Source organism: Amblyomma mixtum, chromosome 4, assembly GCF_055824585.1.
Source record: "Amblyomma mixtum isolate Tamu chromosome 4, ASM5582458v1, whole genome shotgun sequence".
Classification (NCBI taxonomy): Eukaryota; Metazoa; Arthropoda; class Arachnida; order Ixodida; family Ixodidae; genus Amblyomma; species Amblyomma mixtum.
This window is the reverse complement of record NC_143015.1, coordinates 80,500,363-80,644,541: the sequence shown is the minus strand read 5'-3', so window position 1 is coordinate 80,644,541 and position 144,179 is coordinate 80,500,363. Positions and strand designations below refer to the sequence as shown.

The window sequence follows — 144,179 nt, the reverse complement described above, 5'->3', positions numbered from 1 at the left end:
CAGACGATTTCCGCGTAAACTGCCGTGTACCTCAGGCCAGTGTCCCAGGCTCTCTTCGTTTTCTTTAATTTACATGTACGACTTGACCAACTCCATAGATGAAAATGTTATTACTCTTTTATTTGTAGTCGACAGCTTGCTGCTCTAGGCTGTTAACACTGTAAACGGTCAAGTTGTAGTGACTAAAAAATTAATGCAATTTTTATGTGGTGTGACTTTTTTAATAAAAAAATCCTAATAAAAGTATTCATGAGCTCATTACAAACAGACTCCTTTTTCTCAGCAGTGCTTCCAAGGAGGCCTCGATAACTCAAACTGGCTGTTTCAGTTGTCTGACCGAAACAATTGGAAACCACCTGAGCCGGTAGATCCATTTTCATACCTGCGCTTCTGGTCTTCGCAAGCTCGGTAAGGTCACACACTTACTGCGGTACTACCGCTTCGACTTAAATCGGCTGGCCTTTATAACGTTAATGAGACCTCCGTTAGAATACGGCCGTGAAGTTTCGTGTCCTTTAATTTATTTATTTATTCAAATAACCTAAAGGCCCCCCGGGGAAGGTATTACATAGGGGGGACACAAGAAGCACTTTGATGGCACTTTTTTCAAAATCAAAGGGGCCGAAAAGACAGAAACAAAAAATGCAGACACCATTTTTTGAAGTGCATCAAAAATACACCACTACAGCGCAAATAGAAAAGCTTAAAATTCATACAGCCGCCGCGGTGGCTCAGTGGCTATGGTGCTCGGCTGCTGGCCCAAAAGACGCGGGTTCGATCCCGGCCGCGGCGGCTAGAATTTCTTTGGAGGAGAAATTCTAGAGGCCCGTGTGCTGTGCGATGTCAGTGCACGTTAAAGAACCCCACGTGGTCGAAATTTCCGGAGCCCTTCACTACGGCGTCTCTCATAGCCTTAGTCGCTTTGGGACGTTAAACCCCACAAAAACAAAACCAAACCAAAATTCATACAGCTGAGATTAAGAATACTAAAACAAAGCAGACAAAAAAAACCATTTACAGCGCAGATTGAGAACACAACGACATCGAAAAGAAATCTGAAAGAAAGTAGTGGTATTCGAGGGAGCAAAAAAAGAATTATTTACTCGATAAAAATTCATTGGTGCACAGGGACGTCACATTCTGATGTGAGTAAGCAGCATTTCGTGAAATTTGTCCGGGTGAACCTCGGTAGCAATACCTGATGGTAGGTTATTCCAGTCACTTATGGTTCTCAGTATGAGTGATTGCGCGTAAAGAGATGACTGACACGTTGGGCGATTGGCTTTGTAGGGATGATCACGGTGAGAGAAAGTGAGGCTAGATGGCTGAAAGAAGTCTTCATGCAAAACGTCGTGGTGATAAAGCTTGGGAAACAGAGATAGACGAGCGTGTTTTCGACGTAGCGATAGGGGATCTACTTCGACACGATTTTTAAAGATAAATAATTTGTGTACGGGGAATAGTCCAAAACAATCAAGCGTATGATATAATCCTGGCTTGGGTCCTAGATTTAGGTCCGATTAGGTGGTGTAAGCGAGCTTTTTTAAGTGTGAGCACTTTCTTCCCTTACACTGTGTTTCATGATTCCGAGTCAGCGATTGGCAGCCAAGAAAGACATGAACAAGCTTGAAGACATAAAACTATCGGCACTTCGTTTCAAATACGGTCTGTACGATCGACGTTATTCTCCACCTCAATTGTTGAGAATACATACTGTCTAGTCCTTTGAGTCCTGCAGAAAGCAAGCCAAAACAAATTCCTCTTCAAACTCTGCTATTGCCAGTTCCGTCTTAACCATGCAACATACTTAAACAGCTTAAAACAGTATTTCTTTCCTTGCACTATAAACGATGAAAACAATGTAGCCAGTGATGCATTTACGTAGAGTAATATTCTTTCTACAATTAAACGAGGTCTTGAGCGACAAATTTTAATCACTCATTTCTCGCAACTTATTTTATGTTTTTCCTGTTTTTTTGTTTTCCTATTCGATTGTATAGAACCCTATACTTGCCATGACCGACAGAAGCATCGCTCGTTTGCGTTTTTTGCCTGCTATGGTCGCAGTTTTGAAGCAGAGTTATGATGATGTGAATGGCACCCACGAAGCAAATAAAATATTTTCACTTAGCGATAGAGCTATCATTTTTTCGCAGATGTTACAGGTACAGGAAAGTCTTTTCCATTACTCTCGTAAACAACTGAGTGGTATCCCTCAATTGTGCTTCTTGGGAACCTAAGCTCTGGTATACCATTATTTCTGCGCCGCTAAAAGCACCTCTCCTGCTTACGTTCACGGGACTCAGCCAAGGAATTAATTTGTGAGAATTGGCAATCACAGACCACCGCAAAGCCGCGCTGAATGTCAGAAGTAAAAAATACTAACTTTCCTGTATCCTATTCGCCGGAGAGAGCCCACTGATCATTACACTATCTACCGAAGGAATCGTTATACTGTGCGATGTCAGTGCACGTTAAAGAACCCCAGGTGGTCGAAATTCCCGGAGCCCTCCACTACGGCGTCTCTCATAGCCTTAGTCGCTTTGGGACGTTAAACTCCATAAACCAAACCAAACCGTTATACTCCTTAAGCCCTTTTGAAAGAGCATAGAGCTGCTAGTGATTGTATAGAAGCCTGCAGCGTATCCGCCGACTGAAACCTGTACAACCGCAAGGCTTTAAACCCTTTTTATGGATGACGATGAATGAGGAATGTCACAGGGGCTTACGTAAAAGCGATAAGAAACCCAAAATAATACCGTAAAGTCTATAATAGCCAGGTAATTTTTAGTTTAAAACCCAAAATTATTCTCCAACCTTGTGAAAAATATGTAAAGAAAGACGGATGAAAACATCCTCCTTAAATTCTTGAGCGGTGTAATATGCCACTATCACTATTTGCGGCCCAAAAAGGCTCAACATATTGAATGATAGGTATGTGTTAATTGGAGAGACCTGGTAGAGACCTTTACTCTGCAGTGGGCGTAATCGGGCTCATTATGATGAAGATGGTGTGTTAAAAAACTTAAAAATAATAAGCATTACTCGGAAGAGAGCGGACTTGATCTGGCGCCTTCAATGCGGGACATGCGCCTCTAGTGGACTAGGCCACAGCAGGGATGTCAAGCCGCTGTTTTGAATGATTTATTATAGCCAGTCTTGTTGTGGCTGCTACCTGTAGGTGGGTGGCGCTGTCATCGCTACCTGTGCCAGCTGCATTTGGCAAATAGACAAGCCGGCATACCCTACCCTATAGAAATGAAGTTCTTAGTGTCATATTGACAGCATTTGATTAGCCTATTTCAATTACACATCTGAGATCCTTTCATTTATTTCCTATTTGCTATTATTATCATGATTGTTTTATTTTTCCCCACCATTATTTTCTTGTTTAACATTTTGTTCACCTATCAGTTGCCGCCTGTGTCTTGGCCAATCCCCCGCAGTGGGTATGCGCCATTTTCTAGAGGACAACAACAACAACAACAACCTTCCCGTAGTGGGCAGAGAAGTGTCGAAGAAGAAGACACTGCAACAGTCGTAATTGTCTCCGGACTGCAAATTCTTTTGAGCCCAGGAACAATATGAACAACAAGAAAGAACCCACAGGAGCCCGGTACGTCACGGCCAGGCAGAACACGTCCCAAAGGGGTGCCCCACAGGAAATAAGGTGAGTATTGTCTCATTCGTTGACTGCAATAGCCAGCAGGTGATTTCGGTGCGCCGCGCTACTGCTTGCTGGCATGGGCTCAGAACAGGGCCTGGGGACATTTAAATGGTTTTCGGAATTTGGAATCTTTCGCCGACTTTTTGTGTCAAGAAAATGGCTCTAATGCGCGACTTAAGGCGCCGCCGGGAAATACAACTTAGACTTCAAGGTATTTTTGTGGCACCAGCGTAATGTGGGCTCAGAGTGCCAAGGCAGCACAAAATTAAGCTTAAACAATGAGCTGCTACAGCACTTGCACTGCGCTATATTTGGGAAGTTCACACAGGTAGAAGCGCAACTCGCTGCGACGCATAGAATCTGCCACCGGCCAGCTGGCAGCGGTGGCCTACGGCTTAGGTATCTGCGCCGTACTGTATAGTTAATATTAAAACAGCGCAAAAGACGACAGACTTGAGAAAGTGCTCGTCCTGTGTTCTCCTTTCTCTGGTCCGTCGTCTTTTGCGCTATTTTATTATGAATCCCTACCAGCTAGCCCAACTAAACGTTTCGCACTAGAGTTCAGCAGATGAGATGGTGGAATCCGCGCTCTCTCATTCTGTGAAACCGATCTCTGTAAATTCTTTCTAGCTGTACCGGTGTACTCAAATCAGCGAACAAAGACATTCGGCGGTGAAGTCCTCTAGCCATATAACAGCCCTGTAAAAAAAATCGATTTCTGCGACGAGCGCTGAGACGCGATTTTCTGATCGAGGATCACTTAAGATTTCTTCGCTCACGCGAAGCGAGCTCTTTGTACGATCCATCCACCGAGTTTACACGCGTAGCCTCGACAAGACAGAGGTAGGGGACGCGGTTGTATGAAAGAGGTGTGCTCACGGCCGGTCTCGAGGATAGGCTGTGCTCAGCAGGGTCAGTGGCATAGCTAATGGATGACGTTGCTACGCTGGCGTCAGAATTATTTTGGTCCAGTCGGCGCTTGGCTTATTTTCTGATGAGTGCTTTGCGCATCGCGCCACCATAGATGACTATAATACGACGATAGCACGCAGCAGCCGATTCGGGAACCTGCTTAGGAGGGGAATGGCGATCTAAGTGAAGGGCACTTCGCACTGCGTGGTCGCCTCGATCACCAGGTGAGCACGACGGCTGGTAGTGATTCGAAGAGGATGATTTTCTACGAACGGAATGAAGAGCTTCGTCAGTCTGAAAGTTAAGAGTGCTGGCGCTGCTATATACACGTCACTCGAGTAATACGTAGTTCTTGCGTTAGTGGTTTTACTCTGGTGGCGCCAGTTGACTGGACATATGTAGCTTCCAGAGCTTTCATGTTGAGGGATGCAATGGCTGTTTCATAAAGCGTAAAAAATTGCACACAGATCCCGCCTTGTTTACCGATTTACGTCACAAAGTAAACATTTAGAAAGTTTTTTGTCTTCTACGCAACGAGAGCCTTTGGGTAACAAGTGGAACTGATGCTAAATAGAAATGAAAGATAATTACAGCATTACGCAATAGCTAAACATTCATGAAACATATTCCAGTCTTTTGCGGATTCCGGTCGAAGCAGTGCAATACTGCGCTACTCATACGGTGGAGAGGCATGTCCAATAGCGCTCCGAAGAAAAAGGTACTCTGCGAAGTGCACATGGGCTACATGTGATGAAAATCGGAGGGCCACTTTCTACTACACTTGAATTAGAGAACATCACATGCACCCATAAGCACGAAACAAACCTCGCTTGCCGAAACCTTGTATGACCCTTTGTTATGGCCGTGCGGCCGATAGGCAGGCGTAAAAGACACCTTGTAGAGGTGGCTTAAGGAGAACGGCGACCATCCTTTTGTGGTCAATAGCTCACAGAGAAACCTATTAAAGGAAAATGCCGCCGACAGTGCCAAGGCTGCTTTTATTTTTGCGCTAAACAGCAGGATCGTTAACTAATATAGAACTGCTAACTTTATACATAAAATAGTTTGGCTTCTTCTTGGTAGGCTTGTAGCCCACTCAGGGTGAAGAACAGCGCAGACGAGACTGGACACGCAAGACAAGGAAGACACCATACGCGCTTGTCGCCTCCTATAAGTAATACCGATATCAGCCAAAAAGCATGGAAACGAGCGCACGTCACACATTTGCCGGCCTGTAATATGCTCTCTGCCCGCTCGCTGCTTCCAGTCGGGCACTGCGCAAGGAACACATGTCACCCGCGCCTGTGTCTAAGGCGCTTTCTTAGGCAGTGTTCCTGGCCGTGCGGCGGCGCTTTGGCCCGTCAATGGCTTCAGATCTTGCGCTGCACCGGTGACAAGATTTCCATCTTCTAAATTGTAAATGCTGATATAGAAATATTTTACAGTGCGTTACAAGGATATCATTTAATAAAGAATCAAACATTAATAGCTAAAGGATTAACTATTCGGTAGCAGTCAACCACCAGCCTGTTAGCTTGTCTCAAATGTATTCTAATGCGCTACAAAAATGACAGTGCTGAGAAAAGGGCTCTTTAAACTAAAGAAAACCTATGTTTAAAAATTGGGGTTTGCTCAAGATGAATTACTCATTATAGGCTTTGAAGAATACTAGTGGACGTACGACTCAAAACTTCAGGAGTCATAAAAGCGTTTTAGAACCATGGTGTAGAAGAGACATCTATGTATTAACTAGAAGACATTAACACCGGCTCCACAGTAATCCTAGTTTTCAGTAGAGAAAGTGCGACCAAAATTCAAAAAGTAAAGGGCCTTTGGTAATACAAAAAAAAAGAGTTCCTCGTCATACTGAAAACTTCTGTCTACCGAACCAATGCTTCAAGCGCAAGAAGAGCAAAAACTAAAGGTGCCGGGCGATCAAAGAGCTCCCGAGCAAACATGTTAAACCTCCTTGGTTCGGGCTGGGGTGTAAGGAGGCGTGTTGTGTTGCAGCAGGACTGTTACGGATAGAGAGGTTCTCCACGTTGTCGAGTCTTGATCGCACGACTGTTTGATGAGTATTTCGCAGTTAATGCAAGCTCTAAACGTCCCTCGTACCATGAAAACCACCAAAAGTACGCCTTTTTCACGCCATAAGGTGGGAGCCACGTTTTCAGGACTGCAGTCTGGAGATTGCTTGAATTTTTTTGGTTTTCGTGAGGTTAAAGGCGCCATTACATGAACTGTTGTTTTAATTCTGCGTTGACGGGGATTATCAGCGTCGCGTCGCTCGTAATATACCCAAGGCACAACTATGAATGAATTCAGGCAGCTGATCATATTTTTGAGCACAAAAATAAAATAACAGCACGCACTTTGCAGCTGGCGGAAGCACAATTTTTGCGGGCATTTTAGTCGACGATCACCGACAGGCAAACGACTATTGAATCAAAACGAAGAACTCAGTGGCTTCAATGACTGATCCGGATGAGAAAAGTTAAATACAAGGAGACTAGGTATTTGGTAGAGCGCGTTTTTCAGGTACTCTTATATCATGAATGAAAGTTTACGTGCATTCCTAAGTAGTTGAGTATATAACATCTCACCAACAGTCGCCTGTGGGGCGGAAAGATGGGTGCAAATGTAAAGGGTTGAACTTACATTGAGGGAAATTTCAGGACCTATGGAAATAACAATAATAGGTGTACCGTTAGCAGGCAGAGTGCGAACCGTGTGGGTTAAATAACAAACAAACGCCAGTGAATGATATCTTAGTTGAAATCAAGAAGAAGAAATGGGCTTGGGCAGGGTAATTATGTGAAGGCAAGATAACCGCTGGTCCTTAAGGGTAACAGAGTGGATTCCAAAAGAAGGTGAGCATAGCAGGGGGCAGCAGAATGCAAGATTGGAATACGCGGTTAGGAAGCTTGCGGAAATAAGGTGGCCGGAGCTGAGACAGGGGCCGTGGAATTCGAGAAATATGGTATAGGCGTTTGTTTTGCGGTGGGCGTAATTAAGCATATAATGAAGGCGATCATAATGATCCTGATATATTTATCACTGTGATCAGAAATTTGCTGCGCAATATTTGAAAATTGCAAAAAAGTGTCAGGACCAACAGCGAAAGGCTAGTGACCGGTCGGAAGAAAATGTACAATACAGGCAATAAATAAACGGAGCAAAAGACATGACAATGAGCAATCTTCGACAAGCACTTTTTTGATAGGTGTTTTTTTTTATTGCGTACTATGCCAGATCCCCGACAGTGTGGTTTTTAAAGGTTCATTGCCAGGAGTGACACCTTCTTCGATGCTCACCGTCGTTTTCACTATTATCACATTTTTTTTTTCAAATATTGCAGTTATTCTAGTAGAGGAAGCGGCTAAGAGTGATGGGCATTCTTCCTCCCTGACTATAAAGATCCCTCTATGATATCGGCTCACAACCAGTGGTTTTTCTATTGCTAAATGTTTTCGCTTTTTTCTCCAAACTAATTGAGCCTGCCTTTTCCTGGCGTCCTGCTACTCCGGCCGCAACTTTCTAACAAAAAATTCGATATATGCATGCATCATTCTACGGCGATACCGGCAAGTTTTCTTGATAAAAACTGTGCTTATGGAATGAAAGAACATATCAGTGTGGTGTTTGGAGAATATGTTCAGCTGCGATTTTTCATTTATGTTACATGCCTTGCTGTACGCAAGGATATCCTTTAGCCATATTTTTTTGCTGGTTCGATCCCGGCAGCGGTGGTCGAATTTCAAAGGAAGCGAAGTTCTAGAGGCCGGTGTATTGTGCGATGTGGGTACTAATTAATGAACCCCAGGTGGTCGAACGCACTACCTACATGGTATACATTTGTGCTTTCGTTGAGCCACTGCTCCAGTATGTGTTAATGACATATGTCGGTGTGTGTGTTCAAGACACGAGTTTCACGTGCGTCTACTCACCGCGATGCAAGTGCCAGCCAGTGTGTGTATGTGTGTGTGTGTGTGGACATCACCCATAAAACTGATTATATTATGTCATCATCAACCTTCATTCGCACTTTCTCTTTCCTCCCCTTCCCTTTTCCCTGTGTCCAGTAGGAGGCCAGGGCCATGTTACCACCGGCTGACCTCTCCACCTTTTCCTCTCATTAAAATTGCTTTCTCTCCCCATCCGGTCGAAATTTCCGGAGCCCTTCACTACGGCGTCCCCCATAGCCTTAGTTTCTTTGGGTCTTTGGGAGAGCAGTGGTACCACAGGTACCACTGCTCTCGTACAACCTAGTGTTCACGTAATTAACTCCCAAAAGATTATCGTTGAAACCAAATCGAAAAAGAATTTATATCTGTTCTGATTGCAGAAATTTTGCGCCTTTTAATCTTGGGTGGTAGGCATACGTAGGTTGGTAATATAAGACGAGTTTTTTAATCCATTTTTGAGTTAGTAATCCTTATTTGCCAAAATATATAAGCTTGATACTACTTGTTCTCTTTTAAGAAGAGGAAATGACGACAAGGAGGGCTCAACAAGGAGGTCGAAGGAAGAAAATGAGGAAGCCCGTACCACGAGTTCAACGGTCAAGACTTCCACGAGTCCATCTCCGGCCGCATCATCTCGGAACGCATCCTCAACGGAAGCATTTGTCGCCGCTGAGCAGAAAAGTGGTGGGCACCGGACGCTGTGGCAGAAGGTTCTGGTGAGTTCACGCTTAGCCAGATACACGAAGAAGTTTCAGTCCTGACATCGGCCGCCTCTATGGCACTTACCACAGACCGGTCGCGCGAACTTAGATGCTATTACCTTCAGACGCCCAGCACATATTCACGGGATCGAATTCCAGCTGTGGCGGCCGCGTTTCGATGGATGCAAACCGCACAATGTGCACGTGTGCTGTGCGATGCCAGTTAGCGTTAATGAGCCTCAGGTGGTAAAAGTTATTCCCAAGCCTTCCACTAATGCCTGTTTCGCGGCCTATAAATACCTTTACGACTAGAAACACCAGTAGCCATGCCATATTTTTTACCATGCAGTCACTTTCTTGATAACCTCGGGTTTAGCCGCTCCTAGCATTGCGGTAGCGCACGTTGTTACCACTCTAGTGGCTGCTCGTCTGAACAGTTCTCGCATGGCTACCGGCCATTGAATTGATCCTTAACCCATTTTTTTAAGGCGCAATCTCTGAGCCTATGTCGTATGCATACAAGTAGTAAACTGTGACTCAAATGTCCGTAGGAATTGACTAACGTCAGTTACAAACCGTTTCGACCACTGCGTTTGTAGATAAAGGGGCAAACAGCTCTACTAGTGTTTCGTAATAGAAAAATGTGGTACGTGTCTGTACCTTATTTATTTGAATGTATTAGTTGACTTGAATTATAACTGAAATTATCTTCAAGAAGTGACGGAGTTGACTCATAGAAATGGCTCAGAACCTCAATGCTTCTTTCATTTTTGGCCCAGTCAAAACGCGTCTTGTCGAACTGTAACCGGAGCTTGCGAAGATGCGCAGAACACCAAGGACACCTAATAACAAAAAAGAACACACTAAATATTCTGTCATAGTTCGTTGTTGTTTAGCATAACAACGTATGGTACATTAGTACGCATTTTAATGTATGCTGGCACTTCAGGCTGAAAGAAGTGGAATATGTTTGTCCTGCGGCACTACAAGAGCGAATTCAATCATGTGGCGTTTTATTCTTCCGATATTATAAACTTTCGCTGCTCCGCCGCGGTGGCTCAGTGGTTACGGCGCTCGACTGCTGACCCGAAATTCGCGGGTTCGATCCAGGCCGCGGCGGTCGAATTTCGATGGAGGCGAAACTCTAGAGGCCCGTGTACTGTGCGATGTCAGTGCACGTTAAAGAACCCCAGGGTGTCGAAATTTCCGGAGCCCTTCACTGCGGCGTCTCTCATAGCCTGAGTCGCTTTGGGGCGTTAAACCCCATAAACAAACCAACCAAACTTTCGATGTATTCGGCCCCACTTATTAGGTGCTTGTAGCTCTATAAATAATTAACATTGCTCCTGAAATTATATGTGATTAATACCAGCACTTTTTCCGAAGTTTCCCTATGAGAAGCAATAAGATTTCCTTTCCTGACAGAAAGCAGAAGATACTGGAGGCTTAGGCTTAGGCAACGTGGAGTTTCAAAATTTTATCCCAGGAACTCTGTCATTGGTAAAATACCCTAATGCCAACGAAATTACTCCGTTTTTAGTTAAACAATGTATGTGTGCGGTATTTCTTTTGTAATTAACGGATTCGACGTTGCAATGGTTACTAGTCACAATCAATAACTTGCGCGTTCTTTTTGAGTGTTAGATATCTTGCACTTCATCCTGCGACTTGGTCGATGAAAGGGGCCACTGCGACTGGACGTTGCGCAGCTATCTTTCCCAAGTGGACCTGGAAGCTTGTGCATTTGTAGACATAGGAAGGGGAAAAACGAAATTACTATGCAGCTTTTACCGCGATTTTTGGCTCCGCAAGAACGCAAAAGACTTAAGCTTATTTACGTGAGAGGTAGCGACAGCGTCAATATGATGTACTACAAAGGTATGGATGTGGAACAGCATGAACGTGGTAACTTTGTCGCGAAATGACAGTCACTCGTTTTCTTGGAACAGAACGCCACTACAGTACCTGTGGACATTCCCAGTGCACCAAGAGAGAAGACCCTCAAGTTCAAGGATGAGGCACAAAGAGCACCAGCTGAGTTAGGGAAGCCCAAGACTTTGGGGTTGGCCACTGAAAGTTTGACTCCGAAGGCTCCTTCCTCAAAGGTAGAATGAAGAATGATAGGAATTCCTTGTGACTTCTCTGAAGTCACTTATTATATTTTTAAATATTAGAAAGGCTAAGCAGATATTACACAAACTATGAGAGTAGCAGCTGAAAGCAATTTATTTGCGACTTGCCTCAGAATTTATCATTTACTATTGAGAAGACTACATGAATTCAAGCAAAATCAAAACAACCCTTATTGAGCATTTCGATTTCGCTAGTGTCCTCGCTGACTAGGGTACTTAATTCGCTGTAGAAACGCTGTAGCGGGGCTGCTGAAAAGTTAAGAAGGTTCCCTCTTTGTGAGGAAGGCTAAGAAATCGTGTAAGAAACATAGTGTGCAAGAACAATGACCTAACACAGACGACGAACAAGCGCTACTTTGACATTTTTCGAAGCGCTAAAACAACAAGGACGCAGGGAGCACGGACAAGGACGAGCGCTCGTCCTTGTCTGTTCTCCCTGCGTCCTTGTTCTTTTAGCGCTTCGAAAAATGTCAAATCTGCACCAACTAGTCCGATCCGCTACCCTTCTGAAGCGCTACTTCCAACAGGGTTGTGCTTCTTACATCCGTGTGTGTGCCGCGCTTGCCGTTTACTATGGATCATCAACTAGCCTGCAGCCACACCTTATTAATTTCGTAACATCCAGTCATTGACCTCTGGAGTGCGTCAGAGGTCTCGAATTAAATTTTGGCCATCGGTATTACCAATGAAACTGTAGTGCCATGTGCAATGACGACCAACCGGACAGTAGAACTGGTCACGTGAGTGGAACACATGCCCTCGATTTACGCGTTCTCTGAGTAATAAAAGTGTTGCTAAGTATCGCTACCCTTCGCCCTTCACTCTTTCCGCCTTTCATTGCTAAGTATCGCTACCCTCTGCCCTTCACTCTTTAGGACTAGCCTTGTCACGTTACTTCAGAGACAATCGTGGTACGAAGTTTTGATTGGTCATGGGTATGTGCTTATGGAGTTGAGCGGGTTTTAGGTTTTAAGAAAATACAACAAGGCGCCGATTTTATGGATAAAAATACTACGCCATCAATCTTCTCATGCTCCTTTTATCTAAAATAAATACTCAAAAGTAATGGTCTCCATTGAAGAAGTTCGTCTACGCAAATATAACTAAAATTCTGAGCTTACTGCAAAATTGTAAGTAAGAAGGTCGGCCAAAGAAGGTCAGGCAAAGCGGAGCATGACAAGTAAGAACGGCTGAGTCAGTAACAAGAAATGATGTAATGTACTGCCCTTTTAGATGCTCGACCTGAATTAATTGCTGCCAAGTTTAAATGAGGTGATGCTCTTTCAAATAAGTGCGTCTACTCTAGCTTTTTAGGACCTTGAAGCTCAAAGTTGCCGCCATCACCGAGTGATGAAACATTGTTGTTCATCTCGCACCTTCAAACTTTAGACCGAGCAGTGGGTCCGGGTAGGTGCTGGAGGGAGGATTACCTGAATCTGTCACTTCGCATGATGCCAAATTGTCGGTCGTTGAAATGAGAGCACCTTCTAAAGGCAGAAAGGGTGAATGACGTAGAGCTATATGCGGCGTTCTTGAGTATGCAATTAGATTCTAACCATTAGTGCCATGATTGGCGCCATAAGTGGCGCTTGTTGGCACGTCATTCCAGTGGTTATTTCTGCTTCCGAATCAGGATACCACGGTTTTAGTTTGTTGGCACGTCATTCCAGTGGTTATTTCTGCTTCCCAATCAGGATACCACGGTTTTAGTCACCGCTATTCCCGAAACAACGACTGACAAGAGTCCGAACTTTCAAGCCGCTGTACCTTCAACAGCGAACCAATCAGGCAAGCTCGGGACATCGGGGCTTGCTGCTCCAGCTCCCCCTCTGAAGTCGGTCTCGACAAAGGTACCGTACATACACGAGAATTCGTTTTCAATGGCTGGAAACGTTGCTCATTCTTTTAAAAATGTATGAAACATGTGATGATGTAAATAACCAACTGCAAAGAACATGAATGTAAAGTACTGGTTAATCACGCGATGTCTCACCTTTTGCAACCAACATGTCGAGAGATATATCATCAGAGATTTTTAATCTCACTGTGCGGCACAACAGTCGTAAAAATCTTAGGGACGTGTGCAGCGAACTAAGCACAAAACGATATCTAGTATTATTATTACCTGCTTTCTGTTTTATATAACCGTACATGTAAGAAATTACGAGGTAGTCCGCGGAAGAAGCTTTTAACGCTATAGCGTTAAAGGCTTCCCTGTAAAGCGTCAAAATGTACTGTGCGGAGAACACGGCGTCCGTGGCGTTGACGTGTCGAGAGAAGCAGGTGGCGCACATGCAATCAAGGTGATGTGACCTTGTGACGTCATCAAATTTTGCCCACTGTGGCAGGTGCCAACCTGTCCTACGAATTGTCAGGAAACTGTCTTCTATGGGAGGGAGCCGTGATATTAGAGTGAATCTTGCAACGTCATCACCGCCTGACCATTGTAGCAGGTTGCAACCTGCTCACCGCGGTACGTGATAATGAAATTAATTCAAATAAACCAAGTGCAGTCGCCACCTTTCCCCTATGATGCTGCGCAGGTGCTTTACGGGAGCTCCGTAATAGCAACCTGCCGCAGAAGAGCCACTGGTGCCCGCGTTTGATACAGCTAACCTCCTGGGCAGAGGCATACTGCTCGACTGCTGCACCACTGCGCCAGTAGTGGTATCAGTAGTCCCCGCGATTTATGAATGTAGAATAGAGAATGATAAAGTCCTCATATATGGGCGTGCAAGCAGTACCAAGAGGAAAGAGAAGCTGTAGTTGCGAGGTAGGGATATCTGCTGCTATTGCAATATACGCTTCAGGGCAGGTTGATCATTAAGGTTTGTCAAACGAAAGAACAGGGTCCGTGTCTACGCAAACTGTATACGCAAGTGATACACAAACAGGACCCCATTATGGTGGAGGGCCCATTGAAGCAGTGTCCCCTCAAGGCTCTTGCTGACAGCTCTGCAACAGAGTCGGAAGAAATGTGTACGCCAAGAGGAACGTAAACTGTACTTTCGCATTTAAGGTGGTCCGACTGCACAGTTTGTCAGTGGCTAAGCCCACTTCAAGAGATTTCAACCGCTGCGACTTTAGACATATACTCAGGGATTTTATTATTCGTGTTATTACAGTCCAGGATGGATATATAGAACCCGAATATTTCCAGTTATTGTCTTTCTTTGAGCCCACAGGCTATTCTATCTAAATCCTGTGTAAAAGCATTGGGAAGCCGTGCTGTATATCGACCAGAAACATCGCCGATCTTTGAATATATCCAAAAGCGCGCCGTACGCCTGCGAGTACCGCTGTTCCAAAAGGGCGCTTCTAGGTAAACTTCCGCGCTTGCGACTTATCGGAAGCATGGCTGGCAGCGCTAGCACTGCTAAACCGCGTGACGACGGCGAAAGTGGGTGTACCTGAAGGGGGGGGGGGGGGGATACTGTTTGTTTCTCATGATCATTTTCCGCGCGACATATGTCATGCGGTGAATTCAACCTTGCCAACTAATGCGTAGCGGCGGTACGCGCGTGGCGTCTTCGCTGCCGGAGCTGTTGCGGAAACTAACTGAACATTGTTTTTAAGTGGTGCTTATTCGACTTATGATTTACTGGTAACAGGTTGAGACATCTAATGACCGCAGTGGCTAGTTCCAAAGCACCATCCACTGCGGCTTCGATGAACAGCATATCAGGACTAGCAGCGCTTAACAAATGCAACGCTCTATGCACGCCGACAGGAGGCTAATCGGTGCAAGAAGCGTGTCATTTGAAGCGCCCTCCCTGTTACGATGCCTGACGATATTAATAGTATCGAATAAATAAATACGTAAATAAATATATTAGCGTCGACACAATGTATTGTTAGATTCTCCGACTTCAATATATCGGGCTCGACGCTAGTGCATCGGCATCTGAGAAGAAAGCTGTCGAAGAAAACAGAAACTTATCTTTCCCTTTGGACATCGCCGTAGCCTATCCCTGCTTACAGCTAGCTGCCATTCGAATATGCTGCAAAAATCGTGGATGGGCACGTTTAAAAGGGTGTGTAATACTTTTGCGCATGGGAATGTTAAAAGAGTATCCAGTCGATAGCCTTCGGTATTGTCAATCGCTGTCGAATACGAAGGCGTTTCTGTACTGATACACTGCAGACCCGATCGTCGCCATGATATTCCATCATCTCACATCAAGCTAGTTTGTAACCATCGATTCCGCCAATATTTTTCAACGCATGCAAGCAACAGACATACAAGTTTAACCCAGAAGGTTAAATAATTCTTATAATTTACGGTTTAGAAGAGTCAGAAAACGAGACGCTTGAAGAACTTGAAAACACAGTGAAAGACGACATAATAAAAGAGAAGATAGGTATAACACCTACAGGTATAGAAAGACTTCATAGGCTTGGGCGTAAATCCAGTGACAAATCTAGACCGGTTATCATAAAATTTCTTGACTATCGGGAAAAGGCATCCATTTTACAAGCAGCCTACAAACTAAAAGGATCGTCGTACTCTATCTCGGAAGACTTCTCGAAGCGCGTGGATGACTTACGTAAACTTTTGTGGGACAGCGCAGCGGAAGAAAAAGCAAATGGCGCTAAGGTAAAGCTGGGCTTTGATAAAATTAGCATTGATAGTGTTATGTTTGCTTGGGATGCCCAGAAAGGAGAGCGTGTCAGATTGGACAATAAGAAAAATAACTGACAGAAAAAGCATGATCCTACATCCTTGAAAATCTTAAACATTAACTGCAGAAGTGTAATCAATAAAGTAACCGAGCTTGAAGGGCTCCTTTTTACTAACGATTCAGACATTGCTGTGCTAACCGAAACAGGGTTACATGATGCAATTTTCGACAGTGAATTCGTGCCTACTGGTTACAATGTACTCCGGAAAGACCGTACTGGAAGAGGTGGCGGCGTCTGTATGATATACAAGAAATCATTACGAGTTTTAAGGATGCCTGACGTGCCTAATGTAGAGTGCATTTTCAGTAAAACATATTGTGGTACAATCAGGTACATTATATGTGCGTTGTACAGGCCGCCTTCTTCTTCCATATCGGTTTTAAATGATTTGAAAACTTACATGAACACATATTTAAAACCTGGCGATCGGATAATTCTATCTGGCGACTTTAATCTGCCTAATATTGACTGGCGCACGATGTCCCTCAAAAACCATAACGACAAAACAGGTGATGCCATGTTGGACATAGCACTTGCATTTGATTTATCCCAACTTGTTGACGAGTACACCAGGGTACACGATAGCGCTAAATCTATACTGGACCTTTTCTTCGTAAGCGGATCTATTAGTACTAAAAGAAAATGCGAAACAATCCCAGTAATCTCCGATCACCGGGCCGTGTTCCTTACCTTATCTGATGCCGCTATTGACAGGCATCTAAAGCAGTCATGTTTTCCTAACTTTTCACGCGCTGATGACACATCAATAATCGATACCTTATCCTTTTATTTTGATAGCTTTTCGAGGTCTACCGCAAATGTAGACGATCTGTGGATTTCTTTCAAGGACCTGGTTATGATGTGTATTAGCCGTTTTGTGCCAAGCATTGTTAAAAAGACAAAACGTGACAATTCCTAGATTTCCCGCACTTCAATACAAATGCGTAGAAAATTAAAAAAGTTGAAAAAGAAAAGGCAAGCAGTTGTCCATCCTGAAGGCCTGCTGGATAAAATTTCCGCTCTGTCAAGTCAACTACGAGGACAAGTAGCACTTGATAAAGAAAATTATTTTGGTGATTTGTTGCCTAATTTTATAACTAGCTCACCTGAAAAATTTTGGCGTACAATCTCACCAATATCTAGGGATTCCCATGCATTTGAAATCAATGGCACATTAACACATGACGGAAAGGTAATATCAACCGCCTTTAACGAATACTGCAAATCCGTTTTTACTAAGGATAATGGCATACAACCTGTGTTCGAAACATGCTTACCTCCGATGCCTGATCTTGTCATCAGTGAACAGGGTATAACTAAAATGCTTTTGAATCTTAGCGTAAAAAAATCCCTTGGGCCTGATAAAATACCCAATGCATTCCTAACGAGGTATGCAGAATGGGTGTCCAAGTATTTGTTCATAATTTTTTCTAGGTCTCTAAACGAAGGACAGGTTCCGGGCGACTGGAGGACAGCCAGAGTCCAACCACTTCATAAAAATGGAAACAAACAGTACAGTAATAATTACCGACCGATTTCATTAACATCGACAGTTTGCAAAATTATGGAACACATAATACACACCCACATTTCCCATTTTCTTGAACAACACAATTTTATTACAAATTCCCAACACGGATTCCGGAAAGGTTATTCTACTTGTACCCAATTAGTTCAGACTATACACAATTTTGCGAAAGCTATTAACAATAGTAGCCAAACAGATGCCATTTTTATGGATTTCGCCAAAGCATTTGATAAGGTCTCTCACAAAAAACTGCTTTCCAAAATTAATAGCACACTCAGAAATAACAAAATCATTAATTGGATTTCAGCATATTTGAATAACCGTCAGCAATATTGTCACGGCTTGACGTACAGGCCGGCGGCGAGAACGGGTGAAGACAGGGAGCACATAAAAAACAGGGAGGTCCACCAGCAGCAACGTCGTCGTCGGCGCGAGGCAAAACACTCCTCGTCTTTTTCTTCCCTCTCGCGACACTACCTCCCCCTATAAAGAAGCATCGTCCCGATGCTAACACGAAAACAAAGGCACAGGGCGGAAAGCCGCACACGGGCACAAAAACTCCTGCTGGCCAGTGTAGAAGAAGGAGGGAAAATCAGTTCGGGGCAGACGATCATCGCGCGTAATACGGCTTAAGCCGCACTACGTGCACAATGTCAGGGCGGGGTGAACGACGTGATGACGGTCGTGTGCCTTCCGGCAGCACCTCGTAGTTAAGTTCACCGATGCGGCGAAGAACTGTATACGGGCCAAAGTACCGCTTTATGAGTTTGTCGGAAAGACCTCGACGGCGTACTGGCGTCCACACCCAGACCTTGTCTCCAGGGTAAAAATGTACGTCGCGTCGACGGAGATCGTACCGACGAGCGTCGGCATGCTGTTGGTGTTGGATGCGGAGTCTAGCGAGTTGCCGAGCTTCTTCCGCGCGCTCGCATACTATTCGGGCACCATCGTCTACGTCGACAGGCGGCTCGTGCGGTAGCATAGCGTCAAGCATCGTGGTGACCTGTCTGCCGTGGACCAGCTGGAAAGGGGACATACCGGTCGTCTCCTGGACAGCGGTATTATAAGCGAATGTAATGTAGGGCAGTACCGAGTCCCAACTGCGATGGGCGACATCCACGTACATGGCGATCATGTCGGCCATGGTCTTGTTCAGCCGCTCCGTCAGCCCATTCGTTTGCGGATGGTACGCAGTAGTTCGGCGGTGGCTGGTGCAGCTGAGACGGAGGATCTCCTGTATAAGCTTGGCCAGAAACGCGGCACCCCGGTCAGTGATCAAAACGGCAGAGGCACCGTGACGGAGCACAATGCACTCGATAAAAAATTTGGCTGCCTCAACAGCTGTCGCAGACGGAAGTGCTCGGGACTCCGCGTATCGCGTTAGGTAGTCCGTCGCTATAATTATGTACCTGTTGCCCGACTGCGACGTCGGAAATGGACCAAGAAAATCCATTCCGACGGTGTGGAACGGAACAAGCGGTGGTTCGAGTGGTTGGAGAAGACCAGCTGGTCGTATGGGTGGTGTTTTGCGCCTTTGACACTCTCGACAAGTTCTGACGTAGTAACGCACGTACTTAGGAAGTGTCTTCCAGTAGTACCGTTCTCGAATACGTGAAAGCGTCCGGCTGTAGCCAAGGTGACCAGCTGTAGGATCGTCGTGGCAAGCTTGGGCGACCTCGGAGCGCAGGTCCTCCGGTACAACAAGGAGCCACGACCTCGGGCTGCTGTCGAAGTTCTGCTTGTACAATACGCCGTGCATTATCTTGAACGTCGGCAGCATGCGCTGGAAAACGCGAGGCACCGCAGCTTCGTGGTCCTTCCAAGTGCGCCATCAGCTGACCAATCAGAGGATCACTGCGTTGCCGAGCAGCCATATCTGCCGTGTCCAATGCCCCAAGAAAGCCGTCCTCTTCGCCATTTTTGCCTCCCGGTGCCGGCTCCACAGGGGCTCGAGACAAGCAGTCAGCATCATGATGTTTGCGGCCGGACTTGTAGGTGATGGTGACGTCGTACTCCTGTAGCCGAAGGCTCCACCGAGCAAGGCGGCCTGCGGGATCCTTAATATTGGCGAGCCAGCACAGCGAATGGTGGTCGGTGACGACACGAAAAGGGCGACCGTACAGATAGGGCCGGAATTTGGTGATGGCCCAGATGACAGCGAGGCACTCTTTTTCAGTTGTCGAGTAATTTCCCTCCGCCTGCGAAAGAGCTCGGCTGGCATACGCAATAACCCTCTCAGCGCCATCCTGGAATTGCACAAGCACTGCTCCTAGTCCTTTGTTGCTGGCGTCCGTGTGGAGCTCAGTGTCGGCGTCTTGATCAAAATGGCCTAGTATGGGGGATGTTGCAAGGGCGTGTTTTAATTGGCGGAATGCTGATTGTTGCTCCTCGTTCCACTCAAAGGCAACGCTATCCTTCGTAAGGCGGTAAAGTGGCGCCGCGATCTGGGCAAAGTTTCGAACGAAACGCCTGAAGTATGCGCAAAGACCGAGAAAGCTTCTGACGGTCTTCTTGTCCGACGGTGGAGGGAAGGATGCAACGGCAGCCGTTTTCTCGGGATCTGGCTTCACACCCACTTGGCTGACGATATGACCAAGGAACTTCAGTTCACTGTATGCGAAGCGGCACTTCGAAGGCTTGAGCGTAAGTCCGGCGTTCAGAAGAGCTTGAAGAACTGCTTTAAGACGCACCAGATGGTCTCTGAAAGTGCTTGAGAAGACGACAACGTCATCCAGATACACGAGACATGTCTGCCACTTCAGACCGGCTAGCACAGTATCCATGACTCGTTGAAATGTCGCGGGCGCTGTACACAGGCCAAACGGCATCACCTTAAACTCGTAGAGGCCATCCGGGGTTATAAATGCGGTCTTCTCGCGGTCGCGCTCATCCACTTCAATTTGCCAGTATCCACTCTTCAAGTCGATGGACGAAAAATAGCGGGCATGACGAAGACGGTCGAGGGTGTCGTCGATGCGTGGGAGTGGATACACGTCCTTCTTGGTCACCTTATTGAGTCGCCGGTAGTCAACGCAAAATCGAAGGGTCCCGTCTTTTTTCTTGACCAGCACTACAGGTGCGGACCACGGACTGTTGGATGGCTGGATGACGTCGTCGCGTATCATTTCGCGCACTTACTCCTGGATGGTTTCCCTTTCCTTCAAGGAAACGCGGTACGGCGGTTGGCGAATTGGGTGCGTTGCGGTGTCGACAATAATTCGATGCTTGGCGACTGGCGTCTGTCGAACTCGGGATGTCGTCGCAAAACAGTCGTTGTACCGATGCAAAAGGGAGAGCAGTTCGCGTGTTTGGGAAGGCTCAAGTTTGGGATCGATATCCAGGGGCAACGTTGTAGGGTCCCGTGACCCGGTCGGGGCCGCCTCCTTAGGCAGCGCAGCTGCTTCACGAACGTCGCTAAGCTCTTCCATTTGGGCTATTACTGACCCTTTCGTCAAGTGCTGCGGCTCGTTCCTGAAGTTGGTCACGAAGATGTTGGCTCGCCCTCGTTGAACATTTGCGACCCCTCGCGCAACACCAATGCCGCGCGTAAGTAACATCTGGACATTGCCTTCCAGAACGCCTTCTCCACATGCTGTTGTATCGGCTCGGACCGGCAGGAAAACTGTCGACAACGGCGGCAAGTGGACATGGTCGGCATCAACTTTCATCGGAAAGCCTGTGGCCCAGGGCGCTACTGGCGATGAAGAACGTGCGCGGAGGGTCGCAAATGTTCAACGAGGGCGAGCCAACATCTTCGTGACCAACTTCAGGAACGAGCCGCAGGTCTTCGTGCGTCTCGGCGGTCCCAGGCGTGCATCAGACGAGTGCAGGAACTCACGGCGTCGAAGGCCGGAATCGGGAGCGCTCTGGTCCTGGCGATGGGCGGGAGGAGGAAGACGAACTGCGGCGGCGTAGCTCAGAGCTGGTGGGTCGGCTGCAGCTACAATTGGGACGTCTTCTGGCGCCAGCGCGTGTCGCAGTTCTTCGCGAACGGCCGACGCGATGGAGACAGAGGCGGGCTGCTCAGGAGTAGGGAAGAGCTTTTTCAGCTCCTCGCGGATGACGTCGCGAATTATTTCTCGAACATCGGCGAGACCAACTCCGCCCAGGTCAGACGAGGCAAGACTTGAGACGACAGGAAGGGCTCTCAGTCTCTGAAAGTGACTGGTTCTTGTCGCCAATGCCTGCTCGATGTTGGTAGCTTCGGCGACGAATCCGGCCACTGTGGTCGGAGGATTGCGGATGAGGCCTCCAAAGATGTCATTCCGGACACCCCTCATCAACGCCCGTACCTTTTTCTCCTCAGTAGCCCGCGGGTCGGCGCGGGCACTCAGACGCAGCACGTCTTCGACGAAGCTCCTGACGCTTTCGGTAGGTCCCTGGATGCGAGCGTGGAGCAGATCTTCAGCTTGCTGTCGCCGGTGCTGGTTCGCGAACGTGCGTACCAGTTCGCTCTTGCACGTCTCCCATGATGTTAATGAAGCCTCATGGTTCTCAAACCAATACTTTGCTGTGGCTTCCAGGGAAAAGTACAGGTTTTGCAGGCATTGGTCTGGAGTCCACCCGTTATGTCGCGGTACTCTTTCATAGTTTTGGACCCAGTCTTCAACATCGTCAAGGCCATCGCCACGGAACGGCACGACAGATCTTGGAGTGAGAGGCACGTAGACGATCCTCGATGCAATCGCGGGGTCGGTTTGTTGTGACTGGGACGCCATGGTGACGTTGGCTGTCCTAGATGTCCGCGATCCCTCGGGCAAGAGTCCGAATTCCGGCGCTTGGCCTTGCTGGCGTCGGCTAGCGCGAGTCTCAGTTTCCGCCGAGGGCTCCTCCAAGAATACTCGATGGCCAGGACTTAGGACGGGGCTCGAACTACGAGGCGGGGAGCGCTGTATGAGATGCGTTACCCAGCACCTGCACCAAATGTCACGGCTTGACGTACAGGCCGGCGGCGAGAATGGGTGAAGACAGGGAGCACAGAAAAAACAGGGAGGTCCACCAGCAGCAACGTCGTCGTCGGCGCGAGTCAAAACACTCCTCGTCTTTTTCTTCCACTCGCGACAATATGTCTCTCTTGGGTAACATTCCTCTCAAACTGTTTTTGTTGACTCTGGCGTCCCTCAGGACTCAGTGCTTCGGCCACTCTTGTTTATCATTTATATTAACGACATCGTGAAAGACATTCCAGTTAATATTAAACTATATGCGGATGATTGTGTGCTATACTCCGAAATTAAAAACGTGTCAGATCAGGTAAAACCTAATGAGGCTTTTCAGAAAATTAATGCCTGGTGTGATGCATGGCAGATGCCTATCAACTTTCAAAAAACCGTGTATATGAGAATCACTCACAAGAAAAGTCCACTGATGCTCCAATATTCATTTGATAACAACATTCTTTCCGAAGTGTCACACTACAAGTATCTAGGGCTATGGATTACTAACAACCTTGACTGGACTAAACACATTGATCAAACTGTAAATAATGCAAACCGTAAACTTTTTTTTCTTAGGCGTGCATTGAGACTTTCCACACCCCGAGTTCGGCTTCTAGCGTATAAATCGATTGTCCTTCCAATATTAGATTATGCGGCAATAATCTGGGATCCATTCACCAAAACAAACGTAAATAAAATTGAAAAAATACAAAAGAAAGCAGTACGTTTTGTTTACAATAGCTATGGACGCACATCAGTAAGTGACCTCTTAAACAGCGCTGCTTTAATATCTATAACCGAAAGGAATCGCGTTGCTCGACTAAAGTTCTTATACCAATTGGTCAAAGGTCATTTTAAAATTAACATTTATGGACTAATATCCTTCTCTTCAGGTTATTCTACAAGACAACGTCACAATCTTACAATCACCCCTTTCACCCAGCGTAATAACTGCTTTAAATATTCTTTTTTTCCGCGAACAGTAACGGAGTGGAATCAACTTACTAATGACGAAATCCTACAGCTATCTGTAACATCATTCATCGGTAACCTCAGTGCAACCTCAGAGACCTCTGTCATGCATTCCAGTTTCCCAATTTTTTTAAACTGAATTTAATATTGTGATCGTTTGGTGCTCTTTCTTCATTTAATTAATTCCCTGTTGACCATGTTCACTGATGACTTGATAGTAGTGTATTTATATGCCCCAAACCTTAGTGTACTTTTTTGTTGTGTTACGTCATTGAGCCTTTCATTTTTGCTGTTGTGTTTTTGGTACTTATTATTATTTTGTGGCCTTTGTACTTTTTTCTTAATATTTGTACATAACCTATTTTCTGTATGCTCACCCTGCGAAAATCCCTTCCTGGGATTGCAGTATTAATAAATAAAAAAAATAAAAAAACCCGAAATGTTGACAAGCGTATTGTCAACTTCTGCATTCGTAGGCTTACCGCATGATATCAGCACCCATTCTAAGTTATAAAAATTCTATTTACAATCGTTTCCATTTTTGTGACTAATTTAAAGACGGTCACTATCCTACACCCTCTTGAAAGCTGCACTAATAAGCGAGTAGAACGTGCAACAGTGATTTAAATGATCAGGGTGTCCGTTACTTTATGCAGGGCGCAGCAACGGGCCGGACAAACACTAGCGATGCTCCCGAGCAAAACGCCCCAGGTGCTCTGTCCCCCGAAGGAAAGCCCTCTGCACCTGTTCAGCGTCAGAATCCTAAGCCCTCAACACCATCAGCACCTGTACGGAGCCCAGAAGTCTCCGTAAGAAAAATTTTAGGGAAGGTGCGGTGTAGTGAAGATTGACTCTAAGTTTCCCTCGTTGGTTCCATGATCCCAAGCTTTGTACTCGCTGGAAGCGCTATGCTAAACACCTTAATACTGGTGGTTATGTTTTTGCGAGTACCATGGAAAAAGGCAGTTAGCGGCAGCAAGACCACATATTTCTCGACAAGGTGGCGTTACATGGTTCAGAACAGAGCGCTGTCCTTAGGCACCTACCTGGTCGTTCTTGTTTTGGCTTGTCTTGTGCACTGCCTGAAAGTAGTCTTAATAAATGCTACATCTTCCTAAGATGTTCATGAAGATTTCAGTGCTTTTGGACGGCGTGTAATGTGATTACCGATGGCACTCTTCGCAGCGTTCGAAGGAAGGATTGAAAACTGCAGTGGAGTTATAAATTGCCACAAAATAGAGTTAAGTTGTTAAATAAAGTCTGATGCTCTGAAGGCGATACGTAGGTGTCAGAGTCACCTCCGAGGCTGCCAGCGTGAGTAATCATTTTTCTAAAGTAACACTTTGCGTCATGCATGTCATCACGCCAGATTTTCTTCCGCTCTCAGCTGTTATGGACAGGGAAGCGCTGAGATCCACCCTGAGCTGACCCGAGCTACCGCGGTGAAAGAAAGAGGTCAAGGCTGAAGCAAAATTGGATTAATATGTCCGAACTACGGTACTCATATCCAGATGGCGCGCTAACTGTAGCTCGTGTATATATTGTGTTGGGCGGATGTTTTTTGATCTATTTTTTTTAATACTATAATTTGCGTGACCATAATAAATCGCATGTTGGCCGATACGTCGTACAAGTCGACATCCCTAACTTCCGAAACATGTATAGCGGTGGTGGTGGTGTGGCACTTTTTATTAACAGCCTTTATGTTAGGCGTTCAATAGGTCCTGGGTCAAGGTGACGAGGCCGCGTTGCAGGTTCAGGTCCCGGGAGGCAAGCCAGGTGGGCCACGGTGGGGGTGGCGGGAAAGGATAGGCGGGGGACTGGAAGGCTACGTGGCACTCTGTAAGGCAGTGTTCTATGTCTGCATATGTGTGTGGACAGTAAGGCCAAATGTTTTTTTCGAACCTAAATTTGGCACTTATAACTGATGAAAACTAGGAAATCTGAAACAGAAGGGCGAAAGTGGACGTGTAAACATTGTCTGCTAATAAAGTTTTGTCTTTTTCTCGGGGCGACGAAGCATACTTAGAGCGTCCTGATGTTGTTAGATATTTTTCATTACAACGGTGTCACATTTCGGATTTAAAAGGGCTGCGAACCGTATCAACGAAAGTGTTTCAATTCAATAACACATTTCTGCCAAGTGTATGTCCAGTACACCGCCTTTATTTTTTTACTCGAGAAATTTTCGCGCTGCGTGATTGTCGCGTAGCACTAACGCACACTCACCTTTTCTGTGCTGTTTTCTTCTATATATGCCAGAGAAGGCAAGAGACTCCTGTCGGAGGAGGTGATCACGCCTCAGGAGAGGAGCGAAGTGGAATCCAAAGCCCCACTGTTGAAAGTTCTGGCGATGTAAGATGCTTCCCGAGTTTCCTTCTTTCGTATTCGCAAGTGTGTGGCGGAGAGGCTCAATTTTTAGTTCACGAGCGCCAGAGCCTTAGAATATATATATCACATCCTGAATGTCTCTATTGTCTTTCCTGAATGACTGAAAGAACTGTTGAGCTCGTGCTTTCTCTAACGATATTATCAGTGTATGACTGGTTAGGGAAACGAAGCTAGCATACATTATAAACGCACTCTTTGTTATGGTACTCTTGAAATGATATCTTCTCTTGGTAATTTTTTCTATCTACCGAGTTCATTGTTGGTAGCAAAAAAAAATAAATGATATTCTTATAAATGCTACCTACTAAGTTGGTCTTCACACCGACGCGTTTGAAGCTGTTTAATAATATTCGGGGTAGCTGCCGCGCAAGAATAACCGAATTTTTCAAATTCCGGCCGCTTAATTTAGTTGCAGGACTTCACAAAAAAAAGGTTGATCGCATTAATTGAAATTTGCTCAGGGAATCCTTTCAGAAACAAGACATACTTGATTTGTTTTATCTATACGATAGGCGACTAATTCTGCACTGCAAGCACGAAGTTGGGTTTCACATGTTCTTACTACCTCGGCTCAACCTGGACATCATGTACAGCCTCTCTGTAAGGTTTAGGGCCCAGAGCGATTTGCTTGTGGGCTACCTTATGTGGCTGGTTGCCCATTTCAAGCGTCCGCATTTCTTTAAAGTAGGTTTCAACTTTAGCCCTTCCTCCTTCAAGAGTCAAGGCTTCTTCCGATTGTGCACAAGGCCCACAACGCGGATTAGAACCCTACCCCTCTCCCCATTTGCCTCTATACTATGGACAAAGGCTGTACCTGGTTAAGTTTTGCGGGTACAAAAGCCGTTTTGTGTGAGCAAGCGCCATTAAATTCGTTTCAGTCTGTGCTGCAAATACTTCCTACTATTCTGAACAACCTTAGAGGGAAGGACTTGAGCATTTATTATGGGAAATTCCACCAATGCACTGATTTCTGTTCGGGATAATTAAGTTAAGCTCACATTGCATTATGTAATGCTTAGATTTAGCTATCAGATGTAATAAACATTTACAGTAATTGGTTCAGGTGGTGCTGCGTTGATTTTATTGCAACTTTTGGTAAGTAATTAGTTTATTGTTAGAAAGATGCTAATAGTTACTGCTTGGAAGTTCGTCAAGCTTGTTCCAGCTTTTTCACCAACGTCTTCACCTCTTTATGGTGGAACTAAATGCTGAATTGAATGCGTAGTCACATCAACACGCTGCCGCACTGCCACACTAACAGCAAATAAGGGATCACAATCGCTATGACGTGCTTACATTGAGCGGCGCTTCACTCGTCAAGACGAAGATGAGGAAAATAACCACAATGCGCGGTAGAAATTCCAGCTAAACAATTGGGTTTTGTATTCGGAACAATGAAATTAAATTTTCATTCCATTATGTAATGCTCAGTTCTGGTCATAAACTGCGATAAACGTGCTAGTTTGGTGGTTGAGACATTGCTGCATTGCTGTTATTGCAGCTTTTGGTAAATTATTATGTTGTTGTTAGAAACATTCTTATAATTGAACGCTCGGAAGCCTGTCAAACTTGTTCTAGCTTTTTCCCCAACTCATTCGCCTCTATAAGGTGGCCGCCGCGGTGACTTAGTGGTTATAGTGCTCGGCTGCTGACCCGAAAGACGCGGGTGCGATCCCGGCCGCGGCGGTCGAATTTCTTTTGAGGAGAAATTCTAGAGGCCCGTGTACTGTGCGATGTCAGTGCACGTTAAAGAACCCCAGGCGGTCGAAATTTCCGGAGCCCTCCACTACGGCGTCTCTCATAGCCTTAGTCGCTTTGGGACGTTAAACACCATAAACCAAAGCAATCTATAAGGGGGAACTAAATATACTGAATTGAATGCATAGTGACGTCTGCACGTTTCTGCACTACCACACGTAGAGTGACGAAGGTATCACAATCACTATAATGTTCTTTAATTGAGCGACGCTTCATTCCTCAGGACGAAGACGAAGAAAGGCACCACGGTGCGCGGAACAGAGCTGACCACAGCCTGCTTTACTATATCTGGGTGCTGGGCTCCGTGCTGTTCGTCCTGTTCGCCGTTCCACTGGCGATTTTGCTCTTTCCGTCCAAGCATTTAAATGGAACCTGGTTGGGGCAGCGGCTTAACGGCACTGCTACGGAAAGCTTGGTGAGTTTACTCCGCGTTCTCTGCGGACCACTGTTTCTCAATTTTTCCCAGGCATATGTCTTCTGCTGCATATTACCTCGGGGAAAAGAGGGTAAGACCTATCTGGTTTATGATTTCTGCATTTAATGGCAACCTGGCAAGAAGTGTACAGGCCACTAGTTTTGTAAGACTTTTCGATGCATGTTTGGTGTTCTATTTTACACAGCATTAATTCCGTTTTTTTTTTCCTAGCAGCTCATGGCGCTTATTAAAGACAACGTTTTTACTGTCGAATACCTCGCCACATCGTGTGGTGAAATGTCTTAGTGCAGTCGGTTTTATTGTAAATTTAGTAGAAAAACGCTGGCAATGGCATAAGCTAAATGCGCGACCAATAAAGGACCTCTTTGTCACGTAGTTAGCTTAAACTGTCTCGATGAAGCTTCTTGCACCCCAAATGTTCCACGTTTCGGTTTAAAGCATGTATAGTGATAGTGGTTAGGAGTCAAGCTATCGCAGGGGTCAAGTTTTCCTGGAAAGAAGCGTAAAGAAACTAATTCAGTGCCAATAACAAAATATAGGGTGTCGAGCTACGGAAAATTCATTTAAATTAAGCACATAGAAGTAAGTAATTGAATGTCACGACTATCTAAATATATCTCTGTTGTTTTGGGTAGCTTATACTATTTGCAAGCGCGTGTTAACTAAACTGTGTGAAACGATTTTGCATTCTCTTCAATTCTTGGGTTACAGAAATATTATGTATGTTTTTGACAGCCACTAAGCCTATCCTTAACTTTTGGGTGGTTGTGAAGATTACAAACGATATATTAAAACAGGGACTTTCGGATACCCCGCGTCCGTTTAAGAGCAACATCCGTTTCCTGAATGTGTTTTATTTATCTAGGCTTGATAAATTTCTGCAGAACTTCTTTCAGTGGGTTAGAAGCGTTTATCGCAGTTAATATCGTATACAATAGAAGGAAGCTATTAACACTGTAAGACTTATTCCTTCTAAACCACTACCATCCTAGAGTTTCGTATTCCACCAGTGTCAAATCTTAACGCTCTCGCGAACAAACCACATACCCCCGGAGATGTCGTCGCATAGCACTCGTAGCCATCACTCAGCTGCCAGAATTTTCGAGCTAGGGTATGCCTCCTACGCTGAGGAGCGTTCTCTGATCGTGTGATTGTTAGTGCCCACAGAGGCGCTCCGCCGAGATTGTAGTTTTTTGCCAAAATAGAATGCAAAAAGATGCTCTCTTGCGGTTTTCTCGGGAAAAACAAAGGCGGTCTGCATTGACAACATCAACGACACGCCCGTGTGTACGGAGTACCCGAAGCCGCTGCTGAGGTTCGACCTGAGCTACTGGAAGCCTCCGGGTGTCAGCATGCCTCCAACGCCACCCGACAGAAGCGAGCCCGGTCCAAAACCTGTGACCCTTTCCCGGCCAGTCATCTGCATCCTCAACCTTGGGTGGGAGCTTTAGCACTCTTGCTGTACACAGTGGACAACTCGGTGACAATAATAGGGCAAAGTCGGAGGAACAATAACGAGGAATGGCTCATTAACATATGCACTCGCAGTGCGAATTTCAGCAACAGAGTAAAAGAAGCAAGGTGCGCAGAAATGTAGAAAAAAACGGGTTTAATAAATTTGAAACGCCATTATACTTCATTTTTGTTAAATGTAAAGATTTTTCATTAAAAATCATTCAATGATATGACCATACTGTCTGTACAGGTTGACTGTACTAATGGCAGGCATCTTTGGCCTGTTAGGTGGTTAACACAGATTTGTTAAGTATTTTTATTGAATACGATTTTAATTCTTGGTTTTAGGCCTGAATTACAACTTGCGGAATTGCGAGTACTCAATGTCTTAGGAAGGAGTATGTAAAATTTATGAAAGTACAATGTGGTTCGAGGTATCGAGTAAAGATTAAGCACAGAAAGTGGTGAATAATTCAATTCAATTAAATTCACCTTTATTTTCAACATCTCGCAATGTTGACGGTCTCCCAGGCAAAAGGCTGTAGCAACAACTTGACGAGGCCTGGAAGCCGGCGGCAGGCAGCAGTGACAGCAGTACAAAAAGAAATTCTATACAAGATATAAATTGCTATGACATTTTATCACCGTAACATTTGATCACTAATTTGCAAAAATAAGAGGTGAAGTAAATGAATCAAAAAAGATATCGAGATGTTATACAGAGGCTAGGGTTAAGGAGCAAATGATACTGCAAAAAAGCAATAATTGCACATATGGAAGGTTAAACTGCCAAGTGTATGTTTTTATTGCACACGTTGTCATTTTACGCCAGAAAAAGCAAACACGTGTCACTCCAGAAACATTGAACGCAAAATTTTACGTTTTATTCGAGTGTTACTAAAACTAAATAAACTGATCTTTTTTTAGTAACACTGACACTGTATGGCTGAACAACTGGAGAAGGTAATTAGTTCAGTGCTGTGGAATCAACCCTTTTTCAGGGGCACGTGTGTTCGAAATATTGCAGCGTAACGTTGCACCTGAGAGTGACAGGAAGAATTCTTTACACATTTCATTAGCAAAATAAAAGTGGTAGAGAAGGCGGTAACTATAAAGAGACTCGATATTGATGACATGACGCTGACAAAATAGCGCGGCTGAAGGATGCCAATATAACACATTGTTTACGCAAAGCATGGCTTTTTTTTCTAGGCGCAGAAGTGTACCGACGTATTTTTTTTTCTAGTCGTTCCTCATACTAGTGTGCAATAGTTAAGGTGTGAACGGAAGATTGCGTGTAAACTTGTAGCCTAATGGATACCGGAAAGAGATCACGTGTTCGAAATAAGGCACCTACAGCAGATGAGAGTTTGTTTAGCCATTTGCTCTACATGCATCTGTCCCAAGTCATCCGACTAGAGAATACGATAGCAAGTATTTTATGTTCTTTCACGATGTCTATTTCATTAGGTCCTAACTTTAGCTCGCGATTAGAGGCCAAGCGTTAAATTTTAGGCGCAAATAAAATTGTTTTTGTTTTTTTTTCCATTTATTTTTAAGCTGTTTGCTTCCAACCGTTTCAGTAGTTTGGCAATGCATTATTTGCCATTTTAAAAAATTCAACTTCACTAGTTGAGCTAAAGAACAAGCTTGAACCATCCGCATATAATACAAATACGGCATTATCGTCAATAGACATAAGATCATTTACATAAACATTAAATAAAACGGCCCAAGGATACTACCCTGAGGAACACCGAATGAAATTTTTTGGAAAGTGGAGCAGTAATCATTAATATCAACACACTGAAATCGGCCGGTTAGGTACGACTGCAAAAGAGTATTTGTTGTCTCACGATGCACACCTTTCCAATGTTCTAAGATGAACACGTGAGTGTCGACCGTCGAATCGCGTATATCGGAGCGCAGCGGCGAAATGTGCGATTATAGGCACGTGCGTGCAATTAAGAGACAGGCGGAGGAGGTATCCTGTGTTTGGCTGTAGCGGGAAAAACAACCAACCCGGTTTCTTTTCACCATATTAACGTCTTCGTCTCCTTTCAATTGTCAACGCTGTCAAGTTACGTATAAAACTCCGCGTGGTAGCGCGGCAGGAGCATTCTATCGCATAATTTGGCTTATCACTTCATACTTTCTTTGCTTCAGGAAGAAAGGCTGCCTTTTCTGATCTCCTCAGAAATGCGTGCAGAAAACAGAACAGGCGATAACCCACTAGAAAGCAAGTGGGGTTGAGTCCGTTAACCGGAGCACCCTAGCAGAGGACATAGCACCGCCAGCGCCGACCCACGACGCTGGCGCCCTCATGTTAACAAATTAGAAGGGTGTACAATACGGCAACGTGGTAAACAAACCTTTTTAGAATGTAGTCCCGAGACTCGCCGAAAATAAAAACTATTTATCTCACGTAAATTGTAATTTGCCGTATACCTCTGTATAATCCTTATACAAAGGACATTCAGTCCGTCTGTGATCATGTCTTCCAAAACTGCTGCAGTTCGCAGGAGGAGCGGCAGCAGTTCGTAGCAACCGACATTCAGGGACAATACTGCACAGTGGTGCTGTGGGAGAGCCTATCTCTTGGCACGCCCGACCAGCAAACGCCCGGACGAAGAGGCACACTCGCCGTGGGCAAACGCAAGTTCACCACGATGGTGGAACGCGTCAAAGCATTACGTACGAGGAACAAACCCCTGCCAATATACGTGACGCTCGGAGGAGAACGTGATGACAGCCCGGCATTCGTGGCCATGCTTCAAGATAGCCGCTGGAAATCAGCCATTGCAGATTCTATCCACAACTTCGATGACGCCATTGACGTGAGTGCAGTTCATTGCTCGTTATAATACTCCTCAAACGAATAGCAGCAGTGCAAGTCCTTGCACTATTTTGTTCTAGTATACCTTTCAAGCCGTATTCTCTGCAAGTTTCTGTTCACTCGAAGAATGTCATTCTATAAAACAGCCATAACCATCGCGTAACAAGAAAGCCGTCTATTTTGGCGGACACTGTTCGAAAGGTTTCATCTAAATTATTTCAGATGGCACGAGCTTTTTGGGAGCACCTCAACACTTTAGGAAATTTTATGGTCATCGTGCATCCACTACGCGCAATTGTGTGTGGAACCATCTCTGTTTTCATATACGCGCTACGTGTGCGAAAGCAACATTATCCTTGGGAGCTGCATATAAGGGAGGGTAGCGTCTGACGCTGTTTAGCTGAGCTCATATCAGATTACACCGAAAGGGAGAAACAGCGTAGGAAAATGAAGCGTGCCAGCGAAGCGGCTGTTCCTCAAAGTTCACGCAGATGAACGAGTCACCTCCAAAGCAAAGACTGTCTGACCAAACAGAAGGCACTAACGGGACAATGAGTTTTAGTCAGACTAGCATTGGTCTCAATTCCACGCATGATGTGGTGTTCGGCGATATTTTCAATCGAAGCACCATACCTCCTTACATCCTGCATTAGGTTCATTCGACGGCACGCCGATAAACCTAGTTATAGTTTGTTACAGTTTGCTGAGAAATAAGTATTACGTTGGCTAGCGTGGGCGTAGAAGTGGCCTTTCTTTACCATCTTAAAGCGCACTTGAAAGAATGCCTTGTACAGCAGGAGTCTTTAATACGCAGGGCGTCAACGTAAACTGGAACTACCCGCAAGACAACTGTGACACACTTGGAACTGCTGGCTTCAGGCATCTCCACGCTTTTTTGAGGGAGCTCAAAGGCCAGCGCACTGCCGTCATGCTTACAGTGCCGCCCTCTAGGGACCTTGTGCGCCACTACGGCCTCCACGAAACGCTTCTTGATATTCTGTCGTACGTGGTGGTAGCAACGCACAAGCTACAACCCTGCGTGGACGTAGTCACCTGCAGAGGATCGAGGCAGATGGCGGCGACCGCCTTCCTCCAAGTCCGCTCAGCCTACGACGTCCGATACAGGCACAAGTTCGCCTACAGTATATCCGTGAGTGTCAAGATGTATGGTGTCTACTCAATGTTTTTGCACTGGTAGCCTGTATTATGTTCAGAAGGTTCTCAAAACTATACAGCATATTGAAAGTAATCTTTACTTTCCGTGTCTAAACAAAGAACAATTCGGCGTCTTTATTCATTGAATGCTTGCGAGACGCACAGGCTACCAGAGGTTCACTAGCGCAAATCGGTTTATATTGGAGTGGCCTTACTGGCCATACCGACCCAATTCCTGAGTGCGGAAAAGCGCGAGAACAGTCCTAAAAACGCTATATCTTTACGGAAGTGCAGTTAAAAGGCATAAAAGAAAAGTCCAAAGCCAACAAAAGTTGCTGTAATTACTTGATCTGGGTACGGTGGGCAGAGCTAGATTCTACATATTTTGTAAACAGGAATCTAGCCACGATAAGTTTTCATTAAATATCCTTCAGTTTTTCCATGCATGGAAGTTTGAATAAAATTTGTGAGTAGCATACTTTGTGGGAGGTAATAAAATAAAGGAGGAGCAAACTGCAGACAGCATTTCGTCGGAAAACTTTGTTGATTTAAAGCTGCAAAATTGTAACACTCTTCTAGGTTCATGTAGCTTTTGGTGCGAGTAGCAAAATAAGTCATAAGTACCTTGTGGCTACCTTGTGACCAATGACAAAGACTTTGTCTAATCAATGGACGTTTGCAGACTGTTTCACGGAAGGCGCAGCAGCGTTTATAGTAGAAGTCCGCATGCAGTTGTGAAGGACCCGATGTTTTGTTCGAAATCTACCAAAAGAAGATATTCGTAAAAGCTAAGCGCGTTGCTTGAAACTCTTGTGCTTTATTAAGGTGTGAAAGGAAGTATTAGAAAATGTGGATGCCTCCCGCGACGATTTTAATAAATAATCTCTCGGCAACATTATAAACAGCACATAGTACTGAGCTCTGGTTCAAGTTCGTTTACTGTAAATGAGCCCACGGAGTGGACTTTGCGATTGAAACATAACGAGGCGCACTGATGTGAGGCTGACGTTGTAACGCACACAGCCCGACATAAGGTAAAGTTTGTCGGAGAGTCATCATACCTTTGCTATATAGTTTAAGTTGTCAAAATGATATTCAAACACAAGAATTTTAACTTCAGTTTAATTAAAACTGCCAGCAGCAATGGAATGCGAAATTCTGCAATGGATGTTTGTTTTTCACGGTGTCCTGCATGAAGCCCTCCCGAATTATTTTTCTCCGTTTGCAACTTCCTATTATTTCCATACCTAAACCAGCAGTACTCTATTAAATATATTAAGCGATAGGCATATGAGAACCTCAGTAGTGTTTGAATGCCGTACTGTTGCCTTATTGGCAGCAGCGAGCGCTGAAGCACTTGAGTGTCCAGGCGCAAATAAACAATCGCAGTGTATGGTTTCTCCAAAGGCCTGTCGCATTTAGTTTTTTGCTTGTAAATATGAATACTTAGAGCTCCAACTAAGCAAAAGACGACGACTAAAAGAAAAAAAGCCAGGGCAAGACGGCTCGGAACTCTTTCTTACTTCTGTCCTCTCTTGCACTGATGCAGCTGTCAAGCACGCCCCAACTGCCCCAACTGTCCGTTCTTCAGAATCTGAGGGCAGCTACTAACGCCAACAACGCTCCAAGTTACCGGAAGGCATGCACCTATCTGTGATGTCCACTTTGCACAAATGAGTCTCGGCGCAGTAGCCTCTTCTAATAAGGAACCGAGCTATCAACTGCATTAACTAAACAGTAGAGGATGTTGAGATTTGGACAAATGCCGCTAAAACAGCTTAGTAATCTCATGCTTCGTGTGCTTTACTCAGGTCCGGGGAGACATACTCCTTGCTAGGACGCCTGCCCTTGGCGAGCCGGCCTATTCTGTGGGACCCGTTTTCGATGGATTGCCGTTGAGCAAGGGGAACAGGCACCTCTCGCTTAATAAGGTGTGCCAAAAAGAAGCCCACAAAAGCGAGGATGACGAGTGCGCGATGGCGGTCATCGACAGCGAACGTGGCTCGGACAATGTGACGTGGTACCTTGTACGTACTTCGCACTGCCCTGCGCGCTCTTTACTTAGCGAGCGGCCAGCGCTCAGTATTTAACTTAGAAATCCTTCGGGTATTTATTCTTAGTGATGCAAACAAACAAATTTCCCGCCAATTGTCAATGATGGCACTATCTCCTCGTCTAGTGAGTACAGCCCAGTCGAAAAATAGGACAGAGCCGTAAATACGAAAAACGTTTTATCGTCCTGCTGTTGCTACGGATTTGTTGGTAACAGTGCGAAGACGGTGCGACAGAAAAACGCCACAAGCCCCTGGAAGCAGCGTTGTGCACAAAGGGGACCTTGCTGCGGAGAGCGTTAAGAACGATAGAGGAGAGAGGGCCCGATGTAAAAGAAATGAACTTCATAATAGTGGTGGGTTCTGCTTGTTTATTCAAGATCATGTCGGTAACAGCGCGAAGACGGGACGGCGTAAAAGCACAACACAAGCGCTGGCAAGCAACGCTGTGCACAAGGAAGGGTTGATGAGGGCATGGGGAACGAGAGAAACGAAAGGGCACAATGTAGAGAAATGAGCTTCATAATAGTGGTGAGTGGTATTTCTGTTGTTTTTTCTGTCGTCCCGTGTTCACACTGTTACCAACATGATCGTGAACCAACAAGCTCAACTCGCCACTGTTATGAAGTTACATGCTTATCTGTAGCATTTCGAAGTTATTCTTGTGACAGAACTCTTTCTTGTTACAACAGGAGAGCGCTCAATCCTACAAAAAGTCCTGTTGTTTCTAACAACTTGTGCGGCCTGGTCCCAAAATTACGAGAAAATCTGTTGTGTTTTTCTGTAGCGAAGAACTACAAATCGCTCAGTGTTGTTCATCAAACTGTTTCATCGTTAATAACAAAGACGAATAATTTGATTCGGTCGCCTGTGCACGGTGTTGTAACCACACTTGTTTTGTTTACATGAGGCCGACAAAAGCGGGTCGAGTCAGGTGCGGGGCTGAGCAGCGTCACTCATCCCCGGTGACTGCCCCTTTACATGAACTCGATGTTCGTGAGCGAGAACCCAAGGGACTGCAGCGGCGCCTAGCGTCGAGCAGTTCAGTGTGAGCATGCAAAGGTGGGGTCTAACATAACTGCTCTCCGCTGCCAGTCTCGGAGGCGCTACAGTACCAGCGCTGTACAGGTCTCTCCTCTCCCGATAACCGACTCTCAGGGTCAACAGCGTTTACTTAAAGTATCGTGCTGACTCAACCAATACCTCGCAATAGGATCGAGCCAGCCCGATCCGGTGCTTATTGAACTCGACCCGCTGACGTTTACACTAGGCCGACGGGGGAATATCTGGCATGGAGGCGAGGTACTGTAGACACTGAGGGTGCTGTGCTTAGTTCGGTGGGATTAAGAAAGAAACGAACATCGTTCAGCCAAACAAAAGGTGTACATTGATAAGATGCGCCTACTTCCGTCTTCAAATGGTCAAGCACGCGAGTATGCAAAACTGTTGGCGGGAAAAATACCAACCAGGGTACTAAATGTTTTTATGACCTAGAATAAGTACAAATAAAGCAGTTTTTAACGGGCAGAAAAAAGTTTTGGGGTTTCGGTGTTGTCGGCTTTAACGATTCTTACAGAAAAATTCTATGTTTACATTAAGCGAGAACTGTTTGTCTTTTCAATAACCCTCTGTATTTTACTTCTACTACCGCATCTGCTCAGCGTCAGCACACGGCATACACACCGGCTCTCATTAAGCGCATTCAACTCGCCGCAGTTTCGGTGATTTGATGGTTTCGGAAATTTCTGCAACCTACAATCCCCTTCGATCGCGCTTATATCTTGCGATAGGAAGTTGCCTCACAGCTTCCGCTTTACCTATAGTTGACAGGCGGTAATCGTCGCCGTTCTCCAAATCTACAGACCACGGAGTCTCGATTTAAGTTCGGATGTAAGGGCGGAACAGAACCACCCGTGGCCCGTGGCTGTTTTTGAAATCGCCACCTGCCAGGACAGTGGCCCATCGCTTAACCGCTGCACCACTGCACCAAGACAGATATGAGGAATCCTCGCTATACAGGAATCAATAAAGGAAAACGGCTACTTCGCAAGAGGGACCTCCGATGCGGTCGCATTGTACTCTTTACGGTTGGCTAGGCGTCGTTCAAGTTGATTTTTGTAAATGTACAGCGTCCCCTGACAAGGCTTGATACGGAAAGATTGAGTCACTGAGTACAATTCCATGGCTGTTGCTTCATGTTCTCTATTAATAAATGGTACGAAAAAGACGTTTTAACATTATCTATGTGAGAAGAGCTTGCGTGAAGTTAAAAGTATACCTTGCGATTAGAACTCATTAATGCTACGCTGGAGTGACACTAATGAATATTTCATCATAATCAAATTTTCCAACCAGTTTCGAATGGCTATTTAATATTTGCGCACAACTGTGCAGGTGGCGACCTTCACCACGCCCGACCAGATGCGTCGGCGCATGCGTCGAGCCTACGATGACGGAATGGGCGACGCTGCTGTGGCCGTATTTGACTCGCATCTCGACGACCTTGTTGGAGAGTGCGAAGTTGTGGATGGACAGCCGACCGTGGCACCACTGCTGGCTGCCATAGCTACGACCAGCCAGCTTCCGAGCAGCCAATAGTAGACTGCTGATCACGTGATGCCTTCCACGATCCTACATACCTACTTACCCGTGCGCTCCGACAGCTCAACAAATTAATGAGCAGTATGCCCAAGTGTAAGCGCGCACGCTGGAAGGCCAACCTTGGTATACTCTCATCACTTAGCGCGAATAAACCTTCATGTCGATTTCCATACAAATGGAGGGCAGTGTTAAATCCGTTACTGGTGCTGGTATTAGGCTATGTTACTTGACGTTTTCTCGCTCTTAAATAGTTACGTGCCGAAAAAATAAGCCCCTTCAATTAATAAAGAGGAGTCTCGATAATTCCTGCGTGTTGCACCTGGTGGCGGTACGAAACACGCCTCTAGCTTTCTGTGTACTTATGCCGTTACAAGCATCTTTTTAACGAGTTTCCTGAGATAGTGGGTACATTTCCGAAATGTATTAGCTGCAAATCCCATCATAGGCACTTATTTTTATTTATTAGGCCACCGCGCTTTTTCAGTGGTCATGTTCCTTGGCTGCTGACCCGAAAGATGCGGGTTCGATCCCAGCCGTGGTGGCCGCATTTCGATAGAAGCTGAATTCAAGAGGCCGGTGTACTGCGCGATATCAGGACACTTTAAAATATCCCATGTGGTCGAAATTTCCCGAGCACTACACAATGGCGTTGGGACGTTGAACGCCATTAAACAAAACCAAATTCATTAGCATACAGTCGTAAGGAAACGCATACACTACGTTCGTCTTTAATCAGTGTTGCGGTTTTAACGCCTAGGATTGCGTGCTTGCCTCGAGAACTGCCAGCCCTTGGTTCAATTCCCCGCACCTTCGGAAGAAATTCTTTTTTTTGTTTGCTGTAGACGTCACTTTGCAATGGACGACTGCTGGCGTCATGGGAGAACATGGTTATGTTACTGAGGAATTTTATGTCATGGACAGCAACTGACGGCGTGTTTTGGGCTAATTGGCGATTTGATGCTTTGGCATCAATATTTTTAAATGTCCCTATTTGATAGGTAACCACGTATTATTTCAGTTCCCGGAGTAGTACTTTAGGTAGTTCAAACTCGGTTTGGAACCAAACTTGGTTTGGTTCAAACTCGGAAGTGGAAACGATCGTTTCCACTTAAATTTCCGTGTTACTCTGGGCTGTGAATGCCATTAAAAGGTGATTCGCCCCTGTAGAGCATGGGCTCTTGAAATCGCAGTAGCGTGAACTCTGGATAGAGGCGCGCGTCCCCGTTTTGGCGGCTGCTTTAATCGACGTAATTGTCAGTAGCAATAAGAGGAGGAATCCGTTATGGAGGGGATAAAGATAATGTGATGTTGTTAGAAAACGATAAACGGCGTTCACAGAGGCCCAGTCATGACTCATTTTCTTCCGAGAAGAAGGCGTTTTGCTACTCTGCCAAAAGGTTTCGTCGGGGCAGCTAAAAGTTACGACGGAGTTTTTGTTCGTATAGTGAGGAGTATCAGCACAATACATCCAACTGACGCAAAGACATGTGACAGGCATCATACTCCTAGAAACGTTTTCTTCATCTGTGAACTGACGATGGGTCCATAGCTTGGAAAGATCACCTGCAAGGCGTGCGATTATGCGCAGTACTCTCTTTTTCCATCAGACTTTTTTTTTAGATGTAAGCCTATTCTTTGCGCAATGCTGATAAACATTCACATTTTGCTTCACTATTTATGATAGTATTCAGGTTCAGAACAAATTATTTCCTGCGTGGCGGTCCCATTTCGAAACAAAAAAAAAATGATGGCGATTCTACCCCTTGTACTGCACATGACCGACGATAGCTTATTGAATTTTGGCCTTTTAAAATCGTTGTATGTGCTCTGAAAGTTTCCACGCGTGAGCGTCTGATGACTTTCTTTTTTCGGAGGGTTGGAAGCAGTGCTTCGTAGCGTGAGGTCGGTTGGAAAGAACTTGAGCACCATGCTATCCTGTGCCTTAGCGGGCACCAACACGCGAACGTCCCTCTTTTGTTACACCTGCCTCACGTTTTTTGGTCTAGCCTCCCGCTTACGTGTAACGTACAGAGCACAACGCTTCACCTCAGTCGCAGTCATGAACTATGATAAAACCTGGTGTGGGCTAGTTCGTGACTGATGCTTTGTAATTGAAGGAAGTGGTAGAAAGAAATGCTTTAAACCGGTTGTTTTCCGTATAGAGATTTCTTCACTATCAAAGCTAGAATAGCAGTCATGACCCTTCCGCAACGCAATTGATGTGCCATGTCGGTAGTGGCAGCTTTGTAATAACTGCGACGGCTGATATTGCACAGGCGCGTAGTGTGCCGCTCTATTCAGGCAATGCATGATGTTTCCATGAGAGGCATTTGAATACGCTTGGTGGCGCCTTTTTTCAAAATTGCGCCCAAGCAGACGATTAAGAGTAAGATGAGATTAGGGACATGGTTATTTGGGGGGACATGGTAGAGGCCTTTGCCCTGCAGTGGGCGTAGTCAGACTGATGATGATGATGATATGACAGAGAGGTCAGTGGAAGGGGCGATGCACTGTCTACGTGCAAAAAGTGCCAAGTGAACGCGGGCGCTCTGTGGGAAAAGCAACTACTACGTTTTGGCCGAGAACATTCGTCTTGACAAACCCGTCCTTATAGACCACTGCTGATAGTGCTTGGTCACTGCACATAAGATTTTCTAAGCCCGTAATGTGCGCGTGGCTATAACGCACGAGTGCGGCTTCGAAAGCTAGAAGTTTTGAGGTGAAAGAAATCATGCTTCTTCGCATTCGCTTAACTCTTGCTTCAGCACCAAATACGGATTTTCATGGTGTTAAAGAAAGAAACAAATATATATTACATAGGAAGACTTGCGATAATATCAGGAATGCTGTTTACGAAACATCTCATTTCAGAACAGGGCGAAAAATATGCACGTATTTACAAGATAAACAATCTAGTCTTCATTTATTTTTGGAGAATTTCAATTGCTATTTGAGACTAAAAATTAACGCTAGGATTGTTCCACGAATGCAAACAAGGTGTGGAAGGCTACTGAAAGAAAGCGCTTAATACTGCACCTTTAAACGAGCACCTTCGCTCCTTTGGGCACAATTACATTTTGACCTATATGAGGAACAGAGTGCAAGGTGCAGTAATGTTCCTTGGCGATAGTGTTGTGAGGTTCATAGACACCAGCCAACAAGAATGAGGAACACGCGCCCTAGCATGATTAACGCTTAGTATAAACTGCTCCCCTGATAGGTCGTGATTGTTGTAGATCTGCGTTGCAGAGCACTCCGTTTAGAAACAATACTGCGGCCTTAACAAGATGTTCCAAAGGATTCGTAGGCTAAATAGCTATTGAAGCTAACGGCTGGAAGCAGATGCTTCTGTTAATAGAAGCACAGGTCATTTGAATGGCATCACTGACGGTCTAACAGTACAGAAGACGAAAAAAATGGACAAGGGCACGGGTCTTTGTTTCAAAAACTCATGAAGCAATTACCCCACAAGTGAAATGCACAAAGTGGCAAAGACTAAAATATTTAGGAGCGATGAAAACCTCTTAGATTTGCTAATCGAAAGGTGAGTGTCTTTTTAGCTAGAAGCAGTGGCGCTTAATTGACTTTACACAAGAGTTTAGGAACGTATAACGGGACCGACACTGTTTTACTTCTATGTTCGTTCCTTGCGCTGATCCTCAAGGCATTAATAAATCTAAGTCACAGGCTCGAATATGATATACCCCGGTGAAAATATCAAAACTGAATATTTTCTGCAGTGTGAGTTCTGGTTTTGAGGGCCGAACGGTGCCTACGATGTCAAACTTGATATCGGGTGGTATGCGAAATCAAAACCGTCATTGATTATTAAACTGCCTCCGCAGTTTTAGCCTTTTAGGGTTTTCTGGCAGATTGCAACACCTGTTGCAGTTATTTAAAACGACGAACCTTAAATTATTTACGATTTCATATCTATCACGGGAAGCAAATTTAACAATTAATTTATAATATTAAGTTATAAATTATTTACCGGTGATAGGCAAACTCTACGCTAGAAAAGCATCACCAACCTCATGTGAGAAAGCGTCTATCAGTCACCAAGCCAAGAAAACCCAATGCCTCCGCAATTAACTCATACGCTTCTGCGTAAACAGAACGTTTGTGGACATAACTGGGAGTTCACAATGTTGCTGCTTCAGATTCGGTGGTGTTACATGTTCAGTAGTGAGAAATCTCGAATCGAAAAAATATTTTCACCTTGTTCTAAATTCGTTTCAAATGCATTCGTTCGTCCTATTTATCAACATCTCTCCTATGTTTAACTATGCTCCTGTTCTGGTTTATCCCAGCTCAAATGGTAAAACCGCAAAACAACCTCCCAAAGCAAATGATAAGTAGGCCTCTATGCGGCGGCAGTATCGGCCAATCGATGCACCAATCGCCAACTTCCGACGCAGTTAAATAACCCTTATTATGGGCACGCCAGACCCTTCATTCAGCGTTGCATCGTTAAGCTCTGTGCACTTCAATATTCATCGAAAAACTTGTTCGGAGAAAGTTGCTCCTGATCCAGACTTACTACGCCAAAAGCACCGCCGCACCAAGTACGTCGCTTTAGGAGCTGGGCTAACCGGGACGTCTAGGATATGGTAGGGTCAAAAAGAATATTTATCACGGACTTCAAGTGGGAATGGTATTAGTCAACTGTGTTGCCGGTGATCTCGTTTTCGAAACCCAGAAGAGGACGAATTTTTCTTTAACTCCAAAGGTCCTATAAAAACTGTATATCTTTCCGTTGTAGCCGCTTGGCTGCGCTTGGGTGACTATATCACTTTCGATTTTCGTAAAGCTTCTTAAACGGCTTCAAAATACTTTCGTCTAGATAAATTTCCGTCCCTAGCACTGTCTTAATACGTTCTTAACTGCGTTCAAAATTTTCACTCCGGACGATTTTTAAAAGCACTATTTAGCTGTTTGGTGCTAAGGCCTGCTCGGCAGGTACAACCTAAACAACAACCTGTAATGGGCTCACGCTTCATTTTGTTCATAACATATAGTTACCGTGTTTGGCAAAATTAAAAGGCAAAAGGCCTCAAATGATTAGGACAAGAGTAATCGTTACGTATTGCTGAGGTAGAGCTTAAGGGCTGCCATACGTGCTCCATTAAATGGCCGAGAAACAAATGCGATTACCTGGTGACTTATCGCAAAGTCTGCACATGGGGGCGAACATTCCAATACACGCTACATTGCCTGGTGGCAACTGCATGAACGACTACAAAATCAAGGTCCTTATGAGGGCTACGCCAAAATATGACGATATTTAACGTCTAGGAACACGCCCTATGGTATGCAAAGTGAGGAAAAATGAGGAACATGGAACCACTTTCCTCGTGAAATGCAAAATCTGACCTTTGTATTGAACCAATGACTGTCAAAAAATGTAACAAATATTAACGCAACATGTTCATTTGGTGGATGCAAAAATAATTTAATAAACTGTCGTGAAAGTGAACCAAACGCTAACTGTACTCAAGGCTACTTGTACAGAATCGTAGGACCTCCAAAAAAACTGTTGGTGGTGGTAGTGGTTTATTTAAAAAAAAAGAAAAAAGTGAAGAAAAAGAACGTTGCCGCCGCCGCAGTTGATATCTAATACCTTAAGCACCCGAGCTGCAGTTGGAGAAGGTGTAACGGAGAGGATAGAAAGAACTATAGAGTGGGGCGAGACCAAGAAAGATCAGGGTAGAGCTTTGTACACTATTTACAAAATATAAAAGTAATCAAGCTTGCGGCGCTCGCGCGCTAATGTCCTAGCTTTGTCCGAAAATCAGTGAGCGCCAGCGGCCACTCCGCACAATTGCAAATTTCTTTGTACTCGTTATTATCTTTAAGCTGCGTGTGAACGTCCCAGAAAATCCCCAATAAAGGCATTATGAGTTGTTCAGTAGCGCCCAGCTCGTTACTTCACCAACGCATATAGCCGCGGTGTACGCATTAAAGAGTCAAAGCTCGCCTGGTGACCCTGAAAAATGCTCCAAAATACAGCTGTAGATGTTCGCTTACTCTGCCCCTATAGGCTGTCATTGATTAAGGCGGCGGTTTAGTCTATTGCTACCGCTCTTAACAGGTTAGCGCCGAAAATACTTTCCCATAACCGAACCCCCTCTCTCATTCCCTCAGTTGAGCACTCCGTGATGGGCACTCACAAGCCACCTGGTACGTGGCTGCCACGTGGCATGCACATGAAACAAGCAGGCGAAAACAGTTTACTATTGACTGCCTCTTGAGGATTAATTATGAAGCTAAGCTGCATCTTCAATGTTTAATAGCGCCGATGAAATGCGTCCTGTGTAACTTACTGCACTAAAAATATCAGTGTCGATAACTAATTCCTTGTGCTGCCGGACACCGATAAGAACGAGGTCGGCTTTCTCAGGGTACTGCTTTCTCACTTCATTCCGGCATTGTGTGAGTAGCTTGCTCTACAACAGTGGAAAGTAGACAAGTAGTTTTTAAGGCTCCATGACACATTTCTTTCCATGCCGATATTTAGATTCTTGCGATCCGGCTCTTTGAATGACTGATACCAGTGTCAGGGAGTACGTGTGGCAATTTGTTTGGAGAAAACGATACTGAATAGAATAGATATAAAAAGAAATCGTCAAAGGACCCTACCACGCATGGCAGAGAAGAATACCACACTACACTTATGTCTTAATGAGAGCTATGCGTTATAAGACAGCCGTGTGCAAAGGGGTCAACTCTTGAAACGGCCCCTTCAGTCATATCTACGATCCGTGCCTTGCAGCAAACACTGTTTTGAATTTTCACAGATTGTCCAATTTATACTAAAAGGTCGTTTTTCCTATTAATAAAGCTCTGTTAAGAGCAATTAGGAACAATCTGCAGACGAGAATACGTTATTATTCCGTGACCTGCTGCTTTAATTCTCTAGATAAATAACTGAGACCACATAATGCGTAACTTTATTGAGGAAATCGAGAGAAAAAGCAGGCAGGTTACGCCCAAAATTAAAATGACCAAACTCGATTATTGTTTAACAGAATGGAAGGGAGACAGCAGGTTTTAATATGGATTGAAGCATTGGAAGTAGCAAGGCAACGCATCCAGCTATGACAGTTGGGGACGGCAGATCCGAACAAGAGATTGTTACAGCGGAACGAATAACAACTCAGTGGAGTGGACTTTGCACATACTTTCATTTTCATGAGCAGTGATTACCATTCTCCTTGAATGGCAAGTATGTTATAGTTTCACTTGCCGCTACTCGCCAAAATTATAGAAACTTTGGCGCTGATGAGAAGGCAAAATTGAACTTAGCACTACCTACTGAGCTGGGTAAACAAAAGTGAAAGGGTTAGTCGTATGAGGAAGAGATAGATAAAAATAGGTAAGGGAACAAAAACGAGTTAATAACTTCCTAGTCGAAATCAACAAGTAATATGCCGGGCAAGGTAATGTAAGGTGAAGAGAAGATAACCTATGACAGCCGTCGAAGAATTGACAGCCGTCGCCGTAGCTCAGAGGTAGAGCACCGGACGCGTAATTCGGAGGTCGTGGGTTCGGATCCCACCGACGGCAGGTGGTTGTTTTTTCTTCTGCTTTTCTAATCAGTTATCTTTAAACGATAACATATTAAGTAATATTCTAAATTGATCAACACCACAAAATAAATAACTTTAAAAAAAAATCCCCTGTGCCCCTTGGTTTCTGTGGCTGTTGGCTTCTGACATATTTATAACGAGCCCCTCATCTCCTTCCCTTGTTTGCTTAATTGCTTAGCGAGGGCCTCGATTCTGGCAGCCTTGACGCCTTAGGAAGCATAAGAGGGTTCTCACGCAGCTTCCACCCTCTCCGTTCGATGACATTCTACGTCACACCTGCGGTAACTCAGGACGTTCTACGTCCGCCGCTTATGAACGTGGGTGGCGCTGATGAACACTCTCAAGGTTAGGTTACATGTAAACATAAATACCCCCGAAAGCAGAAGAATTGACAGCCGTCGCCGTAGCTCAGAGGTAGAGCACCGGACGCGTAATTCGGAGGTCGTGGGTTCGGATCCCACCGGCGGCAGGTGGTTGTTTTTTCTTCTGCTTTTCTAATCAGTTATCTTTAAACGATAACATATTAAGTAATATTCTAAATTGATCAAGACCACAAAATAAATAACTTAAAAAAAAATCCCCTGTGCCCCTTGGTTTCTCTGGCTGTTGGCTTCTGTCTATGGTACTATAGGGTTACACAGCGAATTCGAAGAGAAGGCAAACGTACATCAGTAGGCATAGAGCAAAAGGGCAAACAAGATTAGGAAGCTTTGTGGGTTAAGGAGACCGCAGCTGTCAACAAACTGTGAGAATGGGAGAAATATGAAAGACGCCTTTGTCCTGCTCTGTATTCGGTTATGCCGTTCCTGATATTGTTGAGAAATTGTGTTTGTGGCTGGCAACTACTTCGTGGTTACAGGGGTAGAGCGCAATTAATTTTTGGCGGCTAAAGGTGCAATCGGGTAACCGCAAACTGCAGTAGGAGTCTCCAGGTTAATCGCTGCATGATTTTCGATTTCCGAATATCAGGAAATTAGAGTTCTTACTTATCGCGGTAGTCAATTCGCAGACACGACGATCACAATTAAACCAGCAACCTTCTGTTCAATTTCCAAATATGATAGTTATTGAGTCGCCGAGGAAAGTTTCAAATGTTTTATGCTCAGAGAATTTGGCCTCGCTCCCTGTTCCCTCTGTCTTTGGGCGGCCTTTGGAGTAGTGTGGCTGTGAGAATTAAAATCCGTCAAGTAGGCCGCTTACTTTTGAAATGCGACCTCGGCTTTCATCGGTATCTAACATGTGCAAAGCATTATTTTCATCTTCGTGCAAATTCCACTCAGGTTGAAGACAAATATAGACAGAATAGCGGCGTGCCACCCATATGGCCGCCCTATGACTATTATGGCTTAATATTAATAATTTGTAGTGTTTAATTTCACAGAATAAACTTCTGAACCTATAACACCAACAAGAGTAATATTTATGTTTTATTAGAAAAGAACTCCATGCCTGTCTCCAGCCGCGAGCTCATGAAATGAAAGCGCTGTAAGTTCTGACAACTGTCATCAACGTCTTATCGCGAGACAATCGAGGATGATTTTCTGGGAGCGGTTATTCTTTGCTCCTCAAAGCGAAGGGACGTCTGAAAGTTCCGCATAGCCCAACCTTTTAAATGGCCTGATGCTGAAGCTTAACCCTGGTTTTAATGATCATCTTTTTTATACCTGCTATTCCACTGGGGCTTCAACGCGATGCCTAATGCCGGCGCTGAATATAACTCGAGGTCATTTTTTTTGTGCCCTTTGAGAGTCGCTACGTGTTAAGGAATACTTTAGGTTTCTGCGAAAGCTCAAACATCTCGGTTAAATCGGTGGCATATGTTATAACAGGCTGAACGGGTTGTTCTGGATCACCACTTGAAATGTAATGTACTTGTTCGTCTGTCCGGAACATGTTCCTTTGACAAGAAGAAAAAGTGATAAGGTCATGTTTTTGCCACCAGAACGCTTACGTTAGACTATGACGCAGGGAGGAATAGAAAGGCAGCTTGATGGCAGGCAAAAAAACATCGATCAGACAAGGAGTTCCAGGGTGTGCACACATGGTGGCAGCATTTCGCCCTTGCTTCACTGACGACGCTTTGCGCTTGAGCTAAAAACATGTGAGTAGCAGTTCCTTCATCGGTTTTAAGGCGGACAATATCTTTGTCCTTTTTCACACAGTAATCTGAAGCCCTCAAGCTAGACGTTGCCTTCCATGCGCTTTATGTCAACGCGTCAAGTCGCTCTGAAGTACAACCTTTCCACTGCGCTTCTTGGCCTTTGCGAAATCAGGGACGGCTGTCAGATCGCTAAGTTGCCCACGAGCGGTCCGGATTGAAAATATTATTAGTGATTATGTTGAATGTACTGTAAGAACAAAACTACAAGCAACGAGACGATATAAAACCCTTACCTGCATCCGTCGCGCTACACGGTATACAGTTTCCTAAAGATTGTTAAGTTCACAGAAACATGCGTACACAACTTTGGCTCACTTGCCTGCTAGTATCCATTGGTAAGTCGCACTAACCCATATCGGCAGTCCGTTATTTCTCGTCTCATGAATAATCCTATCTATGCCAGTTCTCCTGATACATTTTATTGCTGCCCATTGAGAAATCCAGAAATTAAGTTCTTTTGTAATGTACATGCGACAAATACTTCAAGTACAAACTCACATCGTGTAGCTCTAAACCCGTTTTGTTTTTCTTGGTAGGAAAGGAGCCGCTACTGGTCAGGGGCTGATAGCAGGGTTAATAGTAAGACCATCATAACTAGCATCCCCGCTGCAACAAATCAGCGAAGCTCGGCGGCTAATGCAGTACAGATCCAGTCCTAGAAGTTGACGCTTAAGTGAACGGACTGTTTGTGCAATCGTTTCAAAGTAATAATGCAAGATATGTTTTTGTACGCGAAAACAGCTGCTACACTACGCCAGAATTTAGCGGCAGGTCAAATCTAAAACTTTTTTGAAACTTCAAAATGACTTAACGCAAATGCAGGAACGGGAGTGCTCGGGGGCTACCACGCAATACTTTATTACAGACGTTAAAGTGCGTTTTATTCAAGTTCACCATGTGACAAAAGTGAACTCTGCTTTTCGGCATCCTCTTGGAGGAATAAAAGCGTGCCGAAATCGAATCACAAGTGCAGTATCTGAAAAGTGGTTAAAAGATGCTTGAGCACTTTGGTATAGATGAAGATGTCATGCAGGATGGTGTGCTGCCAAGTCTTTGGGATAAAGCTAAGAGAAACGTGTAGTTTCATTGAAGAGCATATTTTTTCCACCTTGAATTAGCCATCAAATACCGTCCCTAGAGAATCTTGCAATTATTCTTGCGCACAAATTTCTCGCGAATGAACTGACACTGGCTGTCGAAATCAATTTAATAAAATGATTCTGAGAGAACAACCAACGGAATTGCGTATCCAATAAATTAAACTGAGCGCAAGCTTAGGTCTACCCCCTACAGCACACATGACACATTTAAGATTGATTATCTGAGCATGTACAGCATAATCAGGTGACAAACTCACAAGTTCTCGAAAAGCGCATTCTTAAACGGGAAGTTTTAGTGATAGTAATTGTTTAATATATCGTAAGATTCCGCTATAAAAATAAACATAACCACAGGTCTCTCCTCTTCAGGCTTACGTTTTTTGCCATAATATTTCTGGTACTGTGAGAAACATTGCTGACTTGTTTCTTATGACAGTCTCAACTACGTGATGCGAGCGATGGACAAACTTGAAACGAAAGATTGTGCTAGGCATCAGGAGAATAAGCATAATCTCCAATATTTCTACAACGCCAGCTTAGAAACCTCCATAGTTGCCTCACAATTAAAATTATGTCCAAGAATAGTGGAGTGAACAGAAGTTTCAAAATTCTGTTGACTTTGGCTTTGGGAAAGAATTTGGTTTGGGAAAGCAATTCATATAGGTTAGAAGAATGGCATGGTCATCAAAATTTAGTAACACAGAATGGCTAGGCAGACATTTCTTTTTAAACAGTCAAGTGTAAATTCGCACAGTCTGACTCACTAGATACTTATGGCTAAAAGAATAACGACAACTATGAACTTAAATTGGCTGATGATACAAACTACCTGCGGGGGCACTCCAAGAGTTTAGGCGCTTAGCTATAGTTCGTCCAGATTCAACTATCCTGCATCGGGCTTCGGGGGGAGTGTTCATTTCAGCCAATTTGAGCTCCCAGTACTTGTGCAGTTGTTCATTGTTGTTTCTTATGCAGGATTAACAGCATGTCAAGAGACACCGGATGACGGTATGTCTTTTTTCTGTGTCTTTCCTTCCAAAAGTAATGAAGCAAAATTGTTGTTTTAGATATTAGAGGTCATTCTGCACAGAAGATCATTAAGATCATTCCAATAAAAGCGAACGGCTCATCAAGGATGTATTAGTTTATAATAAATATGATTTCAAATAAGAACGAAGCCTCCAGAAACGGACCTTTTCCTCTGGGACTCGCTAGTTATGTTCGAATGAGCCGCCTTATCGCGCTCTTAGCCAACAAAATGTTTTTGCTATTGCAGCCCTTTAAAGAGGTTGAAAAATCAGAAAATATATTCGTATTTGCCTGCACATTCAACTGAATTGAAATCATCAGCACAAAATTCTCATAATATCATTTATGGACACGCCTATATGGAATGCCAGTTCGGAGCTTTTTATGCTGCAGGCAGGCCTACATGCTTTACGCTGCACATCGGTCTAAATTATCCTTTTCCCCTTCAATACCCTAGATAAATTACTCCTACATGATAATGCTTGCCTCAATGCGGGGTCAGCGCCATGAATGCAGATCCATTAGTCGAGACACCGCATTCTATATTCCATAACTCCCGCTTGTTGCTTAGAAGTTTTTAGTGATCACGAGTATAGCTCTTTTCAAGAAAAAAATTTAGAAAATGTTCCCTCATACTTATTCTAAAAATATTATATTTACCCCAACACATTTCTCGCGCTCTCGTAATGCCCTTCGATCGGGGTCCCTATGGTCGTCTATTAGCACTTGGAGGGGTTTGTTAAATAGGCGTCCGTGAATTCAACGATTTTATTCTTATAACGCTGCGCTGCAGACAAGAACCGGTCTGGAAACATAAGATATTGCTGGTACCATGACCGTAAATTTTATAGTTACCCTGTCAGTCAAATATGTGACCGTGGTAGTCACCCTGGCAGTGCCCTAATGAAGAAGACACACTGATTGCGCCAGGGCAGCGTATGACATTTTTAAGGAAAAAAAGCCCCTATTTAACCTGGTGACCTCCGCAAATGTTGGTCTTGAAAGCCGCAACACGTGGTGCGTGAATCTTCGGCGCTAAAATATGCGTAATTTTAAGCATACTTTATTTTTACAAAGCAACGTGTGCGTAAAGCGTACATTACGAACACACGCACGCGCTCGTTATCAACTAAATTGTCAGTCAACAGAATCGGAGAACAAAGCAAAAAAAAAAGTTGTGTCATATGTTGGCTTCTACGATGCTCCTAATTCAAACTGACGAAACGGCTCCGCTCTATTTCAAAAATAAATCCGAGTTCTTGAAAAAGCGAAAGGGGGGGGGTCTTTGAAAGGACGGGCAAGATCGAAAGAAGTGGTCACTTGTTATTTCTTGCAGGGAAACATATGTTGTAACGACTGAGGAACATTCATTCTAATCAAGACGAACACGGTTCTCTGGTCGAAACTTTGGCTAAGCACTCTGAGGCATCCCGCCCGTCTTTGTTATGAATTTTGTTTGATTTATGTTCTAATTATATTTACCTCACCTCCAAATGAGCTCCCTGGCAAGAACAAAGTGTGTTAGAAGCAAGCGCAGTATGTATTCCTTGATAGTCGGTGTTAATATGGAATTCCTCACAGTGTACATGTTTTCAAGCTGTAAAACGCGCTATATTTTCTTTCAAGCCTCTCTCCTATAATCAGTGTATGCTTGGTCAAGCGCATATTTTGACCTCGTTGTTAAGCTCCTTAAGCGCTTCTTGTGAACTTCCAAAACTAGCTGTGAAGCGAAATGAACAGCTGAATGCTTAGAACCCAGTAGAATGTTTATGAAATTATTTCTTTAGTTTTGAAGTAATATGATAGGTCGTATGTTCCTGCGGCTACACCTCCGCTCCTCGGGTTCAACGCCGCAGACGCTGAAAAGGGAAGCAACGAACCAAGCTCACCTTTAAAACCTCAGTTGCAGTAATCGACAGAAAAACGTAAATATGCCTTTGTAAACTACTGCTTCGGTCAAGTAGTGGTTACTGACCGTCTATGAAATTATTCATTCAGATATGTAGCACACGAAGCCATGTAACACTCAAAAGAATTTTATTAGGAATCAGGGCCATCTAAGTGAGCTCCTTCAAAATTAAAAACAGATTTCACTTGAAAAGAGCACGGGTCCTCTTGTAAGATGACTGAGTGGTTGAAAACTTGTTATATTCTAACGTTATTTCCTTTACAAACGCCATTATAAAATGAGCAAAACAGTTCATATGAACTACTACATGAGGTTCTCAAAAGAAGAGAAAAAATCGTATACACAAAATGAATACAATTTCACTGCGATAGCATGAAAGCTGTCGTCGAGGGAAACCGAGAGTTGTCTTTGTGCAATGGAGTGATTCGTCGAGAAAATTGTGTGCTCAACAAGGATAGTGACGTCTAGGAAACAAACGCATATGTGCGCTATACTAACAAATTCGTCACCTCCCCGGGAGCTGGGAGGTTGCGGCAGTATCGACATCGCTACAGGAGGGGAAAATAGTAGCATGAAACGGAACAGTATCAGGAGGGCAGATGAATAAATACATAACACACTTTATGGCCACTAGTTCCTTTAAAACGCCCGGCTTAGCTGTTTTGCAAGGCGCTGCAAACTACCACTGCGCTATAGCCGCAGCCGAACATCCCACGTGCTTAGCTGCCTGTCTATCCCGCTGTGCTTTGGGTCATGGTTTTCATCAACTTTCATACGTCCACAATGGATCCGAACCACACCGCTATCGCACTGGCCTGTTGAGGTGACTTCAGTGGCGCCATAAATGTACTGTATATTATGCAATGACACGAAATCGATCAATAACGTTTTAGGCATATTTAAAATAAGAAACTATTCATTCCCCTTATATCCAATATCTGATGAGGCGTAAATGTTACAGAGCTTCTGAGCTTAACAAATGAAGTCAAGTATCCAGCTCTTTTGCAGGAGCATTTATCTGCACATTTCCGTACTTACTGTCATACTGAAGTCAGTTTACTAAAATGTGTCAGAAAGTTGAGTTCATTAACCAACGCAAGGATCATAGAAAAATTTCAACCCGTACAAATGGCGCAGAAAGCAGTCTCGTGGAATCAAGGCTTCATCTTGTACTAGTTACCTTCTAAAGGGAGCAAACCCGCTCTTCAGCATGGCTTGCTTGCTCAAGAACATTTGAAAAATTTTCTCTGAACTGTGCGCGTATATCTAGCATAGCGGCTTATAATCCTGACCAAAGAGAGCAAAATTAGGAGCACGCTTAAGCTTCGCCTTTAGCGTAGACACCATAGGCTGTTTTATGCGAAGCATACTAAAATAGCCCAACCCAGCTCCTCGAGCGCGGCGGTGTCGTTACCATTGACCTTTCGTGACCTCCATGCCATAACACGTGATGCGTGACGTCACAGCAGATGAAAAACGGGGCCCAACTCGCGCCGTCGCGCGAGGCGTCGTGACCAAGGATGACCACGGGGTGCGTGACGTCACAGCAGATGAGAAACGGGGCCCAGCTCGCGCCGTCGCGCGAGGCGTCGCGACCAAGGAGGACCACGTGATGCGTGACGTAACGACATAGGAGAAACGGGGCCCCAGCTCGCGCCGTCGCGCGAGGCGTCGCGACCAATGTGTTTCCTGCTTCTGCCGCTAGGTGCGCTGTAGGGAACACGTGATGCTGGAGCGGCGGTATACAAGGGGGTGCGCCTGCCTCTGCTAGGCGTACACGGGATAGAGATTCCTCCTGGAGACAGGGCTGCTCGTTGGAATGAGAAGCAAAAGTTGCGGCGTGCTACAGAGACTGATGAAGAGCGTGAAGAACGTCTAGCCAAGCGGCGTGTTCGATATGCAACTCGGCGACAATATGCTTCGCATCTGACTAGGCTTAAACTAAGCTAAGCCTCAGCCATTTTTTTCTTTTTTTCTTTTTTTTTAATTACCATAGCAGCAGTGCTCACCATGAAAACACTCTACTGTCATACATACAACGCGTTCACTTGGTGCCCCTTTTATTAGGATTGAACCAACGGATCTTCGTGGCATCACACTTGCCGCATTAAAGACAGAAGCATCGTTACTAATATCCACGCTGCGGGAAGTATTCTGCAAGGTTGCGACGCTGATTACCAACCTGTGGCCATGGTGAAGATAGATCAGGGAAAAGCATTCGATAATGCTTCTCATGATGTCCTTTTGTTCATTTCTGATCACACGTGCGTCGGAGATGTAATTTGAATATGTGCTTGGATGGCTTATAACGAATGCACCGCGAGATTTATCATTAGCAACGACTTAACTGAAAATATGCCAGTACACTCGTCATTAAGGCAGGGACGCCCACTCTCCCCCTTTTGTTCGCGCTGTACTTAGAACCGTTCTGTGCGAAAATAACTGCGAGCAACAACATGCCAGGTGTTATTCTAGAATCGCGGGAAATCAATATTTTAGGCTATGCTGATGACTTGGATGATTTTTTTTTCGTTGATGAGGAGATCGTTAGTACTGCAATCAGACCGGCCCACAGGTTTTGTGATGTCATTTGTTGTAGCATTAATCTACATAAATCTGCTCCGCACTGGCATGGCGACTGGAGCTGTCCTCCTGAAGTTTACGCAAATGTGAAGTTTTCATGAACTCCGAGCACGTACCTTCGGATTCTCTTGGCTCCGGATCATAAAAACTCCCCAAAAATTCCCAATTATTGGAGCGCGAGAACCAGGGAACTACAAGAGAAGGCGAATAGAAGGGGAAGGGGATATTTGTCCAATTTGCGCGGGCAGTCGTTTGCAATGCGTTCTTCACAAACTGTGGGGCACTCTGCAAGGTTTTGTTCTTCACTCGAGCGAATGTAAGAATAACTCACCAAGTGTTTGCAACGTTTCTTTGGCAATTGACCTTTAACAGAGCAAGCCGTGACAACCTTTCACGGCCTTTAGCTGGTGGAGGTCTCGGGCGACCTAATCTCATTGTGAAACAATTGGTGTCCAGGTTCCCGTTTCAAAGAGAATAGCACGACCATTTTCTTAGAACATTCCTGCAGCTGCTCCTGTCGTCTGCTTTTTCAAACATGATGGTGTCTTCTGTAGAATGTCTCAAATACTCTGTTAGCGGCTACATCAGGGGAGCCGTCAGTGCTTGTAGATTTCTGACAGCGCGATTTTCAAAAGAGTACCTCACCAATCTGAAACGAAAACAGCTGAATTCAGATATAGCGGGCACCATGTTTCTATAAACAATGTATAGGTTCTTGTACAGAGGAGGCCAAGGTATATATAAAGAAGTTAGAATACGGGTTAAGAAACTGATGGCCCGAGCGAGAATTGAAACCTCCATCTTCAAGCTGCATACCAATACGTTGCCTGTCAAAATTCAGTTACAAGAGAGAGAAGGCGTGTTTCTGCCATTGGGGAATAATTGCGTCTTATGCAGAAAAATGTTTTTCAAAAATGTAGTTCTTGATTATTGGGACGCCGTATTCTTTTCGGACATCCTGCAAGGCACCCTTAAAAAATCCTTCCGCTCACAAGGGCATTCCGAGAGGAATGCCCTTTCTAGCTGTTAACGAGCAGCTAATTCCACATGATGTGCTGTTGCTCCTTACATTGCATGCGATCTGGCGATCTCGAATAGTTGTCACAAATTGTGATCCCGGAGTGCGCCGTGTGTGCAGTTATTTTGGTCAAAATGTATATAATTAATGAGACATCTTCAGGAACTAATGTTTCTGAGATGGTCTTTGATGTGATGGATATTCTTATTAAAATGAAAGTAAATAAATTTTGATGGCATACTTGCAGGTATTTCAGTGATTGCAGCAGCAGGCAATGAAGTGAAAAATACCTTCGTGCCATATACGATACGTGCCCGCCTGGGACACAGAAGGCCTGGGTTCGAACCCTTATGCCGGCGAATTTCGTTTTTCATTTGAAACTTCTAGAAATATTTCCATCTTGTTTCTCAGGTCTTCCTGTCAATCCTGGGTCAGGGCGACGGCTTTCCGAACGAACGAGCTCTATACGTTACAGCGTTAACGTAGATTTCACTTTAGCCCATCTCAAGGCTTTCAGCACGAAACTCGAACGTAACCATTTATTACAATTCTTAATACGGCACAGCGAATATAGAAGTACCTGACCACTGGGAGTGATTTCTGTTAGTTCCTCGATTCCTCGTGAAAAAAAAAATTTGTTGGAGGTTCGTTTTGTGTTTTTTTTAGGGTGAGGAACAGTGGGCTTTCCATTCGACAGTTGGGGCCTTATAATATCACCTAGTTCTTCGGCGTTCAAAAAAGGCGCCTGTTAGTATTCATGGTCATTATGAGCAGACGGCACCAAAAGGCAGGAGTGCATTCATTACTGAAGGAAAAAAAAAGTTGGCTGGCGGCTTAGCATCGATTGCGCATAAGCACTTTTTTTTTGCAGGTGGACACCACCACCGCGTACAGACGGCAGAACACCTGCCTAGAACACGCTCTGGGCGTGTTTCGGGCTGAAAACGCGGTATCTAGCGATAACATTAGGTTAAAAATGGTCTGGATGTAAGTCATATATTTTGCCTTCTTGGTGGCAGCGGATTTGGGAGCTGCGGAACACGCAGTTCGGCTCCTCTAGACATGCATTTTGCCCTCTGTACCTGTAATCTAGATTGAGGTGTCCACTGACTCAAGTAGCCTGTTATGCGTCTCTCCATCTTTTTCGCCGTCCATGCGAATTCAAAAAAATCTACGCCGGCGACCTGCGATCCGGATGAGCCGGAGTACCCGGGTTCGAACCCGACCGCGGTGGACGCGTTTCCACGGAGGCGAAACGCAGGAGGCGCCCGTGTGCCATGCGATGTCAGTGCACATTAAAGATCTCCAAGGGGTCCAAATTATTACTGCGGAGACCTCCACTTCACACCTCTTTCTTCCTTTCTTCTTCCACTCCCTCCTTTAATCATTTCCTTGTGCGCGGTTCGGGTGCCCACCAAGATATGCGAGACAGTTACTACCTCATTTCCTTTGCTCGTACTGATTTTCAATTTTGCCTACGGTCCACTGCCGCGTTTCCGCAGCAATGTTGGCAACTTCAACGCGTATTGCTCTAGTGCCATGTTTCTGCCACACCGTTTTGCACTCCAAAGCATGCAGAGCAAAGCTCTCTGTAACTACCGCCACATAGCTAAAGGCGCGAATGTTATTTTGATAGCAGTATTATTAGATGAACAAGGCGTTGTGCAGTGCACAGCGCAAGAGTGTGTCGTAGTTTAGCACGGGGTGTGTTAGGCTGCGGTAATAGTTTAGTGCTCTCGCGCAGGGGCCACGAAGCTGATCTGACGGCAGCGCGGGCTGAAATCTCAGTTGTAGATATTTATATGATCATATATTTCTTATCATACACTCGCACAGATACCGCACACAAAGAAACACTTCACGATCATACTCGAGGTTTACTCATCGCAGTAGTGTTTCGCACTAAAACATGCTCAAGAACCGGTTCCTAATCAGAATATTGTACACAGCTGCCAAATTTCACTGGGAACATAAAATTCGTGCAGAAGAACAAAAAAAAATAATACAGATTGGTAACCTCTGGCAGCCCGAAATTTAGCGACAGCTCGATAATCGACTGCAGCAAAATTGGTCCTTCCTCAATTTCGTATTGAAAGCCCTCGTTGACACTTGGCCTCGCACCCGATTTATCTTTTCATTGCTTCCTGATGCTTCCTTGCTCTCGTCTAGGAAGCGCTACCGGGCTGAATATCCACGCTCATGTCGTTTCATGTAGGCTGCAGCGGCACGTACTTCAGTACCTTGCCTCTGAACCTATTTTGTTCCTGCTTTGCACCACCATCCCGGGTTTCTTCGTGTCTTTGTTCTCTTCGCAAAGGCCAAATCCAAACGAAGCTCGATCAGCGTGGACTCTACGCTACTGTGCGCAGTCTGGTCCCCGCCGCAAAGCTTGTGTGCGTCCACACGGCGTTGAATATACATGCCCTCTGAAGAAGTCACTTAGCAGGTTAATTAGGAAGGATGGTTCATGTCTTATGAGGAACCCTTGAATACATTATTACGAATATTCTACAATGCAACAGATACTGTCATTATTACAATGAGCACCCATTCCTTTTCAATGGGGGAGGCTGCAGGATGATTCTGACAGCAATGACATCTTTAGGAAGCCATGAAAATCATAGCTCAAAAAACTAATGCACGAAATGCTTCGTGCATGCTAAGCATTCCGAACAACGGATATTTCGCAGTTCACGGCCGTTCATGATCCCGTAGATCCATTTACACCTAATTGCAATGCCCTCATACTACCGGAAGGTATTTTAATAACAGCTTTTTTTTTAATACTGCTTCATGTACAGTTTACTTTCGTGGTATATATGACTTTGTAAGAAAATGTCCTTTTCTGCAGTGCGCCTCCCTCCTGACTATCTGCCAGTCAATGGTGAGTCAGAAAGCACATTCATAAAATATTTTAGATCCCAACCACCGTGTAAACCATTTCTTCGATCCATCTTTGTGACTCTTGTCACGATTGACTGATGCGCATTTAAACCTGCATTAAAAAAGGTATACTTTGAGCCATTTACACATTAGTTTTGATGAATAAATGAAAAACACCGCAGTTGGGGAGGAGAAAAAAATTATCCGTGCCGGGCACTGAAGTTCAACTAATGTGTCTATATTTCACCACCTTTCAAGCAGATAATGACGAGTGGCAGATGTTGAAATTATTCGGCAATCTTCTCCATTGTGAACTCCATGTAATGCTGCCTCCCCAAATGAAGCAACCTCATTTGCTTACTGCAAACAAGACAACTAAATAAATGATCTGCAATGAAAAGGAAAAAAATTGAAAGCGTCTTTTGGTGTCATGCATGAAAAAATAAATCGTATTTTGACTTAATCGCTATATAGTACTAGCTGTGAATGAAGTGATATTGAAATTGCTCGAAAGCAGAAACTGTTGGCTTCTGAACGCTAGCATAGCAGTCAAGGGAAACGCGAAAAACATATAAGTTTTGATAGCTTAGCCTTATTAATACTATACTTGTCTAGTGGGGCGCGAACATGCTCAAGTCACCGTCAAGTGCGCGATGTGTTTGAGCTTGGCAGGCCAAGGATGCTTTCGCTTTTTACAGTGAGGGAAAGAGGAGAGGCAGTGAGGGATTACTTTTATTTATCTAGAGCAACTATCACCGCAAACCTGTGCGATGAGAGGGAAATACCTTGGAGGAAATGAATATGGTAAGATGCATTCCGCACGCACTGTCAGGTCATGATTATCTACTTGCCTAATCTTTGAAGATGAAATTAAACAACAATTATGTACTCATTTATGGCACAGACATAGTGCCCAACGATTGCAACGAATCTGAAGACAACGGAAAAAGCATGCCATGAAAATAAATCTTCTATGGGTAATGTTCGGAGACTAAAAAGGGTCCTGTTTATGGGGCAGAAAAGAGTGAATAATACGGTGGCTAAAAGTGGGACGAAAAACGTTTTTCGTGGGCATATATTTTTGTAGAAAGAGGACAGTTGTTAGTTTTTTTCAAAACAGGTTTGTTTGCAACGGGAATGATATGCAGCAAAGACATCTCAAGTAAGGTGCGTAGAGTTAATGAAGTTTGCTAGAAAAACGTGGCCGTAAAAGAAATTATTGGAGTACACGGAGAGCACTGGGAAATGCCTTCACCCCGCAATAGTCCTGACAATGAGTAGTGACTCTGGACATAAAATTCAAAGCATGATAAATGAGTTAGACAGGCAGAGCAGAAGGGTAGGTCTTAAAATTAACATGCAGAAAACAAAAGTAATGTTCAACAGTCAAGCAAGAGAACAGCAGTTCGCAATTGGTAGCCAGGTGTTGGAAGTACTAAGAGAATATGTCTACTTAGGGCAGGTAGTGACCGCTGATGTGGATCATGAGAGGGAAATAACTAGAAGCATAAGAATGGGGTGGAGCGCATATGGCAGGTTCTCCCAGATCATGAATCGCAGTTTACCAATATCCCTCAGGAGAAAATTATACAACAGGTATATCTTACAGGTACCCACCTGTGGGGCAGAAACGTGGAGGCTAACAAAGAGGGTCCAGCTTAAGGACAGCTCAGCGAGCCATGGAAAGGAAAATGATAGGTGCAACGTTAAGAGATCGGAAGCGTGCGGAGTGGGTGAGAGAACAAACTCGGGTTAATGACATCATAGTCTAAATCAAAAGGAAGAAATGGTCTTGGGCACGGCATGTAATGCGAAGGCGAGATAGCCGGTGGTCCTTGAGGGTAAAGGAGTGGATTTCAAGAGAAGGTAAACGCAGCAGGGGGCGGCAGAAAGTTACGTGGGCGGATGGGATTAAGACGTTTGCGGGGATACGGTGGCCGCAACTGGCAAAGGACAGGGTTAATTGGAGAGACATGGGAGAGGCCTTCGCCCTGCAGTGGGTGTAGTCAGGCTGATGATGATGATGAGTCTTGAGCGACCTCATAGGGATGATGGAAAAGAGTGTCAAGGAAGTAATCATAACCACTCTAGACATGCAAAAGACAGCTATATCCTCCCCCCTCAAGAGGACTCCCGGAAAACGGGGCAGCTATCAAACTAAAAAAAAAATATGGTTTTAGCTTAGTTAAACCAAGTAGGACGTGCAAAAACACTTGAGGCAACACTCCCTAAAAGGCAACCGCATGAAGAAACAGGGCACGAGCAGCGCGCGTCCATCGCACTCGGCGCGGTTTCCCTCATGATTCGGGCGTCGATCGCTCTCGCGCGCCGGGAGCGGGGATGGCGGAGTGCGCCGGCGACGCAAGGCGAAGAGCCCGTTTACTGGGCCAACAGCGGCGGGCATGATTAGAGATGGCACATATGGGAAGAGCCAGCTCCGCGGCCGGTGTATCGGCCGCGGCGCGAGCCTCCCCCATTCGACCCACCCTACTGTAGCGGCAGAGGTTGGGTGGGGTTTAACGCACGGAAATTGCAGACATCTTGGTTATTAGGTTAAAAAGTCAAAAAATTTATATAACGAACTCGAAGGAGCCCTGGTATTTATTTGTTATATCCTTTATTTCGCTGTAGCCGGATATGACCATGGGTGAAGCTGCGGCCTGCCAATTGGCTTTTCCACCAGCACGCAGCCGACGGACAACATAGCTGTCGGTTAGTTTGCCGGCAATTTCGTGCTCACGCTATAATGGGCTCCGTCCAAAGCTTTCTAAAAGAAATTCTCACGACGTAATCGCTGCTGCGCGTGCACACTTTTACCGAGGCCTGTATCCGCTTCAGCACCTGAATACAGTTCTCAAAATTCGATCGATGTCTTTTTTGTCCACAATCTACTTCTATGGCACCTCACAAGTGGCCGAACATTGACAAGCCAACCGAGTATGTGTCTGCCTCTCCAACGTGCTTCCAGTTCTTCCGCGGCAGACTTAGTTCTGAGCTTAAAAACCTCGTATTGAAGGACTAATGACGTAGAGGGCAGGGAGAGACCCTTTGCGACTAATTAGCGCTGTGTTCATAGCGCTCAAGGCGAAACCGGCCGCAGTTAAGCGGGGGGGGGGGGGGGGCAGTTTTGTCGCCAGTTGCCTTTTCAGTGGTTTCTCTGCGTGAAGCGCCAGCACTCTGGTAAGACTGACCGAACTTAATGCCTTTACTACATGAGAGTGTGTTGTGGCGGCGAACAACAACCATAGACGAAAGCTATTGATGTTATTTCATGGGCCCCCTTCGGTGAAGAGATGTCTTCAGCTTTCGTTTTCGTCTGCTGTCACCCACTATGGCTTTGTGAGGGCAGCGGGATGTTGATGCCAAGTGCAGTGACGAATGATCACACCACGTGATGACGCGGCCGGAACGTGATCTTAATGCACACGGTACCTTAGAAGCGCAGGGCTCAGTGTCCAACGGAGAGGTTGGGGAACCCGGGAGCTGCAATGGCCTTCACAACTGTATCGAGGAGCAGCAGTCCGTGGGCCTCGCGTTTTGTGAAACCGTTCAATGAGCCACTGATCGAGTACCGGCGATGATCGGTGCGCCCATGTCAAAATTTTTGCACTGTACAAGAAAGCATGCATTGAGCATTTTTCTGTGCGGTTTAGCTCTTGAGGAGTGTGACGCTTGTCAGAGCCGGATATATGCAGTAATTTCAATTCACCGCGTGGAATGAGTAGGGAGCTGCCGCATATCATTAAAAATCGATTTACTGAACACAAAAGCCAGTGCAGTTGAATTGGGATTCGTCATACCTGTTAGCAGAAAAATTTTACTTTCCTAAAACACGGCATTAGGTACATGGTATACAAAGAGAGCTCTTAACGGGCATAGCTGTTTCTTGGCAGTCCAGAATAATTTGCTATGAACGATTGTGTTATAAACAAGCATAGAGAGGTTCGATTATATTATACTGAAGAGTCATGGAAGCATGTCGGCTAAAAAATTACCGGATACATAGAATTTTAAAAATACAGGGCAACCAGAATAGCTAGAAGGCTCCAGACATTTTCTCAGTACTTCTGACTTGCAGATGACTGCTGTGTCGTAGCCTGAACAGTCGCATTCTTGAAGAGCACTGCTCTGCCGGTACTCAGCCATTTTTATGGTTTGGTGGCATAAAAATGTTGCCGTGTTGTATCATAGGGCAGATCGAAAGCGCCCAAATTAAACGCTAAACTATAAGTGACCGTCCAAGACTTCCGCAGGTTCCAAAATTCGCCATTTACTGCTTGACTTTTCAAGTAGAACAGCAGGCAATAAAGTGTTTCTTGCCCATAGTATGCGATCTAGTTCATATTTTCTGCGATCACATGGAAAAGGGGAGGTCCTATAGAGCGTGCCGCCATTAGAATCACTGCGTTCAACATTTGCCATGTTTTCAACGCGAGTTGCACCTGATTATATTAATATAAGCAGTTGCAAGTTTTACCCTCTATGTTTTCAAACCACTTGAGTTCATATTTTTTTTCCAGAAAAATCGTCTCAATAGCGAGGGTGAACTGAAACTTGCATAGGAAGGCAAACAGGAACAGAGATACATCGCAAATTGATCGGACTACGTTCTGATGCTTTATACGCCAATAACTAACTTACTTATCAATTTTGGGCTGCCGTATATCTGCCGAAGAACGTACTTGGCTCCAGAATATGCACTAACAGTTTGCAATAGATCAGATTGATGTATCTTGTCTGGCCTAGAATGAATATCTATGCCAAATATGATGAATACAAAACGCCATGCGCCATATGCCTTTTACACAAGCCACATCTCAATTCGTGTAAGAATTCATTCTTAGACACACTTTTTACAGAGAGCTCCAAAATCATTCAGAAGGATTGGCTGGCTGGGACAGTAACTCAAGCCTTGGTATTAAATTTCATTTCTGGCCACTGAGGAAGGAATACATTTACTGAGACAGGGTTAGAGCAACGTTCGAAGGAAAATCCCCGCACTTTATCGCGCAAATTGAGTATTAGTCGAAATGGTTGTGACGCCAGACGTTGAGCTTTGCAATGGCTATGATTAAAGTTAGAGTTATAGTTTTGGCTTAGAGGTCGCAGCATGTCTGGAATGTCAATATGACATGCAAGAATGTGCAAAGTGTTACTGTGCTGAAAAGAAAATAGAGAAATATATTTCCGAATGGAACGCATGAAGCATGTGTTCCGAATCAAACACGCCACTCCTGGGCCGTCCTGACACGTTTTGTAACACTTCGTTAAAGGGAGAATTTTTGTCTACTGTGGGTTTTCACGTGTTCCGGTAAGGCTATCTATGGTTACTCATGACTGTGTAATTTGAAAGAAGAACTAAGAATTAAAGTAGCATATAACCCTTAATGCGCCCGCGTTAAAGGTTATGCAATGCCCTTAGGTTGAAGCATAAGTGCTCCCACATTTTTTCTGTTTTCCTGCTGTCTCTGAAAGTTTGTATACTACGGTGCGAATAATTTATCCATAATACCGTCCATTTCAGAGACAATCGGAAATGACACCATTACAGACGTCGGTAAGTGCAATAGTGAAAATAAGTGAACGCATGAGCTGGTGCAAGATATTGACCGCTCGCTAAGGTAGTCCGACTTATTACGCATCGTAATGGGGATTGAAGGTGCGTTAAGCGCCGGATTCGATAGTGCCACAAGAAATGACTAGATTTTTTTTGCTTTTTAATTCATCTGCGGCGGTAAACTCACACATCAGTCTTGTGAGCATAGTAGTTTGTAAAACCTGTCCAGACAATTTTGCTGGCACCTTTAGTTTGCACAATAATGATTAAAGGCAGGTATTGCTATTCCTCCAGAATTCCTCCGAAGATTCACAGTGCAAAAGTGCGCGAAATAGAACAAATGCATAACTATTAGGCAAACTCTCAAGGGTTTCTGAAAAAATAAAATCCTTCAAGCCGTTGTTTCTTTCGGACAACTGCAGAATTGACGGCGATGAAGCCGTCGTTACCACTTCAAGAGCGCCCACTCCGTTTCTGCTTTTGTCAAATATCCACACTTGGTATATTTCGAGGGAGCAATTTAATGAGCCGTAATGATGCTTGTGACCAATAAGCATTTGAGCAGTACCCTAATTTTGCAGCATATCGACGCGACACCCTTGGACTGCCACACGCCCAGCGGCGAGGGTGTTTATCCTTGAGGCAACTTCATTATACGGCTGTTCTTCAAACTGTAACATCTAAAGTAGGAAATAGAAAGGAAAGCATAGACATGCTCTTCTTGCCAGTACTTACTCATGGTGCAGAAACCAGAGTCCAGCCCATGGAGTAGGAATATATTAAGGTGCTGACAGCTAGCCCGGCGGCACGATAAAATCTTGTTCGCTCCTACTTGTGCTTCGCTCGAACGCGGACACATGGCCCCATGCGATAGGGGCTCGTCCGATCGCCGAGATGCGGCGGCCATAATTCAGACGTTGCACGATCATTCGTTGCGCCAACATGTAGTACGTGCGCTTTATTAAGTGCGGCTAGTTACAGAAGGATTGAAACTGCTGTCGACACCAAATAATTCTGGGCGACTTCCTGCTTTACTTGATGGGACTGCATCAATGGGTGGAATAAGCAGTGTAGGCGCGGCCCTGCGATCCTTCTGCGCTCGTTATCGATATGCGCGTTCACTGCAAATTTCTGTTCGTTCATCTGTGCGAATGCTCACAGCATAATTAACTACACGGACTCTTAAATATAAAATATATGTGGCAACGCGTGTGCCCCCACATATCGGCCAAGGAGCCTACGCGTACAGGCGCGGACAAAAGTAAACGGAGCACGCAACTGTCTTCGAATATTCTTCACGCGTCACCTAATTGAAATTTCCAGCAGTGGTGCGCATGCTGGTAGCGGAGGTTGGTGGGCTTTCTTGTAGACAAACCACGCTTCTTCATTACCAATGGAGAAAGCGTAATTGCACTTCGAACGCAAAAGCGTGCTCCGTTTACTTATGGCCGCGCCTGTACATTCAGACATTACTGGAGCAGTGTAATGCGCCGATGCTGCGAGATGATGCCCGCCTTGTAGAGAACATTGTTAACTTTGGCCAACTGCGATTTTTTAATGAACAGAGAAACCTCAAAGGCGTTTCCGCATCTCGCCTGCATCATAAATATTGCCTCCGAAGACGGGTACATAACTCGCGCTCTTGTGCTGTGTTGCGGAACGCCTTCGCCGCTATACGAACGAGCACAGGAAACAAAAAGAATCCAAGTGTGCATTTGCGAAATTTTAATGGCTAGTGCAGTGCACTTTTAGCTATGCAACGTGAAAATTGTTGGTGGAAATTCCCCCGGCCTTCATCCTGCCAAGCTCTTTCTTTACGCCGACACCGACGATGCTGAGTTGTCTCCCAAAAGGAGAGTGGTGTGCACGCACATAGGTAAAGTACTTACGCGGCTCTAAACTGGGATTGGCGGATGTCGGTTGAGAATAATTGTAGTTGGCAGGGTAGAAGACTTGTTGATCTCAATAGTCTTGGGCCACGAAATTCTCCGTCGAGTGTTCTACGGTCCGACAAGTTACGCAGCTGCATATATGTCATAAATGTTACCGACATGTCTTACCATGCTTTGTGGCACCAAAATGCACAGCTGGTGGAAACTGGTCACGAGATCGCCGACCGAAATTGATTGCTCGGCCGCCGTGGTATTTACAACGAATTCTGATCACCTAGAATTTTAAGCACCTGGACCGAACCAGTGCACGAGAGAACAAACCTTAGTACCATGCGTGCCGATGAAGACGGAGCTTGCACTTAAGTGAGGAGGCGCCTCCAAGTTTCATGGTGGTGGATGGGCATGTTCCTTGATCAGCTGATACGCATGATGTACTCCAGCCATCTGTGCACAGTTTCTTTTGAGGGCTCCATGGTGAATCGGCTTCTCTTTGCTCTTCACATGCCGTCCCCGAGAGGAGTGCGACAGCGGCGGGTGCGGATCGCTTGCTTGCCTGCTTGGCACACGTGGCTGCAGAGTGTCGTTTTCTAGGAGGCTTCCTTAAACTTGCCTGTTTTTTCAGATATTTCCGACATCCAGAAAAAATACTGGGCACAGCATTCGCCAATGGCACCTGTTTCCTCAGTGCATTTAAAAGTGCCTTGGCATTGAAATTGGCGAAGTACGAATTTATATCGTATGTTCGGGAAAGTGCTTCGAGCAGACATGGTCGCTCGCTTGCAATATCTTGTCTGCTCTGGGGACTGCCTGGCGCCACATTTCTAGGCTCTGACGCAGCTTCAAAACGTGACACATGGTCCGTACAACTCTGGTAGCCCGATCTACTGTTGAGCACGAAGCATAATCGCGTCTAGTTGGCTTCTGGACCCGGCTGCGCCCCTCAGGTGTGCCGCAGCAGCAGCCCACACATCAAAGCCACTATGTACTATCGGGGACAAAAGTGGTATAGTCCACGCGGAGGGAGCCGGAGCAACGAAAAACTGCGGCGTTTTGGCGAGCTAAAACACGAAACATTGAAACGAGCTAAGTGACATGCCTGCTGATAATAAAGGTCAGTCATTTGTTGCTTCTATCCCAGATGCCACCTGTACTAGATAGCGTTGCAACGGAGTTTTTCGTTGCTCCGACTCCCGCCGCGTGGAGTATAGCACTTTTGTCCTCGAGAGTACATACGTAGGCCGCGACGACCGTCCACGGCGCCAACCCACGCCACCACGTGCATTTGCACAACGATTAATGCGGCTGGTCCCAAACCGAGGCACGAAAGCTAGTGCTAAAAACTTTTCTTCGTGCACGGCACCTACCAGAACGCGGAAGCCGAGAACCTAACGTCCACACCTTGTGATGCGCTCTGGCTGCGCAATACACCGACAAACACGGCCTAAAACGGCACCGAAAGCCGTGCAAACCGCTCAGCCGCGTCAGCCGCTCGTCAAGCGAATGCCCACTTCTCCGAAGCGCTCCCGCGCCGCTGCTGTCGGCGCATGTACTACTAGAGGGCAAACATGATCCGTGCGCGCTCTCCACCGCAGCGGGTGGTCACTGTCAGGACCTAAAATATTTTACACCGTGGTCTAGCCATGAAGGGCAGAAAACATACTGAGCACAGTGTAGCGAAATGCGAAGGGGACATTGAGAAGTATGAGTTTAAGGGAAATTAAGAAGCAACTTTGTTTCAGCGAAGAACCATGAGGTATTGATAACCTGTGTGTGATCGCGGAAAATAAATACACATGAGCAGAGAATGCAACGTGAACGGATCGTAAGCCGTGGTATCTTAAGGCAACGAATTGGATTGCAACAGAGGGAATCCTGACCAAAGTGTGCTAAGGAAACAGGGGAAGGGATGATACCAAGAATGGATATTTGTTAGTACGAAGTGACTGTAGCTGGTGCGTGGTAGGATTAATTAGATCACCAAAGATGCCTTTTTCTTGCTGTTTATGTCCTTGAGCAGAATATGAGGATGTAAAAGTTATCATGTACGTGTTAGCGAGTGTAATAATATAAACTGCGCAGGAAAGACAGATTTGACAGAAATCCTTGCAGTCAATAAAGGAAGCGAGCTATTCGGAAAACTGAAGTAATAGTACAATGCTTATTTCACAGCTATGCACTGCAAACATTTATCTATGGTTATTCAGAGGGCGGAAGCTCTGAGCAATTCGTCATTTTTTCAAGATTGCTCAGCAACTCTGCGAAACGCACACTAGACGCAAACGTTCCATGATATTCGAATACACATTCTTTTTCGGCAATGAAACTTGAGAATATGGAACCTGGTGCCTAAGCCGAACACTTTTAGGAAAAGTTCTTAAGCTAGGAATTTCATCCGCTAAAATGGATTGCATTTGTAGTCTTGTTTCTATTCCTTGGCACCTGTCTTCAGGAAGAAAGCTGCACCGTAATACTGCCAAGAATTTCACATCAAGATCACAAGACCAAATGTTTAGGGGAAACCCCCAAGGTGGAGTACATTTGTAATAAGGGAGTAATTACTCATTAACGTCCACCCGAGCGCAGCCATACGGCTACAAAGGAAAGCTATACAGCTTTATCAGAAACTTCGTGGTTAAAGAAAAATTCGTCCTGGTCCGGGTTTCGAACCCGGGGCCACCGCTTCGCCGGAGCAGTCGCTCTACCAACTGAGCTAACCGGGACGGCAAGCTTATGGCAGGGCGAGAGCGAATTGATCAATAACTCGAAGTGGGAACTGTGTTGGTAAGATGTCTAGGAGAAACCCCCAAGGTGGAGTAGATTTGAAATAAGGCAGTAATTACTCATTGACGTCCACCCGAGCGCAGCCATACGGCTACACAGTTCCCACTTCGAGTTATGGATCAATTCGCTCTCGCCCTGCCATAAGCTTTTGTTTCCGGTTAGCTTAATTGGTAGAGCGACTGCTCCGGTGAAGGGGTGGTTCGAACCCCGGGTTCCCGGGGTCCCGGGTTCGAACACCGAACCAGGACGAATTTTCTTTAACTAAGAAGTTTCTGAAAAAGCTGTATAGCTCTCTTCTCTATCCGTATGGCTGCGCTCGGGTGGACGTCAGTGAGTAGTTACTCCCTTATTACAAGATCGTAAGAGTAGTGTGGATAGGACTGGTGCAGATTTTCAACGAGTTTATCAATGTCCACAAAATATTCTTCGACGCTGACCCCATGCATGAGAGAAAAATTCTTTAATAATCCTTTTGCTAGAGAAAGCCCAGGCAAGGTCGCCCACTGTTGGTGCTTGGGGCAAAATGTCGATAACTTCACATTTCCCGTATCTTGAATGAGCGTGGCAGGGCACACCCCGAGGCGCCCATCGGCTAGACCGAACTTTAGCTCGCTGGCAGGCACGGCCAGGAGTTGAGAGCGCCCTGCTATTTCTGACCATGTTTTTCCTGCAAACGAGCAGACGAGCTTACCTTGCAATATATTTTAAACTGTGGGCCCAAAACAAAACCTTTGGAATTATTGTTACATGTTTCGAGAAGGAAGGCAAGGAGTGGCTCCACGTAGGGCGAGTTTTTCGTAATTAAAAAAAAGTTATGGTGCTGAAGAAAATACTTTCAGATGATAATGTCTTGTGTGTAGGACGTCTCGCAGTACCGACTGCGTATTAACATATTCATTGCAAGCTTTCCGTTTTTTGACGCGTAAACGTAACGATAATCAGGGCTGTTGGTTTTGTCTCGGATGTAAATATAATCAGGAGCTCCTGCCTTAGGTTCATGAGTGCGTGCAGTTGAAAAGAGGAACTTATTAAGAACAGAAGTAGCAAATAACCATTAACGCTCTCGGGTATTAACCTTTGGGCGGCGCTTAATTGCCCCTACATTTTTTCTGGTTTCGTTCTGCCTATATAATTTTCTATGCTATAGTGCGAAAGATTTATCGATATTACTCTCCATTTCAGTGGAAGATGCTAATGACACCACTATAGTCGACGGTAAGTGTTTCTGTGACAAAACGTTAACGCGTGAGGTGGCGTAAGGAATTCACAGTTCGTTAAGGTGGCCCGGCGTATTACGCATCACATTGAGGACGGAGGGCGTATGAAGCGCAAGGTACAATGATACCACTAGAAACTAGCGGATGCTTCTTTTTTTATTTCAATATTGGTCGTTTAATGACGCATGAGACTTCCGAGCCTAGCGGCTAATGAAACCTTCCCAGAGAGTTTTGTTGCAACCTTTAGTTGTCGGAGTAACCATGAATGGCAGGTGTCATTACTCCTCCAAGCTTTCTTTACAGATTCGTGAAATCGAGCAAAAATGGTAAAGTTCTAAACTATCCTGCTATTTTGAATATGTTTAACCTAACCAGGACGCCAACCTTCAAGGGTTGCCAAAATAGAAAATCCTTCAATCCATTATTTATGTTCGTGAGTTAAATATGACGATGTAAAATTGAACATATTCGCGTCAGCGAACGTAATGGCCTATACAGCGCAGGAAAAAGACATGTGCTAGAAATTGCTTGCATTCAATATGAAAAGCTAGAATAGAAATAATTGCATAAAGCTGCTTCCAAAGCTGTGTAATGCAAATATTTACTTCATGTTTCACATTCAGAGGCTATAAGCACTGAGCAGTCCGTTATTTTTTTAACATTCTTGATGAGCTTAGCAAAACCAAGACAAGACGCAAACATTCCATGTTATTTCATGACACATAATTGTTCGGCGGTGAACTTTAAGGAAATCTAACCTCGCTACTAGCCAGAAACAATTGGGAGATGCTCTCGAGTAAGTCTCGGGTCCTCTAAAATGAATGATGTTATTAGTATTTTCTATTCCTTGGTACCTGTCGTGAGGAAGAAAACTGCACCTTAAACTAGCCACACGTTAACATCAACTGAAATCCTCTCGTTCCTCACGCGATTGTAAAGTCACGATCAGCAAATTTCCTGAACTCCCTGAAAACAGTGCGGATTTAGCTGCTGTAACCTTTCCAACGAGTTCACCAATGCGCGCAATGTATATTTTGGCGCTGGTCCCATGTATAGGGGAAAACTCCCTTACTAATCCTGTCGCATCCGGAACGCCCAAACAAGGGCTCCCACTATTGGCGATCTTAATTTTAAAACACGCTCAAAGTGTCGATACCATTGCCTGTCCCCTACCCTGAATGAGCTTGACAGGACACATACGAAGGTGCCCATCGGCTAAGCCGAAATCGAACTTCCTACCACGCCAGGCCAGCGGTCGAGAGCGCCCTGTTACTTCTCATCTGGTTATCATATTCACCTCCCAGCGCGGAAACGCAGTTATCTATGGAATAGACTAAATTGTGTACCCAAAACAAAGCTAATACATTTCACCTATCGTTTTGGAATTGGAGGGCAGTACGTGGCTCACTTCAAGGCAGCGGCGAAGTTTTCATAGATGAAAAAATTACAGTGCTTAAAGAAATACTTCTAGATAATCGTCTACTGGGCTTATAAAGTCTCGCCGTCCCAACTGTCTAATAACTTATTCGTTGTAAACCTTCCGTTTTTTTCCGCACACAAACAGTGAACTAATTGTGGCTGTCGATTTTCTCTCCTTGATGTAGATATTAGTGAAAGCTCTACACCCTCAGGTAAGTCGCACTGTCATATTGGAAACCTTTAAGATGGCCCAAAACCAACTGCATAAGTATTAACATTGCCAAACAGAACTGTGAGCTTTCTTACTGTTACCGAATTTCTCAAGTTAAAAATTTAATTAAAGAATTATGTGTTGGGGCCACCATCTGGAGTCATCATCTGGCTGTAGTATATTAGTTCCAGCTATAACGAATTCATTAAAAGAGTAATAGGGGCAAATTTATACATCATGTATTTTGTTATCTAGCCTGAAGTTTGGCATGTAAATTTTTCTTCCAGGCGTTTCGCACGTTTCGCGGAGTTCTCTATCTGTGCGTTTTGAGACAAACGCGGTTGTATTCTGCGCATTTTTAAAACTATCCCTCTCATAATTAACCGCAACGGAAGACGACTGCGTATAGAATACTTCTTGAAGGCCAACAGCGCAAACGACGCAGACAAAGTAGAAGAAAACACAGGACAAGCGCTGACTCACAACTGAAATTTTATTCAAGGAAAGTAGTACATCTTATAGAAAAAGTGGCTAACTTATCAGCTAGTAAACAAAACCCATGTTTCTACGTGGCATCGAGGTATGCAACCTCACTGTCATATAGTGAAACAGATGGCTTACTGACGCATAACCTTGTTTTTTTCCTCATGTGATATGCTTCCATAATCTCACGTCCATAGTCTGCGTCGTTTCAGCTGTTGGCCTTCAATATGTTCCACCAACTCGCCCGTTTGGCTATAGAATACTTCTGGTGAGACCTTTTAAAGATAAAGAAGAAACAGGGAAATTCCTAACCATGACTAAATCTCTTTTCTGTTCTTTTCTGTTCTGTTCTGTCAGAGTCTGTGATAACACTGCCAGAAACGTGAGAGCTCTGGCAGAGTGCTTCCAAAACGTTTTAAACGAGTGTTGTTCTTTAATGTGCGCTGGTATAACACAGCACCGGTGCAGCTGGCATTTCGCATCTGTCGGAACGCGACATCCGCTGCCTGTGTGTAGCTCGCCTTCTCGGGATCGGCACTCGAACCCCATAACCACGCACCCATCGCAGAAGTGTGGAGTTTTCCCCCTGCGCATCGTATTCAGGCTGCCGGGTTAGAACCCAATGCACCTGCGCGTGGTGTCAGTGGCGTCGAAAGCAGAGCCATGCTTCAGAGGGAGAACAGCGGCACAGACCACGCGGAACGGAGAAGTGTATAAATCTCCGCCTGGGACTCGGTGCTTGAGCGAAAGGCATATTTCTCGAACCACGCAGCGTCTGGACACGGGAGGCAAGAGCGTGTGTTACAAGCTCTTCCGATACAGCGTTCTTGCTAGCAAGCGTTATAGAACGCGCATGGCAACAGTGCGACGGCGATTGTAAACGCTATAGGCTCACCAAGACTTCGCAATACGCGCTTCTGCAATGTGGAGCAAAGGCCAGGAGTGGGCGAGGGCGCAGAGTTGCGAGATAGGTAAAATAGATTTAAAAATATCGCAGCGCTTCGCACAACCCGCTGGCGCTTACATTCTCACTACGAAGGGATGTGCTTTAGTAGTTCCTTTTATTACGTTAACATTAGAGGTATCATCTCCAGAACACGGGTCCGCCTACGAGCAGTTCCATCGGTGCTGCGCTTGCACGGGGCAAGGAAGCGCATGCAGCGACCTAGGGAGTGCCAACGAGCCATGCTCACGCATTTCTGAGAGAGAGAGACCCGTCGATCCCCTGTGAATTTTCTATCTTGCTTTATATTGTAACGGCCAAGGCTCTACAACCGCTTTACTATGTCGTTCAACGCAGATTCACTTTCAGAGTCTTGGCAGATAATTTTTTTTTCTTTGGTCGATTTCTACAGATGGAAGTAATCACACATGGTTTACATAAGTAAAGGTGAAGATTGTAATGCTACATCTTACATATTGTCGACCAATGATTTTAAATTCCTACGGTACTGAGGGAATGTTAATACCATTAATATGAAGTATTTTAGATTCTTTTCAGCCATATATTTTATCTGTTTGAATGGGTAGCCTAGAACTTTGTAAATACCTTTGTAAGCAGTCGGATCCTGCATACTATTGTTGCCTGCCAGTTTGCTATAATTTTTTGGAATCATTAGAGCCTAATAAAAATCTCCTCTTTCATCCTCTAAAAAGAACCTATGGCTCCCGTGAATGTTACAGATGAAAGTAAGTATTTTCAATTACTGCTTCAGGTATAAATATTGCGCTACTTTCATTTTGAGGCTTCACATCTCAGCCAGGCCTAACCGTCCATAGTGCCTTAAATCCAATATTAAAAATATCGCATGACGTGATTCACTTTCATCACAGCGAAATAAGAATGACGTAGAATCAAGTTCGTTTTTAGGAATTAAAACTTTGCATTACTAAAAATAAAATTTCGTTTAATTTACTGATATTTCTTTCTTTTCTCATATGGTCTCGTGTTATCGGAAACAATTTTGCCATTAATGTCAAAGTTTTGAAATAGCATTTGCCTAGACTCTCATGCAGGTCTGCGGAGGCAGTTATCTACAGTGGGCTGGATTGGCTTGGCCACATTTCAGGAGTTTTCAGGCGGAGGATAAGGAGTTTAAGCAATACAATGATGACATTTATTATTGAAGTAGCAAGCTGAGGTCACGTGTTTTTGGGCTACAAGTGTACTTTTTTCGGGTTGTTAATGCCGATTGCCGCCCGCAGCTTGTGCAGTGATTCAATAGGATTAGTTAGATGTTCGCATCCGAAGGTTGGATGGAAATTACCGACAGCCAAACTCTCCTCAACTTAAAGGACCTTGACCGTACCGTAATCTTGGCCTCTAAGATCCCCGTTTTCCGAGGTGGCCATATAGTTGTAGACTACCGTTAATCAGCCAAATGGCACGGGGCGATGGCGTACAGCGTAGCGAAGTATATGCCGGCAGGAAGCACTTGGGAAGAGAAGCCGAAGTTCAACAAAGCCACAGACAAGGCGTTGGCTTGATGGTGGCGATGGTATGGGGCAGGGCAACGTTGCGTGACAGTACAAGTCCAGTACAGTACAGTACAGTACAGTACAGTACAGTACAGTACAGTACAGTACAGTACAAGTTCAGAAGGAGATTGAGCGCCTGGCTTGTCAATAGTTCGCGCACAGACTTATTGGCCGCAGGGGCTCATGCTGAAACAAACATTGCCAGACATCGGAAAAGATACTCATATGAGAGAAAGTATTTCGGCTATTGCAAGAAGGCATAAAATATGGTTTTCGCATGTTAATGCTGAACCAATGACGAAAATATTGGTTAATGGTAGTCATATTCAGTACATGGATGACGGACCTCTTAGTGGTCTAGACTATGGCCTGGCACTTTTACGAGCAGGAGGTTTGAATGCCAATAATCTGCAACGAAACTGAGGAAGCTAAATAACTTATTCGTACTTAATCACTCTATAAGCTACATTCTGCAGATGGGGTTAAAAAGCCCGAAGAAAACGTACCTTTGTCTCCCAAAAACCTACGAACTGACCCTCCGACCTGAATAGTAAATTTCTTCCCATAGTATGGTTACTCGTGAACCGCAGTAGTGACAAAAACCGCCCATATATTGGTAGTAGATTACTTTGGCATCTTTCAACATAGAACGCACTGAGAATATTGCTTTCTTACTCGTTTAGAGAATCAATTCTGATGCAGGTGTTTTTCTTGTTACACGGCAGTTTTTCTCGTCCCAGAGCAGAGGGGGTTGAGATTTCATTAATGTAACAGTGCATTGCCCTTCTATTTGGGAGGATTTTAAAATAGAATACAAAAAAACATGCCAACGATAAACATGAAATGCCACTAGGCCGCATTGTCTCATTGTGAAGACAAAACGCTCTTGTACATAATTATAGCAGCAGCGGCCGTTTTCTGGAGTTATGCTGACAGCAAAGCCCAGAGCAGAAATTTGTGGGTCGAACACACGGGAAATGAATTCTCGGCCATGTTACCTCAGTTTTGTGCCCTGAGGGAGACTTCTTCTGCGTACAATACCGCCATCGTCGTTGTAAAAAATAATTTCTTTTTAAAATGTTTTTGCGGTAGGCTCCACATTGCATTTCTGCAGCGCTCTAAGCGCTCTTGCCCTCCTGAGTTTATCTTTACTGTTACCACTAATGTATAACAACCCACAGTTTACTGTTAAAAAAAATCCACAGGTCCCAAAGCTGAAGGAACATACACAATGCATTTCTGCAGCGCTCTATGCACTCTTGCCCTCCTGAGTTTACCTTTACTGTTACCGCTGTTGTGTAACAACGCACTGTTTACTGTTAAAGAAAATTCCGCAGGTCCCGAAACTGAAGGAACATCCACATTGCATTTCTGCAGCGCTCTAAGCACTCTTGCCCTCCTGAGTTTATCTTTACTGTTACCACTGTTGTGTAACAACGCACCGTTTACTGTTAAAAAAAATCCACAGGCCCCGAAACTGAAGGAACATCCACATTGCATTTCTGCAGCGCTCTAAGCACTCTTGCCCTCCTGAGTTTATCTTTACTGTTACCACTGTTGTGTAACAACGCACCGTTTACTGTTAAAAAAATCCACAGGTCCCGAAACAGAAGGAACATCCACAACAACCGTGACTACTACAAAGGCGAACGTTTCCACGGAATCAGAGGCGGCATCAGAAAGTAAGTTTTATGTAGAAATCAATCCAATTCTTGTGCGGCACGCTGGAGTTCCCTGTCTTTGCTTTCACACTGTCCTTATTTCTTACATTTGTTCTGCTCTATCAGTGTATAGCGGCGTCTCAAAGCCTGCTGCCGCGTATTGCTGACGGAAGAGGTGGTGTATGTAGGTTAATTGCCTACTCGAACGATAAATTCTGACACGACACGTAGCTTAACTTAGGTCTTAAAGAGCCAGATATGAAGCCCAACAACTCTTTAACATGATCATTTTATTCTGTAACTTACAAAAGACTTGGCCGGTAAAATATTTGCGGATGCGCATCTCAAAAGTGGATGTAACGGCCCCCAGGCCTGACGCCCGGCTTCCCAGCGGATGTGTGCTTCTGTTGAGACAAACGGGGATGTATTTTGCGCATTTTCTAAAGCTGTCCCTGATAACCGCAACGCAAGACGACTGCGTGGAACCTTACAGCACGTCTCTATGTTTTCTTTTATACTTGTGGGCATTAACAACTGTTGATTCATTTTTCTTATCGCTTTTACCGTGGAACACTACGTTATCTGAGAGGATAACGAAGTACACACCGCTGTTTCAGATTCAACGAATCAAGAAATATGAGTTAAATCTTCTAGTAACATTCTCATTTATACAGGAAAAAAGGACAATGAAATAAGTAGTTATTTTGATTTCCAGCAAATTACCAAATAAGGAAGTTTGCGAACTTAGTTCTTGAAAAATCTCAGAAAAATCGCAGCTATCTCAGAAGACAGTGACACTGAAAAAGACAGCTGTCTGAAAAGAATGCTAAACGGTGTCTGGTGTCTTTACCTTTGCCCCATCTAGACGAGCTGCGTGTCGAGTGATCTCTTGTATGTGAAAGAAGCGAAGACCACTACGAAAGGAACGAAGCGCAGTTTTTTTTTCTTCGCTATAAAAAAGATGGCTTGCACGTGACGATAGTGCATCTGTTCCAGTGCAGTACGAGCCGTTTTAAGAGTTAAAAAAATACATACTTTAGCTCTATTTTTTCGCTTCCTTGATTCATTATTGACATCATTACATTCATCAGCCTATGTACAACTAATGGACGACAAAGCCTCTCTCATCATTTCTCAACTAACCCTGCCCTGTGCCACCTTTCTGCCACCTTTTCTCAAAAATTTGGCACCAGCGACCTGTCTCTCTGCTGCCACCTGCTATGCTGGCCTTCTGTTCCGAGCCATTCTTCCCCTGCTTGTTTCAGTCCCGACGCACGGGTCGCCTTTACGAACTGCCACGATTTGGTGTATTCCTTGAAAACTTTCACTGCTTTGCTGCCTATCAAAATCTTAGGGGTGGTCGAATAGCCCTTTCTGAAACCTAATAGAATACGCATAATGTACCTTTGCTACCGAATATGAATATTTTAGCAGAAAATCACATTGAATAGGAATCAAAAAGTGAGAGAACCGAACCGAATACCAATCGAACATTTTCACGAATATTTGCTACTTGTGATATATTCCACGAACCATGGTCAGGAACATCAAAGCGGTGCCTTCACATTTATAGCTGTGTGCCTTAAAAGGCGAAACACTGAAGGAAAGAGTGAGAAAAGAAATTCGGGGAAATGAGGGCCCTAGTAGAGTGTTTCCGAAACGGTTTAATGGACTGTTGTTCTTTAATGTGCGCTGGCATCACGCAACACCGGTGCATCTGGCGTTTCACATCTGTCGGAACGCGACAGCCGCTGCCTATATGTAGCTCGCCTTCTCGGGATCGACACTCGAACTCCATAACCATGGACCCACCGCAAAGTTGTGCAGGTTTCTCCCTGCGCACCGTATTCAGGCTGCCGGGTCCGAACCCAATGCATTTGCGCGAGATGCCAGTGGCGTTGAAAGCAGAGCCATAGTTCAGAGTGAGGACAGTGGCACATACCATGCGGAACAGAGGAGTGTAGAAAACTCGGCCTGTGACTAGGGGCGTGGGCGAAAGGCATATTTCTCGAACCACGCAGCGTCTGGACACGGGAGGCAAGAGCGTGTGTTACAAGCGTTTCAGACACTGCGTTCCTGACGGCCAGCGTTATAGAACGCGCATGACAACAGTGCGACGGCGATTGTAATCACTAGGCTCACCAAGACATCGCAATACACGCCTCTGCAATGTGCAGCAAAGGCGAGGACTACGCGAAGACGCAGAGCTGCGAGATAGGTGAAAGGGATTTAAAAAAATGTCTCAGCGCTTCGGACAACTGGCTGGCGCTTACATTCCAATATGAAGGGATCAGCGTTGGTAGTTATTTTTTTTGTGTCAGCATTTAGAGGCGCCATCTCCAGAAAACGGGCCCGCCTATGAGCAGTTTCATCGCTGCTGCGCTTGCGCGGGCCACGGTGAAAGAAAGCGTGTGCAGCTACCTATGCAGTGCCAACAAGACATGCTCACGAATTTCTGAGAGACCCATGAGTTCCCTGTTAATTTTCTATTTTGCTTTATTTTTTTAACGGCCAGGGCTCTTCAGCCGCTTTACTATAGCGCTCAACGCAGACCCACTTTCAGAGTCTTGACAGATATTTTTTATTCATTTTGTCGTTTTCTACAGATGGAGGAAATCAGACGTGGTTTACATAAGTAATGGCCAAGATTGTAATCCTAATCCTCACTTATTGTTACCAATGAATTTAAACAGCTTTGGAACTGCGGGAATATTAATAGCATTACTATGGAATATTTTAGATTCTTTTCCGCCATATATTTTATCTGTTTGAGTTGGTAGCCTAGAACTTTATAAATACCTTTGTAAGCAGTCCGATCCTGTAGCCTAGTGTTGACTGCCAGTTTGCTATAATAATTTTTAGAATCATTACTAGAGGCTAATAAAACTGTCCTCTTTGTTCCTCTAACAAGAACCAATGGTCCCCGGGAATGTTACTGAAGGAAGTAAGTATTTGGGATTACTTGTTCAGGTGTAAATATAGCGCTACTGTCAATTTGAGGCTTCACACCTCAGCCAGGAATAACCGTCCTTAATGCCTTGAATCCGAGGTGACAAATATCGCCCGACGTGATTGACATTCATCACAGCGAAGCAATTATGACATACAAGCAAGTTCGTTTTTAGAAATTAGAACTTTACATTACCTAAAGTAAAATTTCGTTTAATTTGGTGATATTTGTTTCTTTTCTCTTATGGTCGCTTGTTATTGCGAACAATTTTTGACCAGCTCAAAGTGACGGCACTCATTGATGGTGGTGTCAACAGTACTGCAATCTTTACACAGGAGCAAATGAAAAGCATTCTCAGCGATGCCGTTCAGCACGTGGCCTACTTTGTCGGACTAGCTCATGGTGGCGTCGAGAAAAAAAAACATGCTAACGGTAAACATGAATTCCCACTAAGCCACATTGTCTCATCGTCAAGGCAACACTCTTGGACATAATTATAGCACGAGCGGCCATTTTCGGGAGAGATGTTGACAGCAAAGCCCAGCGCAGGAATTTGTGGGTCTATCACACAGGAAGTGTATTCTCAGCCGTGTTGCCTGAATTGTGTGCCCTAAGGGAGACTTCTTCTGAGTACAATACTGCCATCGTCGTTCTTAAAAATAATTAACTTTTAAAATGCTTTTTGCGGAAGGCTCTTAATTGCATTTCTGCAGCGCTCTAAGCACTGTTGCCCTTTTGAGTTTATCTTTACTGTTACCGCTGCTGAGTAAAAAGGCGCCGTTTACTGTTAAAAAAATCCACAGGTCCCGAAACTGAAGCAACATCGCCAACCACCGTGGCTACTACAAAGGCGAACATTTCCACGGAATCAGAGGCGGCATCAGAAAGTAAGTTTGGGGGTAGAAATCAATCTAATTCTTTGCGGCACGCTGGAGTTCACTGTCTTTCCTTTCACACTGTCCTTATCTCTCACATTGGTTTTGCTCTATCAGTGTATAGCGGCGTCTCAAAGCTCGCTGCCGCGCGGGAGACGTGGTGTATGTAGGTTAATTGCCTTCTCGCACGATAGATTCTGACACGACAAGCAGCTAAACTGAGGTCTTAAAAAGCCACATATGAAGCCCAACAACTCTTTAACATGATCATTTTCTTCTGAAACTTGTAAAGACTTGGCCGGTGAAATATTTGCGGATGCTCATCTCAAAAGTGGATGTAACGGCCCCCAGACCTGGCGCCCCGCTTCCCCGCGGATGTGTGCTTGGAAGCGGTTCCTTAAACCTCGGAGGACCGCCGGCGATTCGTTATCCTGTAAAGCCTCTGGCAAAGTGATCCTTTGCGTAGGTGCGTTCTCTGCACTGCAGAGAAACAGGTTAATTTTAAGCAATCCCTCACAAATATATCCATGATATCAGGACAAAAATACCCTATTTGCAGCTGAAAGAAATAGCCCAAAACGAACTGACCGCCCAGCGACCGGCTCGCGTCGCATCAATCAAAGCAGAAAAGCACGCTCAGGGCGAACGTCTAGCCTACGAACGTGCCATAAGCAAGCCGTTGAAGAGTTGCGGCTATATAACTGTGGTTTAAAGCAAAAACATGTTCATGTTAAAATTGGGTCAGTTCTATATACAAGTGTAACAGTTTGCAATTGATAAAAGGGATGTATTCCGCCTGCGCTAGAATAAACATATCCACAAAATTTGATTTATGCAATACGCCATGCGCAGGATAGGTTCTACACGGAATCATACTTTTAGTTGTTTCATATTTGATTTTCAAACACACCTCTTACAGGGCGCGCAATATCATTCAGAGAGCTTTGCTGGCTGTCTTCATGTAACGGAGGGCTTGGTACTCTATTCGATTACCGGGTGGTCAGAGACATGTGATTTTAACTCGGCAGCATTAATGCGGCCGTTCAGAGGAAACACCGGGCGCGTTGCTAACTGGAATTTGCCCCAGATGATTTTCAGATCAAACGTTGATATGTGGGATAAAAATGAATAAAGGTAGAGCTAAACTTTGGACATGAGAACGGTGCAAGAATGAAATGTCATTATTACATATACGTGTGCAAAGTTCTTTAACACGCTGGAAAAGATGTAGTTAATTAGTTTAGAATGGAGCTCATAACTCTTGGTTCCGAATCAAACACGTTACTCGAAAGCCTCCGTCACACGTCCTTTCGACTTGATTAAAATGAGACCTTGTGTGCCCTGCTCCCTATGTTTCTCGAACTGCAAATGACTGGAACCGCCTGCCCTGCCTTCATCGCTGCAATCACCGATGTCAAACATTTCAAGAAAATTACTTTTGATTTTGTATGCCCCTCCTATCTGTAATGCCTCCGGGCCTTGAGATTATTGAAAATAAATAAATAAATAAATAAATAAATAAATAAATAAATAAATAAATAAATAAATAAATAAATAAATAAATAAATAAATAAATATGCCCATACTGATGAGACATATACTGGTATATACTTATGAGTGTGTGTTGGAAACAGGAAATAATGAATGAATAATTCTTCAAATAGCCACTGAAGCTGTCTCGTCATACCCTTTGAGCGGACCGCAAGTGCCCCCGCAATTTTTCAGGTTTAGTTCTGCCTCCCATAGTTTGCGTAGTAATGTGCGAATAATTTGTCGCTATAACTGTCCATTGCATTGGAAGGCGCTAATAACACCACAACAGTCGACAGTAAGCGTATTAGTGACATTAAGTGACCTGACTGTTCAATAAGGTGGCCCGATCTTTTACGCTTCATACTGATGACTGAGGGTTGCATTAAGCCCAAGTTACAAAAGGCATCACTTCAAGTCACTAGTTGCTTGTCTTTTCAATGCATTTGTGGGCATTAACCAAAACACGAAACTCCTGAATTTAGAAATGAATAAAATTTTCGGGCCAGCTTTTTTCCTACCTTTAGTTGTCGGAGTAACCACGAATGGCAGGAGACATTACTCCTCCAAGCTTCCTCCATAAATTCGCAGCAAAGAAAAGGTCGTGAAGTGGAGCAAAAACTTAGTGCATTTAACAGCTATCCTCCTGTTTTGAACAAGTTTAACATAATGAGGACTGAAACCTTCAAGGGTTTCCGAAAATAAAATTCTTCAAGCCATTGCTTTTTTAGAGCAAGCACAGAACTTGCACCGATGAGGGCCTCCTGCCTAGATCAAGAGCGCCCGCTCCAAAGGATACTCCGCCGTATGGCCATTGTTGGTGCATCTCGAGAGAGCGCGTTATCGAGCCGTATTGGTTCTTGCGGCCAATGACCTTTTGAATATAATACGAAATATATCGCATTTGATCAAGAAATGGTTCAACTCCGACACCTCAGCGGAGAGGGTGTTTATCTGTGGCATATTATCACGATACGGCTGTTCTAACACTAACTTCTAATGTAGTGAGTCGAAACGAAAGTATAGACCTGTTCTCTTGCCTGCACTTCCATGGTACAGAAAATTGAGTACAGCCAAGAAAGGCTGAAATTATGTTGAGGACAGTGCAGTGATTTTTGAAAAGGGCACTGATAAGTGTAATTTTAACAAAACTTAAGAAATCGCTTTGTTTCAGGGAAATATCATGAGGTATGGATATCCTATGTGAGATCAAGGAAAATAAACGCACATAGGTAGTAGATAACGTGAACGGAAGATTGGCTTTTGTAGCTTAGTGTAACGCAAGGCACTCCAACCTTGGGAAACCATGACAAATGATGCTAACGAACAAGTTGAACGGGTGATATCAGGAATGAATATTTCCTAGTACGGTGGGACAGCAGCCACTGAGCGAGAGGGTTAATTAGATGTCCACTGAAGGTGCCCTTCGCTTGCTACTTATGATCTTGAGCGGAATATGACGACGTGAAATTGAGCTTATTGGCATTAGAGAAAGTAATAGGCTATACGGCGCAGGAACACGAGATGTGCCAGAAATTGCTTGCACTTAATATAGAAAACGAGTTATTTTTAAAATAGAAATAATTGTACAAAGCTGCTTTTACAGTTATGTAATGCAAAGAAATAATTGTACAAAGCTGCTTTGAATGTTATGTAATGCAAACATTTACTTCAGGTTTCAAATGCAAAGGCTGGAAGGAATGAGCAGTTCATTCTTTCAACATTGCTGATCAGCTTAGCGACATCAAGCAAAGAAGACATGCCATGTTATTTGAAGACACTTGTTTGTCCGGAGATGAAATTTAAAGAAATCTAACCTCGGTGCAAGCCAGAATCATTTAGAGAGGCTCTCAAGTTGCACCTTAGATAGCCTAAAATGGATGATATAAGTATTCATGTTTCTCTTCCTTGGTTTCTGTCGTGACGATGAAAACTGCACCTCAAACTATCAACATGTTCGCATGAATTGAAATGCTGTCGTTCCTCATGTGAGTTTCTCATCACAACCAGCAAATTCCCTGAACTCCATGAAAACAGTGCAGATTTGGCTTGTGTAGCTTTTCAACGATTTAACAATTGAGCGCAATATATACTTCGGCGCGGTCCCGACGCATAGCAGAAAACTCCCTGATTAATCCTGTCACTAGAGAAACGCCATAAGAAGGGCTCCCACTAATGGCGATCTAAAGTTTACAGCGCGCGCAAAATGTCGATACCATGACCTGTCCCCTACCCTTAATGAACTTGAGAGGGTACATCCCAAGGCGCCCATCGGCTAAGCCGAAATCAAACTTGCTAGAACGGCGGGCCAGCGGCCCAGAGCGCGCTTGTCCCTTCTCATCTGCTTATTTTATTTGCCATCTAAAACGAAAATGCAGTTATTTTTGCAATAGACTCTCAGTTCACTACCCAGGAGAAAAATGCTACATTTCACTTGTCTTGGAATGGGAGGGCAGTTGGTAGCTCCCGTCAAGGCACAGGCGAGTTTTTCATGAATAAAAAAATTACCGTGATTAACGAAATATTTTAAGATAATCGCGTGCTGTACAGGTAATTTCTCGCCTTTCTACTGCCTATTAACTTATTCATTGCGCGCCCACCGTTTTTTATAAAAAAAAACAGCGAATTAATCACAGCTGCTGTTTTTCTTTTCTTGATGTAGATATTACTGAGAGCTTCACCCCCTCCGGTAAGTCTCACTATGTCGCAGTATGTAGCCTAACTTCTGCTAATGATTGACAAAGCCTTTCTCATCATCTGTCAATTAACCCGGCCCTGTGCCACCTTTCTGCCACCTTTTCTCAAAACTTTAGCACCGGCCAACCTGTGTCTCTGCTGCCACCTGCTTTGCTTGCCTTCTATTGGAATCAAGTCATTGGTTATCTTCACTTCGCATCACATGTCTAGCCTAGGATCCTTTCTTCTACATGATAAATACTGAGATTTCATTAACTCGCGTTTGTTCCCGGATCGATTCTGCCTTCTTCCTCTCTCTTGAAGTTGCAGCTATCTCTAATTTCCAAGCCTCACAGCGTTGTCCGCAATTTAAATTTAGCTCCCTTTCATTAACCTCCATGTTTCTGTCTCTTCGATGAGTACCGGTAAGATACAGTTAATATATACGTTCCTCTTGAAAAACAAAGATAAGTTGCTATTCATTACATGCCAGTGCCTGCTCTATGCACTCCCAGCCATTCGCCTCCTTTGCTGTCTACCGGAAACTTAAGGGTGTGCGAATAGCACTTTTCGAAACCGAATAGAATACGAATAGTGTATCTTTGCTACCGAATCGAATATGAATAGTTTAGCTGAAAAGCGAATCGACTACCAATCTAAAAATGAGAGAACCAAACCGGATACCAATCGAATATTTTCACAAACATTCGCTACTCGTGAGAATATTCAACGAATAATGCTGAGCAAAAGTGAAGCGCGGCTGTCACAGTCATAGCTGCGTCCGTTAAAAGACATAACAGTTACCTCCATTTGGGGAGATTGTAATTCTCAGAGGAAAAGTACCTTTTGCTGTTGCTAACGGGAGATAATATACTAGCGCCAGTTCTTTGTGCACTACACGGGCGAGGGCTGACGTACGAGGAATGGCCTCCAAGGTCAGGCACAAAGGCAGGGTTTCCTGTACTGCCTGAGCCCTCCCCACCGTCCAATCTCTGAGGCCATGCACGAGGATTACAAAAACCGCCACATTAATGGCCACACTGTGGCGCTGTACCCTCCGTCCAGCACATTGCCGACAGCGGCAGCATAGTAACGCGGCGTGTATGGTCTCTCTTTTTGGGACCAAATTTCCGAATACTCGAACACCCCTACGAAAACCGCACTGCCCTTCCGACACTATAGATCATTACTTCGGACTTTATAATTTTCAGGCCCACCAGTCAGCCTTGAGCGCCTCTATCGTCGGTTAAGCTTCTGAATTAATACCCGCAATGATATTAGCGTTATTACCGTGGGTCACTTTAGCACTAAGCTCGAACTAGTCAGTTAAGGCGAGCAATTTCTTTTGCAGCGAGTACCTGAACTCCTGTACTTTTGATCAAACCGCTAGCTGGCTCGTCCGTTTCTCACGTACTACTTTTTTCCGTTTCCTTTTCATATTCAGGCCAATTTGAAGCATCAACTTTTACGACCATCACATCTGCCTTGCCACTCACCTGCAGATCCTGCCTTATACCAGGATATTCGCACAATGTGACGTTATTTTTTTTTCATTTTAAGAATCAACATTCATGGTTTTCCAAGTTCTTTTCCTGCTGCTCTATTTGGGGAGTAAGGTTTTTATAATGCGTAAACGGTCTCGGTGTGCAACCTCTATTCCCTCCCTCTCGTAAGTGCTTCTTCGGTCCCCCTTACGACATTCAGCCCTATGACGTTCCACTTATTACCCGCGTGTTCCTGGAAGGACACTGCTAAACTAGAACCTCCGATAAGTACATGGATAAGTACATGGCGTTAAGCACGCTAGGTTCACTTTCAACAGACGTCTGTCCGGAGCTAGAAATTTTTAGCATCTCGCTGCATCTCTCGTTGGATCGTTACTTTGGTCAATTGCTCTGCATCCACAGTGGACTGCGGATTTATTTAATGCAATAGAGGCCTAACGGCAGACACGTCTAAGAAAACAGTTATATGCAATATCATTACTTCACTGAGGGCTTATAAGACCCAAAGTACAGCTTAAAATATGGCTCCGTTCAAGTGCATTCGGCGCAAGGAAAATATTTTTCATATTTATAAAAACTTTGCCGAACTGCATTTCACTGTACCGAATAAATTGCGGAAGCGCACCACTTTAGGGCTGTGCTCAAGCATACCATGAAATATTTACGTCAAAAATATGTTATGTCAATTCTCATGCCTTTGCTGGTTTTGTGGACTTATTCTCGCTACGAAAATTTGATGACCTTATTTATAACCTACACGTTTTCCGTCTCTGGCTGCTAAATGTTATAGCTTAAAAAACAAACAGCAGAAGGAATGGCAAATGAGCGGCTATACGTGTTTTCCACAAAATAAGGTTTCTGCTTTACATACCTAATGAAAAAGTACAGTCTGACTTAGTCTTAATAGCGAGAATTGAAATATTTACCGTACTGGTAGAGATCAAGTGGACCAAAGGTATATAAAAGATAGAAAGTACGAAGAAGTATAGAACGAGCGCCACCATGTAAGCGCGCTTTTAAAACTGCAAACAGCGTTCTAATAAATTCCGCAAGCGTCTGGTAATTTTATAAACTTGTTTGAATTGTCTATGTTCGAGCAGTTCAAATGCTCTCCTACCCTCAATATTTGTCTCTTACGCGTAGAAAAAAAAGCATTTCTATCGGGCCTATTCAACACCCTGAAAAGGAAAGCAATAAGGTAGCTCCTAGGTTCTTTAAGGGATAGTTGCTAGTGACCAGCTCCTTAGGCTCTCAAATTTGATTGTTTCCATACGCATCGGCGCGCCCGTAATCACGTGACCCTTATCCTGTGCGCAAAGCAGATAAAGTTGAGTAAGAAGGGAGGCGACGCAGAAAAATGATTTCGAAGGAAAGAGCAGCAGTAAATGTTTTATTTCTCTGGCAGCACTCGCATAGCGTTTCCCACTAATTTTGACTGCCTAGGCTTCTTTAATACGGGCAGCCATCACGCATCACCAGGCGCATATTGAGTTTCGCATCTGTCGGAACGCTGCCGACGCCCGCAATCAGCTGGCCTCTTCAAGCTAGGAACTCAGACGCTTTGACAAATGACCCACCGCAGAGTCTGCGGAGGTTCCATCTCGCCCACCCTATTCTACCGCCAGGGTGGGTGAAACCTGGGTGGCATTGAAAGCCTGGTCATGGTTCAGGGTGAGAACAGGGGCACAGACGACGCGGAACGGTGCAGTGTATAAATCCGTGCCACGGACTCCGTGCCTAAAAGAGAGCAGTTTTTTTTCGAATCTCGCTGCATCTTGAAACCAGCGGCAAGAGCGTGTGTTACCAGAGCTTCCGGAACAGCTTTCCCGCTTAGTAGCTTTATAAAGCGTGAAACGCAGCAGTGCGACGGCTATCATAAAAGCTGGGCTCCACAGGACTTCGGAGTATATGCCCCTGCGGAACGGAGGAAAGGCGAGGAGTAAAGGAGGACGCCGATTTGCGAGATCGGTAAAATATATTAATAAAATCTGTTACGCGTTTCGCGTAACACGGTGGTGTTTGAACTCGCCTTATGAGGGGATAAGCGTCGTGTGTTTCTTTTATTGCGTTAGCATTAGAGGTGGCACGTCACGAAAATGTGTCCGCTAACGTAGCCGTGTAACCGCTATTGCGCTTACGCGGGGGACGCACCAAGGTTCCCGTGTCTGGGGCCAGTAGCAAAGCCAGTAGCAAAAAACAGCAACGAATCAAGCAGTGCAAGAAAGCGTGTTTTGTGAACTGCGCAGAGGCAGCGAGGCATGCTCACGCATTAACGAAGGATCGACTGATCGATTGCCTGTGAATTTTCATCAAGCTTTCTTTTTTAAGAACTATGGCTCTCCAATCGCTTTACTTTGGCCTTCACCGCATACTGGCTTTCGCAGTCTTCCGAGATATTTTTTTTTTTGCTTTTGTCTACAGATGGAACTAATCACACGTCTTTAACATTACTAATGGTGAGGCCGTTAACGCTAAGCCTAACTTATGGACGACCGAATATTTTAAACACATTTGGTACCGCGCGAATAATAACTGCATTCGCATGAATTCTTTTTGGTTTATTTTCCGTCACATATGTCATACGGCAACACCATTTCATCTGTTTGAGCGGGTAGCCTAGACCTGTGCAAATACCTTAGTGAGCTGTCGGATTTTTTAGTCTAGTGAAGACTGTCAGTCTTCTGTATTATTTTTTTTTGAATAACTACAAGAGGCTAATACAAATGTCATCTTTCTTCTTCTGACAAGAACCCATTACTCCCGGGAATGTCACAGAAGGAAGTAAGTATTTTGAATAACCTCTTAAATGATAAACATTGCTATACTGTTATTTTGAGGCCTTATATATCAGCCAGGCCTAAGCGTTCTTTAATGCCACGGATCCAATATGAGAAATTTTGCACAATGAGATTCCGTTCATCTGAGCAAAATATTTTTTGCTATTTTGATGTGCAACATACTGCTAGCTGCATTTGTGGCTTTTGTTGGTTTGGGAAGTTGTATTGCATAAAACGAGCAAGTCTTAACAAAGGGAAATAAAAAAAAACTCTCAAGAACCCAACTGTTATCAAAAACTTCCAACAGTTTTTCGAAAGGGGTCAGAGAACAAAAGAAACAAACTAAAAACCGACACTATCTTACAAATTGCCACTGAAGCAATTTAAAAATAAATCAACTACGCGAATATTACTACGCTTCCGCAACTAGCAACGGGGTTTCTATTCGGAAAGATCTTGAGAAAGAATAAAAAAATGCTCTCAATGAACCCGAATCGCCACTAGGCCACATTGTCTCAGCGTCGAGAAGATGTTCTCGAACTTAATGAAAGGACCCACGGCCGTGTTAGGGGGTGTTGCTGCCAGGAAAACCCAGAGCTAGATGTTGTGGGTCACTAATACGGAAAAGGAACCCCATCCATGTTCTCTCAGTTGTGTGCCCTAGGGGTGTCTGTCTCACACTAAAACCCTGCCATGGTTGTTAATATAACTGATTACTTCTTGAAAGGCCTTTTGCTGTAGTTTCCTCAATGCATTTTTATAGCGCTGTAAGGAATCTTCCCCTTCCGAGTTTAGCTTTACGGTTTCTACTGTGGCGTAAAAAGGTATTGTTTACTCTTCACAAAATGCACAGGTCCCGATACTGAAGGTATATCCACAGTGACAGTGACAACTACGACGGCGAACGTTTCCACGGAATCGGAAGCCACACCAGAGGGTAAGTTTTTCGGAGAAATCAGTTTAATTGTTGTGCGGTTGTGAAGTATGCTGGATTTCAGTGTCTTCCCTTACACATTCTCTTTATTTACTAAATTGGTTCTACTACATCACTGTATATCAGCATCGCAAAATCTGCAGCCGCTTTCTGTTGGCGGAAGAGGTAGCGGCTGTAGGCTAACTAAATTTCGTCGAATAGCTTTCTGGCTAGGAGAAATTCTGAAACGATAATAGCTGCACTGAGATGTCAGAAAGTCAGAGAGGAAGCCCGATTATTTCTGTTAATATCATTATTTTCTTCTGAGTCTTGTAAATACTTGGCGGGCAAAAATATTTCATACCTCTTTGGAACCTTGGAAGAGGTTCCGTAAACCTCTCTGCACTATACCGGGGAAAACGAGTTTCAAACAACTATATTTAAAATGTTGCTCGTGGTTCACTTGACGCGAGAAAAAGGGCCGCAATGGGCTCAACCGAACAAAGAGATTTTGCTTCCCTCGATGATCGATTATCAGTCAAAAGGGGTCGAAGTTCGCCGAACGACCTTTTCCAAGGTTTTCAATCCAGAGTAGCCGAACACAGGATTTGAAAAATGTTGTAGCGTTTATGTCAACCTGATTTTAACTTAAGGCACTGGGCATCGACCCTAGTATCTCTAGAGTCCTAGGCGGATGACTTGCTACAAGGCCACTATTACTTTTTTGAGCAATTTCTTTGCATTCGTTTGGTTTGGTTTATTGGGGTTTAGCGTCCCAAAGCTACTGAGGCTATGAGAGACGCCGGAGTGAAGGGCTCCGGAAATTTCGACCACCTGGGGTTCTTTAACGTGCACTGACATCGCACAGCACACGGGTCTCTAGAATTTCGCCTTCAAGAAATTCTGCCGCCGCGGCCGGGATCGAACCCGCGTCTTTCGGGCCAGCAGCCGAGCACCGTAACCACTCAGCCACCGCGGCGGGGCTCTTTGCATTCCGCCTCCATTCATTAATGTCACTCCTGAACCTCTTTCTCAACCATAGAATTTCTTACTTGGTGCAAAAGGACTTGCATTAGAGGCATTTGAACGCTTTTCATAGGCTGTTCGCGGACCTGCAATGCACTTGATTTTTGTGCATTACAAAGCGAAATGGTTTAACTTGAGTTTTAAGAGGAGAGGAATGTGCGCCATAATAACCAGTTATACCACTGATAAGTTCTTAAAATGCTTTTTGTGATACGCTGCATATTTATCTCGCGTCACAAGGAAATCACTCGCCCTGTCAATTTTAGAACTGTTGTGAAACAAGCTGCTGTTCACTGTGTACAAACCATACAGGTACTAGCACTGAATCGACAACCACGACGACTGTGAGTACTACAGAGAACGTTCCCACGACGGAAGAATCATCAGAGAGTAAGTTTTTCGGAGAAATTAGCCTGAATCGTGCGACGCATTTTTGACTTCTCACCCCTTCCTTACACAGTTTATTTCTTAAATTTGTTGTACGCTCTCACTCTCAGTACCGCGAACCCTGAAGCTGCGTTCCGTTGGGTGGTATACCACATCCCAATAGTAATCGCAGCACTACCACCGCTATGAGGAGTGCACAGGCCACATTCTGACATTGTTGAGTGTAGTGCCAGTATGAAATAGGCATACGAGCATATTGGATAGAGTGCTTAAAAGTGTGTATGGCGCCAAACGCTATTTCATATAGAACCGTAATGTATGCTCGTGGTACATAGGCTATTTCCAAAGTTCAACGTGCGCGAATCTTGCGTGCAATAAAACAGTCTCTCCAAAATCGCGGCGCCTTCGCAGAAGGACGTCTCACATCAGGCATTACTACCGTTTCCAATAAGTTCGCTGGCCATGAATGGACCACCGAGCTTTCGCCTCGTCTTATCTCGCCTGTAACAACGCGTATGAGCGATGAATTTACTGTACTTGTTTTATTTATAGCGATGAGTCCACTGCCACTTGTCCTAAAGAGGAGCGCCGGTTTGTTGACTAAAATGCTTCCCGTTCCAAGAACCAGTTCACACTTCTAGGCAGATGTTATCGTTGCGTCTCTGTTTGGATACGCTTAACTGAAAGCGCAAATGTGATACATGGCGTAATGCTTGCAGAATGCTAGCATTTAACAGACGTAAGCGTGCATTCTCTCATGGAACGCAGACATTGTGGATTTGTACTCTTTGCTAACCTTATCTGTGTACGCCGCCACCAGACGACCGGCATGCGACTACGCTCGAATGACCACGTTTAATGCGCTCTCCTTCTTGGCTGATGAGGTCCCTGTCTTTAGAGTAGTGCAATTTAATTATGGGTGGTGTAGGGGAGTGGTAGATGCAGACTAATTGCATGTAGGAAAATAATTTTTCACTGCGAGGAACACGGACACTTAAGCAAATTGTTTGTGAAGCAAAGATGAGCCTGAATATTCATTTTAATATGATTATGTACAGCTCTCTCTTGTAAAGCCTTAGGCTATGCGTTACCTCCGGACATTCACCTGGCAAAATCGATAGAAGCATTCCCCGGGCTGGCGCTGAGCTTCCTTAAACGTATGTGCTTGGAAGATGATTCCGGAAGGGCCTCTGTGCCGTTTCGGCTGCAAAACCAGTTCCAAATAACTCTGCCTGCCTAACTGTTTTGTGGTTCGTTTAGGACCGAAAAAAGAACATAATGGGCCCTACCGCACAAAGCGGAGCTCGGTCCCTCAAGAATCAGTTGTCGGTTGAGGGAATTGTGTTTGGCCAAAGATCCTTTTCCAGGAATTTCACCCCAACAGAGCGGGGTCCCATGGCAGGGAAAAGCAAGTTCGCATTAAAAACCTGGGGGCTACGAGGTATACAGCCTAGCGCGTTCTGGTTGCAAGGCGGATGCTCTAAACCAAAGGCACAACTTAATAATAAAATTCCCTGCTGCTCGCCTTGAATTCGTCCATATAGCTTCTGGACGTGTGTACTCCAGCTCCACTTTCTTCCCCCCTACGATTTCCTTACCTTCTATGAAAAAACTGGAGCTTTGGGATGTTTGATTGTTTCTAGATAAGCTATTAGCGGACACGCAGAACCGCTTAGTCCTCTTCAGCACCAAGGCATTTAGTCAAGCTTGAGTTGTATTAAAAACGAAGGTGCTTTAAAATAATATCCGGCACTGTAGTTGCTTGTGACCTTCGGCGCTATTACCAAAAACCCATTAACGGACGTACGTGGTGCGCGTCTTGGAGTTTAACGTCCCAAAGCGACTGAGGCTATGAGAGACGCCGTAGTGGAGGGCTCCGGAAATTTCGACCACCTGGGGTTCTTTAGCGTTCACTGACATCGCACAGTACACGGGCCTCGTGCATTTTGGACCCAGCGAAATTCAACCCGCGAAACCAACCGAATACTTTTTATAGTCCTAATACTGGCCGCCCTGATGTATAGGCCTTTTTTCCTGCACAGTCATCAATTTCGGCCTTCCGAAAGCAGACGGATAACTTCTACTTTATGTAGCGGAGTTAGGCCTCAATTCGAAAACATTTTTAGGCAGGACAAAAACAACAATCCTACTGTGAAACTTAACTTCGGCCGGGGCACATTATCTTGGCGTCGTAAACACCTTCATGTATTGACGGTTAGCCCAAGCCGCCTTGTTTGGGGTGGGGTTCTGGAAGCACTGCCTAACGCAGGATGCTCTGGGTCTAACATAAGATAAAAGACCAGACTTATCACCCTTTTCTTGTTCCCGAGCCGTGTCCGTGTTGGACCACAGTCCTGCCCTCATCGTTATTGCCACTAATAATTTATTTAACACAATTTTTGCAGTTTCCTACTTATATATCTCCCTTTAAAAACACCTGCTTTTATTGCCGCGGTTCGCTGTACACCTATTACTGTTGTATGAAAACCTACCGTTCGCTGACCACAACTTCCAACAGGTCCCAGCACTGAAGCAACGGTCACATCGAGTGAAACCACTACGACGGAGGTTTCCACGACAGAAGAGGCAACATCAGCGGGTAAGGTTTCGAAAGATGATTTTAACTCTTGTACTGCATTCGCGAGTTCATGGCCTATCCTTGCACACTCCCTGATTTCTTAAATGCCTTGTACGCACTCAATCTACATTATCAGCGCGGCGACTAAGGGCGCGTTCTTTAGGGCACAAGAGATGGCTGTTACGGAGGTGTCAACTCTTGTCCGCGTTTAATTCCTCCCATGCATTTTTCCTAGCACAGTTTCGCGCTTTCGAAAGTTTTAGACTTTTTAGATTTGAAAATGTTTAACCGGTTTTTGAAGAAAGGGCGTATTGTTAGCGGTTTTACAGGGAGCCACTGAAACGATTTGTGCATTTTTGATTGAAAATTTTGTTCACGACAATGGATTTGAGATTTCAGTACTTAAGGAAGGTTTTCAATTATTTCGAAAAAGCTTTGCAGTGTAATAAAAATTTGTTGCATTTTTTGCAATGTAAGCCTCTCCTCCAATGCAACCCGCACAGTAAAAGTAGATTGTTTGGCTCGTCTTGCGTATCTGATATTTGTGTGGTAGTAAATGAACCCCTGACTGCAGACAAAATTGCATTTCAAATTTCTGTGGAGGCGGTCCTAACCCACGACACACCTAAAAAGCTCCGTGATCATCGCTTTGAAGTAATGGGCGCTGTGGCTTAGACTCTGGCAACCGCGGACCATGTTGTGTGTTGGCGCACTGCAGTTTACTTGAGAAATCGGCCTGTGGTGGTGGTACCTGCCATTCATACTTGCCCTTTCCTATCTTATAAATGACGCTCAGTTTTCAGTGATAGTAGCGTATTTATCATTAAATCGCTCTCTTCAAGTCGCTTTGCGTGCGTACTGTTGCAGAAACGTGAGCCAAAAGCTGCTCACGGGATGGGTTTCTTTGACGGCCAGTAATTAAAGCTATGTAAATCAGGCCATGATGAAAATAGCGGTGCTACTCATTTTTCGAGACAATTTACAACTTCTGTACAAGCACTTCGTTCACGAAGCGAATTTTAAAAATTTAAGTTTTTAATAAAAATATTTTGAAGGACTGAAAAATGCTGCAGACTATTATACCACGCTACTCTCAATAACCCTAGGTTGGTTTCACAGGTCAAGGTTTCCCGGTATTTTTTAAAAGGTTGGCTAGATTTAGCTGGGACACGTGGTATTTTGTGTTATTAAGCGTCTTAAGAGAACTTAGCTGCTTAACAGTAAGGAGATATATGGTTTTAAATGAGCGAAGGGCATTATTAAGGTTGGTATGGACACATAGTGAGTTGTACCCATCATATGCTGGTTGAAATTATGTACAGCTGTGAACGTATTTTATCTCGTACTGTGGCTGTGATAACGTTTAGCTTATTACTGAATTTACCAATTGTCTTTCTGACCGTTCGTTTTCTTCTTTTCAAGGAACCACGAAGAAGACACGCACCCGTAAGTTAGAATGACGCTCAGGTTTTGTTGTCTATTTGAGATTTTTCGCACTTTGGAATATAGTACCTTTTGGCGTCCCATTTCCAAGGACTTCGGATGGCTAATTATTATAATTATTATTTAATTCCACTGAAAATAACAGTAGCTTCATTACCATTTATACACAACACAATTAAAAGCACTATGACGAACATGAACAAATAGGATGTCTGAGGGTTATGTGGTATCTGCGGATGCATTTACTCGGGTTTAGTGTAGAAAAAGTTTTAGTGTTCTTCACTTGAGCAAATTGTATTAGCAAACGTCTAATATAAGCTGATGAGCGAACTCTTGACTGCAATGTAATTATTTCGTTTTTTGTCATTTACCTAGGACGACCACAGACAACAAAGCACACTAGACGTAAGTACACCGCACCTTAATTTACCCTTCAAATTCGATCGCCTCCATGAGAAGCGCGACTACAAACAAAACACTTACGATATACAAAAGAAAGCCAAGAAACTATAACAAATTTTCTCGGAATTATGTTCTGTGGTGAGCAAAAACGTGTATAGTGTGTTTCTTGTCAGGTCACTGGTAAAGTCCTCATTGCAATGAATTTCTTGTCCTAGTTATTGTCTTAAGAATGACGTCTTGATGACGCCAATAAAATAACCACTAGGTGGATAATGTATCTCTGTGATAAAAATTCAAATTTTGAAATTCCTAAAAAAAACCTTTGTGCACCGTGGTTCCATCCTGTGCAGTATGTGCAAGTTTATCAGATAGAGAAAAAATTGGCAGTGGTTTAGATCTGGTCAAACCTGGAGGATTGCGAAAGCAACCAGGAGAGAGAGAGAGAGAGAGAGGCGATGGAGAACGCGCGGCATTCAGCGGCGGCCCCGGCACGCTAGCTATGCGCCGCTACTGCGCATGCGCAAGTTGCGAGCGCGGCGGCGGCACCTCTGAGTCACCCGTGCAGCGACGGCGGTGGCGCGCCAGCTGTGCGCCGTCCTCGCGCATGCGCAGTATGGCCTTGCATCAGCTCCGCTAAATGGCTCAGCGACTGGCGTAGTGTTGCTTTCGCAACAAAAGTTCTCAGAATTCGAATTAACGGCCTGCATTGTCCATCTGATAATCTCGTGCATAAGCTCTGCATCATAATGCGTTTTTTTTTCTCCCTTTCTTTCAGGTCCTCGCCGTAAGGAGGATGGTAAATACGGTAAGTTGCTCATTATCATTGAATAATATGCGCTATATAAACCGTACGCGTGAAATTATCGTACTAAAGAACCCAAGAGCGTGGTACATTACGGCAAGTGAAAGGGCTTAAAGCGCTGGAAAAAGAAGGTGTGCATTAAACTATACAGTTGGCAAGGTACGTAAGACTACTCTAGTGATGCTCTTGCGTGTCATACTCTGTGCCCAATGGACAACATAGAGCACATCGCAATTAAACAGCCAGCGCACGTCCGAAATTACAGTCATGTCTGCATTCGCCAGCAGAAGGCTCAGAAATATTAGTAAACAAGCCACATTAAAATCACAGGCGTCAAATGGTGCGACTTCATAACTGGGCTGGTATGGCTTAATACGCGAACAACGCTCCTGTAGTGCGGCCTGATTAGTCCTCTAAATATAAACAGAGCAACTTTAAGCCTATAACAAGGACTAGTGTTTTATGTTTTTTCACTATAAAAACAATAGTAATGTTATTTCGAGCTACAATACTCTATAAGAAGATACGCTGCGAGACGAAGTGCGCTAATGTGTACTAAACTTATTCTAAATCCACCCGCAGAAATAACCATCTTCGAGAATATTTACAGGAGACATGTACCAGATTAATGCCAGTACTGACCGGCTCCTCAGGCAGCAGGAGCCCATTTTTTTGCGGCCATTGTTAAACGCATACACGAGCGAGCTTCAGCATGTACCGAATTTTCAGGAGCTAGGACCATGCAGCAAAAAGAAAAACAGACTCTGGAGGCAGCGTCCAGTCATAACCTGGGATCATAGTCATAGAAAAGTAAATAAGAGAGAGTCTGTCCGCCCGTGATTACGCCAAGTGATAGCGTGCGGTGATATGTATTCTCGCTGTGCGCGCGCATACGCGGAACAGCGCGGCAATTAGACTGTAGGGCCTTGGTCCTACAGACTGCGGCAAACAGACTGTAGGATGCCTGGGCCTTGGTCCGCGCAGACGCACGCTAAATATACCAGTTACAAAACATCAGGAACTGACTTGGGCAGCGAAATGGGGGAGGGAGCGGCTTCACAATCCCTTGGCTTGAGATGGGTGGACGTGTGGTGTCACGCTCCTTGAGTTTTTTCCTCCATGGCTAGGACCATGAAGATTTCCGGCGGATTTCATGTCCCAGCGTGCATGGAAAATAGTGGGACAACATTCCATTTACAGATGGCTGTACACTGGAAAAGGTGCTAAAATAAATCGGGTAGTGGGACAGCATTCCATTGAGAGGACACTTTACATGTGCAGTATGGAATGACCTCGAGACGGGAGTGATTTGTCTGCGTTCTGCGTGAAGGAGAAACTCAAATATTTTATTGCACTCAAAGTGTTCAAAGTTGAATAGAGGCTTTCTGCGGCCGTTCTATTCATAAATAGCCAAAGATAGAGAAAATTTTCACTTCTGGAAAAATTCTACAAGTGTGCTTTCCCGCTGTAAATGTATTCACTGCTTGTGTTAGACGTATTCGCGTTGCATGATTGTTGGAGGTGCGGAATACAGTCGTAGCAAGCACGAAAGCAACGACCTTTCCGTGCTTCCTTTGCTGTAGTTGTCTGCTTTGTTAGAGTGAACAACAGTGAGTCATAGATGTCACTAGATCCTCGTGAAACCACGGAAAGGAGCGTTTCTGGGAGGATTAGCCCAAATACCAGTGAATTCAGTTTCGGAAGTGGTCCTCCCAATATGCGTTTTTCAGTCTTCATGCCCCTAGAGACAGACTAGGAATAACTCTCGCGAAAGGTAACCCACACATTCGTCATATACAGAGCGGAGGTGGCCACTGTGTACCATTCTGGACAGCACTATGGCGTGATTGTATTTGCTATTGCTACATAACGAACTTAATGGCAGTATATCTACTGTTTACTGCTAAAGTTTTGATGGTAGATTGAACGTTCTCCGAAGTTTGCGCGTGGAAAATATATGATGTTGACAATAACTCCAAAATATGCACGCACAAATTACTGCTGCTTAGCTAGTCTATTCCTTCAGAGAGTTAGCTGGGGTCGCTTATAGGCGGGGCGTGTTTTTTAACGTAACACAATATCGAGAAAAATGAAGAAGAAAGGTTGAGAAAGAAGTAGTCATTTTTCTTTAATGAACTTGAAGAACATTTGAATATACAAGATAGGCGGTGAAACGACATGACCAGGCGAGTTTGTTGGAGTGCTTTAATATGGCCTCTATAAAAAAAACTATTTCAGGCACAATGATTGATAAACACGGCTGCAAGCACAAAGTTCTACAAACCAATGGCAAATTGGTAAGCAGAGGTCATTTCTTTTTTACGTGTGTGAACGATGAAATAGATGTCATCATGTATACTGCAGTCTGAGTCGCCCTCTTAGCATTGTACCCGTATTCTCTTTTCATCAGTACACCGCTACCTGTAGAGGAAGGTGCGGAAGGGTGACTCACCAAATTCGCGACGGAACGCCTTGCCTGCGTGTAAGTAGCTAACCTTCTAATGTATTTCACTAACAACTATAATTGACATTGTTGTGTAACGAAGAGGTTCCTTGAGCTTAGAACGTACAAAAAATTGCGCAATGTAAATTCCTGAATATTCGTATAAAACAAAGGCGGAGGTATTACTGAATTAATGCAAGACAAGTGATATGCAATTTACACGAGGGCACCCGTAATGCATCACAGATACTCATATATTGGCGCTTTCAACGTGGTAGGCTTTGATGTATTTTTCTACGATTTCGGTGCGCTTGCGTAAAATGGCTGGCGCCGTAAAATATAGAGCATATCAGAACGCGCTGGATCAGAAAATTCGCTTGCCTTGTAAGTCGTCTTCCCTCAAACAAATATTCAGTTTTTGCTTTTTGTCTAGCATACGGCTACTTCGATGTTTTTAGTCTACTCTCTTGAGGGAAACTTATAAGGTGGAGCGCACTTGATACAAAGTAGTATTTATTGATTACTCATCTGAAATATCACGCTCAGCTAAGCTACTTATGCAATGTCTTTTTCCTTAATATGTCTGTCTCTATTCCCAACTCATGTAGAACTTGAAGAAAATAAAAACTGGCTCAACGTACCTCTCTGTCCTTCTCAATCAAGCTTTAACTGTTCGTCTCTCGTTGCGATATTACGCGCACATACATGGACATATCTGGCGAATGAGTAGCAACCTTCAGGCAGAGCAAAGCGGCTGTAAAGCTACAGAATATTTTGCAAACGTGGTTAAAACTAGGCCCAAGTATCAAAACATGCTTTTTTTGAACTTTCAGAGTGTGCGAAGAAGCGAACGACTTAACAAGCGCGCGAAGACGAGGTGCTTGCTGGGAACATGTCATGAAGGACACTGTGGGCGTCCTTACGGCAGGGAGGTGTCTTGCAAGGCCCCGAAAGGCACTGTTTATTATTATGATGACGACAACAGCTATAACTACGATGATGGCACAGCGTATTATTATAACAGCTACTATGGCGGTGATTACTCAGACTACACTGATGGATATAACGACAACATTGATAGCCATGGAAACTATGACAACGGTTACGCAGAGTGAGCATGAAAGTCGTCCTGAATAAAAAGAAAGAGCGAGCTTTAAAACGGAATAAATGTTGTTCCTGACCATTAGTTCTTTTCACCGCATTTCTCGAGTTTTAAGAAAATAAAACTTTTGAACTACTTTTTAGTGACTGTTTTTTATTTTCATTGCAGTACATTATTTATGACCATTTTAAACTCTAAAAACAGCATGCCTTTAACCTTCTTGAAATTTTAGGTGATGTGTGCAGTGTATCGATTAAAGCATGGAAGAACTCCCTCAAACAAGGTGACTTTAGATAACTTTACTCGTAAGGGATGCGTTGCGTTCTAAAAGCTGGCGAGCTAATAAGGGTCTCGAAGAACCTCGTATATAATATCTACATGAAAGGCTAAAACGGACAACGTAGCGAAATGTAAATGAGATGGCAAGCTGAAGCTCCTCGACCACTCGTGTTTGATTCTTTTCCTACGGTTGTTTTATGCATCCAGTATTCCGTCTCGTTATACAACGGGCTTTCGATATACAACGAGAACCCAATATGTGAAGCATAATTTCTAAATATTCAGTTTATTTATACTTTCATGATCTTTAAAGGTGGGAGCATTGTCGTTCTTGAGCGAGAATTATAAAAGCTATTCGCTCCTGGTTGCTCTTTGGAAGTCAATGCGGCTGTAGATCCTCATCCTTTCGTTTTTTTGTATTAAAAACTCGAGCTGCCGGAAATTTTCGTGCAAGGACCGGCGTGTAACGGGCTAAATTGCAACAGTCGTATTTCGTTGTGCCAAACGGCAGCCGAGGACAACAGTCTGTGTCGGAGTGCCGTCGCCTCCTTCTGGATACGACAGGTAAGAGAGCCATGCGGAAGGCTCAGCTGCGATGCGATCGCATGCATCTCGTAGGCTGGGTAGCCAGAAGAAGCAGTGAATGATCAATTAGCGTCCCTGTATTTACGACTGAAACCGTTAACTGTGTAATTGCGCCCTTGCCCAGCTTGGATCAGGAAACTATAATTCACTATTGGTATTATTCACTATTGGCCCAGCTTGGATCAGGCAATTTCACTATAAGAATCAGTGGTCTCCCCTCGGCGGCCTGACATCTTTTCTTTCTACTAACGTTTTCGCTAACGTCGAAAGAAAATGTTCTTCACTGTTTTTTTACGGGTGTCCTGAATACTCGATGTGAGTTAAAAGAAATATTTGCTATGCACGGCACAAACGGACCAGTACCTTCAATATTTTTATAGAAGTACATTACAATGTTAAGATATTCAAAATCGATTTCCAAGAATCATGGACTTGTTTTGAATAGGTTTTTTTCTACCGATATGTATTCTGACTGACACCGTGGTACGCTAAAAAACATTTTTTTGCCTTAGAGTCCTCAAAGTCTGGTGGTATTAACGTCGCCGAAAACAAAGGTGAGTTCATTGCTTCAAGATTCTTCCACACTATTTAAGGAGCCTGAATGTTCAGGCTTAAAGTGTTTACGTTTCTAGGCTTGCTTAAAAAGTTGAGCGTTATATAATTTTGTTGTTTCAGTATTCTTCTTGGCTTTTGGAACGAGCATGCTCGAAGAGAACGTGTGTGCTTCATATTTTCTCGCCTTAGTTCCATCTGTTTAGACCATTTTTTAATCATTCGCACAGCTAAATTTTGAAGATGATTTCTTAAAAGACAGGACGTGGGAGCGCACAAAAGCGTTCAGTCCAGAAATAAATGCATTGTTGGCGAATATTTCTTTGAAAGTGAGATCCTCCGGTTGTAATTTTTTTCCTTCTAGAAAAGCAGCTTTAGTTTCTTCTTATTTTTCCGCTGAAAGAAATGGAATTCAATTGTTTCTTTTCATGCATAGAAAACAGCACGTGAAGGGCGCAGACCCACCTGATATGTAAGAACATACCTTTTGTAGGGACTCATAAGATGTAATCAGTGTTCGGGCTTTCAAATCCTAATTATTTGCTTTTAGCAAACAGAAAGGCTAAGATGGCTATCTGGATGTTGCTTATTATCACGTGTTTCATTAATCGTGGCGCCACTTTAAATAGTTCTGATCAGCAGAAGAAGCCTCTGTTACACCGCATGGGCGTGGCACGCATGCTCCTGGAAAGAGAAGAGATTAAGGCACGAGCGTCAGGTCACCATTCGAGGAATAAATCAGCTCTGAAGATGTAGCCCTACGATGTGGTACCGCCATACGTCCTTCTTAATTCCCCGATAACCCGTATGACCAATAATAACTACATCAAGAGCGACCTGCATGAAGACATTGTGTGGTTCCTAGTTGTAATGCTCTAATTATGCGCCTGTAATATTGGCGTATTTGACGGCTGCATCACAATGCTGGTAAAATGGAAGGAAAGAGACACATCGAAAATGGCGACATGATCGTTGCTAAAATGTCGCTTGGGCCTTGGTTGGCTTTAGGCATCACAGAAATCCGCAACAATGACGCTCCTACAGCAGATAAGAAGGCCTGCGCAGGAAAAAATTTAAAATTGCAGTCGGCGTAATTTAGCACTTAATGATTATTCAATTATCATTTATGTGCTGTAGGGTCCAAGGGGCATTACAGACGGGAGTGGAATGCATGAGTATAACATAACACAAAAATGCGGCACTACAATACTCGGAAAACAAATAAAATTAACACAATGAGACAGGATACTAAGGACGAATACAATTAACCGGAATTAAATATGTTCTTCAATGGGTGATTTCGACAATAAAGCTTCTGTAATTGTGACGATTGAGGTGGGCGAGTGGTTCCATTGAATACTTGTCTTGAGAATAAATGAATGAAAGAAAAATTTCCATCGATTACGCAACCTCCTGATGTCAAATTTGACCGCGGCTGATCAGCTGCTTCAAATTTTCGATAGACTGAGGCAAAGAATTCGCGCAAGACATTGTACAATTAAAGAAAACTTAATTTTAACTCATTTTCTTTCTTCAAGAGGCACTCCACTAACAGTTCTTCATTGTCTTAAGGATGGTGGTGGTGGAAAACATTTATATACAGATACACTTAAAGAGGTTATGCATCACCTTGCACTTACTAGTACTAGGTGGAGGTCCCTAGTTCAGAACCCAAGTGGCGTTGGCCGCCATCCGGGCTCGCGCGACCAAGGCCCGTTGGGCCTGCAGGGCAGAGCAGCCGAGCAGGGTCGCCTCCCAGTCCTCCCGGGTTGGGCCGGGGTGAGGGGGGATAGCAGGGTTGAAGGGGCAGGCCCACACCATGTGGTAGATGTCCGAAGAATTCTCCGCACAGTGCGGACAGCTGCCCGAGAAAGAAGGGTCGAAGTGTTTGAGAGCTGCCGGGCACAGCAAAGTATTAGTATACAGGCGAAGCAGAAGCCGCTCCTCCGCCTTTGAGAGACCTTTACACGGGCGGGGATAAAGACCGTGGCCAAACTGATAAAGAAAACAATATCTTTGAAGGTGTAGAGAGAGAGAGAAACAACTTTATTGCCATAGATAGGCGGGATTTAGGGCAGGTGGGCTTGGTGTGGCCCCCAGGTGGGGGCGACTTCCTGGGCCCACGAAATGAGTGCCAGTTGGATGCTCTTGTCTGGCCTTCTGAGGAGTTGGTTCCATCCGTCTTCGGAGGGAGCTGGCAGTAAGGTTCGAGGGGGCGGATTTCCCGCGCAACCCCAGAGGATGTGAGCCTGGGTGGCGATTTCTCCCTGGTAACAATTTTGGCAGACGGGGTCGTATTCCCCGTCTGTGATGAGTGAAAGTCTAGAATGGCTAAGGATAGAGTGTGTCTGTAACCTGCGGAGCAAGGTGGCTTGCGCTCGATTCAAGTCGGGGGGTGGAGGCGGGAACTGGCGTCTCATCTCTCTGTAGAGGTTGGTAATTTCGGCAAAGGTCTGGGGAGCCTCGGCAAGAGCGTCTGGGTCCGTGGGGCCGCCCGCCCGGTTGGTTAGTCCTCGGGCTAGTCGGTCGACCCCTTCGTTTCCAGAGCTTCCCGCGTGGGCGGGTACCCAGACCAGGTTGATCTTATGGTCGCGAGTGCAGCCGCGAAGGATGCGTGCAGCGGGGTGGCAGATAAAACCTGCCGAGTAATTTTGGATTGCTCTTTTGGAGTCGCTGAGGACTGTGCGCATACGTGGGTCAGCGATGGCCAGCGCGATGGCGGTTTCTTCTGCCGCTGTCGGAGAGTGAGCTACTACTGTGGCGGCGGTGACGAGAGTAGACTGTGGCGTGGTTGCACAAGCCACGTATGTGTTTGCACTTTGCCGTGCAGCATCTACGTATATTGCGTGTTCGTCGGCAAGGTATGTGGCATCTAGTGCTTGGGCTTTCAGCTGACGGCGCATATCATGGCGGCCAGGTAGCATGTTTTTGGGGATTGGTTTTATAACTAGGCGGCTATAGACCCCTATCGGAATGGGCGTCGTGGGGTGGACGTCGCCTATGGTGTTGATGTTGAGATAGTCAACTATGAGCCGCCCGTGTTTAGTGCGGGAGAGGCGGTGGATTTGGGCGGTCTTGTGTGCCTCTATGAGTTCTGTGAGCGTGTTGTAGATGCCGAGTTGGAGGAGGTGCTGTGTGCTGGCGTACTGAGGTAGCCCCAGTGCCGCTTTGTACGCTGAACGTATAATGCTGTTCACAGCTTCCTCGTCCTTCCGGCGGAGGTGATAGTAGGGGTAGGAGTAGACTATCCTGCTAATGAGGAAAGCTTGCGTGAGCCGACAGAGGTCAAGATGGAGTGAATTCGAATTCCTGATCGTCGGGGTCGGAGGTGTATCTCCGGAGAGAGAGCGCGCGGGTGGCGGCGTCAGCTGCCTCATTTCACTCCAGGCCCATGTGAGCAGGAGCCCAAATGATACGCCGGTGAGCGGGCTCCCTGGTGTAGACGCTGTTTTGGAGAATGCGGTAGGCTACGTACGGTAGCCAGCCCTGCTCGACGTTCCGACAGGCCCCTCGCGAGTCGGAAATAAATGTTTTTGAAGTGGGATCAGATGATGCCAACGCAATGGTGACCTTCTCTGCGTGTTTTATGTCACGGGCTCGGAAAGTAAGGCCGTTCACTGCTTTGAATTGGTGGACGACTGCTGCCGTGTACCATCCCCCATGGTGGGGGCCGGAGGCATCCACGTAGAATACGCCGGGTTTCGATCCATAGTGGGGGGCCAGGGCTGCCTCCCGCGCCAGGAGTCGGCCATTATGGTCCTCACGGTTCATGTTCGCAGGAAGAGGGCGCACGCGGAGGGCGCATCTCCACTGCGATCGAATACGTACGCGCTCTTCCATGTGAGTGGTGTGTTAGATGTGTAATCGGGCAAGAAGGCGGACGATGTCTTCGAGAGACGTGTGTATTGGTTGGCCAAGTAGGCTTCCCGGAGCTCCCGAAATGTGTTCACCATGCCCAGCCCAGGAGGCGCTTGTTGGAGGCGTTCACGGGGAGGTCCAGAGCCCACTTAATAATTTTGCGGAGGATGACTTCGAGTGAATCCTCGTCTTGCCTACGCAGGTGGAGGGATGGAGCTGAATATAGAATTCGACTGGCTACAAAAGCATGCGCCAGCCGCAAGAAACCCGGCGGACCAAGCGGCCCATCTGGTCCCCCACCTGACGGAGTTTGGACAATGTTGTTTCTGACCGTCTGTCTTGATGTATAAAGAGCCCCAGTACCCGGACATCGATATTTTCAGGGATTGGACCTGTCTCAACAGACAATGAAATTTTGACTGTGCACTATGGAGAGGGGCGTATGTTGACAAATTCAGTCTTTTGGGTGGGGCATTGGAGGCCGCATCGGCGAGCATAACGGTTCACTACTGCCGCCACCTTCCACAGGTTGGCCTAAATGTCTCCGAGGGAACCCTGTGTGGCCCACAGGGTGATGTCATCGGCATACAGCGCATGCTGCACACCGGCGAGTGCGCCCAGCTGGGCCGGTAGGGGCATCATAGTAAGAGTGAATAAGAGTGAATAACAGCGGAGAAAGCACCGCGCCCTGTGGTGTACCCCTTGTTCCTAAATGAAAAGGGCCAAAGCTTTATGCTCGCAGAAATAGAACGATATATGCTCGACTTGCTCCACCAATGCCCGCCCTGCCACCCCAGCTGGTGGCAATTAATTCTTGATCGAAGGAGTTCGCTCACCGTTGTCGGCGCTAAAGCATGCAGCCCACATCTTTCGCTCATCACCCCAAGTACCTATACGCGCAATTCAGGCATCCGCTGACCCAGGGAGCCAGTATGCGGACTTCCTTTCCTTAAAATGAGTGATTGTAAAACGTTGTGAAAGTCAACGCCAATGAACTCAATGAACGCCGACAGCCTATGGCTTCAGCGCCGCGTTTCTGGGACAACGTTGTCAATGCCTGCTACCCACATCTCTCTCATCACCCCATGTTCCTATAAGCGTGATTGAGGAGTCCACTGACCCAGGCAGCCAGTTATGCGCACTTCCTTTCCTTAAAATGGCACAATTTTCTCAATGCCAAAGCATGCAGCGCACATCTGTCACTACCGCCAAGTAGCTTAAAGCAAAATTTAGGTGTCCACTTTTCCAAGAAGGCAGTTATGCGCCTTTGCTTTCCCAGCTCCCGCAACTTTGGTTTCGCAGCTCAAAGCGCGACTGTGTCCACTGCCGGTTACAACTGACAACGGCGACGGCAACGGCGATGGCGACGGCGACGGTGACGCCGCGAAACGTAGAAACGGGCGCCAAAGAGCTGCGCTCTGAAAATCCTTTAGTGGGTCAAGATGCCACGTGTACTTTATGAAGGTCATCTCTACATAATGAAATGTAAGATGGTTAAGATAGGAACTCTCATTTAAGAAGTGGTTGTGATGATAGATTTTGTTAAAGAATGGTAACGAGGCACTTCTTAATAAATGAAGGGGAAGGTTCAAGGTAGACCTCTTTTGTGAAATACTGATGGTGGTGGTGAAAAACATTTATGGGAAATTAAGTTCTTTACAGAAAGGTGATTGGGGTAGGACCCTATTGGCCCTTTCCCCTTACAATACTGGGTGGAGCCCCTATTCCGGTGCCCCATTGGCAAGCAGCGCCGCCCGCGTCCGTTGAACCAAAGCCTTTTGGCTCTTTAGGTCTTGACAGCCGAGCAGGGCCGCCTCCCAGTCCTCTCTGGTGGGGTTGGGGTTGGGGGGGATAGATGGGTTTGATTGACACGCCCAAACCATGTGGAAGGTGTCAGCCACCTCCCCACAGAACTGGCACGCGCCATCAAATGATGTATTGAAATGTTTAAGCACCGCCGGGCAGAGCACAGTGTTAGTAAGAATTTTGATGAGGAGGCGCTCGTCAGCGCGATCCAGACCCTTACAAGGGGCCGGGTAGCGCCGGTGCTCCTCCTTGTAGTAATCGGTGATTTGTTTGAATGTAAGGGCCAGATTGTCTGATTGGGAGTACCCTTCCAAGGACAGGGAGATAGCCCGGGGGGAGAGTGCGAGGGCGGCCTGATCGGCCTGTTCGTTTCCCTGGAGTCCTTGGTGACCGGGGGCCCAAATGAGGTTGCGTGGAGTTGGATCTTCGCATCGACAGCTATACTGGATAAACGAGAGTAGTTGTGAAGCATGAATCTGGCGTTACGATATTTCACCGACTCTAAAATTTCAACTTCACTTCACTTCACTTCACTTCAGTTTATTACCTTAAAGGCCCCCAGGATTGGGGGTATTACATAAGGGGTGGGTTACATTGAAAAATCAGATTGAATAAACAAAGAAAAAACGTAAGATACAAATATTATTCGCTGTTAAAGGTAGCAGCTAAACAGTTCGTAAATGTTGATGGGCAGGTGATTGCGGCGATGTCGTGTGGAAGGCTGTTCCAGTCCTTGGCTGAGCGTGGAAAGAATGACGATGCAAATGTAGTTGTACGTGTACATGGCCGGGCTGCTTGAAGGGGATGACCAATGCGGAGGGAAATGCGTGCCGGCGGATTGATGTAGCGAGGACGCCGAAGTGAGCTCAAATAAAATTTGTGAAATAAGCACATACTAGTAATACGACGCCTACAAGCCAGGTATGTTAAGCCTGCCTCTGCTTTTAGTGCTGATATACTGACATTATATGAATAGCACGAATGTATGAATCTTGTGGCTCGATTTTGTACTGATTCTAGGAAATTTATTAGATAATTTTGGTTAGGGCTCCAAATAGCAGAGGCATATTCTAATTTAGAACGGACAAGTGATTTGTAGGCAAGCAATTTTAGGTTTTGTGGCGCATGACGTAGATGTCGTTTTAAGAATCCAAGGCTTCTGTTAGCGGACGATATGATTTTAGTGACATGCGCGTTCCAGGTTAGATCATTGGACAATGTTACTCCGAGGTATTTGTAAGTCTGAGCTAATTCTACCGTGACGTGCGAGATTTTATAGGAGAAGAGGACAGGATTACGTTTTCGGTGAAATGACACGAGTTTGCATTTATTGGGGTTTAGTTCCATGAGCCAGTTGTTACACCAGTCCTGTCCGCTGATTAAGTCATTATGGAGGGCGAACTGATCAGAGGCGTTGTTGATAGTGCGATAGATGACACAGTCATCGGAAAAAATACGGACGTTACAAGAGACAAGCGTTAGAAGGTCATTAATGTATATTAAAAATAATAGCGGACCAAGGACTGATCCTTGCGGGACACCTGATGTTACCGGAACAGAGCTAGAGGCTTGATTATTAACGTTAACAAACTGGGTGCGGTTAGCCAGGAATTCGCTTGTCCACTGTAATATGTTAGGATGAAGGTTTAACCAGGACAGTTTTAGTAGTAAGCGTTTGTGGGGTACTTTGTGAAATGCTTTCGCGAAGTCCAGGAATATTGCATCAGTTTGTAGGTTATAGTCAAGGTTCACATGCACGTCATGAATGAAAATAGCCAACTGTGTATCGCACGATAGGTTCTTACGGAAGCCGTGTTGAGCGGGATGAAAAAAATTTATAGAGTCAAGAAAGTTCATTATATGAGATTAAATGACATGTTCCATGATTTTGCATGGCACACTTGTTAAAGAGATGGGACGGTAGTTAAGGGGTGATTCTTTGTTACCGGATTTGAAGACCGGAACAACCTTCCCCACCTTCCAATCACTGGGTATGCTACCTGTGGAAAGTGATTGTGCAAACAGTTTTGACAGATACGCTACGGAAGCATGGCAAGTATCTTTTAGGAACTTGGGGGTGATATCATCAGCACCCGCAGAAGATGACATCTTGATATTTTCAATGATAGATATAATGCTGTGTACAGAAAAGATGATTGAAGGCATATGCGAATTTAGGTTGTCAGTTACGGTACAAAGTGGCATATCAGTTTCGTGTGTGAAAACGGATGAAAAAGCGGCGTTAAAAATATTAGCACATTCAATGCCACTGGTCATCTCGCCAAGTGGGTTAGCAAGTGTGATGACCGGCGCCTGTTCAGGGTTTAATACTTTCCAGAATTTCATCGGGTTATTTGTTAGAATCTTGGGGAGGTCAGTTTGGAAAAATGTGCGTTTGGCATCACGGATAGACAGCAGGTATGCTGACTCGGCTGTGTAATATCTGTTCCATGCGCATGCACTCAGGTTACGTTTAGCTGCACGGAAAAATCTCTTCTTTTTGTTTTCAAGTGTTTTCAAATGCTTTGTGAACCATGGTTTGTTGGGATTGGCACGAAATGTAATGGTGGGAATAAACTTCGCTGTAAGTTCTATAATTTTAGTTTTAAAATTAAGCCAGTTTTCCTCAATTAATCGATCACCGAAACCTGTATCAAAGTTTGGAAAGAACGCCATTAAATGATTACTGATTTCTTAGTAATTCGCTCTGTCATAAAGGCGAATCATTTTATGGAATGTTTGGCGCGATTCGGGGATGAAGGTGAAAGTAGCGTGTAAAACTTTGTGGTCACTAATTTCGCGGAGAGAAGTAAGCGATGATAAACTCTCCGGGTGGTTAGTTAGAACGAGGTCCAGGATATTGGAGGATTCATGTGTTACGCGTGTGGGTTCAGTTACTAACTGGGTGAGATTGAAATTAAAACAAACGTCGACAAAGTTCGTCATTTCAGTATTGCCTGTTGGTGTTGGGTTCAGCCAGTCAATGGATGGGTAATTAAAATCACCGAAAAGAAGAATGCGCGCGTTGGGATATTTGCCAGTTATTTTATTTAGACTATCGCTTAACTTTGAGGAAATGATTGGACTACTGGAGGGGGGTCGGTAGCAGACGCCTAGTATGACGATTTTTGGTACGGAACGGCAGATTATCCATAGTATTTCAAGCTCTGATTGGATGTTAATGACAGAACAAGGCAACAGCTGGTTGTGGCAATAAGAACTCCTCCTCCTCGTGAGCCTTAGCGGTCCTTTAGGAAAACGTTAAAATTTGGTAAATCAGCTAAAACTTCCGGATCGGTGACGTCGTCTATTAGCCACGTTTCTGTTAGTACAAATATATTGCTGGAAGATGATGAAACAAGATTACAAATGTGTTCACGCTTGGGAAGGAAACTACGTATCTTGGTAAAGATAACAGAAAAAGAAAGATGTGGAAGTTTACCGCGAGGGCTGTTACAAGGAAGATTAGTGGCGCGACGATAAGACTTATGCTATGAGATTTCGTGTACAGACTGTGATGCCTCGTCGAATGAATAGCGTTTAGAACCGATGCACAAAGTTTTGCAGCGCAAGGAAAATTTAGTGGTAGTAGCTTTGGCAAACTTTACGAGGTGCCTTCGCGCTTCTCGGACAGGGCGTGAAAAGTCCTCCCCTATGCTGTAATCCGTGCCTTTTAACTTATGGCCATTGGAAAGAATCATCTCCTTGGTTTTAAAAAATGTAAATTTCACTATTATGGGTCGAATGCCCTCAGGAGAATGACGCCCGAGACGATGAGCCCTTTCAATTTCTTTAGGGTCAATGCATACATCTAAGTGATCACGGCAGAGGCGGAGGACTGTTTCTTCAGATTCCGAGTACATTTCAGATGTATTCTCATCTTTAATGTTGTAAAAGTTTAAATTGTTACGTCGCGAGCGATTTTCGGCGTCATGCAGACGGGCTTCTATACCTCTGATTTCTTTGGCTGTTTGGGTAGTGTTAGCGCAGATCGTATCCATGTCTGTGCGTAGGGTTACAACATCTTGGTAATGAATTTCCAGGGCGGATAATCTGTTACTAAGATCAGAAATAGCTTGTGCCGTAGTTGTAAGTTGATTTCTAAGACCTTGGACCTCGACTTTTAATTGTGACTGACCATCAGACAGTTTCTTCAGTTCCTCTAGAACCTTTTCGGGGCCTGGGTTTGATTCAACTTCGCCAGCCAAGAGCAACAGGGCACGCACATCAGCACATTCAAGAGCAATGGAAAGGCAGCTCTGTGGGCTCGGTAGCTGCAGGAGGCAGTAATTGCTCGATTTTTTTCGTGAAAAGAGAGTATTGTTTACTGAGCTGCGTGGCGAAAACGAGCGGGTTTGGTGACTGCATCGTGGCACAGCCGCCGAGCCCACAGGGCTCGGTGGCTGTGCCACGATGCAGTCATCAAACTCATCACGATGCAGTCATCACGATGCAGTCGATGCAAATATCTCGATGTGCCAACGAGATATTTAAGACAGTGATCCCACACCGAGCATGTATAGGCCCGTTTTCGGCGCTTGAGAGATTTAAAATAATAGTTTTAAGGAGGAAGGTGCCATACAGAAATTACGCTTTCGGATTACTTACCAAATGTTTGGTATTACTTAAAATGCAGTTAATATGCGTTTGCCAGAACACATCGCTTATGTAAGCAGCTAAGTATTTTCATAGCCGTCAATACTAGATGGAGCCATTTTGGAACAACGCTAGAACAATCCAAGATAAAAGGATTATTCCAAGTGGTCTTTACTGAATTCTGAGCGAGGTTGATGCTTTCTTTTGCAATAATAAATTGTGGTTAGATACCGGAACTAAAGCACGCTGGGAGCAAGTGGTGCAGCACTAACGATTTTTTTTTTGCTTGGGTTCTCCCTTGCTGTAAACACCTCACTCTGGTTTTCCTTTCCGGTTTGCAGTAGAGCAATAAGCAGATAATTTTTTATAATTAGCTTTTTTCCTGCCGCATGTGACGAGCTGGCGGAAGAGCTGGCTTGTGAGCCTTGCTCAAGATAAACTCAACTCCTCGTGCTGTAATAAAATAGTGTTTATTCTCTCTCCTAAGTCGCCTCGAACTGAGCGGAATTTTTTGTGTAAACGTTCTCTCAACAAAAATAATGGGCATAGTAACCGAGCCGTATTATGTCTTTATATCACGATAAAAGCATACAGCCTTCCCTTCTACAGATGCTCAAAAAAGATAAAATAATTGGTCAATCTTTCATTGAAAGACTAAAATGAAGTAATCGAAACGCTCGACCTTCTCGCATCTTATTCACACCAGATATTAAAGTGGATATTTTCAAGCGACGCTGTGTATCTACGCACTAACATGTCTCATGATTTGCAAAACTGCACCTTGTGTATGTTCAGTTCAGTTCAGTGCATTTATTTCAGTCATGTACAATGGCTGAGGAGAAAGGAAAAAAAGCCGCGCACGCGGCTTGACAAAGCTCCCATCTCCCGTAGCGGCTTGGCACGGCGATGACAGGCAGCAGTAAAACAATAACAAGAGAATGCATGAAATAACAAATATGTACAATATCTTCATAACAGATCACCAGAATAGCCTCGGTACTGTTACACACACGCAAATGATAGTTTAATCACAGCACATGGATACTCAGTTTATTTTACAGTTGGATATGATTCATTGTTTTGTAAGAACATATTTCTGACAGCGTTGTATGAAACGGAAAGAATGGATTGATTAGTGAAAGCATTTCTATTAAGGAAAGATGGCAACACATACCTGAGAGTTTGAAAACCGTAATTTGTGCGTGGACAAGGTACATACCAATATTCGTAGTGTCTTGTGTTGTGAACAGCGGTATTTTCCCGTAGATTCGCAAGGTCAGCAAAAAATGTGGTGTCACTATGTACCTGAGATTTGTACTGCTGAATTACACGGTACTGATGAATAACCCTTGCATCCATAATGCGGTATTTTGCAAATAGAGCACTCGTATGTGCTAAGTATGTGGCACCCGCAATTGCTCTGACTGCATTTTTTTGTAATGTCAAAACCTTGTGAATATTAGTTTGCGTCGTTGTACCCCAAACCAAATGACAATATTTAACATGAGAGTCAAAGAGGGCATGGTAAATAACAAGTTTGTCCTAGTAGGTATCATGCGCTTTAACCTTCTGAGTATGCCGACAACGCGAGCTAGCTTACTCTCCATTTGCTCGATGTGGTAGTCCCATAACATAAATTCATTGAAGTGAACGCCAAGTGTTTTTACAACATTAGTTATTTCTATTATATTACCACCCAATACTAAATCTGTATGTACAGCCCATTTGACATGGGAATTTACAGAGTTTGTCAAACGTTGCGAGGCCACAAGCTCTGTGCTTAATTGAAACGTGCAATGGGGCATGTACAACACACCGAACCGCTTTTTCTACATGGGGTAGAAAAAATTGGCTGTGGCTTAGCTTGGTTAAGCCTGGTAATTGCGAAGCAATACGTGGTTCTGCTGCCGTTCTTCTCGTTCTTCTTCTGTCTCCGTAGCTCGCTGATGCTTTCTCTTTGCAACCTGCCGAAGCGTATAGGCTGGAGGCGGCATCTCATGGGCTTGACGAGAAGAGCGCAGTCAGGCCGCGGCCGTGGCTATGCGCCGCGCAAGGCAATGGCGTGAGATGGGGCCCCGTTTTTATGCAGATGGTATGACGTCACATAGCGCGCAGCGCCCCTGGTGAGAGGAGCGGGAGTCAGGCCACGTCCGTGGCTATGCGCCGCACAAGGCGACGGTGTGAGATGGTGCCCCGTTTTTACACAGATGGTATGACGTCACATAGCGCGCAGCGCCCCTGGTGAGAGGAGCGGGAGTCAGGCCGTGGCTATGCGCCGCGCAAGGCGACGGCGTGAGATGGGGCCCCGTTTTTACACAGATGGTATGACGTCACGCAGCGAGGTCACGCGAAAGGTCAAGCGTGGCTATGCAGCCGCGGCACGGAACGGGCTGAGGTGGTAGCGAAAGTAGTATTGCTTCGCAAAAGTATCGTGCTCACCTATGATGTCATCCTGACCTCAGGGCATCCGGCAGTGTAATTTTTCTGATGCTCTTGCACAAGAACACTTTGCCACTGCCCTTTCTGATGCGACTCGTCATATGAATAATATTAAAACCGACCTGATTTCAGAAACACCTGCACAGATGAACGTCTGTATGTGCCTACAAAACATGAATGTCTCAGAAAAAGAATGCTATTTGCTCCATTCCCTCTATGGTAACGGGCTGCGTCTTCAAGGCCGGTGCCAGCTACTTTCTTCGTTCAACATTGTTGGAGAGCATATCTGCAGAGTGCACGAACCAAAAAACAAGTGAGAGAAAGGGACGAGCGCAGACCTTTAACTCAACATTAAGCCCATACAGCAAGTCAAGGAGAAATTCAGAGGATAGCAATTCATGTCTTGTTTGCTATCACCTTTATTCCCTCCCACTCCTATGATCTTACAAATACCTCGACGTCATTCTAACGTCAAATATAATCTGGAAGACACAGGTCACATCTGTCACCTCGACCGCGGACCGCGTGATGGTTATCTGAAGCGTAATTTTTACTTGGCACCAGCATTTGTCAATCATCTTTATACATGTTACTTGTCCGTTACAAATTAGAATATGCTAACTCAGCATGGCACCATTTCACTAACGTTCTTATTGGCTCTATTAAGGCAGTACAAAAGCGTGCAGCACGTTTTATCACACGTAACTGTAATCGTTTGTCCGGAGTCACAAAATAAAAAACAGTTTCATTAACCCCTCTTTGTCCGGGCAGGAAAGTTCAAGTGTGTTTCGGTTTTTCAGAATTTGGAATATAAATTCCAATTTTAAGCACGCACTGATGACGCCACCAACATGTCTCATCCCGCATTGATCACCCACGCAAAGTTGGCGGTCTCGTATGCTATAAAACTACCTGAATGAATTCTTTCATTCGAAAGGTATCCGCGGAGTGGAACCACCTGCCGGCAGGAATAGCGCTCGTGAATGACATTAAATAATTAAAAAGGAAGTTGTCAGTATAATATTGCTTACGATAGTCTCATTTTTTGTGTGTTTAATTTTGTTGTAACCATGCACTCTGTTATATTCATAGCCTTCCACTTCTGCAACATGGCCAATTGTGTGTTCTTATTTGTACTAGGTACTTGTATCGAAATTTGCTTCTAGTTTTTTTTGTGGATTTTCACTTTCTGCTCTATCTAGATATTTAATCTCGTATTTCGTTTTTTCTACAGACACATTTCTTTCACTTATTATCTTTCGTTCTCTCACATTTGTGTAAAGCTTTCATTTTTGCTTAATGCGTTTACACATCCTGTAATAAATGTTTGGTTCCTCTTCTATGTGCCACCACTCTCAATAATGTCATGTGGCCCATGAAGGTACCGGAAATAAGTAAATAAATAAACACCTCCTAATGCGAAATTTGAGCTCAGCGATTTAGATGTTTTGATTTTGTGACATATTACGCCAAAGGATCTGAGAGACGCATTGGTATGCAAAGTTACGAATCACAATTTTCCAAAGACACTCTTCTTTCAAGAAACACTCCTTTCAAAGTAATTGAAAGAAGCTCCTTTAGTAGCAGCGGCAGACGAAGAACTTCGACAGCTTGCGTTGCTCATTGTTCAGAAAACAACTGCGTGATACTACACACGCAGAAGAAAGTGCCGCTTTATCCAGCTACCAAACCGGACGCTGTAACATTGCAGCACAACGCTTGCTCTCGACTTCTTATTGTTGTCGTGTTTATTTTAACGTCCCAAAGCGACTGAGGCTGTGAAGGACGCCGTAGTGGAGGGCTCCAGATAATATCGACCACCTGGGGTTTTTTTACCATGCACAGATATCGCACAGTACACGGCATCTAGCACATAGCCTCTGTCGAAATGCGACCCTCGCGGCCGAGATCGAACCCGCGTCTTTCGGGTACGCAGCCGAGCATTATTTCCACTGAATCACTGTGGTGGCTACAGCTCTTACATGTTCTCGATAGGCGGAGCTTCTCGAAAGCAGGGGCATCGCTGCTTCCTCCACGAAGCCGTACCTAGAACCGCGTAACATCACGCGGCACGCTAGTAAATAACTAAACACGAAATTTATGGAAGCGGCTGGCAGCCGGAGACACAGAGTAGGCACCCCGGCTCGCGTCAAGCTGCGTCTTCCTCACCCTGATTTCTCCAAAGGCCTCCAATCTTCTCAGTCCAAGCGCCAGTTCCTCAAAGTCGCGAAATGAAGGGGGTCTCGACCGTGGTCTGACACGCGCTAGTGGAAGCCCGCGTCTACGAGCTTCTCCAGAACAATGTTTTTCTTCATTTTGCCGCGGAACGCCGCCGCAAGACCAACCTTCACGCTACCACTATACCTTCCTCGTCCGCTTCCAATCTTGCACCCTTTTTGATATCACCGTGTTTCATACTCAAGAGGCAATTTAAGTGTGGTTAGGATAATTTTTTTCTAGCCATTCATTCAAGTATGTTTTCATTACAACGCACAACCTGTACTTTGTAGATTCCTCTTTCCAGTGGTACAAAGTAAAAAGCTATCTACTTAGGAATGAGAAATATTTCAGAAATAAAATTTCAGACTCGTGCAAAAGCTACAAAAATTATTTATATTCAGCGGCATTACAGGCAAATAAAAATCAGCGATATATTTCTTGGGTCACTATTCTAAAAAGCAGTCTTTAAAGTTACAGAAGTCTTCTTGGTAAACTTTCTGGTCATCAAAAAACAAAATTAATTGAACGCGCGTTGCGCTTAGGGCTACTCTACTCTGCTGTGCTAGGCTTGACCATGGGTTATGTTGGAGATAACTGTCTCCGCTACACGGCTTGTAACACGGAATTAATCAAAACAAGCCAATTATTTTCAGACAGGCGCTGAAAGCAGCACATCTGGTAACAAAGGCGGAAACAAGTGTTGCAAACGACCACCTGCCAATAGTTTGGGCTGGAAGGAGCCGTACCCTCTGTAGGAACAAAAATAATAGCGGACGACATCTTCTCGAAGCTAAACTGAAGTGCCGACGCTGCCAAATTGCGGAAACACCGCCCCTTCCGAGCAGGATCAGTGAGAGAGCAGGACGCTACCACTGGCGCCAGTGTTGTGCGATCATGTCGTGTTGACAGGATTTGTGCAAATTTAACACACTCCTTCATAAGGTTGCCGAAAAACTCCATTGCGACACTGAAGTACAGTGCGTTCACCAAAAAAAAAAGAACTTCGATATCTATCCGAAAGTGTTCCGGATTGCTCAAAACAAGGCATTTAGCGCCATGGTTCAAGGTGAATGATTTGAGGTGGCTGGTAAAGAAAAATTTAAATATGTAAGTGAGTAACAGAGAAATTTAATGAAACATATGGATTACTACTTACAGAGTATCGCCCAGGAAACCATGTATACTTGGCATAAGGTGCATGTCAACCTCTTTTTATTTACTGTTATATTACTCTTTTTTGATGCAGGCAACTCTTCGGCTTTGATCGCTTCTTTGGGGAATCCAGTAGCTTGAGTGGCGACTGAGTTTCGGCACTGAGCCATTTATACGTTTTAGGAGACCAAGCCCACTGATATTTACTTTCATGTGTTTTGTCTGACCACACTATTTCTCTTTTGGTAGCCAGCACTTCACTTTCGGCCCTTTCGGAACACACATCTTTTCTTTGCAGAACCCTAACCGACACTTATATTTTTCATTTTTCTTCATTTTGTGAACAGGTGTCTCGGGCTGCAAAAGAACGAAGCATCAGTTATTATATGCCAGCATTTATATAATATCCACACTTTTCTCATTAAATAAAAGTACCTTGAACATTTCTAAGTCTTTTAGAATGCTATTTCAGAACGTCCGACGGTGTGGCCATCAGTGTGTGTGAAGCAAATCTGAAGGAAGGGGTGCATTTTTGGTGTCCTGCTAGGCGCTGAGATATGGCTGCGATAGAAGATGTGCGAAATACAGTCTTGACAAAAATAACCATTTTTATACCCTGTATTGTGGCCTGTTGCCTATATGTCATAGGAGAGCTCGTTGTGCTGATGAGCATCGCAATAAAATTTGTTACAGGATTTTTCGCTTCTGTAGGAAGTAGAGATCCCCAATGTACGTGCGGCAGGTTTGGGTTCTTAGTAAAGTCCTAAGCATAGTTGGTTTGTCTTAACTCGGCCCATGGCTTGATGTAGTTGAAGGTATTGAGAAATTGTCGTTCGGACTTTGGAGCCTTTCCTTGTTAATAGGAGTGCATGTTTTTCCTATTTTGCATATCGTTCTACTAATCGTACAGGTATCGTGATGCTACTTTGGGTGCGTAATATTCCCAAATGCCGTACGGTACATTGGCTCTCAGCGCTATATGTGCAGTTCCGGGCAGTTAGCCTATACAATTATTTCACGTTCCAAGTATGTTGTACCGGCGTTTCTTTCTACTTTCAATAAGCATGCCTGGCAAGTACATCATTGGTAACTGCCTGCGATTATTCCCTACTCTACCAACTTTTTTTCGCTTCCAGTTCTACTGCCACTGTGAGTTGGGTACTGTAATAACTGAGCGTTGAAGGCTATCTGCAATAAGAATGAAAAAATGTGATAGAACCAAATTAGCCTGTATGGGATCGAAAAGATGCGCAGAAAGTTTAAAAATAGTTAAGACATTTGTCTAATGGGCACGCATGCTATATACTGATGGAGAAGGAACTGAATAGTTACGTTTGAAATTCGAGAGGAATCAACCCCTTAAGGGCCATTCCTTGGACCAGCTGTGGTTTTTCGTTTCGTCCATTTATATCTCAGCTGCGATCGACTGCTCTTTTCAAGGGCTACAGCTTCTGTTGCCTACAAAGCTGTGACTTGGTAGTGGTCGCTGCCGAATATTCCGGCATCACGAGTGGTCAATTAATTAAAAAACTTGTTCCACTTTTACGCCTTTTGCTTTGATTTAATATGTATGGTCAAAATCAAATATACACGCCTTTCTCATAGTTCAACATTGACGAAGGAATCTTCTTGCGACCACACTAGGCAATCATCGTCTCCAAGTGCATCATCGCAAATTTGTTTCGAGCATTATCTCTTCTTGGCTCTTTCCATGGTTTTACGGCATATGGCGGGAATTGTGAGAAAACTTCTGCTGTGTCGCTTGTAGCTTGGTGTCGCATGATACTGCAGTCCTCGTGGCTGGTGACCCCGCATGTGACATCTGCGGCCACTATGAGATCATATCTAATATTCTTTGTTAATGCCCAGTGTGCAGTTCTGCATAACATTCTCAACGCCGTGCATTCGAACACATCGTTTCACGCCCCCTACCGGAGTTCAAAATTCTTGAACACTGGACGCGGCGATCATCGGTGGTGAGGGCCTGCCACGCCCTCCTGTAGTTCTCGACTGTCTCGGGTCTGCCCGAGAGGCTCCGACTTTGCCCAAGCCTTTTGGCCATCTGCTTCTTGTCTCTCTCTTTTCTTCCTCACCTTTATAGGCCCCCATCTCTTTCCCCCAGTCCAGGGTAGCAAGCTGGTTTTATCCACTGGTTGACCTCCCCGCCTTTCCTTCTCCTATACAACCTTCTCCTCCTCTTGTTCGCATCAGCATGCACAGGACGCCATGGTGTTGAGGTTCAGTGCCTTATTTTCTTGTTGTTGGCATTAGCTGACGTTTCTCTTTGGGGTAAAACAGTTGGCAATCGTTTCTATCATAGCGTAACATTAAAAATGAATTCAAGAGAGAGTTTGCGGCAGAACCCCGCGATCTAGACAAGCACAAAAGCACTCGAAGCAGCCTGTAAGCATTTTAGTTCAAGTTCAGGTTCGTGCAAAAGATTAACGAACAGGCGAGTAACTTCCTTTGGAATTGTGCTGTTGCCTGCAACAGCACAATTATGCAACAATTATGCAACAGCACATTTATACCCTATCGGACGGCATAAATACGAGTTGTGCAATACAGAGTGTATGTGCACGCCGGGGCTGATACTGTGTTCGCCGTGTTCATTCTGCCGCTTTTGCGGTCATTTAAAACATTATCTGATGGATTTTCGATCACAGAGTGGAGAAGCGGTTCGCTCTAGCCTCCCTGCAGAGAGCACCAGAAAACCAACCTGGCGCGTGCAGTTGGAGCTTTAGTCCCCGCTACAGCGCATAGAAAGCTCCCCGAAAACGCGCCTTCGCTTTGTCGCCGGTTCGGCGCAATATTTCCAACTTTTATATCTTGTTGCCCACTAATATCAGACAGCTCTTTCGAGTCGTCCACTACGGCTGCTTTTCAAGCGCCGAAAAAGCCTACACAGAACTAAAAAATCATGCTTTTAGAAATTCCTGCAGTAGTAGGAATCTGGAATCCATGCAGAAGTGGGATATATTGGAAGCAAAATATTCGATTTCAGCTGCAGAAAAGCTCGACCGCCGTTTTACTCCGGCGTAAGTGGTAAGACACTCAATCGCCACTACTATTCCTTTGTTTAAGGTTGACTTCATTTGGAAGGGAACAAGCAGATCGATGTGAACCTTCTTGACAGGTTTTATTGTCAGCGCTGTAAAATTCAGAGAATTCCTCCGCTGTCCTTCTCGTCAGAATTTCGCGTAACGTGCGACATGGCCGGAGAGTCGCGGCGAAATATTATATCACTGGAAATCTGCCAAACGTGAAATTAAACTGACGTTCCCAGCTGTTAGCTCATGGTGTGTACCCTGGAAAGTGCTTTTCTCGCATACTTTCAAGCTCAACAAAATGTAGGTGCATTCCTCAGGTGCGACGTTTTTGTTCTTGAAGACTGAGTAGACCATCCTCTTTTGACCACCATAGGCGGTGAAGGATTCGTGCCCCGCGCACTCCGTGAGATGTTTAGTCTCTTCGCCCGCGCGCTCTCTCACCGCGCTGTTTTCTCCTCTTCACCCGATCAGGAAGCCGAATTTAATCCGGTCTATACCTTCAAAGATGTTACAACCTACTATCAGGATAGTCATCGCCTTTACTCTCGCCCCTATAAAGGTCTCAAGAATTCAGATGGGCGGCTCCTGCTCTGTCTACTCAAAAGCCGCCGCGGTGGCTCAGTGGTTATGGTGCTTGGCTGTTCGCCCGAAAGACGGGGGTTTCGATCCCGGCCGCGGAGGTTGAATTTCTTTGGAGGAGAAATTCTAGAGGCTCGTGTACTGTGCGGTGTCAGTGCACGTTTAAGAACCCCAGGTTCTCGAAATTTCCGGAGCCCTCCACTACGGCGTCTCTCATAGCCTTAGTCGCTTTGGGACGTTAAACCCCAAAACCAACCTTCTCTGTCTACTCACAAATACATTGCTGTGCCCGGCAGCACTAAAATATTTCGACCCCTCCTTTAGCGGCAGCTGCCCGCACTGTAGTGCGGTGTCTTCTGACACGTATCACATGGTGTGGGCCTGACCCTCCAACCCGGCTATTCCTCCCCATCCCCATCCCAACCTAACCCAGGAGGACTGGGAGGCGACCCTGCTCGGCTGCCACGACTTACAGGCCTAACAAACCTTAGTCGGTCGCATCCGGGCGACGGTCACCGCCACTGGGGTCCCAAACTAGGGATCTCAACCTAGTGATTGTAAGGATCGGTTCCTTACGCGCTGATTGATACATACCTCCGGTCCTCTTTAATAAATATTTTCACCACCACCCACCGGCCGCGCATCGTAGGAGGCAAAAAGCAAAGGCGCCCGTGTGCTGTGCGCTCTGAGAGCACGTTACAGAACCCCAGGTGGTCGAAATTACTGCGGAGCCCTCCACTACGGCGCCTCTTTCTTCCTTTCTTCTGACACTTCATTCTTTATCGCTCCCTTACGCCATTCCTTACAAGATATGGCGCTGCCAGTAAAGCGTTAGCGAAAGCGCCTTTTTGGTCCAGCTTCGATGCATACGCTACGGTCCTTTCATTGATTGTCCGCTATTAAGGCCAGTTCACCTAGAAAGTGTAGCATAAAACAAAACATACCACCAAATACAACATATGTGCGAAATTGTAGCCAGAGCAAGCGGGTGCTTAAACCGAGAGAATTTTCTCTTCCGATTTTCCCCGAGTGACGCAATGCTCAGGAATATAGCCTAAAGTAAAGATGAGCAAAGGATGCAAGTTAATATGATGTGGTACAAAACGCGCCAATTCGCAATACTGTGGTATATGATTTTTGTTCAAACGTGACCAAGGACAGGGTTTGCGGATCAGAAATAATGTAATGTAATTGGAGGCCTCCTCCGCATTCTAGCAGCACTTTATGTGGAATCTCAAACCTGTCATGTCTCGGGTTTGTTCTTGCACTACTTTCGGGCAGAAATCACCCGAGCTGAAGTACTGCTAAGTTTATAGTGAAACATATCATGTCGGCATGGTGACCACTTCGGGTGCATCGCAGAGTAGCGAAGGAAGCGAGACTATAAGCCGAGGCTGCCTAGGCGCCCAATTACACCGAAGACAAAAGCCGAAATATCCCTTATCTCAACGGCATTCCTTCCACCGACATCACTTTCTAAACCCTAATGCGATGGTGTTGCCTTCTGCTCGTTATTTATGGTGAGCTCTCACGAAGGCGTATTTTAAAAGTGAAAAAAAATGCCTATAACCAGATCTTAATTAATGCATTTAAGCAATATTTACCTGAACGCAGCGCTTCATGTCACCGTACAACTGCTCCTTACCACGGCACATTTGGACGCATTGGAAGGTAAACTGTAGAGAAGGGAGAAAAGATATTAATTGATTCATCGTTATATTCGCCTTCCTTGAGTGCAACACCGCCCAAATGATACTATATAATCATAGTTGCCATATTGACGGTAGTAGAGCTTGCAGCTTTTAGTGTTTTAGACCTAGGTGCTTAGAAGCGATATCACGTTTCCTTTTGTGTCACCCTGTTCCATACGCATAATTTGGTCGCGCTACATTAGCTGAGCGCACCTATATAGAAATTCTTTTAAGGCAACAACAACTAACTGGGCTGAGCAACGTAGTTAAGTCCGGAGCTTTATACGTATCAATCTCTTTACTAACTGTGGTGAGCAGTTTCTTCGGATGTAATTAGTCTAAATTCTCCTTTTCGTTTGCAGCCCGATATAAACTACTAATGTTTAGTTCAGTGGGTGTAATAACAATGCAAAGAAAACGTAGCGAACAGGTGAGAAAGAAACTGTATTTTTGCTTTCTGCTTTTGTTTTTTTTTTTATTTTACTGCGACATACTTCAGCGTTCAGCCGCAAACCTTAATGTTGGGTGGGGTACTAGAAATTTCTCGCATCTCCAGCTGGCCAATACAAATTTCAATAGCATGGCCACGGCGGCCCTTTATAGTACAGGCACGTAAACAGCCCGAGAGATTGTCAAAAAGCAGAATGCCAAGTTTCGGGATGTAAACAACCCGCATGTTATACGTCGATTTTGTCAGCATCCTCGCCGACAAGGAACGCTGGTCGGTTTCACGAACATGGGACCGTTTACATAACGATTGCAGCTTCCCAGTGCCCTTGCTATCGCAAATAATAGGTCATCATCTATATGTCAAGGGGACTTCTTATGCACCGCGAGCTTTTACTATGCTTTTGCAATAGAGGGAGCTTGGCCCAAAGAGAAACTTTGGTAAAGTGTTATTTTCTGTTGTTTTTTTGTAGTCTTCACAATGTACGGGAAAATGCGTCCAGGCAACAAAGTGTATGGAGCAAACTATAATTCGTTCCATAGCGCTAGCAAAACTCTTCCACTTCTGCTGGAGCGAGTCATCGCAACGACAGTGCCTCCAATAATTTTGCTCTCAATTTATATGGCGTTACGAGCGCTTTTTGGGGGGAAAACTTACTGCTACTGCCGTAACCGGTTGGCTTTTGAAGAAAATATATATGAATGCAATGGCAGCTGTTCAAGAGAGTCCCATACGTTGAAAGAGTGTGCACTAACGACACTACCGCTGCGACAACTGAAGCGACAATTTTATTGCAGATGAGGCTGTTGGCAGTGAGTGATGCTTTTGTCGCGGAAAGGTGCAACGCTTTTTGAGCTTCAAAACCTGTAAGAATATGAGACTCTAGAAATTTCAGTATTGCTCATCATCTGTAGGTCTTCTGTGCCTTTCCGTGAAGTCTGCAGGTAACGTTCGAGACGTGAGCAGGAACTCCTTAACTCTTTATATTGTAAGCGCGGCTAGTTATCAACATCCACCGGTCTCTTTTTAGTGATGCCGTTCTACGACTACTTCGTTGTTTTTACATTGGCAGGCGCACACTTCAGAAGAGAAGAATATGCCACGTTCCCGTGCTGTGTGAAATGGCCTTGATGTGATCGAAATTTCATTTCTGTAGATGCATCCCGTTGTGACTGGCTTTCTATACGTCGCCAGCAAGCGATATAATAGTCCTAATATGAAAAGAGGTATGCCTTCCCTCTTTACAACTGGTGTTCCCTGACTATTTTTGTTCTATTTTTCTTTTCTTCTGCGTCTCTTGCGGCATCATTAGCGCCTGTGTCTCAGGCGTAGAAAGAGGTTTCCTTTCTGCCAGATCTTAAAGAAGGGTGTGCTGCCGAATCAAGAAGATTTGGTGAGCGGGCCTATCCAGTAATGTCTTTCTGATCGTTTTTATTACCGTTGGACATGTGTTGCTTCAGTGTGTTAATGACCGAAATTTAAAATTTCATATCGGCAATTTTGGACTTAAAAGAGTTCTGATGGAAATGTAAAAGAGCCGGAACCACATCACTATATTACTCATAGGAAATTCTGTGTTTACTACAAATGGATATTTGCCCAGTAAAAAACAGCAGGGAACGAACACAAAGATTAAGGGCACTTTTTTGCGCTTTCTTTGGAAAACCTCGTTACTGATTCTCGGCAGATATTCTGAACCTACCTGTTATTGTGTTTAATCTGCCGACAGAACAGCCCTTGGGTGGAAGCATATTCTTCCTCATATCAAGCTTCTATTTGTTGTTTACCGGTGGTAACAGTTGTGAGAAGAAAGCAAATTGCCGTGAAATTGTGAGTGCATAATGTGTTCCTATCCCGTTTATGACAAACAATTTATAGCCCAACTGATGTATGTTCATATGCTCCCTAGCTGAGGATTAAGCCGCGACATCTTGCCGAAGTGAGTCTTAAAGACAAACTTTGATCACGTTCCATTGGACGTGCTACGAAATCCCGTGTGGATAATGCAGCTGCTCTCTATTTGACCGGGCATCCCTCCGGGAGTTTCAAAACCAGCGAGTCGTTTTCACTGCCGCATAAAAGTTACACAGCCCTTACTTGTAGCAGTAAAGAGCAAGTTCTAAAACGACCGATGCGTAAACATTACAGACAAGTTAAGATGATTTCCTGTCCTCATCAAAGAATTTAAGGCAGCAGCCGTATCACACCAACTGTCACAGTTAGCTTGTGATCCCTTTTTTGCTGAACTTTGCCGTTGAATACATATTTTTAGGAACACGATTAACTGAATGGATACTGCAGGGGCATTTGTCTTCTAGTGGGCCTAATGAGGCTGGTAATGAGGACGCATACATAAGACAACCCAAAAAAAGGGTTGAACATGACCCCTAGGACTCGTTCCCTTCAAAAGGATGACTTTTTTGGCCATCAAATAAGCTCCGGAGTTTGTGTGGAGAGGGCAGTGCATCATCAGGGGCGGTTTAGAGCAACCAAGGTGAAATGTTTTTATATACACAGCGCTCAAAACTGAACTTGTGCGATTTTTAGCCGTGCCGTTGAAACATCCTGATTTCTTAATCCTATAAAAAAAAGCAAAGGCATATTGACCAAGAAAAGGTAAGTGCAGCATCGGTGCAAGATTTATCTGTGCTCTCGATGCTTTCCTGAACACAGCCGTTGACTCTAAACAAATTTTTATACGAACCGATCCTTTTGTCGTTCTCAAGCCACTGTGAGGACAATAGACTTTGTCCTTTCCGAATACTGGAAAGAATAGTAGAAAATGCATGTCATGAGCCAACAGTGATGTCATCACAAGAAAAATGACCGCAGCACAGTATAAAATGCATGACGAAATTTCTACACTAATCTGTTTCTTTCCGCTGTTCTTCAACACAAGAAATACGTTTTGAGAACCATGAGCCGGGATATACGAGGGCTTTTTAGTAACTGTAAGTGGTGATCTAGACAAGTCATAGTATTCAGTTGCTCCAGAGGAGGCGTAGATATTAAAGGAAAATGGTTTGTCTGTTTCGAGTATCTGTGCGACAAAACTGAACTTGAAATTTAAATGGACTGTTCACGAGTCTACACTTTTAGCTGAAAAATAACGCCACATCAGAAATTCAATGCAGACTTTTCTCCATATTGTCGTTAGTTTCACTGCTTCTGAGCAAATCTAAACTGTTAATAATGATCTAGAGCTACATTATGAGATTCCAAGACTTTTTTCACATAGGCTAAGAACACCTTTCTACAGAAGTATTACATGAAAGCTTTAAGAAAGTTCACAAGGACATTTCACTACTCGAAACAATGTACAAAATTCGAAGTGCTGCATATGAAGGAGCTGAGTATAGATGCAACCAAAATAGCGTTTAGCACCTCTCCTTGGAAGAAAACAAAAGATAAACACTTACGTTCATTCAGGTCGCTTTCCGCGGCGAAAGATGCTACACAGATGAAAAGATACAATTTGAAAACAGTCAAGGTGGTGACTTCTGGCCCAAAGTCAGGTGTGTTTTCAATATAATTCAAAAAGCCGCCGTACTTGTCCTAAACAAATAAATGGAAAATTCACAATATAGTATGTCCGACGCCTGGTACTCTTTGGACATTGTTCTAATAATAATAAAGTGATAAAAGAGGCTAGTTCGTACTGCCTTTCCATAGATGAATGCACAGGGTGCACTCCGAACAGAGGCGAGCGAAAAACACACCAACTGCACGTAGCGCGAATATAAAATCAATGTTTAATTTTTAAAAAAGGTACTTCATGAGCGAACGTCGTAAAAATCAAGCCACGTATTCTCTTTTGGGGGCAAATTCCAGCGAATTTCACCTCCAGTAGGTTTTTATTATTTCCTCTAGACAGCCACCTACCTGCAAACTCTATAGAGTATCTACCTGCATTAAAATGCCAGTAGTCCTTCAGCCTTAACTTGCCTTTTGTCGGGATGCGGGCGCTGGACTATTCGAACCAACATGCACATTTGCTACCCTTTGTTGGCCTGATTACTAAAGCACATATGCGCCGTTATGCAGCCACTATCTTCTTCCTATCTGGTAAAATGATGGTATGAATTCCAGTGGTTCCAAAATGAAATCGCATTGATGGCGTGATATTGAGAAAATTTTGTGAACGCTTAATAATTTACATCTGAACACATTACCATCTTGCATCTATGTTGGCCATGCTGTGTACACCACTCACTGAATAAAATTTCACGACTTAACCTGTAGGAAGGGAGCCGGTTGGCCGCATTACCTCGTGCATCTCAAATTTTGTATGTTGAACCCGTCGTACTGAAATTGTTGAAGGCGGTTTTATTTTGTGGTAATAAAATCTCAGACTTTTGCAGTAAACGACAAGCCATTTCGTGCTTTTTGTTGACACCTGAAACTACAGAAAAATTAGTGTGAGAAGAGTATTGAATGGAAATAGCATCTGGACTCACCTAACGCCGCCAGCGCTACAAACGCAATTACTCGCCACATCGTTCAGCTGCAGATGTCACTACTTCAAAGTATAAGCATGAAGGTACCTAGCGAACTTTTTATTCCACTGGCCGCTTATTTCAGTCTCCCCGCCCAGAAGGCCAGCGTAGAGCGGATTCTCAGAAAACGGAGCGCTCTCAGCAACTGGAGCTCAACATTCTTTAGGACACAATGTCGAATCGCTCAACTTCCTTCTTTTAAACATCGACATATAGCATTCTTTGTGTGCTTTTACCTGAAGGTTCGACAGCACTGTGAGGTTCACAATTGCAACTGACCCTGGGATAGGACCATCAATACAAAACATGGAGAGTTAAAAAAGGAAATAATACCATTGTCCTTCTTCCGACAAGGCTACATTTTAACAATGGGAGTTTGGGAGTTCAAATTTATGAAGCGCATAGGTATGAGCGTTTTTTTCATAATCGAAGTGCACGGATTCCTAGGCGAGGGAAGGCTAGTGTGATGTACCGGACAGTCAGGTTGGAGTATAATATTCGAATATTTTAGTAGATGGGGTGACCGCAGCTGGCACTAAAGAGCGTTGATCCAAGGTCAATAGAGAAGAGTCGTAAATCTCTCAATTAACGTAATATCGAGAGACAACGAAGTAAAAGAATGATAATAATCATCATTACAAAACGTTTCGCGCCTACTGGCCAGACAAAAAAAAACAAAATTGAAAGTTTTCCATCACAACTAAATTTTTAAATGTTATTTTTGGTTTTCACCTTGTAGTAAGAGCTGACATTTTCGTAGTAACAGCAGTGTTATCGTGTGGCGCCGTGCTTTGTTTTGTGATGGCGACAAAACAGCGGAAAAATACAACTCTACCCAATTGGACAGTACGACGAAACAAAAAACAGTTTGTCGTATATTTAGGCCAGATTCTGTCGTGCTTATGCGGAAGAAAGAACTCTTCCAACGACAGTGAATTAGTCTAGTCTTCAAACAACCGAGGCCAACGTTTCCGCGAACCTAATATTGCCTGCTCGATTGATTTTTTGGCACGCACGAGCTCAGATAAGTCGGCTTTTTCTTTGAATCAACTCTTTTGCCTTGGCTGATCGCCGTTACAGCATGGTCCTCGGAAGCATAAATCTTGCTCTGGGTGAAATCTGATCTATCATTTGTTCTGTAAATATCTGAAGGCGTTATGCCAGTTTTATATTAGTCCTGACGCTGCATATTTCCAATTTCACTGCAGCGTGATATGGATCTGAAGTGCCTACCAAAATGCGTCGTTTCCATACGCATTTGACGGGTATAGCTTCTCAAGGCGTTCAGGCTGCGAATTATAATTGGAGACTAATACTTCGTTTGAAGAATGTAAGGTCAGTGAATTTTCGACACTTTAGAATATGTGAGAGAAATCTGATACGCATTCGAAACAGTTTTCCAATTTTAGGCAAACACTGGCATTCGAGTGTCCTGCCTTGGAATAAAACCCAGTAATTAAAACTTCGAATCATTATATGTTTCCTATATTTTAGATTATATTATGATATGTTCCAGGCGTCGTGCAGTTCTGTTGTGAGCGTTTTAGTTGTTAAATAGATACAAATTGGACATACACGTTAATAAACAAATTTAACATTATTGTTGAAAAATTAACAGACAAAAATATCCTATACAGCAGAAAGTACAGAAGGGTAGTGCAAGGAAACTTTTATTTTTTATTTCTCAAAATGCGCAGCACATTGCAACTTTGGCTTCACCTTTCGAACAGTGATAATTAGAAACATGAGTTTTGCCGCAACATTTCAGGAATTATGCCTATATTAAACAAGCTGAATTTTAAACCGACCTTTTTTTGTAAGTATTAGGTTAGAAAAGCGGCCACATTCCTTAAAATGCGTTCAATAAAACACAACTCCTTCTACAAGAATGTCAGTAAAAAACACCTCGAAGCTGATAGTACAAGGTAGGCACAATGCCTACCTCTCTAGAAGATAAAGGAGAGGTCAGCGTGAAGAAGCGCAGAAAGTAGTAGTAGTAGAAAACTTTTATTGAGATCTTTTAAGAGATTCGAGGATTCGAACCCTCCGTCGTCTTTCGTGGCGCCGGCGACTTGAGGCTTCTCTTCAGCAAGGTTGGGCCCCTAGTCCAGGGCTCCACTGAGTCGCGCTGCATCAGTATCGTGCCGCACTAAGGCCCTTTGGGCCGCGAGCTCGCTGCTGGTGAGCCGGCTCTCCCATTGCTCCGCACTCGGGAATTCGTGTTGGTGGAATGCTTTATTTCGTTCGCACTCCGATGTGATGTGGTATAGTGTGGGTGTGTCGCCGCACCAGGGGCAGTTTGCTCTGTATTGTGTTGGTGACATCTTGTTATAGATGTACAAGTTGGGGAAGGAGTTTGTTTGTAGCCTACGCCAGCCGACTGCTTCCTCTCCCGTGAGGGCTTTGTGTGGTGGTGGGTACTTGAATCTAGTCCCCCTGTATAGTTGTAATGTCTCTGTGTATCCCCCCTCGCATGCTAGTAGCTGAAGCTCCAGAACATCTGACATGCCTGCTCGGTATGTAAGCCCTCGAGCTAGGCTGTCTGCTCTTTCGTTCCCCGCTACGCCTGCGTGGCCTGGGACCCAGATTATGTGTTGTATGGGTGTCTTCTCAGCAGAGGCTGCTGCCCCACTGATTATCCTGAGGGCCATGCCGCTAATTCTGCCCTTCGTATAGTTTTTACACGTGTCTTTCGAGTCTGTTAACATGTTTAGGGATCGGCCTTTCCTATAGCCTTCTGCTACCGCCAGCGCGACGGCAATTTCCTCGGCCTCCGTTATGCCCACGACCTCCACTGAGGCGCATGTGGCCATGTCTCCTGTGCTATTAACTACCACCGTAGCGGCTAAGCGCTTCCCTGCATGTACGTACATGGAGGCGTCCGTATAGACCGTGTTCTCTGATCGGCCTAGCCTCCTTTCTATCTGCTCGGCCCTTACTTTTCGTCTGTCCTCGTGTAGGTTAGGATCCATGTTTTTAGGCAGGGGTCCTACATTAAAGGTCTTTCTAAGGTCGTCCGGTACGTCCGCGTATCTGTCTACCAGTCCGCACGTGTTCCGACCCAACCTTCTCAGGAGCGCCCTTCCCGTAGAGGAGCCTCTGAGTCTGATGAGTTGTGCCCCCAATTGAGCCTCGGCAAGCTCATCGAAGGCATTGCTGATTCCGAGTTGGAGTAGCTTCTCGTTTGATGCGTTTCTGGGCAGGTGTAGAGCAATCTTGTATGCCTTCCTGAGAATACAGTCGGCTTGCTCTCGCTCCGCCTTTGTTGTTGCGTGGTAGGGCAAGGAGTACATAACTCTGCTAACGAGTAGGCTGTTGACGAGTTTGAGGGTATCTTCTTTCATCCCGTACCTTCTCTGAGAGACTCTACTGATCATTCTGCCAACCTGCTCCGCGGCTCTTCTCAGCAGGCTGATGGTATGGCTGCATTTTCGGCTGCTCTGCAGCCACATGCCTAGGATTCGTACCATGTTCTGTTCTTGGATCAGTTGCCCCTCTAGAACTACTTCCAGCGAGGCTTTGGTAGGATTTCTTCCGATCCTGATGATTTCCGACTTCTCCGTCGAACATCTAAGGCCTCTCTCACTGACGTAGGTCTCTACGCAGGTCGCAGCTTCTTGTAGTCTGTCTTGCTTCTCCCCTAACGATCCTTGGGTGACCCACACCGTGATGTCGTCGGCATACATCGCGTGTTGGATGCCCGGGATTTCCTTGAGTCGTCTTGCTAGCCCGATCATCGCCATATTGAACAGGACGGGCGATATCACGGAGCCTTGGGGTGTTCCTTTGCAAGGCGTGGTGAAGACGTCGCTTCTCAGCTCGCCTAGTCCCACGGTCGTTGTTCTGTCGCTCAGGAAGGCCCTGATGTAGTCGTGGGTTCTTCCCCCGCAGTTGGTGTTGTTGATGCCTTCCATGATGGCGGCGTGGCTCACGTTGTCGAAGGCTCCCTTTATGTCGAGGGCCATGACAACGTTTTCGCCACTTCTCGGCATTTTCTCGAGTACTTCCTCCTTGAGTTGGAGTAGTACGTCCTGCGTAGACAGGTGGGCTCTGAACCCGTACATGCTGTCTGGGTACAGTTGGTTCTTCTCTAGGTGCGACTGGATCCTTTTTGTGATTACTTTCTCGTACATCTTGCCCAGGCACGACGTGAGGGAGATCGGCCTGAGGTTCTCGACCTGGAGTTTCTTGCCTGGCTTCGGGATCATTACCACTACCGCGTGTTTCCACTCGGCCGGCACTGTTCCTTCTTGCCAGAGCTTGTTGAAGTAGGCTGTGAGCTGATCTATGGCTCCATCGCTGAGGTTTCTTATGAGCGAGTTCTTGATTATGTCCGCCCCCGCTGCTGTGTTTTTTGTTGCCGACCTGATCGCCTCGACGACTTCCTCTCTCGTTATGGACCGATCCATGGTTGGATTCTCTTCGCCCTGGTACTCTTCTTGGTAGCTTTCGACCTGGTCTCTGCCGTAGCATTTGACCCGGACTTCCTCGAGTAGCTGTTCGTCCGTGCCCGTGTACTGGTGCACCAGCCTCTGAATCGATTTGCCGCTTTCTGATTTGTTCTTGCTCGGGTCCATGAGGGACTTGAGGATCTGCCACGTCCTGGCCGTGCTGAGGGTGCCGTTCAGCGCGTTGCTGAATTGCTGCCATCCTTGCCTAGCCAGCTGCGTTGCATACTCCTCCGCTTGTTTAGTTATTTCGGCTATTTTAATCTTTAGCTTCCTATTGAACTTCTGTCTTTTCCAATGCTTGGTGAGCCCGCGTCTCGCCTCCCATAGCTTGAGGAGCCGCTTGTCCACCTCCGGAGTTTGTTCGGTTCTATCCACGTCTTTAGTATAGAGTTCTTGGATCTGTCTGAGTTGCTGGCTCCACTCCTCCGCAGATACAATGTCGCCCTTGATCTGCTTGCAGTGTGCTCTGAAGGCGTCCCAGTCCGTTAGGCGGACCTTGCCTATTTTCCGCTTGATATTGTTCGCGGTTGTGCTGATCCTTATTATGTGGCGGTCGCTTCCAAGGTTCTCGAGCAGGTTCTCCCATTCTGCTTGTCTGGCGCCCCTTACGAAGGTTAAGTCAGGGCACGTGTCTGGACTGACGCTGTTCCCCTGTCTAGTTGGGTGGTGTTCGTCGGTTAGCAATTCGCACTCTGCCTGTTCTGCTGCAGCGCAAATGCCACGTCCCTTCTTGTCGTCTTTATTGTAGCCCCACCTCGGGCTCTTGGCGTTGAAATCACCTGCTATTACTAGGGTGTTCTTCCCCGCTAACTTTTTCGCCTCCGTAAAGAGCCTAATAAAGTCCCCATCTTTCTGTCTGGGCGGGCTGTATAGGTTTATAATATAAGTGCTTTTAGATCGTGCTTTCTTTTTGGGGATTATCTCCGTGATCACGTGTTCGATCCGGGTGTCCTCTATTTCGTTATGTGCTATGGCTACTACTTGTTTGCTAATGAGAGTTGCCGTACGGCCATTTTCCTGACACGTGTAGCCCCTAAGCGTAGGGGTGCAGTTTGTTTCCTGTAGCATAATTACGTCTGGTGGGGTTCCTCTGGCATAGATGAATTGCTGCAGGAGGCCTTGTTTTTGCCTGTACCCCCTGCAGTTCCACTGCCACAGCTCTAATTGTTGGAGGCGTTCTGCCATGATGGGTTACCATTGTTTGCGTTGGGGGTTTCTGTGCCGAACCTGCTTTCGTTAAGTAGTCTGTCTCTAGCATCATTGGTTATTCTCTTTGTGTTTTGGCTCTTGATGTGCGTCCTGACATTCTGTTCTAACACGGCAAACTTTTGTTGTCCCTGCTGCATTTCGCTTTTTAACTGCTGCATCTGCTCTTGCATCTGCCTCTGCATGTTCATCATGAAGGTTTTAAGCTCATCGTTGGAGGTCCCTCCCTCGTGGTGTTGTTGCCCAGTCTCCATCGCCCTAGGCGGTGGGGTCTGAGTCCTAGGCGGTGCATAGCCTGTCCTCGATTCACGTAGTTCTCTGATAACCTCGCTTAGCTGCTTCCTAAGCTGCTCAAGTTCACGTTTAAGTGCCTTATTTTCCTCCGCTAGCTGTTTCTCGCGTGCGGTTTGTGTGTTGTTTGTGTTCGAGTGCGGAGCAAAGAGTGATTTGGGAGGGCCGTCTCCCCAGCTCACCTTAACGCCGCCGCTCTTCTTCTTTTGCTGTTGCTGCCCTTGCGTCTGCTTCTGCTGTTGCTTGCCGTTGCCGCCCAAGGGTGGGAAGGACTCGTCTCTTTCGGATCCCCGGCTCTGGCTCCGGTTCCGGCTGCCCCCGCGGCTGCTGCGGCCCGACTCCTGACTCTCGTCACGAAACCATCTTGGTTTTCTTCCCCGGCTGCGGCCCCGGCTACGGCGTTGCTGCTGCAGGGGGCCCCACCGCAGCTCGCTCGCCGACTTGAGTCCCTGTTTGCAGTCTCTCGTGCCCGCCACGTGGTCGCCGCCACACAGCAGGCATTTGGGTGTGCATTGGTGGTCTGCCGCCGGGTTCTGGAGTCCGCACTGTCTGCAGGCCCTAGTCTCTGGATTCGGGCAGACGTCCATTCGGTGCCCCTGTTGGCCGCAGGTGTAGCATACCTGCCTCGTGGGCCGGTACGGGTAGCACCAAAATTCTCCGCTGTGGTAGAGAACTTGCTTCGGGAGGGTGGGGCCGTCGAAGGTGATGACGGCCGTGCTGGATCTCCCGAGCATTCTGGCTGTTAGGATCTTCACGCCTTGCGTGCGAACTCTGAGGCTTGCCTTGAGTTCCTCGGTCGAAGTCTCCGGATCCACTCCGTGGATCACCCCGCGTAGCGTGCCTTCCGGCGCCGCCACGTGTGCGTTTACGGCGTAGTTCTTGCCTCCGAAGCTCAGCTGCTTGATGCGCATAATCTTCTTGGCCGCTTCTTCGTTGCTGGTGCGCACAATTATGATGGTCGATCCATTGCGCAGCCGGATGATCAGGTCTTCTTCCTTACATCCCCGCTCGGTAGCCGCGACTACCGCCCGCGCCACGTGGTGTTGGTGCAAGTCTCTGACTGCGAGTCCTCTCGGCCGGAGGACGATTTTAAAGTCGTCTCTGGGGAGCGGAGGCAGGCGTCGCCTCGGCGCTCCCTCCCTCTCGTTCTTCTCCGCCGCAGCTGGCGCGCCAGCTGCGTTCTTCGTCGCCCCTGAAAAAGGCGCGCAATCTAGGCCGTTTCCCGCCAAAACTTGCTGCTTGCCGCCGCCATCTTGGCGTTTCCTTTGTTTCTTCGACATGGCGACTATCCAGTCGTCTTCTTTTTCTCTGTCGATTCCGCTTACTTGTGAGCGTTGGATCGGTGAGGTGCTGCTTCCCGGGGCTTGGATCCCTGCTGCAGCGAGGCCGTCTCGGTCTTGCTGCATGTGGGCCACTTCGATGGTGTCGTGGAAGCCTTCTTCCATGTTTTCCTGGGATTCTGCCGAAAATCTTGTCGGTCCTAAGGTCACGGGTTGGTCGTAGCTCGGATTTCTCGTTCGGGACATCGCTCCGATGCGTCTTCACCGCGGGCCAAAGCCGGGAAGGCCGCGGAGCCCCGTACTTAACGCCTTGCCGACCACGTGGGAACTTCAAATGCCGATAAAATCCGAAAAAAAATGGACCCACCGGCTTGAAATTGGTATCCTCGTGGTCCTCTTCACTTCCGACGTCGATTCCAACCAAAATTTCGGTAGTCCGATGGGATTAATTGGGTCAAAGGACCCAAAAATCACGGAGTGCATGTGAGGCACGTCCGCACTCGTCGGCGAACGCAGCGTTCCTCAAGCGCAGAAAGAAAATTTTGCGCCTTGGAATTTGCTCAAAGAAGAGCACAAGGGAAGAAAAGCATAAGCCGTAATACAACTAACTCTTTGAAAGAGGAACTGAAGTGACTGCAGAAGCACGAGCAATGAAATTAAGAAACACCAAAAAGCCCACGCATTCAGCTCGGGAAAAACAGAAAACACCAAGGAGCAAAAACTAAAAATTCGGCACAGACACTTAAGACTGTTTACGTGTGGGAAAGCGAAGGCATTTCTGTCCCTGGGTTCAGTTACACACCCCGCAAAAAAACGCGTCTGACGTCACCTGGAATGCTGTACGACAAACTGTTGCACCACAAATTTGATTTCTGGGGAAAGGAAAAGGCGTGTTAACAGTCTTACATTAACCGCCCTCTTCTGGAGTTGGTGAGGGAACAAACGCGGGTTAATGACACCCTAGTTGAAATCAAGAGGAAGAAATGGGTTTGCGCAGGGCATGTAATGCGAAGGCAAGATAACCGGTGGTCCTTAAGGGTAACGGAGTGGATTCCAAGAGAAGGCAAGCGTAGCAGGGGACGACAGAAAGTTAGGTGGGCGGATGAGGTTTAGAAGTTTGCGGGGATACAGTGGCCGCGACTGGCAAAGGACAGGGATAATTGGAGAGACATGGGAGAGGCCTTTGCCCTGCAGTGGGTGTAGTCAGACTGATGATGAAATGAGACATCTCGATGGACATCTCAGCCGCGCTTTAAGAGAAGGGATGAAGAGTCTGGGAAGGCACAGAATTGTAGGTGCATATGTCATCAGTTCGAATCCCTGTCGCAAAACTAGCCTCTAACATGCATAGAATATGCAAGCTATACGCAAAGAGAAACCGTATGACGCACCCGCAACGCTGTACGATAAACGGTTGCGCAAAACTTTTGGTACGAATGTCGTCGGGAATACGCGCCACATTAGGTCAACAAGTGGGCACTAAACACAGAAGAACATGTATGGGGTTGTCTAAGGTGGTGATACTCGGCTTGATGCGTGTCATACAGCCACTTGATGATGTGTCCCTAATTTATTGCGAGAGCAGCTCTCGCATTAGTTGGCTCGGTGAGCGATATCACCGCCGTCGCCAGAAACCCGTGGCAGAAACGCGACTCGCCATTGAACGTCACCGTTATATATGATCAGTACTTTTGGTTGTTTTCTTTTACTTTTGGTGTTTTTCTGGATTGGAAAGCATTTAAACGAACGTTTTCTGCGAATAAATATCAGTTTCGAGTCAGCGCTTGTGTTGTGTATTACTTCGTCTGTCTAGTTTTTCCGCGTGTTTTCACTATGAATCAATACCAACGCGCCCAAATCGCAGCCTTAAGGGCATCGCACAAATCCTGTACGAAGGTTCTCTACCACCCTATTGCTTCGTATTGCTGACGTTTCTTTACATGTCACATAGCCCCAGTGAAATTTAGCCACGGTAGATAGTCTGAAAACCTGCCTTCGCCCCAAAAAAGTTCATTGCGTCACTTGCAGGATTAAAGTTAGTGAAATACTTAAAAACTAAAATGAAACTGATTCTTCTAAAAACAATATTGAAATGACTGTAGTGAGCACTTTATTGAAAGGACTCTAGGAAGCGCGCTTTTATTGGCTTCCCAAATTAATTAATTAATATTAAATATAGAACATGAAGACGCGAGACTACGCAGAACAATACAGGACACCCATTAGCGGGCATCCTGTCTTCTGTGTACTGTCTGCGAGTGCAGTTTCACTAGAAAGTATGAATTTTCGAAAGGACGTTGGAAGACCTTTAATTAGGGCAAATATCCAAATATTTTCGGCTTCCTAACACAGATATTATGTTTCTCAAATACTGCCAGTTAATCACGTGTTTTTTCGAACCTAACACAAAAGAATAGAGATTGAACCCTAGCCCTTTCTTAGGGGTCTAGAGGCAAATACCTCCTTGAGGAGCAAGATTTTGTCACCTTAGAGCATGTGACTACTTTGATGGTGACGACAGGCACAAACATGCCATGCGTGACAGCTATGGCATCAGCTCGATGCATAGCGTGGCGACTTAGACTCCAACCAATTATATTGTTCTTTCTCGTCATAACCACATAACCTTCTTCATATCGATAGTCGTAGATCAATACTTTTCTTACAAATATTACATAAAAGCAGAATTGCTATCATGAAATTAGGCACGTTACATGGCGGTATCTATAGTTCCCTAAGGCCAGCGAGTTTTTTTTTTCTACTTCTCAAAATGAACTTTTCTAACAGGATGAATACCGTAGAGGTGTTGGAAAGTTAATGGTCTGCACCACTACAGCCCGTAATACATGCCGATGCACGAAAATATCCACAACGAAAGTCTTGTTTGCTTCTATGTGGCAACTGCGACGATTGAAGCAATTCTTTTGGAATGCCCTTCACGAAAAAATGAAGGTCGGCCGCTTGTCTTTGTCGATACATTCAACATACAAGGAGAGGCAGCTGCTTCGCTTTTCTTCACTGTCTGCCCCACGTGCGAAAAACGTCCTTTCCACAAGACGGATGGCATACTTATACTTACTTTCTGAGCACGGAGGACTATGATGCTTTCCACATTGCAACAAAATTCTTCCGGGGTAGTCGAAAGACTTTAAAATGACCCTTTTATTCAACCTTGAGGCTTCGACCTTAGTAATTTCTATCGGCTGATTAAACAATGGACCAATCCATTTGAAATATTGATTTCAGCTAAGCGCCAGTTGGACTAATGCCCAAGTACAGACGTAAAAAGTAACTGATGAACCGAGCAGCTGTACTCGTATTGTACTTCTCTTTAATTTTTTCATCACTTAAAACGCCGGCTTTTATCTGCTTGGCATTCACGTGACAAAAAAGTGTCGCTTACGCCATTTGTGCGTGAGAGAGCGCAGATTACGCTCTTCAACGACATCGGGGATGAACTGCACAGGATCAGGGGCATCGTCAGCCATCAACGATGTCAACGTCTGCCTGTGCATCAATCTTAGCATGTTTTCGTGTGCGAACATTGAAGAAATGAAAATAAAATAAGGCGTGTTTTCAACGAATAATGTAGCGTCTCTGCGTTGTTTAGGGAATGGGAGCGACGCCCCTTCTGACCTGCCGGCCCAGCTGGGAATTATTGCGGCATATAGAGACGGGCTAATTTCTTGTCAGACAGCGTAATCAGGCGTGCTCCTTAGCATCAAGACGGAGGAGAGTGCGTAGTTTTCGCAGAAACACCACTGAGACCGGTGGCCTGTATATTAAGCATGAAATGCTTTTAGCTCCCGTTGTCGGCAGTGTGGTGACGTCACGCCGAGACCGAGATCCACTCATCCGGGCACTGAAATCCACTCATCCGGGCACTGAATTCCAGTTATCCGGGCACTGAATTCCAGTTATCCGGGCACTGAAATCCACTCATCCGGGCACTGAACTCCAGTCATCCGGGCACTGAATTCCAGTTATCCGGGCACTGAAATTCACTCATCCGGGCACTGAATTCCAGTCATCCGGGCTCTGAAACGAGAACATCCGGGCACCGTACGAGACTTAACGAGATTTAACGAGACTCTCTAAGCCCTCCTACGCGACCGGCATGCAAGCGCCGGTTGGTCTCCAAACGAGACAAAAAATAACTGCTGCCAGTGCCTTCTCAATGTTTATCGAGATATCAGTGGAGCTGTGGGTTTGATAATGCACGGAATTATAATTTCCGATTTCTAATAACGCGTGCAAAAAGCACATAAATGCCACGTTACACTTCGTTGTCATACGTGATCCGGGGGAGAAGCGCTGCGTTCAAAGGGCAAGGCATCGCGCCGAACGGGTGGTGGCGTTCCTCCCTTCCATTACGGCGCGGTTCGGGTGTCCACCGAGATGGCAGAGAATTACTGCGCCATTTCCTTTCCTCAAAAAACCTTGCGTTCAAATGGCAAGGCATCGCGCTGAACGGGTGGTGGCTTTCCTCCCTTCCTGTACGGTGCGGTTCGGGTGTCCACCGAGATGACATTAGGCCCGTAAACATTTCATGCTTACTCTACTCTCAGTTACGGGAGAGGCAGAGAATTTTTTGTATATAAGTAGTATAGTCGTGAGTAAAAAAGATTAGCACAGTCACATCTCTGGAGGGACGAAACTTCCACCGTGGAGATGCTTTACGAACACACCTGGCACAATTGTTACCGACGTGTTCGCAACCGCAGTGCCGACCGTTGCTTGCGTTGACATGTCACTTATCAGTCCTTAATCCGCTGTGCAGACAGAAGAAATTCCCCTTTGCAGAATACTGCAGGAAAACATCAGTTATGAATGCGATTAACAAAAATATGCATTCTAACGAATACAGTCCAGTTCAAGGGAAGTGAAATAGCGCGTGATAGTGCTCCGGCAGATGAAGGCTACGACACACCTCAGAGTGTTTGTCAAGCGCGAGCATATTAGATTCCTTAGCTTGACGAGTCACTCCCGACGCCGCACTGACCAGCTCCCGCCTGGATGTGTGGCTCTTGTCAGATGTATTTTGGAGACCTGCCAACCGCTTGTGTGTAGAATTCTTCTCTAAAATTTTAGCACCAACGACGTGACCGAGCATGGTCATCTGAGAAGTCACACGGTGTCAATGGAACAATGACTAGATTGTAAGAAACCAAAGTTCAGATGAAAAAACTTTAGCGCTCGAGACAAGGACGCAACGAAGACGACAACACATGCGCTAACTTTCAACTTAATCTTTATTCAATGCACAAACAGTTGTTAAATACTGCGCAAGCATCAAAATATCTTCCCACAAGCCTATCACACCGCAAGTCACTTTTCACATTTTGTTCAAGCGATCAAGAAAAATCATCTCCTTCTTTGATAAAGATACAGACGCGATGCTTACACACATATCTTTTAAGTTTATTATTCGTCTTGCCTCCGGTCTGTATCTTTATTAAAGAAGGAGATGATTTTTCTTGATGGCTTGAACAACATATGAAAAGTCACTTCCGGTGTGATAGGCTTGTGGGAAGATATTTAGTGCTTGCGCAGTATTTAAAAACTGTTTGTGCATTGAATAAAGATTCAGTTGAAAGTTAGCGCATGTTTTGTCGTCTTCATTGTGTCCTTGTCTCGAGCGCTAAAATTTTCTTCATCATGAGCAACCAACTCGCCCAAACATCCACCCTGATCAAAGTTCAGAGTCCGATTATCATAATTCGGGGAGTTTGAGAGCGGAGCCTCCGGGCTCGCGCAGTTGTGGTGTAAGAGGTAGCACAGCCGGTACAAGAGCTGTGGGATGTATGGATATGCCTTGCACGAACAAAAACTTACAGGTGCAAGCAGCCGGGGTGCCGAGCTCCGGGCAGCGATAGGCCTAGCGAATAGGATGAGGCAAGTGCAGGGTAGCGAAGACGCCAGGCCCGAACTCAAAAATTCTGGAAAAGAATCCTTTCCACAAGCCATTATCAAGTCTCCACCAATATATTTGAAATGATCCGCTCAGCCAAGCGGGAGCGGGACAGTGTATCGCCAGCATTCAGCCGTGAAGCCACAGAATCTATTTACTGTGTTAACGTTTGGTAGGCATGCTGGGCATGCTGCCGTCTTCTTCGGCCAGACCACTATGCCCCCTACCGATACTCCAGACCTTTGCTGTCATTTTTCGTTTAGCAGTTGTCTCATATTCATGAATTCCATGCTTATTCATGCATTGCGCAAGCAACAGGAACGAGCACATCTCTGAGGGACACTTGTACCCAATACAAGGCCGATGGGTCCTTCAAGGCGCGACTGAAACCCCAACAAATTTTGATTACGAGGTGCATCCATACTCCTCGAACGCCGCGGCATTTCTTTGAGACATATTTTACTTTTCTTGGCTTCACTTTACAGGCAGCAAGCACTAGAGCCAACTTAACAGCTATGATGCATTTTAACTGCAATTAGGGATATTTGCTTTCCACATATGTCATTCGCGTGAAAAGAATACAGCGTTACATGATCAAATATTACTCATATATCATAACACTGCAGCAAATCTCTTTTCGTGCACACTCTGGGATACTGATCATGTTATAAAAAGCACGCTTTGCCCAAAACACGTATGTTTGCGTCCATTTAACTCTCCCCATATCCCACATATCAGGAAATGTTTACAGATTACATACTTATGATTGAGCCGGTCACTCTCCAGGTAAATAGTTCCTGAAAAAGATAGGAAATCGAAGCCTGTATGCAAAACTTATTTGAAGAACTCCTGCTTTTATTGCACACCAATAAGGAACAAATTTCTCAATGTATGACCATCGTCTGCAAAAAAGACGGGTAGCAAAATCGTGCATCCCTAGCTGTTGGTTTCCTGCGTGCCTATTCAATAATAGTAAAACGCCATGGTATTTGTTTCTTAGCAGTGTTAGTACAGCGGCTAAGCCATCCGTTCAGCTTTAAATCTGTGTTATGCGAGAAGAACCCTTCTAGTAAAATTTGGAGACCTTTCCACAGCTAGGGCGCTGTAAGGGCTTGCATATACCTGCAAGAAACAAACCGGATTGCTGGGCCACGTGTTACAAAGACGGTACGTATTGACATTAGATGCCTGGGAATTTTTTCCCTTTGTTTCTTGGTTGATTTTTTTATGAGGTTTAACGTCCCAAAGCGACTCAGGCTATGAGAGACGCCGTAGTGTTGCAGTGCGGAAATTTCGACCACCTGGGGTTCTTTAACGTGCACGAACATCGCACAGCACACGGGCCTATAGATTTTCCCCTCCAAAGAAATTCAACCGCCGCGGCGGGGATCAAACCCGCGTCTTTCGGATCAGCAGCCGAGCACCATAACCACTAAGCCACCGCGGCGGCTTTTACTTTTTTTTTGACTGCTAGTCTAATTGCGCCACACGATATTAGGCTTTTAGCATATTATTTAATTAAAATCAGAATGTTTCCATAAGCTAAAATACCATTTTTTCTCAATCATTCTCATCAAACCCGCCGCGGTGGCCCAGTGTTTATGGAGTTGGGCGTCTGACCCGACCCGAAAGACGTGGGTTTGTTCCCGGCCTCGACGGACGCAATTCGACGGAGGCGAAATGCTAGAGGTCCGTGTGTTGTGCGACGTCACTGCGCGTCAGAGAGCTCCAAGCGAGAGTGAGTGAGACTTTGTTGTCCTAGAGAAGAAGACGACCACATCCTACCCTCCGGCTCTCCCTCTCCGTCGAGAGATGAGGGCCGGGAGGGATCAGGGTGGACAGGTCACCGCGTCAGATGCTGGCCTGGATTTCATGAATCCCGGCGGCCTCTTCAGCCAGTCGGACAGCGAGGAGCTGGTGCTCAGGGTCCAGGCTATGCAGCAAGGTCTCCCAGGCGTCTCTGCTGTCAATTTTATTCGCCCTGACTGGGAATTGAGAAGTTTTCGGAGCCCTTAAATACGGCGTCCTTCACAGCCTGAGTCGGTTTGCGACGTTAAACTCCCAGAAACTAGACAGAACCACTACTATCAACATAAATACACCCACTGGACAAAATGGCGTCCCATTAATTTCCAGTTAATCCTGATTCTGCACCCGCTATGACCACCTTGTCACTACAAACTTCCTAACCGCATCGGCTCACCAGACACAAAAAGTGTGTCACTATAAGAGACCGTCCGTCTTTTTCTCTTCCCTCTACGGTCCCTCCAATAGCTACTAATACTCCCTGATTTCACCTCGTATATTATTAACTCGCATTTGTTCACAACCGACATCGCCCTCTTCTTGGTTCTTAATGTTACAAAATAATTTTCCTTCCAGTAGCTCCTTTCACTGTTATGATATTATTTCCTCCCATTACGTTACCCTTCCAGTTTCTGTCCCATGTACGCAGGCTGGAAATATGCAGGGATTATATATTTTTTCCTTGGCGGATTACGGGAATTTGCCATTCATGATATTACCGCACCTGCGAAATCCACGGCACTAAATTCTTATTTTCTCGTCCCTCACAGCATGCGTCGCTTTGGGACGTTACACCTCCTTAAAACAAACTCTTATTCTCCGAGCTCTTTCAACATCGTGGTCACAGCCTTCGGTGACTAACTTCCTATGTTTACGTATTCACCTACTATATTCCGATTGTGTACTACTTATCTTGAACTATTGTTTCCATCCCGGACTGTGCAGCATACATTACCTTACTTGGTATTAAAATTTCAACGCAAAATTCAGCTCTGACTGTTAAGGTCCTAAATAATCGTGTGCTATTAATCTTCTGTCGTCCTCAACGGGCCAGACTCCTCAGAAACTATTTACGAAGTCATGCCAATTCGCTGTCAATAGTAGTGGACAGACGGTGTCCCTTGCTTGACATGCTTCCTTATAGAGGCTGCGTCATATTCCCCGCTGAGAGTTAGGGTACAGGTCCCGTCCCTATGAATATTCCCCGGCACCTCAATATAAGTCTGTTGTGCACCCTTTATACACAATCCCTGCGTGGCACCTAATGTTGCTGCTAAATCGAAAGGTTACTCGTACGCTATGAAAATTTTCATACAGTTGTTGGTTACACACGGTGTCCAGGCTAGCTTTAGCCAAGGGTTAAAAGGTAAAATATTTCCGGTAGGCCAGGGAAACCACTTACACACAGCTAACAGCCGGCTCGCACATCATAGGCATTTTTTTTTGTTTTGCAATTAAATATTAGCAATTAAAATAAATATTATCAATGCGTAAATATTGACTTCAGACAGCAGATGTGAATGGCAAAGTTGGAGAGCATCTTAACAAAGCCCCATTCCATTTATTTGCGACAAAGAAAGACTCACGTGTATCCTTTTTCCGAGCTCCAAAGAAAGCCCGCGAAATACAAAAAAATCACGTGACTACCGGTTTCGCGTGTCACGATTGTGCTGCTCTCAATCCTGGCTTGAGTGAACGAAATCAGCTGCTGGTAAGGCGCGACGACCACATTGCTCCGGCAGGCCTAAATGTCGACGGTGGTTGCGCCGTCACGCTTGCAGACTGGCTCGCGCGGGCGTCGCAACCACTGTCGACATATCGGCTTGCCGGAGCAATGAGATTGTGGTGCCATACCTGCAGCTGATTTCGTTCACTCAAGCAAGGATTGAGAGCAGCACAATCGTGGCGCGCGAATGCGCTAGT

The 144,179-nt window shown here is 45.1% G+C and overlaps 1 protein-coding gene, 1 non-coding gene and 1 pseudogene across 17 annotated transcripts; 1 reads left to right on the top strand and 2 right to left on the bottom strand.

The window, feature by feature from the left end:
* Positions 1-47,744: 47,744 nt before the first annotated feature.
* Positions 47,745-99,695, top strand: LOC149347166 (uncharacterized). 16 transcript variants are annotated; one of them, XM_089586925.1, is made up of 21 exons: positions 47,745-47,870; positions 50,006-50,038; positions 58,421-58,453; positions 63,977-64,009; positions 69,865-69,897; positions 71,504-71,530; positions 73,669-73,701; positions 76,089-76,172; positions 79,063-79,095; positions 79,905-79,988; positions 84,169-84,195; positions 88,436-88,468; positions 89,318-89,401; positions 90,716-90,793; positions 93,309-93,389; positions 94,791-94,814; positions 95,187-95,216; positions 95,989-96,018; positions 98,254-98,312; positions 98,426-98,497; positions 99,292-99,695. In XM_089586925.1, the coding sequence occupies exons 7-21, from the start codon at positions 73,674-73,676 to the stop codon at positions 99,571-99,573; spliced, it is 1,029 nt and encodes a 342-aa protein (XP_089443051.1). In that variant the 5' UTR covers positions 47,745-47,870; positions 50,006-50,038; positions 58,421-58,453; positions 63,977-64,009; positions 69,865-69,897; positions 71,504-71,530; positions 73,669-73,673; the 3' UTR covers positions 99,574-99,695. The 16 variants fall into 16 exon arrangements, with proteins under 16 accessions (XP_089443051.1, XP_089443052.1, XP_089443036.1 ...); XM_089586910.1 differs by lacking the exon at positions 47,745-47,870 and adding an exon at positions 48,167-48,265; XM_089586915.1 differs by lacking the exons at positions 47,745-47,870; positions 63,977-64,009 and adding an exon at positions 48,167-48,265.
* TRNAA-GGC (transfer RNA alanine (anticodon GGC)) lies at positions 68,548-68,621 on the bottom strand. Its single transcript has one exon. It is a non-coding gene; the product is annotated as a tRNA-Ala (tRNA).
* Positions 99,696-110,131: 10,436 nt separating the features above from the next.
* LOC149347165 (uncharacterized) lies at positions 110,132-111,008 on the bottom strand (annotated as a pseudogene).
* Between the last annotated feature and the right edge of the window lie 33,171 nt (positions 111,009-144,179).

Excerpts from the sequence above, each read along its gene's own strand:
- LOC149347166 (XM_089586910.1), top strand. The coding sequence starts at position 48,223 with ATGCGTACACAACTTTGGCTCACTTGCCTGCTAGTATCCATTG. Across the intron at positions 48,266-50,005 it reads TTGCCTGCTAGTATCCATTG|GATTAACAGCATGTCAAGAG; the intron begins GTAAGTCGCACT and ends TTTCTTATGCAG. Across the intron at positions 69,898-71,503 it reads TGACACCACTATAGTCGACG|ATATTAGTGAAAGCTCTACA; the intron begins GTAAGTGTTTCT and ends TCCTTGATGTAG.